Genomic DNA, 144,179 nt, shown 5'->3' with positions numbered 1-144,179 from the left:
CACTTTTTGGAGTGGGAAAAGTAATTTTTACCCTTCCGCTATCCAACGCTTTCCCTACTGTTGCACTCACTGGAGTAGTAATAGTAAATTTTACCCTTTCCGCTATCCTATGGTCAAAATATTGTAAATGTTTTATTAATATTACATTTATATATATATATATATATATATATATATATATATATATATATATATGTATATGTATATGTATTAACAAATCCATTTGTATGTTTTTTTTAACTTACATTAATTATTTATTAATTTTGTTATTTAAGTATTTTAAGTATGTTTAAGTTAATTATATTTATTATTTCACTATTTTTTAATTAATTTAAAGCATTTAAAAAAAAATCGATATTTTGACTAACTATATTTTTTACATCGATATTTTTGATTCAATATTTTTGTACTTACCTGTTTGGAGATAGGAGTTCGATATTTTTTTTTCTATATTTTTACCTCGATAATCTTGTAGTTCTATATTTTTGACATTGATATTGTTTCAGTGATCCCACCTAGACACGCATTGACGACCTCACAATCGGAAAATACATTGTTGCACTGCCATTCTAAAGTACAGGAGCTGCAGTGAGGACCGTTTGGACTCCCAGCTACATCTTTATTACAAAACGACAGGTCAGATGGGGCAGACAGAGTACTGTTCCAGAAAACGAAAAGAACAGTAATCAGATGATGAGATTGGTCTACTGGTGGAGGAGTGTGCAGCAAATAGGGACCAGCTATTTGGGAAAAACTCCCTAACTGTCTCAGATAGCCACCAAGAAGTGAATATAGAGCCGTATACAAGACAGGATAAATGCTGTGTGGGTAACTACACACAGTATTGCCAAAACACGGAAGAGGTGATACAACCTTTGCTCATGCGCAAAAAGGAAAAGCTGGTCAGTAGGAGGAAGCGACTGGCACTGGATTGAGACTTTCTACCCAGCCACCAACGACAACAATGTATGAGACCATTGAGAGCAACACCACTCCTGAATTTACACCTGGCCTAACAAATACTGACACATTGGAACCCCCTCCGTAGCATCTAGGTTACTGTTAAAAAATGTTTTAAAAAACATCAAATATAAATATTTTAGGTTAAAATATTCATTATAATTATCACTTAATTCTGTAAATGCAAATTGCATTACATTTGTGCTCATTTAACATGCCACTGCATTACCCTTTATTATATTCAATCAGCTGCATTAAAGTGTTGCACACTTTATTGTACTATAGGTCCAACATTTTTAAAAGAAGAATACCTGTAATCTTGGTCTTGAAAAAGAAAAACATAGTGCATCATAGATTTAACATGCAATACACTATTACATGTGCTCTTAAGTGTCATACTAAAAATGAACCATTTTAATGTAAGCCCTATTGCATTTTACATACAGGGATAGAATTCACTATTACAGAGGAACATGATGACCCCATTGTGAATGATGTAGTGGGTCAGCAGTATAATAGCAAGAATGTACCTCCAGTAACAGAGATTACACCAACACTAACATTGTCTGAAACAACATTGACTGCAGGAAGGCACTCACCAAGATCTGCAAAATATATGGGCAACTACATGACGTAGAACAAACCTTTAAATCCAGACAATCAGGAGTTCCAACAAGACCTGATGATACCGGTGACAGACCATCTAGGTCAGAATTTGTCCAAATTGAGAAAGCAAAGTCTAAAGTATCTGAGTAATATTTAAATTACAGTAACAGGGTGAAAACAATTAAAAAAGACTTCAGGTCAGAACAATAGAGAATAGTTAACTGCGTAAACCAAGACCAAAATTATAACAATCCAGTAAGTAGAACTTGGGATATGAATTTTTAAAGATTAAATCCATAAACAGTGCTTAGAACTCTAGTATTTATAATCAAAGACACCCGGTCACGATTGAGTTCTACTGCTCTTTTATTCAAAGCAGATTATATACCCTTTCTGGGATGGATCCAGTATGTAGGCCTTGGAGTCTCAGAGACCTCTCTGAGAGAGTCCACTGCGCAAAGGGAGCCTCTCGCAACAGAGATAGGGAAGTGATACCACTTCCCCTGGGATCACAGCTTACTGGACTTTGGACGCTTGCCTTGACTCGTCTACCGGTTTGTGTACCAGTCACCCTTCCCCTCCTCTTCCCATGTTGTGTCTCTCACCCTAACCTCCTCTTTCCCGCCTTCATTATCTGTCGACTTCCCCTGCTCCAACTCCCCCTCCCCTGAATCTCTCACCTTACCTGCTTCTCCCCTTACATATTTGTGCTTATTGTTTATCTCAACCTTACCAGTAACTACGTGGCCATGCTCTAAGAACTATGTATCCTTTGTTATGATGTAACCTGTAACTATGATCTGATGCACATGTAAAGCGCTCTGATACCTCCGGGTCTAGCCAGAGCTATATAAAATTCTTGAAAATAAAAATAAATAAAAAAAAACACTTAATTTTAATTCTTGGGTATTGATAAATTATTTTATCATGGTAAGTTACTTCACTTTATGTATATTAGAACATTTTTCCGAGGTTTATACATTGCCATACATATAAAAGATGATTCTTTACATACAAATATATACACTCTTTTTACACAACACAATTGCACATTAGACGAATTACAAAACAATGTCTCCAAAACAAAATTAAACAATTGTACTAGTCCCCTAGTAATTGATTAATAGCAGTCCTACTCTGGTTCGTTTATCTATATTAAAGGACTGCTCCCTCAAGGGCATATTTCTTATGTGTATAACTTTATTAAGTGCATACACCGATAGAGTGTGCACCGTTATGTTCGTGACCCTTTGTGGATCAAAAGATCATGAAACAGCTGACGCGTTTCCAAACCCGTTTTCTCATTTATCGGGTTTTTCTTCAGGGCTTTTACTGGGTACCTGTATGTGAGTAATGGGGAAAGCAATTCAGCTGTGGGACCTTCAATTTGCTAAACTTAGACTGTATCGATTGATGGTACGAAAAGTTACCTTGTTGCAGCTTGTGCACATGGATGTGCTTTTTACTTCGAATTCCGGGTGGGCACCTATTTTGTTCTGCAAAAGTGAAAGACCACACGTTGTCTCTAACTAAATAAGGGGGAACATTTATCTTTCACGCAATTAACAGAATTATGGCTTGAGGACTTACTTGTTGTTTTTTCCCCTGATTGTGAATGTTGGAAATTGTGTTTCTTTCGGTCAGTGGCACAGTTATTTAGGTAGTGGCGAGGTCTGTTATTTGGTAAAAGAAAGTATTTTACTAAACCCGAAGTAATGAATATCTATTCTATGCATAAAATTCATTTTACTGAAAGGCCCTTACTTAGAAGTTCTGTGCGGGGCGTTCTGCCGGTTTTTCAAAGTAATAGCATCGCCTCACTTGATTTTCTGCCTGGCTGCGTGTGCTGCAGTATGAGAAGGCTACATTTAGTTCTTGTTCTTTCAGTATACTAGTAATTGGATGTTTACTCAGATGGAATCTTACCTATGGATCGTAATGTCCCGAATTTCCTCACTCGTTCGACCTGTCTCTTGCACTCCCGTGTTTGATGGATGCTGGGTGTGTCAATCACGTGACTTTTGTTGAACTACTTTTGTCATGTGATTAAGGGAATTGTGGGTTACGTAGTCCAAAAGCATACGGGTTTATGTTCAGATACCCTTAGTTACAGATGCGGTCTTATTCAGAGGACTTTGACTGGTTGTAATTTAAATTTCAGACAGTTCGTTCAAACCTTTACTCACGCAGTTGTATTTAAGTATTAGGTACGCTTCTCTCTTCAATAATATGGTTTCCACATTTCCTCCACGTGGGTGGATTTTAATGCCTGAATGAACAGACCACCTGAAGTCTTTTTCTGTGTGATTATTGTCCACAAAGTGTTGGACCATTGGGGCAGTCATTACTTTCTGTTTTATTCTGGAGCGATGTTGTGCCAGCCTCTGGGTTATCTGCTGGTTAGTTTTCCTGATATAAATTTTAGAGCACGGGCAGATTATTACATACACTAGGTTTTTACTTTTGCAGTTTGTAAATTCATTGTGTGTCCATTTGATGGTGTTGTGTTCAAAAACTGATCCCTCAATTGTATGTGCGCAGGATACACAGGTCCCACATTTGTGGTGGCCTTGCACTCGGCGGGTCTCGGGCTCAAAAATTCCACGGACTTGATAATTCTCGTTCCGGTGCCTACTCAACTCACAGGGTCACACTCTGCGACTCTGGGCAATAGCTTGCTTAATCTCCACTACGGCCCCTCGCGGCGGGATGCCTGGCTTTCACCTTGTGGACACCCTGCCGGGGTATCTCACAGGGGAATACCAGGACGGGTTCCCTAAGCAAGCGCCGAGATGCCTACGGGTAGTCGTGCGCTATACAAGAGCGTAATCATTTCATCATTTCATCATTTCATTTCACTGGGTTTAAGTTCCATAGCGTGCGCAAATCGGTTTTGGCTTTTGTAATTCCTAAATCAGCCCTAATTATCAGTTGTCCGATACTTTTATTTTTCTTAAGTGCAAACAATGGTTTTGCAAAGGGTGCTTCTAGGTTTGATATCAGGTGCCAGTTTTTTAGGACAATTGATTTAAATTTGTTCGTATGAGGGCCATAAGTTGAAACACAAACAAGTTGTTCAAGATGTTTCTTTTCTCTTTTGGTTAGCAATTCTTCCCTAGGTGTAAACCATGCACGTTTTGTCGCGTGTTTTAACATCTTTTTGGGGTAGCCTCTAGCTCCTAACTGCTCACATAATATTTCTGCATGTGCCACATAATCTTCTTTTCTTGAGCAGTTCCGTCTTATCCTCAGTAGTTGACTGTAGGGTAGGTTTGCCTTTAGGCTTTGGGGATGAAAGCTCCGATAATGGAGAATGATGTTTTTATCAGTCTTTTTGCGGTACAATGCAGTAGCCAATTTATGATTTTCTGTAAAAGACCTCAACGTCTAAGAATGTCAGGCGTGTTCTACTATATGCAATGCTGAATTTAATATCTAGATGCCTTGTGTTAAGCCATTCATGGAAACGGACCAGATGTTCTTCAGTACCGTTCCACTGGCACCAGATATCATCGATATAGCGATACCATTTTGTGATATGTTGACAGTAAGGGTTGTTGTGATACACAAACCGCTCCTCATATAGTGCCATGAAGAGGACCGCCATCTCCGGTGCAGAAGGACACCCCATGGCGGTCCCCTTCACCTGCATGTAGAACGTGTCTATGAATCGAAAGTAATTGCCAACTCAATTATGAATTTTGCCGGGACTCTTTGTGGTTTCGGCCTGGTTCCCAAGAAGAATTCCATGGCTTCTAAGCCCTCTTCCTGGGGAATTTGGGTGTAAAGGGATTTGACGTCAAAGGACACCATGAGTTCGCAATTGTTGTCAAATGATAAACTTTCCATTTTTGTGATGAAATCCGCAGTGTCTTTGATGTATGATTTTACCTCACTTATGAAAGGCTTTTTTAAAAAAAAAGTTTTTATTGAAACTTAACAATAAACGACATAACATATTTCACAAGGCAAAAATACAGTAGCGGTGGTCATGTGTCAGTGCGGGCGTAGCTCCGAACAGTACAGTACGTGCGGTATAGTTAAAATCGGTAGCGAGGAGGGGGGTAGCGAGGAGACAATGCAATACATACAATTGGTGCAAAATACTTGGAATGTCATTCAGGGGGACAAGGGAACATCAAGGGTAAGATCCTGCGGGGGAATACATACATTTCCACGATAGGCATTCCACTGTGACCAAGTCCTGTTCCATTTTTTGGGTCTGACCCGTGACAGGTACACGGTCTTTCCCTAAACATGCACCAGTCCATATTTTCCTTCCATGCCAATACAGTGGGTTATCTATGGGAGCCCCATAGCTGTGCAATATCCCTCTTTGCAATCATGTTGCCGAGGGTAGCCCAACTGATCTGTGCAGCATTATAATCATTTGGTTCCCACACATTCAAGAGACAGCGCCGGGCCTCGGGTAGAAGCGAAACACCCGTGACCCTCTCCATAACTGCATGCACTCGTGACCAAAACTCAGCCACCTCGGGACATTTCCATAGAGTGTGAAGGAAGGTACCAATCATGCCGCAGCCGCGCTTACACAGCCCATCCAGAGAATAACTCATTTGAACCAGACTCGGACCAGTGACATACACACGGTGAAGGATCTTAAGTTGGACGAACCGAAGGCGGGCAGGTATGGCAACCTCTTTAGGCGAGGACAGTGCGGATTGCCAGTCCTCGTCATCCAATTCCAGTCCGTCGGCAGTCCATAGAGCCCTGAGGCGCACAAGCAGGTCAGCTCTATTATTGATCAGCTTTTTGTAGATCAATGAAATTGTACTATCAGGTACGTAGCCATCTAGGATACGGTCCTCGAGAGGAGAGGATTCAGGAATATCAGTCCCCACAGCAAAGACTGACAGCAGGGCATGACGTACCTGAGCGTATCTGAAGAATTCCCTGTCTCTAAGCTCGTATTCCGTCTTAAGTACCTCAAAGGTCTTAACATTTCCTTTAGACCAGAGGTCGCCCACCTTGCTTAGACCGATCATATCCCATTTATAAAAGCCTTTCGTCCGCCACAAATTGCCCAAACCTTCAGAATCATACAATGGAGTTGCGCGGGTCAGTCTATCACACCATCCCAAGGCCGCATTCGCATCATGCCACACTCGTACAGCGATTTTAGTGGGCCCAGCCAATGTCCTATAAAGCCCCTTAGAATATAGCGCCCTATTGAAATTCCCCCCTGGCAAGAGGTGTTTGTCCATTTCAAAGGCCGGGGTAGGACCGGAAGCGTAAGTTGCGTGGTTGACCGCACTTAATTGAGAAGCCCAATAATAGCGCCTGATATCTGGGAGGGCAATGCCTCCATCATACCACCGAAGCGTAAGTTTAGACACAGCAATGCGCGCACGCCCGTCCCAAATCAGCCGCCTCTGCAGGCTCTCCACTTCACGAAAATAACCCGAAGGAATGGGGTCAAAAGAGTTCTGGAGTACATATAGGAATCTGGGCAGCGACATCATTTTAAAAAGAGCCGCCCGACCCAGTGGCGACAGAGGCAGTTGACGCCATCGTGCAATGTCAAGCTTGAGCCGTTGAAGAGGGGGTAGCAAATAGCGTTCATAGCGAACTGTGGGATCCAAAGTAACATAAATCCCCAAGTATTTGAAGCCAGTCTCAGTTACTTGAATTGGAAATCTACGAGGCAGAGGAGGAAGACCTCCTGCCAAAACGTAGACACATGATTTAGCCCAATTAATAATGAGACCCGAATTCTGACCAAAAGAGGTCAAAACATCGAAAAGCACATTAAGGGATTTCTGAGGGGATGTGAGATATAAGAGGATGTCATCTGCGTAGAGCGAGATTCGATCCTCAAAGTCGGGAGTCCACCGAATGCTTTCATCGAAGGCTCCCAACGGAGCCACTCCGCCAATGGTTCCAAGGCAAGGGCAAAAAGCAACGGGGACAGCGGGCAACCCTGCCGAGTGCCTCGCCCAAGTGTAAAAACACCGGAGGCCTTCCCGTTAACAACCACCTGGGCCAGAGGCTGCTCATAAAGGAGCTTCACCCAGGCGATGAATGTTGGACCAAACCCAAATTTGGAAAGAGCCGCCCAAAGATAGGGCCATTCTATAGTGTCGAAAGCCATAGTGGCGTCCAAGGAGGCGAAAATGGCAGGCTCAGTAAGAGTCCCAGCTCTCGCGAGAACTCCGTGAAGTCTCCGAAGATTAAGGGCGGTATTTCGGTGTGGAATGAAACCAGATTGATCCGGATGGATCAAATCGCTAATCACCTTAATCAATCGGTTAGCTAGCAATTTGGCCAGTATTTTGGGTTCAGCATTAAGTAATGAAATGGGCCTATATGAGGCACAGCGATTACGCGGCTTACCCTCCTTGTGGATTACAACAATGGTAGCTAAGCGCTGATCAACGGGAAGGGAACCAGAGTCGAAAGCCTCAAGAAACATACCCCTTAAGTAAGGCGCCATTTTGTCGGGTCGCAGCTTGTACAATTCAATGGGCAAACCATTGGGCCCATTGCCTTACCAGAACGAAGGGAACGTATGGCGACAGCAACTTCATCTGTCGTAAGAGGCGCATCCATTAGATCTCCATCGTCCTCAGAAAGGCGAGGCAGTGCAATGTCCTGCAACAACAATTGGGAATCCGCCTCATCCCTATCGCTGACCGAGGCATACACAGTTCAGAAATGGTCAACAAAGCATTCAACAATACCAGCCGGGTCAGTGACACACTCACCATCCAGCCTTTCAATCACAGGGACGACACGATTCACTCTCTCCTTCTTGTCCAGCCACGCAATCAGTTTACCAGCCTTGTCGCCTACATCATACATCCTGCTTGTTGCTCTCTGTCCATCACTTTCGCCGCATCGGTCACAAGGGCTCTATAATCAGCTTGTTTCAGACTGAGGGAATGCAATTTAGAACGAGTAACACCCTCTTCACGATCACTCTCAAGCAAAGTTATGTCGGTTTCGAGGCGTATAAAGTAAAGTAAAGTCCACATTTGTAAAGCACACAATCACCCGTAAGGGTCTCTAGGCGCTGGGGGGCCGTCGGGAAGATTAAGCGAGCTATTGCCCAGAGTCACATGGTGCTGGGCAGACCCCTGCCACCGGAGCCGGGGATCGAACCGTGGTCCCCAGATTCCAGCGTCAGTCGCCCTGGCCGCGGCGCCACACCTCTTCGTATAAGTTCCTCATATTTAGCCTTCTTGGCAGCAGCAATCAACGACAGAGAATGTCCACGGAGGACCGTCTTGAAGGCCTCCCACAAGGAAATAGAGGAAGAGACAGACCCTACATTTTCATTAAAATAATGGTCAATAGATTTTATCAGTTCAGAGCGGGTTTTAGGATTGCAGAGATACCAGGGGTTTATGGGAGCCACTCTACCCTCGCTACCCACTCCAGCCTCAACACAAAGCCACAGGGGGGAGTGATCAGAAATGCCCCATGGAAGATGACGAATCTCTCTGATGGAGGAGGATTGGGCTGCTGGCATTAAGAAATAATCTAGCCTGGAGAGACTACCATGGGCCCCCGAGTGAATAGTGTTTTGAAGCTGCGTAGGGTGCATCAACCTCCAACTATCTATGAGCCCAAAGGTATCCAACAGATCACTCAACCACATTTGAGACCTGGCTAAATCCCTAGAAGGGTGGCGATCCGAAGTGCCAGAGACCACCGAGTTAAAGTCTCCGCCCAGGATCAAAAGACCCTCAGGAAGCCCCAGTATGAGCCGCCCAAGGTCAGCAAAGGTGGACGCCTGCAGGCCTGGAGGGACATACGTTGCGAGTATAGAAAGTGTCTTACCCTCCCATCTACCAGTGAGCGCAGCGTAGCGCCCCCTGTCGTCGAGCATTACCTCATCAATTTCAAGGGGGAGAGAGGACCGGACCAGAATGCCCACCCCTCTGGAGCCAGAAGTGAACCCAGAGTGAGGTATCCACGTCTATTCATAGCCTGGCATGCGTTACCAATTAAATGCGTTTCCTGCAAAAGAACAATATCGGGGGAATGACGTTAAGGAAGTGCAGCACAACCCCTCGTTTTATCCTGTCTCCCAACCCATTAACATTCCAGGACAGCAGCCTCAACTCACTACCTCCCATCCCCGGGAAAGAAATAGAGCCCACCCCCCACGAGACACAATGATCAACACAGATGAGAGAACAATACGATGCCTTGTGAAAAGGAACAAACACACAAACACCCCCCCCACCAACCCCCAACTTGAACCCGTTACAACACCCCCACCCTGCACCCCTGCCAAAAGCCACCCCAACTTGCAGTGTGCCTGTCGCCCAATCATAAAACTAATATACACAAAGACGCCAGGAGGAGGAAGAGTCCCCTTACACGCAGCCACCCTCGGGCCAACCTAGAATAAGAACGAAAGAGCAAATATCCAAACTCAGCTAACAAACAGATGGAAAGTTCATACGTCGGGAACCACAATGTCACTCTTGCTCTGGCAAGCAACCGTCGGCGCCACCGGGGTGCTCAGTTCGATCATCTCTTTTTGGCAAGGAGTCAAGCCAGTCACTGACACTGTCCGGACAATCAAAGAAAAACGTTCGTTCCTCATATTCGATCCGAAGTCTGGCTGGAAACAACATGGCGTACTTAAGGCCCAAATCTCGCAGCCGTCGCTTCACTCCCTGAAACCCCATTTTCTGCCATTGAACCAATGGAGTAAAGTCAGGATAGAAGTTCACAGTGGTGTTTTCAAACTTCACAGGGCCGCCCTCCCGAGAGGCTCGAAGGATAGCATCTCTATCCCGAAAGTGGAAGAGTCTGGAAATAATGGGTTTCGGGGGGGTACCCGGCTTTAGCTTCCCGCCCGGGAATCAATGGGCCCGTTCAACAGCAAAGAATTTACTAAGTCCGGCAGGGGCAAGATAATTCAGGACCAGATCTTCCACCAGGAGGTCGGTGGCAGAGTTCTCGGGGTTTTCCGGAACACCTATGATGCGTACATTATTACGCCGGGCCCTATTTTCATAATCCTCAAGCCGACGGGCCATTGAGTCCTGTGAAGAATGCAGGTTGCCGATCTCAGCCTGTACGTCCGTAACATCAGTAGTGAAGCTGGAAGCCTTCAGATCCAACGCCTTGACCCTCTCATTAGTCTTCGCCAGGTCCGCTCTAATCAGCGTGACACCGACAGCCACCGTATCAATCTTGGAGGCGAGGGTCTCGTATTGTTGTCCCATGGAGGCCTTAATGCTGGTGATGGCACTCATAACATCTTTAAGCGACACCTCCGTAGGCGCAGAAGGATCCACCTTAGGGTCTTCAGGAGTACAGCCGGTACCACTGGGGGATCCCTTCGGATGGGTGTATCGATCCATCACGTTGAATTGAGTCTGACCCCCTCAGAGAGGTGTCTTTGTCTTGCGCTTCTCGGTGTCCGGTCTGGTGGCCATATTGGAAAAAGTGCCCCGGAGGGGCCCTCTAGACCTGGTGAAAATGGCCGATCGCAATGAGGCCAAAAGTAGACGGAAATGGGCCAAATTAACAGGAATTCCAAGAGGGCTGGAGGCCAAACGCTCACAAAAGATGGCACTCAGCAGTAGAGCGAAGCCCAGCCGGTTCGGGGGTAGATCTGAAAGATTGCCAGTCAATCAGAGCCGGAAGTAGGAAAGTGAAACTGAAAGTTAAAGTGCGGCCGCCTGGGGGAGGACCCCTCTGGCCGTTGTTGTTCAACTACTCCTCGGCCTGCAGAGCAACAGATCCCCCGGCCTCGTCCCGGGGCAGGATGTAAAGGTTTGAGTCGATGTAAAAGCGGCTCCCGACGTCCGATTTCAATTTTAAGAAGAATATTCAGGTCAGCCAAAGTTCGCCATCAAAAGCCCATCTTCAGAATCAGGATTTTGTAAGGATATTTGAGAAAGGGTGGCGCGGGTCTCGGGAGCTCTGTGCTCACGCGACCATCTTGGATGCCCGCGAAGCTCCTCCTCAACTCATGGAAGGTTTAAGAAACACGTCCGCGTATTTGGCTATAGGTTCTAAGATTGATTCACACCCGGAGATTATAGGTCTCCCGGGAGGATTTTGTATGTTTTTATGAACTTTCGGTAAGAAATAGATTGCCGGAGTGTGTGGATTCTTCTTGTTCAAGTAATCAAATTCTTTTGGGCCCAATATGCCCACGTCAAAACCCTCTTATATATAGCACTAAAAGGTTACTTGAGGTTGTACTAGACCTGGTTAAATTCAAAGTTCCAGAACGACCGCGAAGGAGGGCAGGCAAGCTACAGGACCCATGCAGGGCCCACTGAAACAGTACCTAGGATGGATCATGTGTTAGCATTAAAAACTCAATGCGTTGGTTCTGATTCACACAGTTGTGGCGATATATCAATGTCAAGCTTCGCAGTCGGGTTCCGGGTCATCGTCAAACCTCTCACAACGCAGGTGCTGTATCATCATCAAACCTCACAGTGGTGTCTTCGGATCAGAGCTGCATTGTTGGTGAGTCTCGTAGTTGGGACCCGGACCGGCACTGCATCAAAGGGCACTGCGTCGGTTCTGATCAGCACAAAAGTGAGATTTTAGAGGAACAGAGCTGCAAAACCCACTTCTGAGGCCCAGGACAAGAGGGGGCACCTCTGGCATGGGAGGATTCACATATGGCAGAGTCCAGCAGCTGAAGAAGAGTTGAAGAAAGTCTTTGATGGCCTTGAGACTTCAAGAACAGGGGGAAAGCCAGCAAGCCCATGGAGAAACTTGGGGTCAAGGATGTAGAGAGCAGCTCCAGTCCTTCTCACTACCAGGCAAGAAGCAGCAGCCAACACAACAAAGTAGCAAAGTGGGAGTTATTATTACAGCACATCAATCAGCAAGCAGCAGGCCCATGCAACAAATTAGTTAGCAAAGTGGCAGTCTATCCTGCAGCACAGCAGTTCTTCCAGATAGAATATCTTTGGTTTCAGCAAAGTTCTCATTTGATGGTGTCAGGGGCCCAGTACTTATACCCAAATGTGTCTTTGATGTGGGGGAGGCTTTAAAGAGGCCTTTGGAGATCTCATCGTCCCTGCCTTTCCTGCCCTGGCTCCAAAGTTACTGCAAGGAGGTATGCAGCACTTTGTGTGGTAACAAGCACAGCCCTATTCAGGTGCAAGTGTCAGCCCCTTCCTTCCAATCTACCTCAGGAAGGCCCATCAGCCTGGTGATGGGCAATCAGGATGTAAATGGCACCCCCAGCTCCCTTTTTGTGACTGCCTATAGAGGGGATGCATGACTCCCAGCTGTCACCCAACCCAGACGTGTATTCAGAGACAGGCATAGGTACAGACCGGTTAAAGTAGGAAAATGGCAACTTTCCAAAAGTGGTATTTTCAGACATACAATTTAAAATCTGACTTCAACAAAAAGTTGTAATTTTAAATTGTATTCCAGTGACACCAATCTCCAAATTTCTATATTTTCCCAATTGGAAATTACACATAAAAAACTCAATGTTAACATATGGAAGAGATAGGCCTAGCAGGAGTGAAAGACTAATTTAGCAGTTTTTCACTACCAGCACATGTAAAAGTCAAAAATACATGTCCTACTTTTAAATACACTGCACCCTGTCCATAGGGCTGTCTGGGGCCTACCTTAGGAGTCCCATATATGTAAAAAAGGGAAGGTTCGGCAATGGCAAGAAGGTACACTTGTCAGGTCGAAATGACAGTTTAAAACTGCACACACAAGCTCTGCAGTGGCAGGCGTCTGACCTGTTTAAAGGGTTACTGAAGTGAGTAGCACAATCAGTGCTGAAGGCCCACTTAATTTACAGGCCCTGGGCACATTTATTGCAATTGGCCAGGGACTTATAAGTAAATTAAATATGCAAATTGTGGATAAGACAATGTTACCACATTTTGAGTACAGAGCATGTGCACTTTAGCACTGGTTAGAAGAGGTAAAGCCAGCAAAACAAGAGGCCAGAAAGAAACAATTTCAGGGGAAACCACACCAAGGATGCCAAGTATAATACATTCAAACAAAACAGTTGGATCCAATTAACATGCTAGCTTGAAACATGGATGAAGACATGTCTTCTATGATTATTAGCATTGACAATTTTAATGAAACATTTGAGTTATTACTTGATTCGATTGCCGAAAAGACACAGTACAAAAAAATACATTAATATGTTGTATTTAAAATGGAGCATTTTGGAAACAAATATTGGAAAATAGATACTCAAACGTCCCAGCATGCATATGCAAAAAGAAATGTCACACTAAAACAAGGATGTTGCAAAACTTCTTTAGGCAGGTTACATTATGTCTAGAGTTTTTGCATACTATGCCTAGTGGTCAGGATACCCCTGCTCTAGAAAATGAAGAGTCATCTAGCCATAGTAGTATGTCTATGACTAAGCCGTCCTGCCCAGGCTGCATTGGCAGTCCCTTCCTTGTATCTGTATTGTGTAGCATAGCACACACTGAGTCAATCTTGCATGCCACTGGAGGTAAATATTAGACTACTCCCCCACTCTTGTGAAGGCAGCTCAAAAGTGCACTCTAAACAGCCCTTGTTCACTTGTGGGCGATATTGTACCAGCCAAAAAGAAATGTCACACTGAAGCAAGGATGTTGCAAAACTTCTTTAGGAAGGTTACATCATGTCTAGAGTTTTTGCAAACTATGCCTAGTGGTCAGGATACCCCTGCTCTCGAAAATGAAGAGGCATCTAGCCATAGTAGTATGTCTATGACTAAGGCGTCCTGCCCAGGCTGCATTGGCAGTACCTTCCTTGTACCTATATTGTACCTATATTGTGCAGCAGAGCACACACTGAGTCAATCGTGCATGCCACTGGAGGTAAATATTAGACTACCCCCAACCCCCACTCTTCTGAAGGCAGCTCAAAAGTGCACTCTAACAGCCCTTATTCGCTTGTGGGCGATATTGTACCAACATTGGCTTCATGTAGGTGCTTTGCAGTATGGGTTCATTTTCCACGTGTCTAGTGTGTACACATTGTCAATTAACACAATGAAACATATGAAACATAACAATAAAATCACAACTATACAATATTTATAAATTAAAATGAAAGTTGAAAATCCAAAATACCTAAAAGAAAATTATTCCCAGTCTCCTGTATAGGGAACAGTGCTGGGAAACATAAGAGTCATGAATGGAACCTGGAATTTTTGCCAGCGTGTCAGTTATTAAAGAGTTAGCATTACAAACTATATGAAAGTTTAGGGAGTGCAGGCACATCTGATTGTTGTACACAAATCTCAGTAGCACTCGGAGGGCTAAGTAAGATATATATTCCTTCAACACAGCCTATAACCTTTGGGAAATATGCGACAGGAAAAAAATCTAATTTAGTTTGCTGCAAGTCTTGTGGAGAGCTTGGCAAAAATACATCTATGAATGTTTGGCAGCCTTGCATCTAAAAGCTTACTAAAAGAACGTGAAAATGCACTTTGAGAAACCCCTTCTGCTGAAGCAACAACCCTCGATAGCTTCCGGTGGCTACACGTTGTAGGCTGCAAGGAACCTGAATGTGTGTTAGTAGTGAAACAATTTGGCGTGTGCCACTACACAACCAAGCGTCTAATTCAGAAATTAAATCCAAAATAACAGTGCTGCTGAGCCTACACGTATATAGCTCCTCTTCAGTCTGCTGAAATAAAGTCACCCTAACTTTGGAAATGCTGCTGTCTTTGCCTTCTCCTGTGCTGGTATGGAGCAAACAGCCTCATCCTCCTTGCCATGGCAGACAGAGCAGTCAGTGCGGAAAAAACAATTCCAACCATTTTATATTTTGCACCTAATTGCTACCATTCACAATTTTCGAACCAAACGTATATTTCAAAATAAAAACGCTAACTGATTCAGGAGAGATTAATGAATCGCAAACGGTTACTGCATCTGGCCCCTATATAGCACTCCTGGTTAACCTAGCTTTTACATTCTGCTACAATCACTGTTGTTACTCATTTTCTGAAAGTTGTATTCAAATTTAAAAGATAAAAAGCTTTGTCGAAACTCTGGTAAGATGTTGATTTGGCTGGGAGACTGGTTAACTATTGTTCTCACAGATGTATTTTAATTTGTATACTTTTACAAACCATTGTATTATTTATAAACAATGGTACTAATGTACATTTCATGTTTTGCCAAATACCTCTGGAAAAACCTGCATTTATCATTACATCAAGTCTCCCTTTATACATTGTGTTTTATTTTAGCGAGCCCCGTGTAGGCCGGATTTTGAGTTGGGTTTTGAAGCCAACTAATTTACTTTCTGTCTGCACAATGAGCTAGGATGATACTGCCATGAGGTGCCAGCTAGGGAGATGCACAGCTTTTCCCGATAACCTCAGATGAGCATCTTCTAAAATATTTCGGTTAAGTCCATTCTTTAGAACCTTAACCAAGTTGAAGTTAGGGTAAAGTGAGCCTAGATTTCATTTTCTTACTTTCTTGGTGAGCTTCAAAGCCTCTGCACAGCACTGAGCCAGGCAAGCACCACAATCTAGTCTAGAGCAACTGCAACTGATGTTCCATACTTGCAAGTGGCCCCAAAGATGAGATGTGGGGCCCGCTCCTGCAAGCAACTAGACACCCCGATGTGGTACACCCTAAGGAAGGCACAGCCTGTGAAGGACAACTTCCAAGAACAACATGGTTGGACCAGGGTGGATTGAGGGTCACAAGAAGAGAAAGGGCAGGTAGAGAAGTATATGGCAAGGTGAATGGAAGCAAGGACAGCACTGAAGGCTCACTTGGTGCTCATTGTGGCAGAGGGCACACAAGCCAGCTCCACCCCTCAAAAAGAATTGACTCTTAAGGAGCCAGCAATGACTGTTCCCACATTCAGCGGGATGTTTGTTGGTTTCCATGGTACCCCCTCTTTGCCCTTTCAGAGAGCACCTCTAGGAGGCATTCTGACTGTTTGTCACCTCTTTGTGGTGCACAATTAGAGCACCTGCTAATGGCATCTTTGCCAGCTATAATTTGGCACAGGCATAGAGGTAAAATGTTTCATTTATTTGTATTGGGACCCCCCCCCCCCATGCAAATGAGGGAACTACTCCTCAAGGTGTGCAGCGGTGCTATCTGAATATACAGAAGAGGCCACACAAGTGTCTGCAGCCCCTTCTGTAATACTGAAATGCCCTGGGTGTGCAGATGTGGGTGCACATGCCAACTGAAAACCCGGGACTCTGTGTAAAACAGTACCTGCAGCAGAAGTCTTCAGCTTTGAGGGAAATAGAATCCTTCCCACGTTAGTGAGCATTCAGGTTAAAGTAAATGAATCCAAACAGATGATAGAACACCTTGATGCAACTTTGAATTAGGGTCTGTATACATTTAGCAAGTGGCTAATCACAATTATACCACTCATTCTCTGCCAAACGTTTATGCAAACAAACACTAGTGAAACAGAACACGAGGTAAGAAAGCGTAGTGACAGAGAGATAAAGGGGGGGGGCAGGTGTCAATTATCTATTTATGTCGGTACATTAGCAAACATTAGCAGGTGTTATGGGTTTATATTCTCATTCACCAAAAAACAAAGCGCTGTATGGACATGTTTTACATCTAATCTAGATAGAGACTGACAGGAATTCATTTTATTTAAGTGAGGGTTAACGGATCACATTTCCTTGAAGGATGCACACACACACACACGCTATCTACACTATAACTTTAAAAGGCTTTATTGTTGTATTCATTCCTGTCCCTAGTGCAGGATATATAAAAATGCACTATTGCAGAAACAGGCAGGTGAAGGAAATACGTGTCAATAGTATGAGAATTGGCAATATGACTGATGACAATCATTAAAGGAATGTTTTTACTCAGTTCCAGTTGTCTCTCATGCAAGCTAGTTTGTGCATTAGCACTAAAACTTTAAGCCAAGAAGAGATGTCTAAATCGCATACATTCATACCTGCTCATATTTCATGTGTTTCCAGTCTGTAGCCTTCCCAAAGGCAGGGACAATCTTCGTCTATGTTTTGTTGGTCTTTAGATAGCAAACACCATTGCACGGGGTTGGTGCAGACTGTTTGTAAAAGATGGTCCTACTGGAATGCAAAAGGTTTGTCTCTTACCATGAGAGGTTCTCAGCACTTCAATGAGAAAAAGAGCCCTGTGGTCTGTAATTTAAGGTGTGAATAGAAATCTGCGAATTATCATGCACACTCATTTACAAAACACTTTCAATCTATAACAAATATCTCATGATATTGGGAGTAAAAATAATGCAATTGCAAGCACTATTATGCATTGTAAAACATATGTAAATTATAATAAACACACAATTAAATGTAGACTGTGAGGGCGCTCAAGTGCAGAAATAAGGAAAATAATACAACAGCACTAGGGGCCTGATTTACAAATAAAAATCAAATGCACCTATTTCTAGTTAGCAACACAGTCCAAATCGCTAAATCAAAAATGCTAAAGATGATTTACAAACATTTACTTTATGTAAATAGTGATATTTTACTATTCGGAATGAATTGCAAATTACGAATGTCTCACCTGTAGGTAATGAAGACCTTAACCAATTCAGGAATTGTATTTCCTGGGAGCAGCAGAACACAGTCTGTGCTTGCCTTCAACAAAAGCACTTTTAATTGTTGAAAATGTTCAACCGGGTGCCACCGGAGATGCTGTGGAAGCGAAAATGTAATGATGCTGAGCTCGAGATTTTGATGGAAAGTGGGTTGGAGGGGTTGACAGGGAAGGCTACCCTGTCTGTTACAGAACCCTCCAAGAAACAAATATGGACCTGGATTCAGGACAGAATTAATGCTGTTGGAGTGACAACAAGGTCAGTGTATGAAATACACAAGATGTGGTATGACCATGGTTCCCGTAAAAAAGGAGAAGTTTACTAACAGAAATAAGGATGAGACAGCCACTAGATGGGGAATTTTAAGGAACCACTCCAAGCGAGGAGCTGATAGAATTCCCCTTGCAGCTACAAGCCACCCTTAGAGTATGAACTATTGATAACTTTATAATGGGATTTATATTTCGGCATACGGGATATCCGTCACCGTTGTGACTGAGTTATTTGTACACTAAGTTCGAACTTAGGCCTTTACTTTTCCAAAATTGCTTAAACTTTCTAATAATAACTAACCTGAATCTCACAATGTGATTCAAACAACATGCTGAAGTGAAGCGAAACAGCCAGGAAATGTCTTTAACATTCCCACCACCATAGAAAGTGCAAAAAGCAGTTAGTGCAACATAACAACTGCAGTACAACACACTGCCACTCTTGCAACTCATGCCACGCCAGCTGACAATAAAGAGCAAAGCATGCTATTAGTGGAACTGATTCACAAAGGGTATCCGCACAGCGAATTCTCATTGTACACATTCCGCCCCAACGTGGAGACTACCCCATGACTGTGGGGCCTCTGCCAAAAGGTTGGAGGCCCTTTGTGAATCAGGCCCAGTGCCTGTAGTTCATAGACGAAGAAGGGCTATCAGACAGACTGTGAGATCTGGGAAGGAAGACATCCATGAGACATCAACTACCCATGCAGATTTTCATGTATTGGAGCAACCCATGCTGATAATATAATGTAAGCAGCACAGAGCAACATCTGAATTAAGTATAAGGGATAGGAAATTAGGGAGAACTGTTAGAGAAAGCAATGATGTAACCAGAGCAGGCTCCGAGGACTTACCTATGGCAATAATAGAGATGGCAACTCAAATGAGACAAGAATCTGCTTCTCACTGGTTTCAACAGAGGCACACCAAATGTCTTCAAATGTTTGGATGTTCTGTGGGCAGGTTGGCTACAGTGAGATTAACAATGTGTAGGTGAACAGATAACATGCAGGTTTAGTTGATACACCTCAGTGGTGATGTTGAAAAGAGCCTGTGACACAAATCCAACACCCATGAGGAAATGCAAAGTGCTTAGGCCTTTCATTAAACCCCAGCACATTAAATGTGCATAGAGATAAAGCAGTCATCCTTAGCCTAGTTGAAAACTGCATCAAACACTCCCTATCTCCCACAAACATCACACTCTTTCCTCGTGTTAGATGTACAATACTTATTGGCTTATATCCAATTTTCACCCTCCCCACCACCCCCCTGTGGCAGCCAACCCCCTCCCAAAACCCCCCCACACCCACCCGAGCACCCCCTTTGCCAGAGGAGGCCCCCCTGCCCTCCCCATATGGAGGCTGCTAGACCCAACGGTCTAAAGTGATGGAGATCCTCATAGAAGAACCAGTCCCCCCCGATTCACCCAAATAGTGCAAGAAGACAAACATTAGCGAAAAAACAAAGGGGCTTGATTTAAAGCACGGTATAGCTTAAAACTGACAAGATAGTACCCTATCTAAGTATACTGCGGTATTCTACTAACATTAACTAAAAACTGCCAGCTACTAATACTATCCCCTTTCATAAGGTTTGATGTTGTGTAAAAATTCTTTATCTTTTGACTCAGATGTAAAAAATCTTGTCTTAGCCTTATATATTATTTTTAGTTTAGCTGGGTTTAAAAGAAATGCTTGAGCGCCTTTGCCCTGAAAAGGATTGATTAACTGTATAAGCTGCCACCTTTTTTCCACAGTAGTGTGACAGTAATCAGGACGGACAAAAAACTCTAATCCTGCCCCCTTTCTCTGTCTCTGGTTTAGCCAGGTCATTCAAGGCTTGTCTAAATAGAAAATTTTAAGGACAAATCAGTATAGCTCTAGGTCTCAAGGTGGAATTGTTCGGTCCCAAGTGGTTGCTTTGCCGAAAAGGGAACCGTGGGTGCGTTGTATCTCCATATCCCATGTCCACTGTGTCAGCTCCAGGAAGGCTGTTTTGAAAAGATCCACCACAAACTTCCGAGTATCCGAGCCTTCAACACCTTCGGGGACATCAAGGATTCTCAGATTATTGTGGCGGAGGTGATTTTCTATATCCTCGAGCTTCCAGGCAATATCACTCTTCTGCGCCATCAGTGCATCTTTTGTTGCTTTCTGTACAGTCATCTCGTCTTCGAGTGTGGAGATCCTTTTCTCAGCTTCAGAGATTCTTTCCGCAAACTCTGAACAAGACTTAACCACTCGCCAGAGTGAATTTAGCAATTTACGATAGGCACCTTGAGTTTTTTGGCTCTCTGCCTGGCTCTCATCTCTATGCAACATCATTGTCTCATATATGACCGCCAGAGAGATGTCACCTGAACAACGGAAAGCGCTGCTCTTGTCTCGGTACCCCCTGACTGCTGTGCCTGCCCCCGGATTAGTGGTATTCAGTTGTTCTTACCCTGGGGATATATCAGAATTCACTGGTGCTCCAAGTATAAGTGGTATGGATGGTAGTATTTTTTTCCTTACTGTGCCGGGTCCAGATACCCTGGTATACATTTTTGGGGTTTCCTCTTCCTGATGTATGCTGCAGGTTTCACTCCACCGTCTATTTGGAGAACCAGAGGGGCCATCGTATATCTGCCAAGACTCATCCCCTGATGAGTTTAACTGATCATAGAGAGAGAAAAAAATGCTCTCCTATGTCAGTCTCCAGTGGCTCTACAGCATTATTTCCATCTGTTGTTTGCTCCTTACCACCAGGCACTATTATAACCTCTAAATCTTGCTTATTGTCATCAAGGTCTAAGGGTGCCGCCCCTGATATAATCATTGTATCCTGTGATTCTTGTCCTCTCAGCCCATCAATCCCTGAGGTAATCAGTGGGGTTGCCCAAGAAATGATCCTGCCCCCCCTGATTCATAACAGTCCCCACACTCTATCCTGAGGCCCCTGTATTCCCACGGCTCACCTCTTCGGGGCCTGCAGAAAGCACTACCTTATTCAAAGACTCCCCATCTTGACCCAAATTCTTGACCTCAATGGCCGCCAGAAAGATTGCTGGAGTTGTTCTTTTCCCTGTTCCCATGGAGCATGCCGGGCTGCCACTATCCATAGCCGCTCCTTGTTGTTTTATTGCCTGGGTGATTTTTAGGGGTTTGGGTAAAGCGGTAGTGTCTCCTGTACCGTCTGTGGTTCCACCTCTAGCATTCATTGGCAGCACCCTTGTCCAAGCCACTCCAGGCCAGTCCCCAGCCAAGCACCGAAAAGCTCCTCGACGGAGACGCCAGAACAGACGGGAGCCCGAGGATTGAGAGCCATACGCCAGTGAGCAATATATCGCCAATGATCCCAGAGCATTTCATGCTATATTTTCTCCAGCATTACATCGTCCTTTGTAATTTTTTCCATAGACCAAAGACCTGTGCTCTTCTGACGGGGGTGCGGAGGAGACAGATTACGAGTGCTTATTCAGCCGACAGATCGGTGGCCATCTTGTCTCTTGAGTGTAAAGTAAAGTCCACATTTGTAAAGCGCACAATCACCCGTAAGGGTCTCTAGGCGCTGGGGGCCGTCGGGAAGATTAAGCGAGCTATTGCCCAGTGTGAGGATCTGCAAAGTGCTAATGTTGGAAATAGGCCACCAAGGTCTGTTGGTGAAACTGAGGCAGGCTCGGGTGTGAACAGTATTTCTGTGGGTTAGCCTGCTACATCTATGAAAACTGGAAGCAAAGTTTTGAAGGACAAAGAAGGCACGACTGGTGTTCCCCACAAAGGCCAAGTAGTAGTCCTCAAAGGCATAAATAGTCACATAAACTTTGGCATGACTTGATAATTGATTTTGTTTACCTTTAAAAAATGGCCAATCCACATTTTGTTTGCAAAAAGAAATTGAGTTGATTTCTTGACCATCTTCTGCAAAGTCTGTGAATAAACAGAATACTGTTTGTTTACTATGCATCACATTTTGAGGTATGTTTTTATTTACATATGTTAAAAAAAGGTTATTGTTACCTCATAAATAGTTATTAATCTGATTATCTCAATGTGCACATACCTCTGTGCTCTTGCGGTATCTGGTCCAGGAGATGGCAAGCAAGAGGGACCTCTGCATTTTTCTCTTCAGAATCATCACTTGCTGATTCAATGCTTGCAAAATATACTGGGCGTACTCATGACTCTTTTACATTTTAAGACTGTGGACTATATGAGCGGCGATCTAGGGGACAGTTTGGAGACTCCTGACAGCCCTGGAATATAACTCAATATTTACAACCTACAACCCCTAAACAAAGAGATATAATACCCAGTCTCAAAATATAAAAGAGTAATGAGTATGCCCAGCGTATTTTGCAACAAGGTCTGAAAACAGAGTTTTTTCATTACATTTTACTTGTATATTTACTGGATATTGTTTTTTTATGGTTACAATACTTATTCTATGTCTCAAAGGGTGGGCAAAATAACATTTGAGAACTGTTTAAACAACCAAGTACTTAGGGAAAATGTACAACTGCATAAATATGAAGTTTAAAAATCTGTAACTTTACAAGGGTGCGAGGGAAACCAATGTATTAATTTTAGACAGCATTGCCTCTAGAAAATTACAGCAAATAAACATGTTTGAGAAATGCCAGCTACAACTGCCACAGTGCATTGGTAGCCACCAGAAGTTAGCAGGTGTAAACTAAACTATACCTGAACATGTGTAGGTATTGCTGCACTGCACTGGCTTGCTGTACTTAATACAGGTTCCAAATCCTTATTCAAAGTAAAAACAACCTCTTCTGTAAACATGTATCTTGCATGCACCTCCATATCACTTGAAGCAAACAAAGTAACCCTCTAGCTGGATATGCTTTCCCTCCCCCTCTTTTAGAATTCAAATCCTCCTCACTACAGCATAAACTTCAACTATTGTGAAGAATATGTGTCAAAATCCCGCAGCCTGTTTCCCCGCAGGGAATCACAACGCAGTTGTTACAACGTCCGCAAGTCAGAACAAAGACTTGCGGAGGGGGGGCACTGGATGTTGGAATAGTATAATTTACTATTCCAACTCCAGTCTGTGCGGACACTAGGGAAGGTGTTAGATTTTAAATCCAACACCTCCCCCCTCCGCAAGTTGTTGTTCCGACTTGTGGAGTAATGGTATGCAGAATTACAACGAGGTCGTTGTAATGACCGCGTTGTGAATCCCTGCGGGGAAAAGTTTCGGGGTAAACGCTAATTACCATTGTGAAAGATCACAATGGATTTTGTGTTGGGTTCTGTTTTATAATTTGCACTTGGTTACCACCTGATTCAAATCCAGGATATATTGCACATGCAGAATGCAGTGCTTTAAAGAATTTCCAAATTGCAAATGTTTCGTGAATCACAATAGCGAGTGACTATGTGGGAATCACTTGTAGTGGTTCAGTAAGTATTCATTCAGATGGGCCATGAGAGAGAATAGCAATCTATACACATTTTGAGTACATTAGATTGAGTGTGGCTGTTGAGATTATGATGTCTAGTAGTAATTCATATGCATTATCCAATTTGGCTGTCTGTAATATCTGAGAATTAATTAATGAATGACAAGGCCCTATTACCCTTTGTTATTCAAGTTTAAAAATATCTTTTTTATAACCCACCTAACCTCTGATTTAATTAGATACTGTTTGAAACATGGTTCATCTCTTACGGGAATATTATGTTAATTACCTTCTTTTTCCGAGCCTTTCTGATTTGTATAACATTTGAGGTCTTATTTTAGAGTCTGCATCAAGGCAAATGTATCTCTGAGAGCTGTGGTCAGTACAGAGGAGAACTCTTCGGTACGAATGACTTCTTCACCTCTAGGTGCTTCAACACTGAAATGAGAAGACCACTCTTCCTCAGCTAATGTTATATTATAATAATCAATCCAAAAATAAGACCAAGATGTTATTTGTATGGATATTTCTATATCTCCTTCTAGTTGACTTTGCATTATAAAAATCTGATCAGATGTATTTACATACCCATCTTGAATCTAGACCTGAATGTATTCATTGAGGCGACAAATGACCAAAAGGGCCTGGAGATTCTGTTAAACTATTGGAGTTGCTGCTGCACTGTTTGGTAGTGCTATTGCCCAAGTCTGGTCTGACTGCATATGTCTTTTTTAATAAGGCACGTTGTATTTATTAATCAGTCAAGCTACCTTCTTCTTTCTAAAATAGGCTATTTGGACTAAACCCTTATTTTTTATTCTAACAGTCAACTCCTTGTCTGGCTTTTAATTTTGTCCCTTGCCTGCAGTTTTCTCACATTAAGTATGGTCACTTCTGAGGGAATCTGCTTGATTAACCCTTCACTCTATCTGAATGTATGCTATGCCCTTCTTCCTGTGGATTTCAGAAATAATGTTCACAATAGTGACATTCACAGGAGTCCCTGTCAAATTGAGTTTCAAGTTACCTAGCAGGAGATTGCCCCTGTTCTTCAATGTATTGTTCCACGTTTTTCTATTCTACCCCTTCTCTCAGTGGTCATCCTCTATTTCAGCCATATCTTTAGGATAAGGTTTAAGGGGTCAGGTTTGTAAGGTACCCTTTCCAATGGAGGTGTAAGCCTGAGAAATTATTGCAGGCAATTCCGCTTCCCTTTCTGCCAGCCGAAAATTGTATATGCGTTCAGAGCTATGCTTCTGGAGGTAAAAACACTGGCTCTCTATGTTGAAAAGTATTTGCTCCACTTCTATTGCGAGTTTAAAAAGCTACGAGTGCCTCTAAATCCATGATGCTTCCAAGGAGCAGGAGGGGTGGGCTGCCCCAAGTTTTATGCTTTAGTATATGTCTTGCATGATGCAGCATATGGTGGTATAGATCACCAGAAGGACTCACACTACCGGACCAGCTGAAACACCAACCATATATGAACTCACTTTGGGTCCAGATTCTAAGGGATGTTACTGTAGAATCATAGAACATAGGGGCATATTATCAAGACAGGCGATAAAATTATCGCTGTTTTAGCTGCAGAAAACTGTGGCGAAAACGGCAATAATGGGCTTGATAATATGCTCTATGGAATTCCAATTGAAGCCCATGTTAAATGTGAAGGACATTTAACATGGACTTCAATTGGAATTCCATTGAGCATATTATCAAGCCCATTATTGCAGTTTTAGCGGCAGTTTTCTGCCGCTAAAACGGCAATAATTTTATTGCCTGTCTTGATAATATGCCTGTGGAGACAAAGCAGCCCTTACCTCCCCGGGGCGGCGTCCGAGCATGGGGCCCCTGACCTCCGGGACCGCACATGCAGCGTCCCTCTCAACCAGGACTCCTCCTCTCTCTCTTCCCCTACAGGACCCGGCAGCATCAGCCGAACACGGAAGACCGGAAGCAAACTCCCTTGACCCCGGAAGTGAGGCGACCCTTGAGGAACCGGAAACGATCACCTCTGACCCCGGAAGTGCTTTTCCGAAACCCTGCCCGGAACACAGAAAAGCCGACAGCGAGGAAGGAAAGGTGTTCCAAGCAGCGGACTCGTGGCAGGAGGCAGCAGCAAGTGAAGAACCACGGACAGCGAGCAGAGTGGAGCAGAAGAACCGAGACGAGGACGAGGAGGAGGACGTCTGGACTGAAGACTGGTGGCGTCCTCAGGAGATGGCTGGAGAGCGGCCGCAACTCGCAGGAGAGTTGCGGCGGGGCACGTGAGTACACTCTACCCTTTCTCCGTGTTCCCCCTGTAGTTAACTGTACATATTGTAAAAATAGCCTCATAAGCACGTAAACACTGTATATTGAATTCCAGCACCTGCACTGTAGAGAAGACCCAAGCACCGTTACCCCGACACACGCAACACCCACTTTCCGTTCCCTCTTGCTTGCCTTTTCCCAACCTACCCTACCATCCCTTCCTCACGGTCATTTTTCGGTACCCTCACTCCCCGGTGTTGGTTGAAGTACTCAGAAGATCTTGTTGCCAAGGACTAACCACCCTGTACTCTTCTCTCCCTTCTATACCTCCGAGGAGTACCAGTGCCCTACCGTGGAAAAGACAACATCGGCCCAGCAGAAGAACCCCTCCAGACGACCCCGCCGCGCTAAACCATCATCCCTGTTACTCCAGCCCTGCACATCCATCCGGGATTCACTCATCATACTCCGATCCGGAAAGACAATTGTCCTGGACTTTCAATAAAAGTCACTGATCATAGCACAGTATATCCGGCCTCCCCACCTGTTATTCCGGTCCGCCCGCACCCCTACTCCACAATGCCCCTCAGTTATTACAAGAAGATTAGGTTGAAAACTATGATGTGGGCATGAAAGATATGGAGGCAGCTGAAGAGGAGAATAGGTGACTCGAAATTCAATCATTAAACTCCACTAAGGGGTCCCCTATCTGTACCTCTATATTCTGGGACAATGTTGCTAAAAGATGGACGTAGAGAGGGATTGCCAGATTGAGGGACCTTTTCGGTTATGAACAGTCAGATTCATTCATCGAGGTGAAAGAAAAATATGGCCTAACTAGGCAGTACTTTTTTAAATATCTGCAGATCAAATATTTTATCTGTAAATTTACCAAGAAGCAAGTCTAGAATAATAAAATGCCAATTGTAGATGTTATTGAAGGCAGAGCCAGGAATGGGCAGATTTATAATCTATCGAAGCAAGCTATGCCAGATGACTTAGAGGCACAGAATTCTAAATGGGAAAAAAGGCTGGGGGTAGAGGGGCATAACCTCAGAAATCAGTGGAGTTTTAAGAAGAGGCACTGCTGACAGCTGGGCTTAGGCGTCAACATTTCAAATCTGTATTTGATTTAAATTATACTCCCAGGAAATTAAGTAAGTGGAGGAGGAAGCTTGATGCCAATTTTCAGCGATGTAGAGAAGATCAACATATGTTCTGTACATGTCCAAGTCTAAACCAATTCACTGAAGGAATAAGGGCTTTCATTAGCACAGTATTATGTGTGCATATAGAAACTACATCATAGCTGGTGTTGTTGGGGGTTGATGTGGGACTTGGGCATCTGAAAGAGCATGTATATTTTATATTCGTGGCTATGGCAGTAGTCCGCTGTTGCAGGGTTTCATCACAAAAACAGAACTATGCGCAGGATTAATGGACCTTGGTGTATAGGGACTGAGTCATTCCACCACCGTCGTACTCATGAGCCTAGGACCGACTAGCTGTAGTGTCTCACTTGCAGTGCTACTCACAAACAACACTCCCAGATCTCTCAGGAATCACGGTACCAAGACACACCCTTTCACTAGCACTCTCGTACTCATCCAAAGTCATGAAATAGTTTAAAATATTTATTTTAACTAAAATGCCCTAACATGCAGTATACGTGCCACAACAAGCAGGAAATACATATTACAAATATAGTCACCATAGCAGATAGTTCATAAATCATGAAGAGAGATGTCACCGTTCCTCTCCTAGCTACAAGCAGTATTATTATGTATTAGAAGATCTCTGGGATTTGTCAGCAGTCCCCATACCTTAGCATATAGATGGTTGATCTACATCACAGGTGCTGACTCGCACTTCTCCCTGGAAAGGTCCCTCTCCAAGTGTGTGTCACCTAATTTGTGTACCCCACTAAAACACAAAAGTATGTTCTCCAAACGACAGCTGCATCAGTATGTTTCTCGGGGCTAAGATCTGTCCAGAACAAAAAAAAACAAGCAGCACTATTGTTCAACCTTGCAAATAATGTTCACTCAAAATCCCAGGAACATTCAGAGGGTGAACCCAGCGATGAGTTCTCATGTGAAAGCAGTCAATAAAATATTGCAAAAATAAAGATGTGTAGTAAGGTTGGCAAAAGCAGCAGACAAACTGCAGCATGCTCATGCTAAGGTAATAAAAAACAACAATGTCGCCACGTGACATCCTCCCCATGGCCAGGTGATTAGCTCTATGCTAAGACAAAACATCAAAAAAGCAGAGGCAAAGCATCTAAGTGGTATTCCAAATAGGACAGTTATTAAGCTGAATTAAAAATGGGTGCTTTGGAAAATTTTGCCAATTGGGCACTCAAAAACTTTAATTAATCCATTCATTGGTACTGTTCAGAGTCGAAAAAACATGCAGTTTGTGAAAAACGACAATGTCCTCAGGGGCCACGTGACAACGCAAGTATATTGCGTCAGTTTGGCTGAGCATAGATGCTCCTACTTTTCATAGACATCAATTTACCAAAATTTCAAGGGTAGCGGAAGTGACTTCACATGCCCCTTGACCTTCAGTTTCACTCACACATGCATATGCTTATGCATAAACATGCATTCACACATACACAAACATTCACACATTCACACACACTCTGCCTACACATGCACACACATTCACACATACACACACTCTCTCTTACATAAACACACTCCAAACTGCAAGCACTCACACAACACACAAACATTCAAAAGTATTTTTTAATTATCAGCTGACAGGTAAAGTCATATTCCTGCTATTTAAACTTCATTTGTTATTTAACTAAAAGCCAAATAATGTAATATTATTCACTATAATTATAATACAAAATTGACAAAAAACTAGTGAAGTCCCCACCAATGTCATAAGGATGAGCTGCTTCTGTTCCTGCTACTGATTTTGCCACTTCTGGCGCTAAGGGTCGCACAGGTTGCCAAGGGTTACCAGGGGCATTCCGGACGTCACAGCAGTGGCACCTGATGACCCCTAAATTACATCCATGCTACTTTCCCAGAATGGCCAGCTTTTATCCATGTATAGTATGGAGAAGAGTTTGTGTGGGTGGAGGTCTCAGCCCACTCAACTGATAGCTATTAAAGCTCAGCATACTAAGAAAATTCAGCAAGAGGCTTCAGTATATGGTGATAAACAATAGAATATTTGACCAATGTAAGAAAAGTACAAAAAAAGACTTAGGGCCAGATGTAGGTCGCCAATTACCGGTCGGTAATGGCCGATTTCGGCCGTTACCGACCGGTAATTGGTTTTCGAGATGTAGGGCATGCATTTACAAATCGGTATTTTACCGATTCTGTATTTACCGATTCGGTAAAATTACCGAATCGGTAAATACATACTCGGTAAAATACCGATTCTGTAAATGCAGATGTAGCTGGCACATGTCAGAGTGCCACAGGGCTTTAAGAATCGGTATGTTACCACCCAATCCAATTGGGTGGTAAAATACCGATTCCAGGTGTGCATGCACATCTGTGCATGCACACCTGTGCCATGTGGCACACAGACATGCCCTTAGGGCATGTCTGTGTGCCACATGGCACACAAGCCTGTAATTGGGGTGCTAGAGGGTGTCAAAGTGACCCCCCCTGCACCCTTGCTAGAATAGGTAATTACCGAATCAGTAAATACCGATTCGGTATTTCACATTGATTCCTATGGGCTTCAAGGCCCATAGGAATCAATGGGGGATTCCGATTCGGTATTTACAGAATCGGTAAATACCGAATCTTACAGATTCGGTATTTACTGAATCAGATTTACCTACATTTCCCCCCCTCTAATTTACCACTTCTTAAATACCGATTCGGTATGAATCGGTATTTAAGAGGTGGTAAATTAAAATTACCTACATCTGGCCCTTAATGTTATGTAAAAGGTCGACATTCAGAATAACTATGGGCCCGATGTAGGTAGGCCGTTACCGATCGGTAACGGCCGAAAATACCGAATCTGGGCCCTTACCGATCGGTATACTGGCATCGAGATGTAGGGCACAAAAAAAAGTACAAATGGGAGCGAAAACCGAATCGGAATGATTACCGAATGTAAAAGAATGCGATACGTACATACCGAAAATCGGATACAGTACGAATCGGTAACACACCGAATCGGATGCAAACACCGAATCGGTGCATGTACCGAATCGGTAGTGACACCGAATCGGACATAAGCCGAATCGGTGCATGTACCGAATCGGTAGTGACACCGAATCGGACATAAGCCGAATCGGTGCATGTACCGAATCGGTAGTGACACCGATTCGGACATAAGCCGAATCGGTGCATGTACCGATTCGGTAGTGACACCGAATCGGACAGAAGCCGAATCGGAGAACCTACCAATTCGGTAGATTCACCGATCGGGAAAATCCCCGCTTCGGACAGATGGGGAGATGTAGGGAGACACAGAAACACCGATTTTGGCTCAAAATCGGTAGAATCACTCGGAAATTACCATGGATTACGATCAGGTGGTAACCAACTCCAACCCATAAAAACAGCCCCAAAATGCATTGCAACTTGCAGGATGGCAGCTTTTTATGTCATAGCGAGGCGGCTACGGCTACAGCAGCAAGGAGAGAGGGAATGGCAAAGAGAGGAGCAGGTATACAGACAACGTATCACCCTGGTCATGCTGACAGATGCAGAGATCCTACAGCGGTACAGGCTGGACTCAGAGACCATCACAGACCTCATTAGGGACCTCCAACCCCTGTTGCAGCACCCCACCCCAAGGGCACACGCAATCCCTGTGCAGGTGCAGGTGCTATGCTGCCTACACCTGCTGGCGTCTGGCAGCTACCAAAGTGTAGTCGCTGTGGCAGGAGGGGTGACCCAGAGCAGCCTGTCAAGGTTCTTCCACAAGTTCCTTGATGCCATGATCCAGAGGATGGCCCACTACATTTCCTTCCCTGCAACCCAGGCAGAACTTGTACAGACCAAAGCAGACTTTTACCAGATGGCAAGATTCCCCCACATCATTGGCTGCATAGACGGCACACACATTCCGATTTGCCCACCATCTGACACAGAATACATCTACCGCAATCGGAAGTCCACTCACACCATCAACGTACAGGTGATCTGCAATGCGAAATGCATCATCACAGACCTGGTAGCAAAATTTCCGGGTAGTACCCACGACTCCTACATTTTCCAACAGAGCGGCATCTATGCACGGCTGATGGCTGGGGAATTTGGAGAAGGATACCTCCTAGGTGAGACACATCATCAGCCCCCCATAACCAAAAACAGCAAAGTGAAATACATGTATGCATGTAAGTAATTTTACCCCTTTTCCTTCTAGGCGACAGTGCATATGCCCTCCGTTCATTCATTCTCACCCCCTACCTCAACCCCTCTACACCCAGCCAAAGGAGGTATAACCGTGCCCACAAAAGCACCAGGAATGTTGTGGAAAGGACATTCGGCATCTGGAAAAGCAGGTTTAGATGCCTGCACAAGAGTGGAGGTGCAAGGCAGTACACCCCCATCACCTGTTGCAAAATCATAGCTGTCTGTGCAATGTTACACAACCTTGCGGTGAAGAAGGGCACTGAGGTGGAGTTGAGTGACTACGAGGACCATGATGACGACGAAGCTGTGCCACTAACACAGCCAGCTGGGGTGTGTACGCCAAGTGATGGGAGACATAGACGTGAGGAGATAACAGCAAACTATTTCTGAGTGAGTAAAAATGCACAGACAGGTGAATGGTTGTGTTGAATAAGCAATTTTTAATACTGTTGCTACACAGTTACTGCACTGATGTGCAACAAAACAAAGGTGTAATGTCAATGAAAACAAAAGTCTAGGGTCCAGGTTGCCTCACCCGCCCTTGCTAGGCTATTTCTTTGAGCGCTTTGCAGCCCCACTGTGGTGTCCCTCACCCCCTTCAGAATGACCAGCGGCATCTGCGGAGCGCCTGGTGCTCCTGCGTGGCTCTGACGCAGCGCTGGCCGGGCTGCTGCGGCTGCTGCTGTCCCCAGCATCCCCCAGGTCCAGGGCAGGATTTGCGGCAGTGTTAGAGATGATCAAGGCCTCCATTGCTGTCGTGATGCGGGCCATTCCCCTTGTCAACTCTGCGGTATTTTGAGCGAGACTAGACTCCATGTTGGCACCACGCTGACAGAGTTGTGCCGTTGCTGCAGCAAGGCGGCTCAAGGAGCGGTTCTGCACCCGGGCATCCCGCCTGCGCACCACCTCTTGCTCCTCCATTCTGCCACATAACTGTGTGATGGCAGTGGTTAGCCTGCCTAAACCTGCTACTGCCTCCTTGTTGGAAGCCACAAAGGCCTGAAATCCTTTCACCATTTCCCCCATCTGCAGGTTGTGCTGCAGGAGCTGGCGTTGGCATGCCATGATGGATTTCGCCTGCTGCCTTTGGATCTTCACCATATTGCCTTCGAGGCCCCGGAACACACTGGCCTCCCGTGCTGGGTCTGCAGTGGTGGGAATGGCACGGCGCCGGGTACTGCTGCTGCCCGCCTGCTGCGTGGGCTGGGGTGCCACTGGTGGGGGTGTGGTGCTGGCCGGGGCCTGAGCCCCTGCTCCCAGGACAGGGTGTACTGGAGCCACAGTGGTAGGAGCTGGTGTAGGTGGAAAGAGCTCCCTTGTCGGGGAGTTCTCTGGGGAGAATTGCAAGGAGGGTGTGCTTTGCATTTGTGGGGAGTGAAGTGCATCAAAGTCAATTTCCAGGTCTCCCTCAATATCCAGGCCTATGGTGTTTTCCTCCTCCTCCTCGGCAGCCTGACTCGTGCTCGGCCCTGCGAGTGCAGTGGTAGATGGTGCTGCTGCCTCCTTTGGCAGTGTTTGTCCGCCTGATGGTGCCCCTAGGTACAAAGAAGCATTTGTAAATAGAGTACCGATGTATTACAGTCAGTACAATTAAAGCATTCCACATGTCCTAGCATCTCCGTAGAATGTGTTCCACTGTTTCATGTCTTGTGATTCTGCACTGCCATATTTTGATACCTACTGCTGACTGGATGTACCATGATGCTTGTCTCTTGTATGTTGGTTGCAGTACTGTGCTGGGGTTTGGCTATGCATTGTGTCTAATGGGGAGGTGTCTGGTAGGGTGTGTCCTGATGCGCATGCCTCTTACCTGTAGCTGTAGCTCTGGCTGAGCTGTCCAGGGTCCCAATTCCGGTCACGCTCTCCCTCTCAATGGTGCTGGAGACCAGTTCCTCCAGCTCGGTGAGGGGTGGCGCCGGGTTCCTGCCACCACCAGTGACTCCAGCCTGCTTCTGGATCTCTGCCATCTTCCGTTTGGTCAGGCTGCGGATGTCGTAGAAGCGCTTCTTCAGCTCATCCAGGGACCTGGGGGTGACACCCACAGCGTTGACCTTCTGACCGATATCGCTCCAGAGCCTCCTCTTGGTGCATTCTGGCACATTGAGGGACAGCCTTCCGAATAGCTGCCGGTGCACCCTCACCACCTCCTCAACCAACACCTGCAGCTCGGTGCTGCTGAACTTAGGCTTCCTCTTCTGGCTGGACTTCTGGCTCTCACTCTGGTTTGCCATCTTGGTCTGAACAGTTCACTACCTCCTACTCCCACTGCTGCTAACTGTGACTGCTCAGCTCAGGCAGGCTCTCCAGAAAGTTCTTAATTGGCTGCACCTGCCAGGGTTGCCACTCCCTGTTTGGGAGGGGGAGGGGGAGCCACCTCATTGGCTGAAGCGGCTTTAACCGATTCGGCTATCTCCGAATCGGATAATACCGATTCGGTAAAATCCGAATCGGTATCATCTGATTCGGAGATAGCCGAATCGGTTTCTTCAATGCATTCCTATGGGCTTTTTGGCCATGGGTGTGTTTTCATACCTCCGATTCGGCAATAGCCGAATCTGATTTTTCCGACTCGGCTAATTCCGATTCGGTGGTAGCCGATTCGGCTAGTTCCGATTCGGTGGTAGCCGATTCGGCTAGTTCCGATTCGGTGGTAGGCGATTCGGTAGTTTCCGATTCGGTCCGTGCTGATTCGGTACGTACCGATTCACATTACCGATGCCGACCGATTCCTTATTATTTCGCTGTTTGTTTCCTACATCTCGTTTTCCGATTTCAGAATACCGATTCGGCCCGCCTCGGTATTTTGGAATCGGAAATTCCCTTTTACCTACATCGGGCCCATGTCCTCTGCAATGGTTGAAATATGCAGCTTGAAGGAAGTCATGTGATATTGTTTTTTATGTATAGCTCAGGCACAGAATTCTGTTCAGGGATATCTTACATGAATATACATTATTGTTTAAAGTAAATTGCAGTCTCTAGCAATTACACAGCTTTTATGAGGTTACCAGTAGTGATGTTTAAAATTCTTTATTTTGCTTTTCTGTATTATCATGAAAGTTTAAGAAAACGACATGATATCGTGCATAATTATGCAAAATGCAGGTCCGCTATTAGCTTACATTTCGGTATGAAATAGTTTTTGACACAAGAACATATTTTATTCTGAAAAAAAGCACAAACACACAATTGGTTCAAACAAAAGCCACTTGCATTCTTGTTCAAGTTGTTGCCCTGCTCCTGTGCTTTAATTTTGCTGCAAATGGTGATACAATTGCACAATATTGCATATTAGCATACTAGCAGGAGTTTTTCATAACAGGCATAATGAAAAATTCCTTCAATTATGCAAAATGTAAATTTCGTCCAGGCCCAATTCCTAGACTGTAATGATACCTCTCCTTGGGCTTCTAAGATCATTCATTTTGACCATACCTGGCAAAATAATTTCTTTTAGCCTAGGCTTAGTTGAGAGAGGGTTCAAACAGTGTGCGTCTTGAGAGTTTAAGCTTCTTTTTATAAATACAATTTCATGTGCCCATTAACCACATACACATTTTGACATCCATTAGTGAGGCATACTACTCTTTGGAAATCAAAATTATGACACCGACTATGTTTAGGCTTTTCTTTTACCGAAAAGTTGATGCTTGCACAGAGATTTTTCCTGGGACATCTTTTTAAAACTAGGATTGAGATTTTTGCTAGGGATCTGGGATAAATGCTTAATTTTTCCTTTGAGTTTGATGATTGCAAGCTAAACTTGAATTTCTTTCACCATTTGATTCGGTTGTATTCAATGTAGGTTACTGGGACACGGTAGTCTACATTTAAGGTATTTAAAAGGGCCATAACCTTTGTAACTCCTTTGGAACCTCTTGATCTCTTTTTCCAGGGGATCTACTAATGTCTGAGAGATTTTTAGGAGAGAACCAAGGGCCAGATGTAGGTAGCCAAATACCGGTCGGTAACGGCCGAAAATACCGATTTTCGGCCGTTTCCGACCGGTATTGAGCGTTCGGTATGTAGGTGATAGAAAATAGGCCGAATCGGTAAATTTACCGAATCGGTAAAATTACCGATCGGTAAAGTACCGATTATGAAAATTTACCGATCGGTAATGTTACCGATCGGTAAATTTACCGATCGGTATAGTTACCGATCGGTAAACTTTCCGATCGGTAAATTTACCGATCGGTAAATTTACCGATTCGGTAAATAAGAATAGGTAAAATTGAACATTGAGATGTAGGGAGGCTCTGAAATACCGATTTTGCCTCAAAATCGGTATTTAAGAGTCGGTATTTACCATGGATTCAAATCAGGCGGTAACCAGGTGCAGTCTATAAAAAAGGACCCAAAATGCAATTCAGTTTGCACAATAGCGGCATTTTATGTCATTGCAAGACGGCTACGGCTACGGGAGGAAGGAGAGAGGGAATGGCTGAGACAGGAGCAGGTCTACAGGCAGAGGGTGACCCTGTTCATGCTCACAGAGGAAGAGATACTTCAAAGGTACAGGTTGGCTCCAGACACCATCTTGGAGCTCATCAGGGACCTACACCCACTGTTGCAGCACCCCACCCCAAGGGCACATGCAATTCCACCCCATGTACAGGTGCTGTGCAGCCTCCACCTGCTGGCGTCAGGGAGGTACCAGAGCGTGGTTGCTGCGGTGGGAGGGGTGACCCAGAGCAGCCTCTCAAGGTTTTTTCACAAATTCCTTGACACCATGTTGCACAGGATGGAGCATTACATTTCTTTTCCATCCACCCATGCTGAACTTGTTCAAACAAAATCAGAGTTCTACCAGATGGCAGGATTTCCCCATATCATCGGATGCATTGATGGCACGCACATCCCCATTTGTCCCCCTGCTGCCACAGAATACATTTACCGCAGTAGGAAGTCAAGCCACACCATCAACGTCCAGGTGATTTGCAATGCAAAGTATGTCATCACAGACCTTGTCGTAAAAATTCCCTGGAAGTACCCACGACTCCTATATATTTCAGAACAGCGGCATCTATGCACGGCTGTCAGCAGGGGAATTTGGCAAAGGATACCTCCTAGGTAAGACAGAGTCTGCGACCCCTTCCACACCTATTGCAGTGAGAATTACAAGTATGCATGTGAGTAATGTATTACCATTTCCCTTTTAGGAGACAGTGCATATGCCCTACGTTCATTTATCCTCACTCCCTACCTCAACCCCTCCACACCCAGCCAAAGGAGGTATAACCTGGCCCACAAAAGTACACGCAATGTGGTAGAACGGACCTTTGGCATATGGAAAAGCAGATTTAGATGCCTTCACAAGAGTAGAGGCGCAAGGCAGTATACCCCCACCACCTGCTGCAAGATCATAGCTGCCTGTGCCATGTTGCACAACTTGGCTGTGAGGAAGGGTACAGAGGTCGAGTTGTCTGACTACGAGGATCATGACGACGACAATGCTGTGCCTGACAGACAACTTGCTGGAGTCACAACACCAACTAATGGCAGCTACAGACGTGAGGAAATAACAAGCAACTATTTCTGAGTAAGTAATGAGACACAGACAGGTTGTGTATGGAACAAAAGTATTTATATGTTGCCACAAAGTTAAAGCACTTAAGTGCAACTAATGAAATTAAACAAAGGTGGGGACAACATGTCCTGGGTTACATCACCCACACTGGCAAAGTCACTTTCGCGCCCGCTTCCCAGAGCCACTGGGATTTTCCTCACTACCTTCCTCCTGGCCTGCAGGCTCAGCTGGGCGCCTGCTGCTCCTACGAGGCGGCAACACAGCACTTCCCAAGCTGCTGCGGCTACTGGTGTCCTCTCCTTCAGGCACATCCAGGGCAGGATTGTGAGCTGTTTGAGAGATCATCATTGCCTCTAGGGCACTGGTGATTCTGGCCATGCCTCTGGTGACCTCTGCCGTGTTCTGGGTGAGGCTTTCCTGCATATTATTGCCTCTACGGCATAGCTGTGCTGTGGCAGTGGCGAGGCGATTAATGGCCCTATTGGTTTCTTGGGCGTCCCTGCGCCTTGTGTGCTCTATGTTGTTCATTTCAGTGCACAGCTGCGTGATTGCAGAAGTAATTCCTGCAGCTAGGTTATCATTTCATTTAACAATGTCCCTGTTGCTCTGTGCGATGTCAATAATGCCCTTCCCCATTTCTCCTATTGTTTGATTTAGGGCACGGATTTGGCGGTGGCAGGCCTGTATAGATTTGCCCTGCGCATGGTGTCAGATTCTGTGTTGGCCTGCAGTGCAGCATGAGGCCTAGGTGCAGTGTCATCATCCTCAGCTTCTGTTGTCTCCATCATTGTCAGTGGGGCCACGAGTCGCCTCCTGGCTGGTGGGGTTGCAGGTGCAGCCTGTAGCATTGATGGGGATGTCTCAGGAGAGAATTGCAATGCTGGGGATTGGGAAAGGTGTGAGGAGTGTGGACACTCGGGGGTCAGGACTGTCTCCTCTTCCTGTGTGATGGCAGTTGTGTCCTCCTCATCCTGCGATGCATGGACATGGCTTGGCCCTGCCTCCTCACTCTCTTCCCTCGCTGCTGCAGTCCCTGTTGTCGGTGTGCCTTGACTGGCTGATGGTGCCCCTAGGTGTAAATAAGCGTATGTCAACTGAGTGCTACTGTGTCACAGTGACTTAAAATAAATCTTTACACATTTAACTTTCATTAATCTGCATTACTTTCACTGCCTTGCTGATGTCTGTTCAGTTATACATGGTCTAATATTAGCTGACTACATTTCCCATAATGCATTGCTCCTGTATAGTGCTAGCAGTACTGGACTGGGGTTGGCCTGTGCACAAAGGGTTAAGGGATGCTGCTCAGAATGGGGTGTTGTGCTGCGCATGCGTCTTACCTTTTGCTTTGGCTCTGGCTGAGCTGTCCACTTCTCCCAGTCCCACCACACTGTCTGGCTCGATGGTAGACGCCACCAACTCCTCCAGGTCAGTCAGGGGTGGTGCTGGATTCCTGCCTCCCCCAGTGAGTCCAGCCTGTTTGTGCAGCTCAGCCATCTTTTTCTTAGTGTGGCTCCTGAGGTCATAGAACCTTTTCTTCAATGCTTCCATGCTCCTGGTGGTGACTCCAACAGCATTCACCCTTTCTACAATGTGCAGCCAGAGCTTTCGTTTTGCTGACTCTGCTAGTGTGAGGGACAGCTTTCCAAAAAGTTGGGTGTGCACTCTAACCACCTCCTCAATTAGTACCTGCAACTCCATGTTGCTAAACTTTAATTTTCTTTTTCTCTCAGCCTTCTGGCTCTCTGTGCTGCTTGCCATTCTTTCTGTGTTTCACTCCAAACAACTCTCTCCCTGCTGCTCTGTCTGTCTGCTCAGCTCTGCCTGCCTCCAGAACTTTCTAATGAGTTGCAGCTGGCTGGGCAGGCACTTCCTGGTAGGAAGGGGCAGGGTGGTTGCACCTGATTGGCTGTTGTGTTAAGTTTCACTTTTGTTTTCTGCACGTTTTTGAAAATACCGATCGTTATTTACCGATCGGTATTTCCAATGCATTCCTATGGACCAAAAGGCCCATAAAATGCATTGGTAATGCCGATCGGTAAATGCCGATCGGTAAATACCGATCGGTAAATACCGATCGGTATTTTCCGATCGTCCGATACCGACTTTTACCAAATCGGAAAAATTACCTACATCTGGCCCTAAGAGTATAAATTCAGGCATATGTATATCGAAGGGTTGTTCCTTATTCTTTGAGGATTTCCACACATTTCAATGGGTAAGCCTTAAAGAAGTGAGATAGCATAGTCTGATCTTATTAGTTGATAGCTGGTAGATCCCCCCACATGGGTTGGCCTCTATTGAGGATAACGGATATTTATCACGATGTTAGCATAATAGTGTTCTATTCTCTCAAAACTCTTCATTTCTCCATCATCCTGTGACCTTTTTCTAGTAGCAGATGAATTCTTTATTTACTTCTCTGAGGCAACTCTTTCAAGTAATATAAACATCCTAAAACATTTTAACAGCACAATCATCTTGATGTTCTTGGTTTGAACAGGTTATTCAGGTCCATTTGTAAATTCCTCACATTTACCTCGATTGTAATAATAAGACCCAAACCCTTCTTTAGTTCCTATCTTCTTTATTTGGAATGTTTTGAAGCAGCAAGTTCAGGACCATTCTTTTGTGTCAGCCCTACCCAACTTCTCGTGGATTGATCAAGCATATCATCACTCTTTCTCTTGCTTCTTGTCTTGTGTGCAAGGGTAAGTTTATTGGTAGTGAAGGTAACGTGTAGTAGGGGCAGAGGAAGCCCAGCACTCCATTGGATGTTTATCCATACAATATAAGGTCTACAGAGTTAATTCTAAAATTGGTCCCAGCAGAGCAGAAGTTGGTAATGGAATTTGAGTAAGAGAGCAAAGTGAGTATCTTTACAGCCTGATTTCTCTTCCATGACTATAACTGCATTCTCCAGAAGCCTAATCCTGTTGTACGTCCATCAACAAATTAGGTTCAATTAGAGAACAGTGAGAACATTCAAGAATGGAATAATAGGCAAGAGCAAGCAGGAAGTTAGCCTACAAGCAGAGCCACAGGACACTTAGTACATGGAAGAAAGCAAACACATCCTACATCCTCATGCACCCACTATCCTACTCAAATGTGAAGGTACTGGAAAGGAAACACGTTGGTGATTTAGGGGCTATCAGCACCCAGTTCTCTTCCTATTACTTATTGAAGGACAGCGTATATCTATACTGTTCCCAGCGACTTAATTTGCTAACATCCAGTCTAAATCTCCAACAAGCATTATAGCAAATCAGAAAATACAACTTCCTATATAGGGCTCCATAATTGCTGTGAGGTGGCATCGTAAATGCCACCCTTTTGGAAAGTAAGTGCTTTATAGACATCCCTGGGACTATCTCTGCCAGTATTGACTCCAAGCAGGGTATCAAGTCTCTTAAGATCCTGAACTGTCTTGCTCCAAACCCTGTCTCTCTCAAGTCAATTGACACATGGAGCAACAGAGCAGTGCAGATCTCCAGTTGACCAGCAAACTGTCACCACATGCATGCACGCCTGTACATTTGGCTCAGCGGCCCAAGAAACATGTTGAGTGGCCCTTAGTATGGAATCCCTGGGGTATGCCACATTGCAAGTCGTTGAAGAACTACCAGAGAGGTGGTTTTCTATATAAATCAGCTGAGATCTCTTTTCTAGAGAAGAGATTTACAAACTCAGAACTTCTCTGTAGAAGCCTATGTGGTGAAAGAAATTAGTTTTTCATAATCATGTGCAGCAGAGGCAGATGAAAGACTGAGTATGTTGTGAAGACACAGACCCTACTATTGAAAATATGGTAGGTATATTTTGTCTAAAATATTAAGAAAGGCCATCTCTGTTCTGCAACCGAAAGCCAAATCAATAGTTAGTAAGCTTTGAGTCTCTAATCCGTAAAACGACATGTAGTAGTTCTATATTAATTATTGTTGTTTCGCTAGTCCTGTTCACCATTATTCCAAAGATAGAGTCAAGTGACCAAAGTAAATAGCATCTTTATTCAACTGGGGTTAAATAGTGTTTTAACAATGGGACTTTAGTAGGAAATGACAATACTCACACAAGGCACTGACTAATATGCACTTGGGGACACAGGGCCCCATGAAAAACGCCTCATAACATCTACAGCTCCGAAAATTAAAATATGTTGCTGATCCAGAAATGCCTTCCCTACACCTTTGAAACCTTAAAAATATAGAATCTCAGGGTTTGGCAAAGTGGCATCTACGCCATCAATCTGTGCTTCTCCCATACTGAAAAGTTAATATTTAATTAATCAACCAATGTAGTCTTACTTGATCAGGATACATTCTAAATGTGTTGCATGTATTCTCAGACTATGTGATTTAGATGATTAAATATCAGGGATCGAAAAAAGTAGTCTTGAGAATAGCAACAACGTGGATAGTGCAGAAGGGGGACCCTTCTATAGTACCCACTGCACCTTTCAATTTTGTGATTTGTGAAAGGGGTACTTCCTTCATTTGATTGTGGCATGGTGATATATGTACAAGGGAACTCTTTTGCCTGTGAAGTTTTACAGATGAGGGACAAAAAAGTGATGGTGGAATGCTTGAAGTAATCTCAGCCACTCGTCCTTTCTTGGGGTTGCATCCAAATCACATGCTTTGTTGCTCACTGTGACTCCTCAGAAAGAATCAGCCTTATGGAAATCAGTCTGGATCCTGCTTCAGTAAGAAAAGGCACTATAATTCCTGTGTTATTTTGTGAACTGCACCAGTCTGGCAGAGTACTCTATGGAATGGTGACTCCTCTGAAGGCATTCAAAGTTTGCTGGGTGGCGGTCATGGTTCATGCTGTCGCTCAGGAAACTTATTTGCTGTACAATAGCAAACTCCCAAAGCAGGAGTTTGTTTTTGTAAAAAATAAATGACCCTGACACCCTAGGAGTTTTCTCCTAGGGTCTGGGGGGTAATTTTTCTTTTTTTCATCTTGGAACTGGCAAGCTTTTTCTGGCGGTCTTAAAGAGATATAGTACATCAGATCTTCTGCACTAAATCGGGCAGTCTGGTTTGCTTGAACCAACGCCCCCAAGTCTATCATTCTATCAGTGTATGGTTTCTGCTGACAGGGCCAATGAGGGCACCCCAGCAGAAACATGGTAGTCTTCCGGACTCTAAATAAAGGGAGATGACCATCAATTCACATGTGTGGCGAAGTAACCATTACACCAAACCCTAAAAGAGGCCCATAACCAAGGAATCTTTTGGGGAGGTGCTTCGCTAGAAAGTCGGTATTGTAGTAGGAGGCTCTACAGTAACTCCCGTTAATATGCATTTTGGTTAGTAAACATGACTCAAATAACATGCTCCATATGGCCATATTCAAATATATTACTCGCAATTCTTACAATGCTGTTTTGCTCGTCCTACTTTATTTTAAAATATTAGGTTCTCCTATACTAAAGTTAATAGCAAAAGATTTGTAGATTTTCCTCTTAATCAGTCCAATTTTATTTGTTAAGCTAGGAAGCATCATTCTGTTCTATCCTGTTTGTGATATAATACCCGTGTGAGAACTTTAATTGCTGCATTATATCAAGAACTAGAGGTAATTATTGGCACCTTCGATATTCTTTACCTATAATTGCTCCAAAGCAAACAGTGTATTCAAGCAAATAAGTTCAGAGTGAAATTAACTAACTCAGACTTTGCTTGTAAGAGGGAATGAAATCATTGAGCCAAAGACAGAAGCCAAACATATCAAGGTCATACATTATTTAAGGATGTCAGCACACAGTTTTATAGAAAAAAGTCACAATTGATTCTACCATTTTACGGAGAAAATTTCCCACAAATCTTTATCAAAAAGCACTATAGAAAACGATTTGAGTTTTAAAAGTTCTGTTCGTACAACCAAAATATAGGTTTGTTCGACAGGACGTGTTACTACGTCAGTTTCAGAAATAATACCCGCTTGCCAAAATAAAACTGTAAAATTATGTTTAAGAATAAGAATTCAGCATATCACTAAAACATAGAAGCACGTCTGAGGTATTGGCTTTTGTAGTTCGGACTGGACTGTTCCCATGGGGCACAGGGTCAGCGCTGAGTTGCATATTGCCATTGTCTAACCCAGGGTGGTGTGGAGTGGAAAAACGATGGATTTGGGCCCAGATCTTTTGACTGGGGTGAATGTGTGACATTGATCCACATTCTGTCCATCATTATTGTTTTTGCAGTAACCGCTCTAAGTGTACTGGGGATGCTCAGACGTGAGTCCCAGGCACTCCACACCACTGGAAGCAAGCTGGCCGGGCTGATGAGAGGTGTTGCCTCGAAACCGGGCCGGTCCTCGGATGCTTGTTTCCGTTCTGGGAAGGACATGGCTTTTGTAGTTCGGACTGGACTGTTCCCATGGGGCACAGGGTCAGCGCTGATTTGCATATTGCCATTGTCTAACCCAGGGTGGTGTGGAGTGGAAAAACGATGGATTTGGGCCCAGATCTTTTGACTGGGGTGAATGTGTGACATTGATCCACATTCTGTCCATCATTGTTGTTTTTGCAGTAACCGCTCTAAGTGTACTGGGGATGCTCAGACGTGAGTCCCAGGAACTCCACACCACTGGAAGCAAGCTGGCCGGGCTGATGAGAGGTGTTGCCTCGAAACCGGGCCGGTCCTCGGATGCTTGTTTCCGTTCTGGGAAGGACATGGCTTTTGTAGTTCGGACTGGACTGTTCTCATGGGGCACAGGGTCAGCGCTGATTTGCATATTGCCATTGTCTAACCCAGGGTGGTGTGGAGTGGAAAAACGATGGATTTGGGCCCAGATCTTTTGACTGGGGTGAATGTGTGACATTGATCCACATTCTGTCCATCATTGTTGTTTTTGCAGTAACCGCTCTAAGTGTACTGGGGATGCTCAGACGTGAGTCCCAGGCACTCCACACCACTGGAAGCAAGCTGGCCGGACTGATGAGAGGTGTTGCCTCGAAACCGGGCCGGTCCTCGGATGCTTGTTTCCGTTCTGGGAAGGACATGGCTTTTGTAGTTCGGACTGGACTGTTCCCATGGGGCACAGGGTCAGTGCTGATTTGCATATTGCCATTGTCTAACCCAGGGTGGTGTGGAGTGGAAAAACGATGGATTTGGGCCCAGATCTTTTGACTGGGGTGAATGTGTGACATTGATCCACATTCTGTCCATCATTGTTGTTTTTGCAGTAATCGCTCTAAGTGTACTGGGGATGCTCAGACGTGAGTCCCAGGCACTCCACACCACTGGAAGCAAGCTGGCCGGGCTGATGAGAGGTGTTGCCTCGAAACCGGGCCGGTCCTCGGATGCTTGTTTCCGTTCTGGGAAGGACATGGCTTTTGTAGTTCGGACTGGACTGTTCCCATGGGGCACAGGGTCAGCGCTGATTTGCATATTGCCATTGTCTAACCCAGGGTGGTGTGGAGTGGAAAAACGATGGATTTGGGCCCAGATCTTTTGACTGGGGTGAATGTGTGACATTGATCCACATTCTGTCCATCATTGTTGTTTTTGCAGTAACCGCTCTAAGTGTACTGGGGATGCTCAGACGTGAGTCCCAGGCACTCCACACCACTGGAAGCAAGCTGGCCGGGCTGATGAGAGGTGTTGCCTCGAAACCGGGCCGGTCCTCGGATGCTTGTTTCCGTTCTGGGAAGGACATGGCTTTTGTAGTTCGGACTGGACTGTTCCCATGGGGCACAGGGTCAGCGCTGATTTGCATATTGCCATTGTCTAACCCAGGGTGGTGTGGAGTGGAAAAACGATGGATTTGGGCCCAGATCTTTTGACTGGGGTGAATGTGTGACATTGATCCACATTCTGTCCATCATTGTTGTTTTTGCAGTAACCGCTCTAAGTGTACTGGGGATGCTCAGACGTGAGTCCCAGGCACTCCACACCACTGGAAGCAAGCTGGCCGGGCTGATGAGAGGTGTTGCCTCGAAACCGGGCCGGTCCTCGGATGCTTGTTTCCGTTCTGGGAAGGACATGGCTTTTGTAGTTCGGACTGGACTGTTCCCATGGGGCACAGGGTCAGCGCTGATTTGCATATTGCCATTGTCTAACCCAGGGTGGTGTGGAGTGGAAAAACGATGGATTTGGGCCCAGATCTTTTGACTGGGGTGAATGTGTGACATTGATCCACATTCTGTCCATCATTGTTGTTTTTGCAGTAACCGCTCTAAGAGTACTGAGGATGCTCAGACGTGAGTCCCAGGCACTCCACACCACTGGAAGCAAGCTGGCCGGGCTGATGAGAGGTGTTGCCTCGAAACCGGGCCGGTCCTCGGATGCTTGTTTCCGTTCTGGGAAGGACATGGCTTTTGTAGTTCGGACTGGACTGTTCCCATGGGGCACACGGTCAGCGCTGATTTGCATATTGCCATTGTCTAACCCAGGGTGGTGTGGAGTGGAAAAACGATGGATTTGGGCCCAGATCTTTTGACTGGGGTGAATGTGTGACATTGATCCACATTCTGTCCATCATTGTTGTTTTTGCAGTAACCGCTCTAAGTGTACTGGGGATGCTCAGACGTGAGTCCCATGCACTCCACACCACTGGAAGCAAGCTGGCCGGGCTGATGAGAGGTGTTGCCTCGAAACCGGGCCGGTCCTCGGATGCTTGTTTCCGTTCTGGGAAGGACATGGCTTTTGTAGTTCGGACTGGACTGTTCCCATGGGGCACAGGGTCAGCGCTGATTTGCATATTGCCATTGTCTAACCCAGGGTGGTGTGGAGTGGAAAAACGATGGATTTGGGCCCAGATCTTTTGACTGGGGTGAATGTGTGACATTGATCCACACTCTGTCCATCATTGTTGTTTTTGCAGTAACCGCTCTAAGTGTACTGGGGATGCTCAGACGAGAGTCCCAGGCACTCCACACCACTGGAAGCAAGCTGGCCAGGCTGATAAGAGGTGTTGCCTCGAAACCGGGCCGGTCCTCGGATGCTTGTTTCCGTTCTGGGAAGGACATGGCTTTTGTAGTTCGGACTGGACTGTTCCCATGGGGCACAGGGTCAGCGCTGATTTGCATATTGCCATTGTCTAACCCAGGGTGGTGTGGAGTGGAAAAACGATGGATTTGGGCCCAGATCTTTTGACTGGGGTGAATGTGTGACATTGATCCACATTCTGTCCATCATTGTTGTTTTTGCAATGACATTTTTCCCAGCATTCTACCATTTCCCATCCTATTACCACACACTTTCTCAATTACAACAGGTTCACTCTAACATGCATGCATGATCTTTTTTTTTTTTTTTTACAAAATAGTTTTTTTTTAATATGAATGATGTCCCCAATTCAAAATTACCTCTGTTTGGTATCCATTCCTGTATCATAATCCGTTCTCTGTTTCTCTTGCTCCTCTACAGTTCTTTGATAAATGGTCCTCTTATCTTCCTTCTCTAGTAATTCAAAAGGAGCTACTTTAGTGACTGAATGAGGTGTGGTTCAATGAAACCATCACATGGATCGAATAACCTCCTCAACAACAAATCAATTTTTCTTAGCCCATTTCATGTAGTCAGTCAGAACTCTATTCAGTCTCTCTACCAAACCGTTGGTTTGTGGGTGTTAATAGAACTCCTCAAATGTTTCACAACTGAACTTCTTCATTTCTGCCCCCACAAATTATACCCCATTGTCTTAGGCAACATATTCCAGGATCCTCTCACTAGAGAGAGATATCTCTAAAAAATGCAACTGCATTGTTTGCTTGGTGTTTCGAAAAAAAAACTAATGTCTGGCCATTTGCTTTGATAATCAATCAACACAAATACATTGGGCCTGATTAGGATGGAGAGATGGGGACCGCTCAACATAGTGTCGGGGTCCCACATGCCCACTTACAATGCGACCACCACTGTGGCGGTCACATTGTGCATGTTTTCCATTGCAGCAGGTGCTGTTGGTTGCAGCACCCACCGCAATGGAAAAAATGCAAGTTTTGTATTTCCCTTCACTAAGTGGCAGGCACTTTGCGGTGTCTGCCACATGGTGCAGGGAAATGTAGGGGGCACCCTCCAACTGCAAAACTAAAGTGCCTGTGGTCAAGGGGGGCCCCAAAGTCCATCTCCACCAGCCTTTCCACGGCAGATGAACCACCCTAGAAAGGTTGCCAGGGATCCAACATCTCAATCTGGCGGACGGTGCCTGCTAGGCACCGCCAACATTTTGAGGGTGCGGGCGGGATACTAGAGGCAATCGTAATGATTGCCTCTGTCGGACCCATGGAGGATGGGATGTCTGCCCACCAGGCACCCCGTCCGCCATCCTAATCTGGTGGGTGATAATAGGCCGCACGATGGCGGTGAACCCGCCACTGGCAGCCAGCCGGTGGCGGGTTCATCACCCTCATAATCACACCCATAGTGTTGATGATGAGGTTAAAAGTTGAATGGGCCCTCAATGTCAATCCCCACTTTCGCCCATGATCTATCTGGGAATTGAATCAGTTTTAATGAGAGTAGACCATTTTCTGAATTGCCTCAAACACACTCCCTGACACCTGAGTCAATCTCTATGTCCATAAAGGACGGCAATAATGAGCTCTAAGTCTTCGGTTGTAAACTGCTTCATTGACCCACCACTCCTCATCACTAGCATGCTTTTGCTATGCTTCTAATCAAGCTTTCAAATTTAAAACACCAATTAATACTATGAAACAATATTCATCATCAACATCATCTAAATCAGTGTTTTGCAAACTGTGGGTAGCAACCCACCAGTGGATCGCCAGCCAATTTTTGAGGGGTTGAGAAAGTCCGAGCAATACATAAAGATGCCTTCAAATTCTGTGCTTATCTTTCACATTTGGTGCTTCAAAGACAGAGATCTTCTGACATTGCTGCTTATGGAATTAATGTTTACTTTTCTTTGTCTAATAAAGTGTCACTCCCTGTCTCCAAAGCCTGGAAATTAAATGCTATTAGCAGGCTTGAAGCACTGATTGAGTCACCCACTTACGTAGTACTTTAAACATTTGCAGCAGGTGTGTGCAGTTTTAAACTGCCATTTTGACCTGGCAGAATAAACCTTTTGCTAGGCATAAACCTTCCTTTTTAATACATATGTCTCCCCCTAGTTTAGGCTTTGGAAAGCCTAGAGGGCAGGGAGCACTGTATTTAAAAAGTTGGACATGCACTTTTCAGGTTTATATGTCCTGGTAGTAAAACAATTTTATATTTGTTTTTCATTAATTGAAGCACTACCTCTCTTATGGGATAACATGGGAGTTACCTAATTACATTTAACATATGATAATTTCTGAATGGGAGCAGGTGACCGGTTCATGTTTGATGTCTTTGGAAGAGTAATAAAATGTTCTCTCGCATGAGAAGTCAGATTTTATATTACAATTTTGAAAATGCCACTTTTAGAACATAATAAAATAAAACCTAGGAAGTTGTCTTAGACATCAGGTGCACTACAAAAGGGTCACTCCACCCGAGTGTAAGCACAATGTAAGACAAATGGTTCTCAAATTTCATAAACCAATTAACTGTGTTTAACGTGGTGACACATCAACAATGATCAAAGTCCATCATATGAAACCAAACAAAGCTTGAAATGTTGATTGTTCAGATATTTATTGAACTGGCGAAAACTTCAAAATTCTTGCGTGGACAGACGATAAACATTCCTTCAATGTAACTCCCAATGCATTTTGGGCTTCAAATCACAGCCCTTCGTCACGGGAATCTATAACCAGGAAAATGTACTGTCACTATACATACTATGCGATGCTATAACTACATACAACATGAATAGCCGTGAGAGGAAGTGTAAAGAAATAGTCAGGGATACAGGCTCCTTGCAACTATAATGTTAAAAGTCATACCGGTAGAAGAAATTAAAAGCCATGAAAGCAGAGGATATGAAAGGACATGCAAAGCACAGAGTTCCCTGATAAACCATTGCATGTCATTACTTTTGGTGTATATGGTTGATTTTGTTTACTATTATTACACACAAGTGCATCAGGCTATATTGTTAGTATTCACTTTTAGGAAGTAGGCATTTTCCTGCCTTAGCCATTTAGGGCCAGCAGCCAGTCTCTAGGTTACATGACTTAGTGTAGCTGACAGTTGGGCTTAGTGTATTTCTTATAAACAGCCACACACAATAGAATTCTCAGGTGGGCCTGTATGGACCATTAGTGGCCAAATGGCAGGGTGGAACAATATAATCGCTTCAATAAGCTGTGTCCTGGCACCACACCCCCTGTTGTTCGGCTGGAGCCACAGCAGGGTGGGTAGGATGCCTGTGAACTTAAAAAGGAAACCTCTAGAAGCTTCTCACATTTCAAAGGCAGACCCAGGTATAAATATAGGACCTCAGACTTCAATTCTTTAGTATACTTTAAGATCTGTGGGTACTCTGCCAGGAAGAAGGAGAGATGTGCTACTGAAAGGACTGACACTCTGCTGGACTACTGAGAAGGAAGGACTGCTGCCCTGCTGTGCAGACCTGCTGCCCTCTTAACTGGGTGTTGAACCAAAGACCGCCAAGTGACTCCAAGGGCTAGCTGGCTGGCCTCCTAACTAGAGCCTCATGTACATAAGGATCAAAGAACCTTGAACCCAGCACCTGGACTCTGCCATTTGCGTTGACTGTATCTTTTGAAAACACGTGTTGTGTGCTTAACTTTTGACTACTAGCCGAATAGATAATGGGACTCTGGGCAATATATTCCTGTATATTCAGTTATTCAGAAATCATGTTTGAAACCTGTTTTTGATATCACCTGCATGTGATATTCTGGGTGCCACATTAGCATAAGTTTAGGTGTAGTAATAGGACTAACAGTTTTTAGGGGACCCCAGTGAGTATGTTTGTGAATGATGTAACACCAGGTATCTGCACCAGTTTACATACACATTTTAGGGTGAATATATTTGACCCCATTTGTGATCGGTACCACAAGTAGTATTCATACTGTTCTTAAAGTATAGATTGCCTGATTGGTGTTTGTGAGTCATGCCATGGATAATTATATGGGTTTGAGATGATGAGTTGAGTCACAACCAGCATGGTGCACGAGTTGAATATTCCTTCAGGTTGTTGAGTGAAAAATAATATCTCGTGAGGGAAAGCACGTCTGTATTTGAGCAAAAGGATAGTCCATTGCATCCAGAGTTTTGAATTGGTGAAGATGCAGTAAAAATAAAGAGTCTTCAGGAACTCAGTCCTGCCCATACTTTGCATTAAAGAAATGTATACTGTCAAATTTAAGGGAGCCTCGTAGGCATTTACATAAATGAGTCCAGTGACAGAAAAGCCCGAAACTCTTGGGGTAAACAAGATGGGGCGGCTGCTCCTACTCTAGAAAACAGAATACCCAGTCCATTTATATGAAGCCCTGATGATAGTCCCAGTACTATTCGCCTGGGTCTTGAAACACGTTGGCATTTTGGGAGGCATTCAGTTAATTCTGAATGCGGCGAGTGTTGAAGGAAACTATTGGATAAAGGATTGATACACTATTCAGATACTCTTTTGACGCTGGAGCTGGAATAACTTATGTGGTTCATGACATTGGATATGTTCATGTTTATTACTAAATTTTGTATATGATGTAAATGTTTCTAAAAATGTGTTTTGCATCAGATTAATGTATAAATTCATTTGCTGATTTTTTCATGTTGCAAGCTGTTGCTAATATTTTTTTTACAGTTTCTAAGTCAATTTTTGTCTTTAAGTGTATGTTATTGTGAATTGTATATACATGTAAGTTCATGTGTGAATTTGATAAGTCTATGTTTTTTTTTTCAGTCCCAAAAAAATTGTTTTGATTAACTTTTAAAGAAACAGGAATGGTCTAAGAAAAATTCCATTCAGACAGATAAAAGAGTTGACTGTTCGTTACTCCATGAGTAGTAGGAGTGTGTGGTAGTACTGAGCCGGCTTCATTGTTTTGTGTTCTGAACAGATGATTATATGACATTTGATGTAGGATCACAGCTCTGTTGAGTCAACTTTGGGTTTCATGATATGAAGAAGTGCTTCTGTTTTGTATTTCTAGCCCGTGCAACAAATTGTATCCCTCTAACTTGAAAGATAGCAGGACAATCTGGTATGACAAACCTATCCTCATTCCCGGATGGGATTAAATATTTGAACTAAACTTGAGACCACACTCAAGGCAATCTTCTCTCACGTCTGGACGTCAGATGTGATTTTCTGAGCTAGAAGGTATTTTTAAAGTAATCAGAGGAGAGAAACTTGACCTCTCAATAGGGAGTTATATTTAGTAATGCCTTTCTTTAAAGTTTTTAGCAGTTTTATTATGTTGTGTTCTTGTCCTTGGAACACGTTGCCTTGAACACTAAGTGGAATATAGTTGGATCAGCATGGGTAAGAGACCCAGACAAACTATCGTATCTTCTGGCTGTCAATAATGAGCACCGTATGGACGATTTTCAGTTTGCACTACTGTGTTTTACACAAAGACATTTTCTGTGACTTTTTCACATTTTTCTGTTTTTTTGTTTTAAGCCTCTCTACACGATATCACACTCTTGCTGTTCTGGTAATAATGCTTTTTGAAAAGATTCATTCTTGATTCTTCTCTATTCACGTCATTCTGACTTGTTGACCTTTGGGTCTGTTCTACTATGATCGGTATTCTCTTATACTACGGAGACAAGTCACACTAGGTGATTGTTTCAGTATACTTTTTTAATAACATTTATTAGACATGGATTTTAAATGGTCTACTAGCGGAAGGTTTTCTATTTGCACTAAAGTGGCAATCTGTTTGTAAAATTAGTGTTTTGGTTATGTTGTATTTGCAGCCCTGATGAATCGCTGTTGAGGGTGAATCGCGTTGGCTGCGCATGTATTAAATACATACATTAAAGAATGATACGGCACTGAAGGCCCAAGAAATTATTTGACTCTACTGTTTTTGTTATTATTGTTGCCTCTTTTTTTATGAAGTGTTTGTCAAAATATATTGTCTATAAGCAGAAGACCTTTGAGGTGGGCAACATTGTTCAATGTTAGCCAGATTAGGCAGAGCGGCCTCCAATCCCTTGCCAGCTTGATACAATTAGAGTTTCATTTGTGAGCCCTACTGTGCAAAGAGGTGTCACCCAAGTCCAGGGTGCTTGGAGCCGTGGACCTGAAGGTGCTCTGCCTGTCCATCTGTGAATCCAGCAGAAACCGATGCATCTCCTCTTCTGCACTGCTCAATCCCAAGCAGAACCAGTCCATTGTCTGTGCTATGAGGGCTCTCCAAGGGCAAAACATCACATCAACATCACAGCCCACTTTGAAACTGAAATTGTGTGAAGCTTCACCTTCGCAGGCCCTCGCATCACAAATCTCTCATCGATGGCAGTCTCATCAATGATACAGGTTCTCACATCGCAACCCTGCAGCTCTTTGCAAATGACTGATTGCATTGATCCGACTGTCCATGATGCACAATTTCACATCACAAGCCCTCCTCAACAGAATCCTTGACAATGATGCAGGACCTTGCATCCCAGCTACTCGTAACCGATGCATGGCCTCAGCTGTGCAAGCATCTTTGTCATGGGACCTCGCAATGTTCTATATTACGGTTGGCCTGAACTTGTGACTTTGTCCCGGACCGGCGTGTCCAAATGTTCACAGTTGGCACTTTGCACTTTTTGGCACTATATTCACAGAAATCTTCTCTTCTACTATTCGGATGTTTGTTGTTTTGATCTTGATTTATTTACAAATATGTACCCTTTTTTCTAAATTGGTGTGGGATTTTTCTTGTGTTGTGTTTTCACTTTATTATTGTTTGAAATGCTGCATAAATACCTTACACATTTCCTCTAAGTTACAAAAGAATGGTCTGTGCCAAGCTACCAGAGTATTGAGTACAGGTTAATTTTAAGTTAGCTTGTGCCACATGTTGGCAAGGATTGTCATTGCTGCTGAGAAAGGTTTCACCACCTTAAATCAGTATCCCAATTTCTCATATGAATTATGAGAAAATCTTGCTGGAGTACAGGAAAGGGTGATGTTCTTTTGTGAAACACAAAACAAAATGTTGATACCTGTAAATGAACTGTATTGATTCAGCAGTTAGGAAAAACCAAAACTAACCACCATTTGTTGTCATTCTGAAGTGTGCTGCAAATAGAGATTTTAATAGGAAAAAACTAAGCAAGACAATTTAATTGGTGATGCACTGATCATAAATATTCCCAGCTACCCAATTCCCACACACTAGCATTTGTATGCTTTATAGTTTTATTGGTAAAACAGTATGTCTGTGCAAAGTTAGGGGCTACTTCAAAATAAAATGTATTGTCTACACATGACAGTGTGCAGCTACACAATGCTTTAGTTACATAAAAAAATTGCCCCTCCTCATGTCCCTTAAAGTGAAATAGGTCACAAAAGGTTATCTTTCTAAAACGTTGGTCATGGTTCTAAAAATTTGGGAGACACTAACCTAGATATAATGTCTCCAAGTTGTCTAATGGCAACCTCGTCAAAAATCGGCTGTAGTATTACATTCTCAAGGTTATTGTGCAATTTTAAAATCATATTGCAGCAGCTTAGCAGTAAAACAAGCAACGCTTGGAATACCATGGTTGACATTACCACCATTCAAAATATATATCAGAGGTTTATGATCTGTCTGGAGAGCAAACCTTTTTCCCCACACATAACATCTAATCCTCTCTATGGGCCAGAAGCAAGCTAAATCTCCTTTTCTAGAACACAGAAGAATTCAACTCTGGTTCTCTCTGAACCCTGGAAGAAAAGCTAATAGTGACCTCACTATTGTCTGTTTTTTTTGCATAAGTACAGTACCTAATCCATACTTGCTGGCATCCACAGTAGAAACACACAGAAAATTAGGCAACTACAGAAGTTGAGGAGCACAGTACATTGAAATATAAAAGTCCAACCTATTTAATGCTCAAGCATATTTCATCCATCTTTTATAGACACTTGTTTTACATGTGAGACAGCAAAACCAGTCCAAGTGGTTGGATTTTTATATTTCAAGGTACTGTGCTCCTCAACTTCTGTAGTTGCAAATATTGTTAAATTCAGGTTCTATAACGGTTGACCTGAAGAGAGAGCACTACTTAGATGATTAGGACAAACAGTGTGCAGGGGAGTTTCAAGCCACAACCATGTTGTTATATTTACACAGCAAATTAGGGTTGCATGACACAATGCCTTTGCATTTGTGTCACGGTGCTCAGGTTTCCGCAGGAACGTCAGGCAAAGATGATAGTTCCAAATCTCCAGAGACTACTGGATTACCCAACAAAGTCAAAGCAAAACAGTGAAATCTGGGGAAGAAGGGAAATAGGGAAGAGACACAAATAAACATCCCTTGTCATAACCCCTTCAAGGAGAGGACCACACAATCAGGAAAGCCCTAGATAAAATATGAAAAATCAGTGGAAGTACTAATATTACACAGACGCTATGTGTTCTTACTATATCATGTTATAAATTAATCATAAGTACCTATCTAGTCCCTTCTTCCGCTAAATAAAAATAACTTGTGTAAATGAAGCACCAGTATTAATCTGAAAGAACAACAGGAAACTAGGTAGGTGCGTAATCCTTCTGCTAGAGCCTAGTATTAAGTCTAGACAGGCCTCCTTATACCCACCTAAGACTAATAGTCTTTAGATTTTTAAATAACAAATGAAGATAATTCCCCCAAACACCTATGTAACTATAAGAACAACTCTTTATAGAAAGGTGGTGTTTCATGACATCAGGAACACCATGGGGCAATCAAGAAACGCCAAAAAAGAACGAATCTCCATGGACATGTCGTCACACCAAATGACCAAACGAAAAGGAGGAGTAATGGCACCAGGGGACTATGTCCATAGGAACTGTCTCCGTGTAAATAAGAGAAGAGGAGACGTTATATATCTGAGGCAAACAAGGAATGCACCTACGAGGATTAACTTTACCCCCAGGACTGCGGGGAACCGGCGCAATGCCAATCTGAACCTCGGTGAATGCAGTAAAGAAATGTGGACGCCAACAATCAGCGCGGCCTCTAACAGGAACAGTCTCAGCGGGAAGAGGACGTCAAGAACAGCGATCTCAAGCCGGAACTGGAGCAGGGAGACAAGGACACCAGGCGCAATACGGGCTGAAGGGATTCAGGAACAGGAAGCCCAACGGTGAACCGGACGTTCTATGAGGGACCCAGAAGTAAGGTAACACCTACACGCTAAAACGCAAAGCGTTCTAGTGCGGAGTCAGAGGGATTTTATAGCTCTCTGTCTCTGTTTACACCCGTGAACTGCGACAGACCTGACAGTAAACCCCACCTACAGCCCCCCTTGCAGGTCTAGGCTTCTCAGGGTAACGTCTGTGGAAAAGGCTCAACAAACGAGTGGCTTGCACATGACTGGCTGGTTGCCAAGTGCATTCCTCTACACCATACCCTTTCTAATAGATTAGGTATTGTAATTTACGTAGCAATCTTCGTAAATCAATGATAGCTGCCACCTTATATTCAGGTTCGTTATCAGTTAATACAGGTTCAGGGGTGGCTGCCACATCAGTACCCGGCACCACCGGTTTCAATAAAGAAACATGAAAGACAGGGTGTATTCTCATAGATGTCGGAAGGTCGAGCTTCATGGCAACAGGATTAATGGCCTTACAAATAAGGGTGGGAGTCAAATTCCGTTCCGCTCGTGGAATTTGCAACATTTTGGCATTTTCGTGTTCTGCGGCGTAGCGGAGATTTTTTCATGTTCACGCTTTGAAAATGCATTCTTGCGCGCATGGTCGACTTACCAGGATCCCTGCGTTCGCCGATGAGTTTTTCAATCCATTTGCGTTCTCCACGAGATGTTGGTAGCCGGTCGCGCTATCCCGCCAGAGTTTGCGATCGCGGTAACGTCATTTGCCGCGCCATCAGACACCGCGAGAGTCTGACATCGCCAACACGTCATTTACCACCACGAGAGAGGGTGAGATCACGAACACGTCATTTGGACGTGCCATCTGACATCCGCCGGCAGTGTGGTGAAGCTCACAATCCTGAACACGCAAAATTTTTAATCTGGAGATAAATAATACCTCTAGCAGCATAAAACCTTATGTAAATGATGATTTGGATGAAAAAAACTCCTCTGATTGACATTTGGCTGTCCTTTTTTGTGCAAGGAGCTCTTTTTAAAAAAAAAAAATTGGGGGGAGAGGGAGGAAGTGCCACAGAGTCTCCAACTTTCTTTTGCTGTCGATTGCGGTATTGGTATGAGAAAAGGGGCCAATGGCCACTGCTCAGCAGGCTGGCGATAAACTAACTGGCTTGCCCTGTCGCAAGTGTCTCTTCTGAAAGTGTTTTTAATGCTGCTGGTTCCATTGTAACAGTGAGAAGGACCAGTGTCTCGCCCAAAAACGTGGCGAGGTTAACCATGATCAAAATGAATCAGCACTTTATGTCGCCAAATTACACAATACATGAATCAACAGAGGAAGATGAGGACAGCGGCTCAGGTGACGGAAGTAGTGTGTTAGATGATGATTACCTACTTCTGGTTGAAACCCCAGAGTTTGAGGACAAGCTATACTTCCCTGACAATTAGGCTTGCACTTCTTTCTGTCTTCCTCTCTTATTTAGTTTTATTTGTGTGTCTGTCTTTCTGGTTAGAATCTTTGAATCACAACAAATCCATAACCACTGTCTTCTAGTCTTTTTATTGCCATATATGAGTTTTATTTGTCTGCATTTCACAGTCCACTCCTCTGAATCCTGCTCCTCCATCCTCCAGAATCTCCCTAAATCCATTGCCCTCAAGCCAGATGATGATTGGATGAAGCATAATAGAAGAAAAAAGAAAATCTTTCCTTGTTGAGTCCATCCAAAAGAAGTGGAACATGATGATGACTACTATAGCTATCCTCCTTTCTGAGCCGAGAGAGACTGCTCATTAACAGAAGATGAGAAGGAACAGGTAATGAATGAATGATGCCATGCATTGGACGCTGACTGAGTAATTTGTGTTGCTGTTTGTTGTGCATGAAGTTAATTCATTGTGTACTATTATCTAATCTACACACTAAAAGTAACTCAAGGCAATTTTTCCCTTCCTGTATTTCTAATAACAAATTTGTACTTCTACAGCAGTCCGATACATTGCATTTTGAATATAGAAAGGGGACTCAATCTGTACATTACACACTGAGTTGTACAATACCATGATGATGATGACCACAGTGACCTAATATATTTGCAGTCACTCTGTAGGATCGGAGATGATTGATGGAATAAATCAGGGCGTTTCATGAGTGGCATAAAAGGTAAGTCAACAAAAACCACAGCAGACCTAAATGTCTGTGTCGCGGTGGAGTCGAGTGTAGTGTGGTATGACTGACAGCGGTGCATTGATTTAGTCACTTACATTGCAAAATGCTATGTTGCTGGATATGTGCCTTGTCAGACTCTGTCAAAAAATGTACGCTAAATGGAGGATGTGCAATGGGTGCCATCACCGTGGGCCTGCTCTGTCCTGTTGTTGTTGTTGTTGTAGGTTAATGCTGGAAACAGACTAGAGTAGACATGATGCATCCATGCGGCCTCTGAAAGTGTTCTTGTTGCACTAGACCGTAACTTGTACATTTTTTTCGACTTGTTTTTTCAATATCCCTTTTTTTTTTCCATCTACAATTACAAACCGGCCCTTACCATGTGCTTTACTTGGGAAAACAACGCACTCTTACCTTACCAATTAATCTAAATCTGCCAGGCAGGCAGTGGCGTCACCCAAGATTGATGGACAGAGCATCCATGGAAGGAAGGACTAAGAGGAATGTCGTGATGCAACTACCCATTTTGACCAGGATAACACAGTAACAGTATCAACTTTCATCATCTTTTAAATAATTTGATTTATTTTTTGTCTCCAATCATTATAACGTGTGTTGTTGTTGTTGTTATTATTATTATGTTTTGCTCTCTGCTTATAATATAACTCATCCCTACAGCTATTTTTAAATTTTCTTTGCTATCTTTAAAAGCAAGCCCGGAACAACAGAAAACAAACTGTATGTAATCCGGGTCTCTATGAGGGCAGACAGGCAAGGCAAATTGCATAATATTAATATACTGCTGCCCTGTACTGTCTAATTGTCTGGTAGTTGTTAGTAAGTACTACTCAGTACTTATCATTAACCGTCAAGTTATCAATCATCATCATGCAACAGATTTATGGATATGGTAGTCTACAAAGATTGTGTTTTGTTGTTTTGTTGTTTGTTGCGTTTTTTTGCTTACTGATTTTCTTTGCCAAACATTTCCCCAAACCCCCCTTCCCAACCATTCATCAAACCCTAACCCTCTTCCCCCGGGCTGCATGACTTATTGAGGTGTGACTAAATTAAATGTACACCAATAATTTATCACACGCTTGCTGGGGTGGACGTTGCAAAAGCAACCGTAATTTAATTTCAAGGCAGGGCGAGGATCTTCTTCTGCTTGCCCACCCATGAGCAGGATATTTGCTAGGTCATTTTTTTACCAACGGAACCTAATCAATCAACATTAATTGCCGGCATCGATTGGTTTTGTTGTCATCCTCTTACACAGCACTAACGGTAACACTTGTTTTGAGTGTACTGTAGGACTAGTCGAGTGACTCGCGAGTCGCGACACAGGTTTAGAGTTTGTTGTAACTCTATGTACAAGGCTATCCCTGCCACCATTAAGTTTTATTTTATTTTGGCATATTATTGTTTGGCTGTAAGTTCTGTACTGTACTTCGTTCTACTACTCCTTCCACAGTCTCTCTCAGGTGACTGACTGTCTCATTTTCTTTTTTTGCAAATGCTACTGCCAGTGTCTACTACTACCACCACAACCATGGCGTGATGGGAAAGAAAAAAACATCATCACCATGCAGACATCGCTGTGCCTAAGTTAAACATCAAGCACAGGTAAGAGAAGAAGTAGGGGGGAATATACCACTTCATTATAATTCAAATCCCTCCTGTTCACCAGGAAAAGGGATAGACATGGCCTGCCAGGCGGACACTCCTGTCCTAATATCTGCAGACGGGTTGGCTGGACAAGCACATGCCGGTCCCACCACAACTCAAGAGACAAGGGCCTTGAGCGCCAGCCATCAACAGGCAAGCAGTAGTACTAATCTTACTACTAGGACCCCAACTATACGTCCCCCTATAAGGGTTAGGGACAAAAGTACCCTCCCTTTACCCGGGCCAAGGGGGCATCTGAGCAGACAGGCCACGATAGGTGGGACCGATGTTATGCCCGAAACTGCCAATCTGCCTACTATAAACGTACCCCCTGCCTCCTCCTTGTATGTAGCCATATTGGCAGGAATCCCTGAAATTGCTTCGAATAAGAGGGAAACACAACTTGATCTTAGAAATAAATGCCACTTCTGGCTAGCAAAGCACAGACAGTTTGATTTCGGTAGGGCGGGGGAAATCTTAATGGTTCGTAGAGTAGGTTGGGTGGGAAACCGACAAAAACAAGTTCATGGGGACTGTGTAGTCATTTATTTTAAAAATCCCAACACAGTGACCAACCTACTCAACCAGATTACATATCCCCAGGATCCATCAACAGGAATTACACTTTACCCTCTGAAGTTCTTCTACATCCAGCACCAAACACCATCAAACGGTTACATCCCCTCCATAACCCTGAGATGGCAAACAAAACCACAAAGGGAGGGTGGTTGGAATGTTCCCCCCAGGCCCTTACTATTTAACACCCCAGTCAGCAACAGGTACGGAATCCTGGAGGAGGTAGATTGACAAGAGGAGGGCTAAACGAGGGATGGGATCCTGGAACACTGGGGCATGATTCTAGATGGGTAAAGAGAAGTAGGTCAAGGTCAGCTAAAATAGCTAATATTATAGATACAACACAGACGGTCGAGCCTGAAGGTAGTAGTTCTCAAAATATTATGCCTCTTGCTACCCCACTACTTGCCCCGGTGGATCAATTATCCAGTGATGGGCAATACACAGAGCCGCTAGAATACCAAAACTTGATTATAGCAAGAGACATTGAAAATCGTACCACCAGCGTTCCTAAGGCACTTATGGGCAACAAAGGACAAGGCAATGGTTTGAGGATTCTATCCTGGAATCTGGCGGGACCTAAAAATGAACTACCCTGCACTGATTGGGGGCTCTTTACGGATGAGCAGGATATCTGTATGTTCCAGGAAACCTGGGCTATGGAAGACTTCCAGAGGTTGGGTTTTGCAACTTTCAATATTTTAGCCATCTCAAGAGGTAGAGGTAGCCATAGAGGGCCCATCTATCTGGGTGAGAACACACTTGGGCTATAGAGCAGAGCAACCCCCAACTCCCTGGAGTGACATACAGTGTGTCTTGCTCACATTCCCTTCCAAGATAAAAACTGCCCTTATTAATGTTTACTCTCGACCCGTTCCCACCGGTCAAGAATCTGCTACCATAGACCAACTGGGCCTTTTTCTACCTACTATTGAACCAGCCATTTTGGTTGATCATTCTGGGTGATTTTAATTGCCAATTCGAACCGATTCGAGCAATACCTCACCTAGTGAAGAAGACCAACAATGGCTAATCCACAAATTCAACCTATCAAAGCACGGACCCCTCTGGCATTGCAGCTCAACTCACTCATTCTAGTACATTTGTTAAGAGCATGCAATGGCTGAACAAGATCGGATATACCAGGGCAGACAACGTTCATCAGAGTAGGCCAAGCTTCTCTGCTGGACTACATTCTGGTGGAAACCAGATTATGGCAAAAAGCCAGTGATTTCCGCGTTACTACAAGGCAGGATAGCGACCATTATGCCCTGATTTGGTTCTGAAGTCACTGAATTTGGGTCTCTCCAACTCCCCATGTACTTCCACACCCATGAATAGTATGCTAAGTTTAACAAATAACAGAAGGAAAGTCAGGTGGGAGAAATTCCAACAGTCACCCTACAAGCTGGCAACAGTCTACCAACTAATAATTCCATCAATGATAAAAAATGTGAGAAGTAACATCTGCAGAGGGTCCGATGTTGGATGCTGGGAAAGTTGCCATAATTCATCAAGAGCTAGCATCAAAACTGGAAGACATATTCTTCCCAACAGTACGATGCAGGCCAAATACTCAGCCCAAATATACCTGGTTTAATGCCAAATGCCGCAAAGCCAAGCAGGCCTTATTGTATTGTATTGCATTGTAATTGCATTTATATAGTGCTTACTACCCCTGACGAGGCGTCGAAGTGCTTTTTCGGTGAGCAGCACGCTACTCCGGGACCCTTAGAGGATTAGTGTTGAATTAGTATAGTCAAACATGCAAGTACATTTTAAGTGGTGGATAGGTTAGTCAGTCATTTGGATTTGGAATGATAGCAGAAGGATAGAGGAGGACAAATATTTGTATTTATATAGCGCTTGTTGACGCGCGCTATTCAGGAACCCTACAAAGGATTAGTGGTGAATTAATATGGTGAAATATGAAGTTATTTCAGTGGTGAATATTAGTCAGTTACTTGGAGTGAGAAGGATAGCGGAGGGATAAAAGGGGAAGAAAGATTTGCATGCATATAGCATTTGTTACCCCTGATGGGTGTTGAAGCGCTTTTCTGGCGAGTAGAACGCCACTCCGGAACCCATAAAGGATTACTGTTGAAAATTAGTATAGTAAAAAATATGAAGTAATTTGAGTAGTGGATATGTTATTCAATCACTTGGGTAGTATATTAGTATAGTTTAATATGGAATTGGAGAAGTGAACATGTTAGTCTGTTAATTTCAATTGAAAAGGATAGTGCAGGGACAAAAAGTGAAAGATTTTTTGTTTTTATTTAGGTCTTAGCAATAGGAAGAGGCTTTTGGATGAGTAAAATTAGTTTTGGAGGGGAGGACTCAGAGGAAAGAGTTTAGAAAGGTTTGTTTTAGGGGATCGGTACAGTAAAAGAGGTGTCAGATGATGCAAGGAGGGGTAGTGTAGGAGAGGGTCTAGAAAGCGTTATTTTGGCAATCATAGTAGTGGTGTGGGGTTTGGGATAAATGAGAGAGTGGATGCAGATGATAAATTGATAGATGTATAGGATGAGAGATAGGGTAGTGCATTGGAAGGAGTAGTAGAAGAAGTTTGAGATGAGTCAGAAGGTTGTACTAGAAAATATATTGAGCGAAGTATAGGCTGAGATATAGGGTAGTGCATTGCAAATGCTAAATTAGAAGAAAGTGATAAATATATGGATCCATAATTACATTGAAAGTATATAGATACATATAGGAGGGAAGTATATGTAGATTAAAGATATTGATAGAGGCACAGGATGAGAAATAGGGTAGTGCATTGGATATGCATTTTCAGGAGAAAAGTAACAGACACACAGATCCAAGTACATGGAAGGTACATAGATGCACTATGGAAGTATGCACATGTAGACCAAAGATGATTTTTATTTATTTATTATTATTATTTTTCCTCTCAACAACATAATTATTTTACATGTGTATACAAAGTAATACACAAAGATAGGTATATATCTATAGTGAAAAAAAATACTTGTTTACAGAGGGATATGCTGTATATTTCTGTTTGCGTATGGTGCTTTGTGGGGAAGAGCCAAATCTTGAGTAGTTTTCTGAAGATAAGGTGGTTGTCGGTGGACCTTATGTTGGGAGTAAAGAGTTCCATAGTTTGGCTGCTTGAACAGAGAAGGATGTGCCACCTATGGGTTTTTTCTTGTATGGTGGGATTTTGAGGCGAGATGCTCCTTTAGAGCGGAGATTCCTTTGTTGAATGTGTTTGGTGATTTTATTCCTGATGAAGAGCGGTCCCATTCCATGTATTGCTTTGTGGGTGATACAAAGCAGCTTGAACATGGATCTTCTAGCAACTGGTAACCAATGCAGGGCTTTCAAGGCAGGGGAGATGTGGTCTTGCGGTTTGATATGCAAGAGTAGTCTGGCAGCCGAGTTCTGAATCCATTGTAATCTTTTCATGGTCGTTAAAGGTGATCCGTGGTAGAGGCTATTGGCATAATCGAGTTTGTACAGAACAAGGGAGATGGTAGCATGGACCTTGTGTGGAAATCCCAAATGAGGGAAAAATCGTTGCAGCATTTTTATAGTAGCAAAGCTTGATCTTGCTAGTTTATCCACTGGGACATTCATCGACAGCTTGGAGTCCATGGTCATTCCGAGGTTTCTTTCTTCCTTCGATATTTTAGGCAGTGATCCCAGTTCATCAGGCCATGCGGCAAGCGGGTTGTAATGTTTCCAATCACCAAACGTGAGTATTTCAGTTTTTGAAGCATTCAATTTGAGATGGCTCCAGGTCATCCACTGATCCACGGCTCTGAGACAGCTGAAAATTGGTGATTTTCCAATGTCTTTGGGGCATTCCAGTTGAAGGAGTATTTGCATGTTATCTGCATAGTTATAGCACGTGGGGTGAAATTTATTGATCAGTACTGGTAATGACTTCATGTAGATGTTGAAAAGCATGGGCGAGATGATAGAACCTTGAGGGACCCCTGCTTTTGTGGAGTACAGTTTGGACGAGAAAGGTGGGGTATGGATGACATTAGTTCTGTTTCGAAGGTAGGACGCAATCCAGTCTAAAGCAGTTCCCTCTATGCCGGCATCATAGAGTCTTTGTTGCAGAGTGTCATCGTCAACCGTGTCAAAAGCAGCTGAGAGGTCCAAGAGGAGTAGCGCAGCAACTCCGTTGCGGTCAACTGTATTCTTTAGGTCATCCCAGATGGCAAGGAGGGCAGATTCGGTAGCTCTTCCCGGACGGAATCCTGTTTGGAAGTCTGAAAGATTTCATTCTCTTCAATAAATTGTGACATCTGGGCGAACGCTGCTCTTTCTATCAGTTTGCCCAGGAACGGTCCATTTGTAATGGGTCTGTAGTTGTCAGGGTTCAGCGGGTCCAAGTTTGTTTTCTTCAGTATAGGTCGTACATATGAATTTTTGATTTCTTCTGAAAATATTCAAGTAGTTAAGGAATCGTTGATGATTCTTCTTACTGGAGTGGTAGCAGAGGTTGTTAAAAGAATTGTCTTGAAAGTTTGTGGTGGACAGTGGTCAGAAGGGCTGCCGGCAGGCCTGCTTGCTTTTACCAGGTCCATAAATTCATCGTGTGAGATGTGTTGGAAGGAATGGAGAGGCTTGATAAGAGCATTCTTGGATTGTTGTTTTGTACAAGGGTTAGTGCTGGTGCTTTGTTTCTGTGTTAAGTACGATTCCAATGTGTCTGCTTTGTCCGTATAGTGATTTGCCAGTTTGTCTGTGAAATCTTGAGTAACAGGATGAGTTCCTTCTAGGCAAATTGGTTTGCAAAATTCATTGAGTATTTTATAGAATTCTTTATTTGCACATTTAGCGTTTTGAATTCTGTCTGAATAGTACCTTTTCTTAGCTTTTTTGATAGCCGACTGCATCGGTTGGAGTGTATTGTTATCAGGTTTGAAACTGTGTCTAGAAGTGCATCTGGGAATGTTGCCTTGCTAGGTGGAGGTCTGTAAAGGAGCAGGAAGTTACAGGAAGAAGAAGACGGTGTAGAATTGCATCTTGTTGGAAGAGCCTCACAATTCTTTATGGAGATGTTGTCAATTTTAGTGATATTTATTGTTTGCCTGAATACAACAGCTAGACCACCTCCTTTTTTGGCTATACGATTTTGGGTGATTATTTGATAGCCTAGAGGAATGGCTTCATGCAGGACTGGAGCCATATCTTTTCCCAACCATGATTCGGTAATGAATAGTATGTCTGGTTTTGCATCAGTGACAAGGTCGTAGATGTGATGCTTGTTTTTAGAGCGAAATAAACTACTTGGGATTCACACTGAATATTTATTGATAAAGGATGAATATAAACTGGAATCTTTTCTGGATGATATCCAACCAACCTTGGCTAGGAAATTGTACATGCAGCTCAGATTAGGGACCTTGCCTCTCCATGCCAACACAACCAAATCATCCAAAACTCATTCTGGTGAATGCCCCGCCTGCAACTACAAGGAAGAAACAGAGCTACACGTTATTTTCTTCTGTCCTGCATATGCGCTATCTTGCTGGCATTGGCTCATTCAACTTTGAAAGAACCTGGGCTTTGTGCATTGTGCTGAAGCATATAGAGTACTAAAATACGAGTCCCACGCACTAATTGTTTTTGCCGTTTCCCGTTTTCTTAATTCTATGTGGCACATGCGGAGAACGATTTTTACTTAGTGACGTTTTACCAAGGTAATAGTCTACCCCTTCCATTCTCATCTTGAGTAATTTTAGCAGTTTTAACTATTTCTTACAAACATTTGCACTGTAATGAAGTTTGAAGATTGCTGCTTTTAGAGACTACTGTAAAGCATTGCAGAATTGCACTATGATTTGGTCCCTAGATAATTCACTGTTTCTTTATACCATGGGTTGTGGGGTCTCCTAGAAGTGATTTGCCTACACTGCAATGCAGAAACATGTTCTCGGTTGTGCAATATGGAGGAATTGTATATATTTTATTGTGTATCTTGATATGTGCTTTTATGGTCTTTGTGACCGAAATAAAGTAGATTGGAAGGGAATATTGTATTTACCTCTTTTTAATATGCCACCTAAAAATGATAAAATGCAGAGATGGTTGGCATACACTTTGGGCTTGAAATGTTGTGTTTTTCAGCGACATTTAACAAAAGAGCATACCTGGTTTATGTATTTCACCGCTATTTATTTTATGCGGAGAAGAAACAACGACCATTAGGTGTATATGTTAAGTGTGTGTGATTTACATTTTTTTCATAGCACTTACTGAAAGTGAACATTCATTTCATGTCTGAGATACAATACAACTCACATCCACCGGTAAACTGCGTTGATCAAGTGAATAAACTAATAACACAATATGACAATTTTACATGAATAAGAAACAAATGAACCATATACAATATTCAAAAAATTTAAAAAAATATTCAAAAAATTACACCAGCAAGACATTTTCATAACAAGATCTCCATTGACCTAACATTAGGCAATTATCACCGAGATACTTTAACCACATGGGCAATTTCTCTTGATCCCTGCCGGGTGCATAAACCATTGTGCACCCTAATTCTGGAGCATAGGAGTTAATTAATGCCCTATGTGGCAGATATGCTGCAAAGGCCTGTTTTTCAGCAGCATAATGTGCTGCCTGCCCTCACCAGCCCATCGTAAGAGCGTCTCCTCGCTCTGCTCTCCGTAAGTCACAAGGGTAAAACAAAACATGACTGCAGCCTCTGAGGTGAACCTGTGCTCGAGCCTATGAAGGAATTACCGGTTTTGCAAGAATGTGCAGGGATGTACACATGGCACATTGAACCAGGCCTTGTATGGAATCCCACACATCATAATTATAAACAAGCATTTGCAACGCAATAGACCTCGCATTTTGCAAGAGTTTGAGCTATTGGCATTGTAAATGACAATGCCTAATATTTATGTTTTGGTTTTTAAAACATTAATAAAAGGCATTGTCATTTACACTGCTAATATCTTAAACTCCCGCAAATGCGAGACCTATTGCATTGCAAATGCTTGTTTAATAGAACCATCCAGAACCCAGCCTCTTCTACTCTGGCACACGATCTGGACAGAAGAAGAGACTGCGATCAGTAGAGAGATTGTTAGGGCGTGTCCTAATTCATCTGTTTTCCTCCATATCCTCTGGCTGAACTATATAGAATATCTGTGTATGGCCTTGGGCACCCTTAGGGGCAGATTTACAAGCCATTTGCGCCACTTTTGCGTCACTTTTTGCATGTTAAAAGTAATGCAAAATTGGTGCAAGGAGCTTGTAAATCTGCCCCTTAGTACTGTAACTCTCATAACAGTTTTCCACAACTCAGGAAACAAAAAAACAAAAGCAGGCTTATTTTTCAATGTTTGAGAATCTCAGACTGACGTCCGAGCTTATGAAACCTTGTGGTCTCAGCAACCAAATGATGTTGGTCATATATGATATTCAACCTTATGTAGTTTTTGTCCAGAATGGTAGACATAGAATCTTCCTTACAAGATTCAGGTTAAATACATTTAATCGTTTGATAACATATCCCACCGTTGATGTATGATAAAAGTATCTTTGGAAATGTCCCTGTGATGACAAGTACGAGCAGAGTACTATGCATACAATGTTATTTTGTACATTTTACCACGTACGTTTTTTATTACCTTGTTTACTTAATCATACATATGCACAATGTCACCAGGCTTATCTTTTTATACAATCATTGTCTACCCCCTGCTTTGTTTTTTTCTTTTTTATCCAGAGTATTTAATCAGAGGTAGTCGTGTATTTTTCAGGCTTCTGTTAGTTGAATAACTTATTGACTCCGGTTTTGTGCCAATTTGTTATATATGTAATACATAATTCTTTTTTTAACATATTGGTTTTCTCTTTTTAGTCTTTTTATATATATTATATGTTCTTGCGTTCATGAATGTATTATACAATTCGAATAAAGCTTATTTTTATTTGATTGAGTCTATTTTTCCGACTTTTTCTGATTCACAAATATTTCCAAGAATATGCTTGGAAAACGGTGGCAGTCAGTCATTTCCAGGAATACTCTTGTGAAGGTCGAGAGACTTTCTCTGCAGGATCCTATTCCTGCTATGTAGAGTTCTCCCTACTAGAAAACTCTGCACCAGGGAAAGAAGATTCCCCTGTATAAATCAGCATTTTTTCATTGTCTTGTTGGCAAAATATGTTTCATTGTGGGAAAAGCTCTTCACATACACCCCCATCAAATGTGGAGTGATCCATCTCCTTAAAACCTTGGTAAGGGATTTTCACCAACTCTGACTTGTGTAAATTTCTAAACCTTTCTAGACTAAAAAAGGAGATGGATAAGAGTATGGAAATGGAATTCAGCCATAACGACGTGGCTCTTTCCATGCATGCCATTACAACGCATGCGTTAACGCATGCTCTATCACAACACGTAGCCATTACTACGTATTTTTTTGCCATGCATATGCTTTTACCACGCATGCCTTTACAATGAATTTCGTTGTAAAGGTATGTATGGTAAAGGCATATGTGTAGTAGTAAGGGCATATGCATGGAAACAGCTGAGTTGGTAGGCAATCCACTTTGTTAGTGGAAATGGAGAGAATCGTCTGCTTCCTCACAACGACGTGCCCTGCCCCTCAGATGAGCTGCCTGCACGAGGAGAGAGGTAAGGGGGATTGGGCCTGGGGTGGGGCACTACTATTTTAAGGGTTTGGGTAAAGAAGGACTGGGGGATGGGTGGAGTGTAGGGGTAGTGTTTTAGGGATTAGGGTAGGAGAAGGGAGGAGGGCCGGGGGAGTGCAAGGGTAGAGTTGTAGGGTTTTGGCAGTGGATGGGCTGGGGAAGGGCTGGGGGCCGGAGGGGCTTGTCCAGGGGTAGGTTTTTAGGGTTTAGGGCATGGAAAGGGTATTTTTTTTTTTAGAAGGATTGGGGGTAGGGGAGTGGGGTATGCCAGGGATCACGATTAGGGTTTAGAGTAGGGGTCAGGGAACGTTTTGTCGCGCAAATTCATTAAATTTAAAGGCATGCATGGTAAAGGCATATTCATTGAAAAACCATGTGTGGCAAAGGTTTGCGTTGTAAGGCTATTCACATTGTAGTGCATACGTGGTAAAGGCATGCGTTACAACAGAATTCGATGTATTGTCATACACCCTTTGGAAATGCCCACAAGTGTTCATTCACAGTTGTGGGTGTACCCGATCCTCCAAACAAACTACACCACAGATCACCCACTTTGCCACCCTTTGAGAGGGAGTTACTGGTGCGTAGATCTGCATAAGTAAGATGGAGATTTCTGCACCCTTAGTGAACTCCTGACAGGCATTAAAAAGGTAAATTCAATCATAAACACATATTAATGGCCATATTTACATTTGTGATTAGAATCTCTAGTATTTTAGAGCGAATTCACGTTACTTTCTTGGTTATTCATTTAGCAGCAGATTCTCTACTTATTTATTATCAATTCCTTATTATAATAGCGTCTTAGTATATCCTGTATTAGGATCCTGGCAATTTAACACTGATGTATGGGAAACCTTCAAAGCATCAATACATTAAATCATTCAAGTCGGTTTTTACTGTGGCTTATCTGCATCGAACATGGTTAAACGATCCAGTCATTGCCTTAAAATATATTCTGAAGTGCCTATCACACGAAAGAAACCCGCACGTTGCTCTTTTTATTTGTATATGTCTTTATTCTTTGTTTCCAGCCAGTTCATGTGCCAGAGCAGTATAATATAGGCTGATGGGGAGTTTTCAGATTGGAACCTACCTGTATACACTTGAAGGAGATAAAAGGCATGTCGATATAGAATAGCAATTCCTAGGCCCCACTGCGATTACACTTTATAGATTTCCTGCAGTGTACCTCTAATTGGAAAAACAAAACCTGAACGATTCAAGGAGGGCATCAATGGATGCACAAGCACTGCTCGAAAGACTAAGCAAATCTTTATGAGACCAACAATATTTCTGAGGTAACGTGTATATTTCCACAAGGACACATGTAAACAAGAAAATGCGACTTATTTTGAGAGAAGTTTATTCTTAGACGCTACTGCTCACCTCTCCCTCACCCCCTCTCAACTCAATAAATGACAATCCGAACCGAGAGCGTGTTTATTTTCACTAATTGTAGAAGCTCTTGACATGACGTGCTATTGCAAGTATATCTGGACCAGTCCTCGGTGAAAGTAATTTTACCAGATGCACATCTGTACCTGGTAAAATCAGGTCCAGCTTTTCCGCACCTGGTAACTTCAGGTGTGTAAACACAGGCCCTCTTGCGGCTAGCCATGTCCCCCGAGGCTCATAATTGGAAACTTGCAATTAGGCATTATCTGCGCGTTGGGGAGGTGGAGCTTACATTCAAACAAGCTTATGGAGTCGAAACGCCGTGTTGCTTCTTATTCCCAAATTAACACGAATCTAGACGTTAACACGAAATATTCTAGCAATGGTCTTTACCTTGTAGAGTGATATCTTAGGAATTCATTTTCATAAGACCTTTTATTACTTATAAAACCATGAAACTCTTCAATGTTACCCTCATCTTAACGCAGTGATATCTTCCTACCAGGAATGACGCCTTGTTCTATTTAACAGCATCTATGGTTTGCGTTTGCACTATTCATGCCTTATTCGACCCTTGTTTTTGTGTTGGATGGAGCTTCTGGCACCCTTAGGGTATGGCCTTTGTCAACATTTCATCAATAATTAATTGAATTGAATAATGAAAGACAGAAAATGTCGACAGCGCCGTCTGCCCTGCAAGCTTTTATGTTTCATTTCCGTACTTGCAGTATTTGCTTCAGGTTTTAGAGAAATGCACTGCAATATGAGATTGTACAGTGCCTTTGTTTATGAGTTGTTTTGCAATAAAGTCCATGTTCTGCTGTTTATTTGCAGTTAGGCACTTTAGTGGAATCAATAAAGTAGACACAAAGATTGCAAGAGTTAGCTTGATAGATATTGACTGGCTACTTGTGGCATTCTGTTTGTGTATGTTTTGTTCCTTGAAGCGTGAAAACAGTGAAAAAAATGTACTAAAATAAAAAGTTGATTTTTTTTATCTAGAGAATGGAAAAGCTCTGTCATCCATCAGCGATATTGTGTGTTACTATACAAGGTTGATGTGATGTTTCTCAAATAACAACCTCAGGGACATTTAAGAAAAGTCAACCTATTTTTGCAACCGAAATATCAGAGTGGCTCGCAGTCCACGTTTCATTTCTCTCCTGCTTAGACCTGATCTGCTCTTTCCTTAAAAGTTATTTGGGTCGAAGTCTGTGCATTGCAAACACAATTTTAGAGAAAATGGAACCAGAAGGAAGTACTCCATTTCAAACAAAAATGATATGTTATTGCAGTTTTGCGGGCAGTTTCTGCTTCAGGTTGCAGTAAAGTGTGCCCCTCCGTCTCCTTTTAAGTGTTTCTGGGGAAAATGATTGAATGAAAAGAACTGTCATAATTGCTAACTGTTTCTCAAGCAGCAATGACTGTGTCACCCCATCAAAAATGCGATGATGAAAGGATTGCCTAAAATTGGGGTGTAACATTAAGAGAGCACCCTGAATTATTTATGATTCTCACCTCCAGAACCTGACATACCAAAAGTTGGGCATTACTTTAGTATGTTTATTTATTTGTGGATTTGTAAGCATTAGCATATTTCAATAGAGATGTGACCAACACAGAATCACTAAATGCAGTTTGAAAACCTATTATGAAAAATTATACATACCTGAAGTAAAAGGGAGTCACAATATTCTAGGAAAAGGGTGGCAGTTTCAAAAGTATTCCATAAACACTTTTAACCACACCTCTACAGTGTATACCTTCACTGTTACAAACATTTGCCACTGACAAGAGTACACATTTACCAAAGATTAATTGGTACCCAGACCCTCCATATCCTCTATATTGGTACCAATTTCATAGTACTTAAAACTTGAATACAAGTGTTTACAGCAAAACTGCATGCTTTTACTACTACATACCGTGCCCAAAACACGAGGCCTTGCTTGGCTTTGTTTTGGCTGAGGAAGCGTTTTGCTTACCTCTGTCCCTCATCTGCCTCCTTTTGAGACCGCATGTAACCCCCCCAGGATCCCAACGCCTCCTTAACTGTCATCACCCTCAGTGGCAGCATTGAGCCTACAATCTTCAGAGAACCTGCAAGAAACAAAACCATTACCATCATGGAACCCCTGCATCTTCGCAAGACAAAGAAAACAATCGGTTAATATACTAATGGACATTAGGTCTGATTTGACAATAATATTGATGTAAACTTTGAACTATTCCTCATCCTGCTTGGAAGAATGTTGTTTCTTTGAATCGATATACAGAACAATTCCGGAACCCTGAACTCCCTAAATGTTGCCACCTCTCTAGGATAACCCTGATTGAAAGGTCCTACATATATGTGCTAGTATTGCAAGATTATGAGTATCCTGTTTAGACAATAAGAACTATAGTGATGCTAATGGTTTGTGTGTCAGGAAATGAACATTGCACAATGAAGTAAAAGTTCTCTTTTATGTATGATTAATGCGCTATGTCTCTAGCCCCAGTCTGAGTCAAGCAGTGGTCTGACAAAATGCCCGAGAAGACCTCCTGAAGGTATTACATGGTCCTAATGTTAAGGATCTTCTTTTTTCTCTTTCCTTCCCCCTTCCCCTCCATGACAACAACTGATTTGGGGTTTTAAGCCCTAGGAGAGCAGGATCTTGTGGGAGAGCAAAGGCTTTAGCATCATCCCTGCATACAAGTCACCAGGTGACTAGCCTGGCAGAAAGCCTTTACATAAACCTTACCATGTCCGCTTAGACGTCATGGATCAACACAATCAAATAGACACCCATGACCTAACCAATGCATTGACGGAAGAAGGCCCCAGTCTTTTTGACCTTGCTCGAGCCCTGTTGGATAGGCAAACCAAGATACAGGCCTTGCAACAGCAAAATCAGACTCTTCGAGATGAGCTAGTTCAGTATCCCTTAGACACTCTCCTCTGTTGGGCAATGTGGGTACAATACCCAAAAACAGACACTCCATTATCCATCCAGCCCATTTTGGAGAGTCAGGTCATGTTTCAGTTCCTTCCCCAACCCTCAGGGAATATCAACCCTTGAATGTGACAGTAACACCCCCTACTCTTGTTCTATTGGCCCCACCAAGCGGTTCTTTGGAGATAACTTCAAATTAGTTTATTTCTGGAGCAAATGGCAAATGCAGTTCTTGTGTAAACCTGGGGCATTTCCTTCCAAAGCCACCAATGTTGCATTTATCAACTCCTATTTCAGAGGAAATGCCGAAAGTTGGTCGGTTCCCCTCATCAAAAACAACGACCCTCTTCTCTATGATTTTGGAAATATCTGATAACATACCTCAATTCTTTCAATAGTCTAGTTGCGGAGACCCATTGACCAGAAGAAAAAAGAACCTCTCTTTTAGAGGGTGGTAAAGGATGACTTGAAGGATTCACTTTCCCCTATTGTTTACTGTGCTGAGTTTATTGACCTGGTCATTTGGATAGATCATCGTTTGATGGAAAGGAAAGATGAACAGCCCTGGGGAGAACCTACATTTCTAATAATCAATTTTGAGAAGAAGAGAACCAGTAAGCAAGGTTCCTGAGGCTGTGGAAGCAAAGCAAATTGGAGGCACCCGAGACCCTTTCTCTAATGAAGAAAAGGAGCAATGAGAAAAACAGAATCTGTGCCTCTTTTGCGGTAAGGCAGGCCATTTTGATCAGGACTGTTTAGTAGAACCCAAAACCATATGGGAGATGCAGCGGACACCAACAACCAATACTCAGAAAACTAGAAACCTAAACTGGTGCAGAGGTAATCTTGTTTAGTAGAGATAGTGAAAAGACCACTCAACATTTGGCCAGCACGTTTGGTAAAATTCCCTGTCACAACAATTTTGGTCACTCAGATTATCTCAGCACAACAGCAAAGATATTGCCAATATTATAGGATTCTGGGGCCATGAGTAATTTTCTGGACCTCACACTAGCCGCTGCTTTGAAAATTCTTGGGATCAAAAAAGTTGAGCCTGTACTGGTTTAAGCTGTGGACAGTTCGGAGCTCTCTTCTGGTTTAATCAAACACCAAAGAGTCTGCTTTCTTTCATTTGTGAAAACCGGTACACAGCAAATGCTAACTTTGGATCTCATAGACTGTCCTATATTTTTTTTAATGTATTTTTATTTTATGTAATACAATTTTATATAGTGTGAACTTTACCCAAAGGTGTCAGAGCGCTTTACAAAAGAATCAGTTACATTACACAAGGACTTCGGAGTACATGAGTTACATGAAAGATACAAATAGTGGATAGAGTTGCATATATACAAGTTGCAAAGTCACTCAAGGAAAAGATACAAACAGAAAAACTCTAAATTCACATAAGAATGATAGTATGTACACACGTCTACCACAGATACTAGTGGATAGAGTTGCATATATACAAGTTGAAATTCACTCAAGGAAAAGATACAAATAGAAAAACTCTAAATTCACATAAGAATGGTAGCAAGTACATACGTCTACTACAGATACTAGTGGTTGGAGTTACATATATATACAAGTTGCAAATTCACTCAAGATTACATTTTGAAAAGCGATTAGGGTTGGACAATTATATATTACATATGTACAGAGAATGAAATTCTTGCCTTCGTTCAGCCAGGCGTTTAGGTGTTGTTGCACTCATGGTTGGTGGTCTTGGGTCTGTAGGAATCCCCGAGGTGAAGATGGCTGTAAGGGTAAAAGGCCGGGTGGTGGTGGTCAGAGGCAGCATGCTGAATCCCCGGGCTGATCTTGAGGTAATGCTGGGCTCCATCTTGTGGAAGGAGGAAGGCGCGCAGGGAAGGCAGATCTGTGTCACAAAGTCAGGTCTCCCGCCTGGCTCCAGCACCCGCAGAGAGACCCCGGCAGGCCCAGCGCGCCAACACTGCATTTAGGTCTCAGGGCTGCTGGTCGGTCTCCAGGCTTGCTCTGTTAAATCTAGGCCCACTAAACTCCCCTCCCTCTCAGGCATGAGGGTGATTTGCCAGGAAGCCCCACCAGGCTCAGCACCTCGCAGGCAGAAAATCCGGGGCCCACATGGACCTAGGCACTTTCCTGCTGTCCAGGACTTTAGTGGGTGCTGTCACGGCCGGGAAACACACTTCTGCTTCAGCCCGGATGCTGCCCGTCCATGCCGCGGGTAAGATTCCCAAGCCACCAGCAGACTAAGGTGGCCCAATAGCATCTAGGAATGCAGGTTATTGTCTGCAGGGGCACAGGGTGGTGACGGATTTTACTAGGTGGAGGCCGGAGCTCAGGCCGACACATCCGCTCCGGCCTCCATGCATGCGCATTCATGCATGCGCAAAATGCGATGTTTGGAGCAATCTTAGGAGTGCCTTGGTTACAACTCCCTAACCCTCAAATTGACTGGGCTCTGCGTCTTGTAACCTTAAAACTCTTGCATTGTTGTTCCACTTGTTATCAAATCACTCAGGACCTAATTTTGCCTCTGACTTGTGCAGTCATTAACCTAGACTCCATCTCTGAGTTGCCACCTGAATATTCAGACTTTCAAGACATCTTTGATAAAGAAAGGGCTGCTCAACTGCCCTCGCATTGGGAGTTTGATTGCAGGATTACCTTGTTCCAGGGCCAATTCTGCCTCGTAGTGGATTCTTCTGTGTATCAGAGAAGTCCGGTGAAGTGCGTGCCTGTATTGCTTACAGGGGCTCAAAAAGGTTACAATTAAATCTTTTTATCTTTTACCCTTGATTCCAGTGCTGCTGGATCAAGAGCACAATTCAACCATCTATACCAGGCAAGCCCTTTCGGGAGCCTACCACCTCATTAGAGTGAAAGAAGGTGAATGACGGCCTTCCAAACTAAGGGGCATATTATCAAGACAGGTGATAAAATTATCGCCGTTTTAGCGGCAGAACACTGCCGCTAAAACAGCAATGACGGTCTTGATAATATGCTCTATGGAATTCCAATTGAAGCCCATGTTAGATGTGAAGGACATCTAACATGGGCTTCACTTGGAATTCCATAGAGCATATTATCAAGCCCATTTTGGCCGTTTTAGTGATAGTTTTCTACCGCTAAAACGGCGATAATTTTACACCTGTCTTGATAATATGCCCCAAAGTTTGGGCTCTTCATGTATATAGCAATGCTGTTTAAACTGCAACGCCACGGCCGCGTTCCAGTTCTTCATTAATGAAGTACTCAGAGATTTATTAGACAAATGTGTCATTGTATACATAATTGACATCCTCATCTTTTCCTAGACCTTACCTAACAATGTAAACCATGTCTGAGCTGTTTTACAATGGCTCCATGATCACAACGTTTATGCTGAATTAGTGAAATGTACCTTCCACACTACCTTTGTGGAGTTTCTGTGGCATGTGCTATCTGCAGTCGGCATCACTATGGATAAGAAAAAGGCTACCACAATCTTGCATTGGTGAGCCCCCGCCTCTGTCAAGGAAGTACAGATCTTCCTAGGATGTACCAATTTTTATAAGTGGTTTGCTACCCATTTTTCAGACATTGTTTCCCTCAGCACCAGACTTCTAAAATAAATGTCCCCTTCCATTGGTTCCCTGTCGCACACCAAGCCTTCCACCTGCTACAGGACAAGTTCACTTTGGCCCAGGTGTTCCGGCATCCCGACTCCTTGCAGCCTTATTTTCTTGAGGAGGGCACTTCTCAGGTGGCGATTTGGGGGTTTCTGTGTCAAGGAGACAGGACATATGCATCCCACGGCTTATTTCTCAAAAAACTACTACCTGCCGAACAGAATTCTACAGTAACAGAGCCTGAATTGCTTGCCATTAAGCTTTGTATCCAGGAGTGGAGAAAGATTCTGTTAGGTGCAGCCCATACAATCACTATATACACAGATCACAAAAACATAAAATTTGTAATATCCCTGAAAGCCTTAACCCCAAGAAAAATTTGGTGGCTGATGTTTTTCTGCGAGTTTGATTTTCTCATCAACTATCGGCCAGGGACCCAGCAAGCCAAGGCTGACTCCTTATCATAGTGGGGGTATATCTCCCAAGATGGAGCTCTTCCACCCCCACAGGACATTTTCTCCTCAGATAGGATCGTAGGGGATTGGAAAAAAGAAACCTTTCTGGACAGAGTAAAAGAAGAACAGCGTCAGGTTGACACTAGAGAATGGTCAGCACACTATGAAAACAGCATTCAGGACAATCTCATGTATCACCAAATCACCTTGTTTTTACCCACGCCTGAGCTTGTGAGTGAAGCCTTACACTGGTGTCATAATGCACCGTTTGCTGGCCATCCATGTATCCTTAAGACCATGGCAAATTTTAAAAGGTGGATTTGTGGCCCAACTTCTTCAAGGACATGCATGCTTATGCCCAGTCCTGCCCCATTTGTATTCCCAATAAGACTTCTCATTCAGCCCTGGTTGGCCTGTTATGGCCTTTGCATTTATTGCCAGATCCATGGCATATCATCAGTATGGACTTTATCACTGATCTTCCTAACTCCAGTGGCAACACCACTATCTGGGTAATCAATAATGAGGTTTCTAAAATGGTGCCACCCTCCTCTTACATGGGCATTTGCATAGTCTCCCCTTGGTTATAATTTCTGATAGAGAGGCCCAATTCATTTCCAACTTCTGACAGAGATTATGCACATCCCTGGGCATTGTTACAGCAAACCAATGATGGATGGAATGCTGAAAATGAAACCATTCTCCCCCAGTCAAAAGATCTGGGTTAAATACATCGTTCTTTTGCCCACTACGCCACCCCAGTTTGGACCCAGCAATATGCAAATCAGTCTTGACCCTGTGCCCCATGGGAACAGTCCGGACCGAACTGCCAGGCCAGGTCCTCCCTGGACAGTAAACAAGCATCCTGGGACTGGTTTCAGGGTATGTCACCCTTCTTCAGCCAGGCTCGCCTGAATCCAGTGGGACAGTGAGCAAGGGACCCACGTCTGGGCATACCCATCCCTCTTAGGGCAAAAAGTGTTACAGCAAACAAATAATGAATGGAATGCTGACAATGCAAACATTTTCCCCCAGTCAAAAGATCTGGGTTTAAATCCATTGTTCTTTTGACCACTGCGCCACCCAAGTTTGGACCCAGCCATGTGCAAATCAGTCTTGACACTGTGCCCCATGGCAACAGTCCAGACCGAACTGCCAGGCAAGGCCCTCCTTGGACTGGATACTAGCATAATGGGACCGGTTTCAGGGTATGTCACCCTTCTTTAGCCAAGCTAGCTTGAATCCAGTGGCACAGCGAGCAAGGGACCCACATCTGGGCATAACCATGCCATTTAGGGTGAAACGTGTTACAGCAAACCAATGACGGCCGAAATGCTGACAATGCAAACATTCTCCCCCAGTCAAAAGATCTGGGTTAAATCCTTTGTTCTTTTGCCCACTACGCAACCCCAGTTTGGACCCAGCTATATGCAAATCAGTCTTGACACTGTGCCCCATGGGAACAGTCCAGACCGAACTGCCAGACCAGGTCCTCCCTGGACCGGAACCAAGCATCCTGGGACCGGTTTCAGGGTATGTCACCCTTCTTCAACTAGGCTAGCTTGAATTCAGTGGCACAGTGAGCAAGTGACCCACATCTGGCCATAACTATCCCACTTAGAGTGAAAAGTGTTACAGCAAACAAATAATAGTCATTGGCACTCAGCTATCATCTGCCAATCAGCCCCAAACTGATAGGCAGCGAGTGAACCAGTCATTAGATCTAATTCTGAAATGCTTGTTAGACACTTATTCATCTGAATGGGAGCACGTTATCACTTTAGCGGAGTTAGCAAAGAACAGTTCTGAACACAGTGATACTGCCAGTTCCCCTTTCTATTGTTTGACGGGGAAACATCCATGGATACACCATTAGAGCAACTGAAGAATCTTGTCCCATTGGTCCAGGGCCATCACAAGCATGTTTCCAAAATTCAACCACACATCAAGCAACAATTACAGGAATGTTCGGAAAGCATGACCTCTCAAGCTAATCAACATCACAAACAATAGCCTGAGTACAAGGTAGGGGATCTAATGTGACTTTCTACCAAAAACATTTGGTTAGAAGGACCTCAAAAACTTCAACCCAGGTATTTGTGTCTTTATTCCAACTCCAAAGTTATCAACCCAGTGGCCATGAAACTACAGTTGCCTGATGAGGTAACTATCCCTTCTTTTGCCATATCAAGCTCATACCCCTCCTGAAGGGGCTCCCCACCCGCCAGGGTGATCACATAGAGTTTGAAGTAGATTGCTTTCAGGATGCTCAATTAATCAGGGGTAGCTTGTTCTACGTAATAGATTGGAGAGGATATGGACAAGACGATAGGTCATGGGAACCCGCTGCTAATGTTCACGCTCCACGCCTATTACAGCTTTTCACTCTGATCATCCTACCATGCCCGCCCCATTGGACGTTCCTTGCTCGGGGTGAACTGTCGAGGTTCTTAGTCTGTGTGCCCCCAGTTGCCTTATCTGTGCCCCACAGTTACAAATTATTCCTTACATCATTATCGCCCATGGCCCATTCCACCATTAGGCTAATTTGTTTTTTCCCCAGGGGCCTTGTTATTTAGTATCTCCCTTACCCTGGGCCTCATAGGCTGTCATTCACATTTTGCCATCCTTTTTCCCCCCATAGCCCTTTGGACCGACGTCTGGCTTCCTCCCTAGGCATTTCCAGTGACTCCTAAAGTCTTGGAAGATTTCAGGACATTATGTGATAATGTGGCCATTTTGTACGTACGCAATATAAAGAGCGTGCCCAAAACCCAAGGCCTTGCTTGGCTTTGTTTTGGCTGAGGAAGCTTTAGGCCTCCTTCCACCTGTTAGGAATCAGGTTTTCAGTCCTCTTTCGGTGACCATGTCTTGCTATCACCTGACCTACCAGTTTCAGATAAAGGCTAGTCCTACCTTACTGTCAGTGCTTGTTATTGCTAACCTGTGGGTTCCTGTATCCTGGTTCCTGTGTTGCTTGGATCTGCTCAGCTGTTTTCTCACGGGCTCGTGAGAACTGTTGGTTTCCTTCCCTTTCCACGAAGCTAGTTTCTAAGGTTCTTTCCCTTCCCTCCCTTAGTCCTCCCTGTTTAGTTAGTCAGATAGAGTTCCCTTTGTCCCCGTTTTATTTTTGTCCCGTTTGTTCGGTGTTGGTGCTTACTCACGTTCTTTGTCGACTCGGGAGGTAAAGGGGCTCTGCTTCCCTTCCGACCGGCAATTTAGTCTTTTATGTTGTGAGGAGACGCGGTGGTTGTGTCAGCGCCTTCTGTGACTTTGCGCGATTCTCCACAGCACCGCTTCACATCGTTAGACGCCGGAAATGACGTTTTAGGTCATTCCGCGTCCACGAACAGGATCCCATACTGACTGAAGAAAAAGCCGGTACGCTATCTACTTATTCCCAGTTCTTTACCAAGTGCCGGTGTTTTTACGTTGTTACGATAGTTAAGGGGTTTTTTGTTCATGTCCAAAGATAGACATGTTTTTCCCCTGAATGCGAAAGGCATTAGAGAGACTCCCTGTTTTATCAGTCATCTGTCCAGATCCAAGAGACGTTATCTTGGAGGTGTTTTTTCTTTGACTGATGTCTCCACGATACCAAACCTGCACTTTTCACTGGTAAGCGCAAAATGAGTGTGTTGGCGGGATATGGTCACCGATGTTGATATTCTGGGATACATTTGTGATAGTGAAGTGTTTCTTCCCTGTTTGTTCAGGTGCGGAAGCGAGGAGGAGGGAGCAGTTTCTTATTCATCGCTCTACAGGGGTGGAAGACTTGGTGTCTCCGCACAGTCCACCCCCTTTTCTGGGTCATTGGTCTACTCATTGTTAATATCTTGTGAGTGGCTGGTGAGTCGGGGAAGTGGATTGGAACATACCTCGTTCCTGCAGTGTGTGGGCTGAGTGGGAATCTAACCCACCCCTCACCTACTTCCTTTTGAGATCAGATGCAACCCACCCAGAACCCTTTCATCCTCCCAGGATCTAGACACCTCTTTACTTGCCATCACCTCCAGTGCCAGTGGTGAGTCTACAATGTTCAACCTCAAAGAAAACAAGAAACAACACTGCTACCATCATTGAACCTGTGCATTTTCGCAAGACAAAAAAAACAATCAGTTAGTGCATTAAAAGGCGTTAGGTCTGAGTCGCCCATAAATTAGATATAACCTTCTGAAATATTCCTCATTCTGCTTGAAAGAATTCTGCTTGTTTGACTCCATATACAGGACAATTGTGCAACCCTGAACTCCGCTAATTTTGGCACCTCTCTAGGATAACCCTGACAGAAGGGTCCTACATATATGTGCTAGTATTGTAAGATTGTGAGTATACTGTTTAGGGCATTTAAGAATTTCAGTGACACAAATGGTTTAATTGTGTGCAAGGATATGAACAGTGTAAGATGAAGTAAAAGTTATCTTTCCCTTTTATGTATGATTAGTGCACTACTTCACCAACCCCAGTCTGAGTCAAGCAGTCATCTTACAACCCCTCCCCCCTTCCCACGGCATTCAGATAAGGAAAATAACTTATGGTGGTATTACAGGGTTCTGACACTAAGGGCCATATGTAGGTAGCTTAATACCGGTCGGTAACGGACGAAAATTGGCAAATTTCCTGTTACCGACCGGTATTTCGCTTTTTCTAATGTAGGTGGCTGGATTTAAGGATTCAGTAATTTACCGATTCGGTAATTTAAGGAATTGGTAAATTACCGAATACTTAAAATACCGAATTGGTAAATTACCGAATCCTTAAAAACTATGTAGGGAGCACTCAAGTGAGTGCATTCTTGATTTAAGGATTCGTTATTTACCACCAACTACAAGTTGGTGGTAAATATCGAGTACCTTTAAAAAAGCAATTTGGTGCTTTTTTGAAAGTGCCATGTGACAGACATACAGGGCATGTATGTGCGTCACATGTGCACACATGCACGATTCAGAGGTGCAACAGGGTGTCAATGTGACACCCTACCACCCTTGAATATGCTTCCCCTATTACTGATTCGGTATTTACTGAATCGGTAATAAGGAATACCTTCCCATTCATTCCTATGGGCCTGGAGGCCCATGGGAATGAATGGGAAGCCATTCACTATTACCGATTCAGTAAATACCGAATCAGTATTAACGAATATTACCGAATCAGTAATAATCACCCATTTTTTACCTACATACTATTTACCAATTCTTAAACACCGAATCGGTAAAATTCGGTATTTAGGAATCGGTAAATAGTATTTACCTACATCTGGCCCTAAGAATCTTCTGTTTTCTCATCCCTTCCCTGCTTCCCATCTAGGTCAGCAACTAATTGGCGGTTTTAAGCCATGGTCGAGCAGCGTCTTTGGGAAGAGTTTAGGCTTTAGTATCGTCGCCGCTAATAGGTCACCAGGTGAGTGGCCTGACATAACCTGTGTTAAAGAAATCTATGAAATAAGCATAGGGATTTAGCATTTTGGACCCCCTCTTTTTTCTTGGCCCCTGCTTGATGGATCACCCCGAAACCTTCAAGAAAAAAGCTGAGCTGGAGGAACTTTTTGGGGGAAAGTTTTGGGAAGATTCATTAAAAAGGGGCTAACATTATTTGCAAATCAAAAAATGCTCTAACTATTAAAAAGCAGACCTAGCTAATATGTTGTATTCACTGCTGTAATTATGTAGGGTTCTGTTTCATAAAGCAATTATACATGCAGATTACTGACAGAAAAAGTCTTTGAAGAGGGATAGGTTTCTAAGAAAAGCGTTTCACACTCATCATTTAACATGTGGAGAGGTCTCAGCAGAGAGGCCATTTTGTTAGTAAAGTGTTTCACTGGTAACTTGTGCAGGGCCATCAGGAGAGATTGTGAGCTCTTATAAAACTGAATCAGTCACTCTGTATGAACATTTATTAGAAGGAGTTATTCATTCATGAAACACTACCACAACCAAAGTTTACCCTGAGAGGACCTAGTGTTTGTCTAAAACCTTCTACACTAACCCTTTACTCTCTCTAGAGGTATCAGTAGTGAACCTGCTGTCTGTAAACCCATTCCTGCACAATATATTGTGGTTAGAGACACCTTTGTGCAGGGGTGAATTACTCACTAAACCCTTGTACACCTAGCCTATAACCTCTCCAGTCCTATTAGTAGAGAGAAAATGTTCTCATAAAAGTAAGACAGTCACTTTGTATACAACTCGATTACAAACCTCATTTGTTACATAAAATATGTTTATCCCTCATCTCCTTCTCTGGTAAAAATGTGTAGGACAGGGTCTAGTGTTTGTCTGAGACCTTGTACATGCACCCTTACTCTGTTTACAGATATCAGTAGATAGCTTGCTGTTTTTAAAGCCATGTAGCACAGGAGGTACTAACTCTCAAAGAAAGGTCTTCTACATAATACAGTAGCTCTCTGTTGAGCTGTCACTTAGAGAGCCTAATGCTACAGGGTAGTATGAGGTACTGTACCATGTAGAATGTATAGCATGCTGAACTATAGTCGCCCAGGGTCTACTTTTTCTGTCAATCCTACAAGGAAGACTGTCTATCCTGCTCATGGGAATCATCAAAGAGGGTGGTGTTACTTTACTGAACTAAACACCCTATTCAGTCACATAGAACATCCTTACAGAGGAATGACTATTTTAGTAAAGCCTATCAACTTCAACTTGCACTGAGAAGAGACCTTTCAACAGAGAGGCTATATTGTCCCAATAAAAAAGTATTTAGCCTATTTACACTTATTGACAAAAGTTGTCCCTCTCTCGTGAAACTGAACCTTAAAGAATCTGTGGTTTGTTGAGGTGTGATAATTGAAGCCCTAGTGTTTGCATACATCCTTCTACGGGCATCCTTTATCATTTTGAGAAGTGTCAGTATGTTGTGGTGAGCCTCAGCTAGGCCTACCAGTGCTAGGGGTTCGCCCTTCTCTGCACAAGTATTCAGACCAATAGAATAGAAGTTGGCACAGAAACTGAAATATAAAACAAAGTACTTTTATTAAACCTCATGAGGTAGAACTACATTCACACAACACCCTTCGGTAGTGTATGAAGTAGCACACTGAACAGAAGGAACATGGTCCTTTTAAACCCACACAGGGGCTCAGAAGAAGGTGGTACATGTACAGAAGAGAAGGTATACATACATAAAAGGTCTTACAGAAATGCACAGTCAAAAGTAGGGCGGAGCTTAGTAGTTTGCTAATTGCGGTAAAAATACCCTTACAGTTACAGACTAAGACATATGTGAACAGTTGCAAATGTTCACTGCTCGAACACAAATGGAGATTAATAAAAACCCAGGAGACGAGACTGGCATATAAGAAATAATTCACACAATACATCAAAGCGATTAGAAAAGCGAAGAAGGACTACTTCTCTCGCAGAATAACAGAAAATAAAGATTTGTCTAAAGAGCTTTTTAAAATAGTCAAAGAACTATGCAGTCCTACCAGTCTCTCATCAAACCTGGCCCCCACACAAGCTGGCTGTGATAAAATGAACAACTTTTTCTGTAAGAAAATAGACATGATCTATTCGTCATTTTCCACCCCCCAATCAGATGGCTCGTCACTTCCCAGCCCCAAAGCGGAAGGCCCAGGGGACCAGGACGGTTGTTCTAGCTTTGGCCCATTCTCGGAAGAGGAAGTGGGCAAAGTTATGCTAGAAATCAAATCAGGCTCCCCCCTGGACCCCTGTCCCCACCATATCTTTTCGCAACTCACCCCAATCATTTGCCCAGCAGTGACCCAATTACTGAACCACTCGCTGAAAACCGCGGAATTCCCAATCAGCTGGAAAAACGCCACAGTTACCTCTCTGTTAAAAAAAAAAAACAGGTTTAGACATCAATAACCCAGCCAATTATAGACCTATATCTCAGCTACCCTATTTATCTAAAGTACTAGAAAAGCTGGTTAATAGGCAGCTGACCAGCTTTCTTGAAACAAACAACTTACTAGATATTTCACAAACAGGTTTCAGGGCCAACAACAGCACGGAAACCACACTCCTGTCCGTGCTGGATAACATCAGAATGCATGTAGATCAGGGGAAAACAGTTGCCTTGATATTACTGGACCTCTCGGCGGCGTTTGATACCGTACCACACAACCTGCTATTAAGAACTTTGGCAGCTAAAGGTATCAGGGACAGAGCACTGGGGTGGCTGCAATCCTTCCTATCGGACAGAACGCAATCAGTGCACATGGGCAATTTTTCATCCCCGCGCCAGAACATCAAATATGGGGTCCCACAGGGGGCCTCACTAAGCCCAACGTTGTTTAACGTTTTTGTGTCTTCACTGGCAGCAATAGGCAGAAAGTGGGGTGTTGAAATCTGTTCTTACGCAGACGACACCCAACTAACTGTATTCCTGGATGAGAGGAACGACCCCAGGGATAGGCTACTAAATTGCCTCTCAGAACTGTCTGATTGGATGCACAACCATTGTCTTAAATTAAATGCAGACAAATCGGAGATATTGCTGTTCGGTGGACACACTCAACTGTGGAACGACAGCTGGTGGCCAGAATCCCTGGGTACTCCACCAACTCCGACACTAACAGCAAGAAACCTAGGAGTAATGCTTGATACCTCTCTATCTATGAAATCCCACGTATCCACTATATGTGGCAAAGGTTTCGCTGTACTAAAGATGCTTAGAAGAGTCTTCCCCTGGATCCCCTTGGAGTGCAGAAAGATCCTGGTTCAGTCTCTGCTGATGAGCAGGCTGGACTACGGAAACTCCCTGTTCATAGGCATGGCAGAATATCTCTTCACTAAACTTCAAATGGTGCCTAACGCAGCGGCCAAGGCCGTCTGCATGAAAAGGAAGTTTGACTCAGCCAAGAGCTGCCTACGTCAGCTCCATTGGCTGCCAATGAAGCAAAGAGCAACTTTCAAAATGATGTGTATAACACACAGAGCACTGCACAACACTGGCCCACGTATTCTTCGAGACAGGATTCAGTTCTATGCTCCAACTAGAAATCTTCGCTCTCAATTCACGGCAAGAGCAAGAACCACTCGGGTAAAGAGAGCCAGGATGGGAGAGCGAGCCTTCTCTCAAATAGCCGCAACCAAGTGGAACGAACTGCCCATGACCCTCAGACTCACGGAATGCCATTTGGCATTCAGGAAGCACCTGAAAACATTCCTCTCCCCTAAACCAGACTAATCTAACATGACCATGTCTACCCATCACACACAATTAGTTATTACAGCGCCGTGATATCCTACTGATGATTGTTAGCGCTTTATAATAAATAAATAAATAAATTCTGTGCAAGTGCAGAGTAGCAGAACCTAAATATAGTCTGTCTATAAGTAGAGTACAAGTGTAAACGACAGCAAGGAAGGACAGAGCACATGGTGAGCACATGGCAGACAAGATGGCTGCCGAAAACAAGATGGCTTCAGCTAAATGCTAACCCCGAATGCTGCGAAATTACAACAGACAACCCTTTTAGCATTAGCTGAATACATTTGTTAATTTGGGGTAATCTGAATTCACATCCTGTACATTTATTTTCATCATTTCAGTAATGTCTTTATTCAGCATGTGTTGGGCTTTTATTTCTGCAACATTTCGTTTGGCAGGCGTTCAGGCAGTAATGCAGACGGAGCAAAGCATTGGATCACATTGTATACATACACAGCATGTAAATAGTATCTTTCATCAATCTTTATTTCGACAAAAAGTTGTCATAAAAGAGCACAACAATAAAACAGTTAAGATAATACAGTAAAATGTTTAGGAACAGGCAATAAAAAAAACCATTTCATAGCAATGTATATTTCCAATACAAATGAATGACCCGCCTGCCCTGCTAATTCTAATACCAGCCCCAGTAGAAATCTATTGTATACCTTCTGTGTCCTAATTTATAGGTTAGCCACAAATGCCCTTCTGATGTTCCACATCGCTGCTATAAACTTTCTAACAGCGAAGACCACAGCCGGAGAAAGATCCGTCTTTAGGATTCTGAACGCCTGAAGGCAGTGGCTTGTCCCCAAGTTCTTGCATATTGGGATGATCCACCTCCGTCTCGGGTTTAAGTAAGCAGGACAAAAGAAAACAATATGGACCTCATTTTCTAAAACTGCAGTACACCCTGGGCAGTTCTTCGGCGATAGTGCGCACCAATCAGAGGTGAGAGATCTGATGGGTAGCGAACCCTGCCGCCATTGGAGAAAAAGCTTCCTCGAGGCAGCAGGGCTAATATCATCCAGGACTTGCTCCAAAAAATAGGAGTCCTTGATCGATAAAAACCTGGCTGAGAGAGTGCCCAGTTGGGTGCCTGATGATAAATGAGCCATACGGTTTTCCCGGAACAGCTGAACCAGTTATTTTCGGGAAATACCAGCACAGGTATGATCCGGGTCTGACCACATTGAAGCAAGTCCAAGCTTCTCGAATTCCTTCCTGACATATTTTAACCAGGGAAGCCTGCCCGCATTAGGCAAGCCCAGTACTTCAATTAGCTCTTTCCTGTATTCAAGCAACTCTGGGGTAACCCAGAGTCTCATCCAAAAAGTTAGAGGTCTGAGGGCCAGTTCCTTGTCAATTGGTCTGATGCCAAGGTCCAATCTTAGCGGCACTAGTGGGGTACTCACGGGCAGGGCTGTCAGTTGCCTTAAGAATCTATTCTCAACAACAGTAATTGCTGAGCTAGTCTTGTAACCCCACAGCTCGGCCCCATAGGACACTGACCCACGCGCCCGCAGTTTGTAAATTTCTAGTGGGGGACCGCTCGGTTTATACGATGATCTACTCAAGAGTTTCAGTATGCCTCCAGCTATCTGGGTCATCTTAAGATGCAGTTTCAATTGATGTTGGACCCAGGTGAATGATTCATTGAGGGTAAGCCCAAGGTAGTCAAAGGTGTGGACCCTTTCTAATCTAACACCATCTATCATGGGGTTTGGGCGTGTTATTGTGGGGGGGTTAAAGATCATATATTTGGCTTTTAAGGTGTTAATTTCCAGACCCCGCTCTTTACAGAAGAAGACAAACCCGTCCAAGACACATTGGATACCCATAGGGGTTTTAGAAAGGAGCAACTTGTCATCTGCAAACATGATCGCTGCAACCCTGGACCCTGCAAGCTTTGGGGCGTCACTATCATGTACCACATCCAGATGTGCGATTACCCCGTTGACATAGAGGCAGAACAGGGTAGGTGCCAAGACACACCCCTGCCATACCCCCCTGCCAACGGGGAATCGAGCTGTCAGTGAACCGTTGCTGCCACACCTGACCTGTGCATAGTTCTGGGCATGGAGTCGTATTAACATATTCAGGTGTGGGGGTGGAATACCAAGCTCCCAGAGTACAGTCCACAACTTCTGGTGTGGGACCAGATCGAATGCCGCACATAGGTCTACAAAGATAGTATATAGTGATCCAACCCCGATCTTGACAGTTTTCCAATAAAGCATGTGTAACCGGAAGATCTGATCCGTAGTGGAAACATTCTTCCTGAACCCTGCCTGGAAGGGGCTCAGGATGGAATACTCCTCCATCCAGTCTAAAAGACGATTTAGGATCAGTTGTGCATAGTATCACTAGTATTACACATAGGATGGTCAATAGCTTCCAGCCCCAGGGAACAATCAATGTCCAAAACCAGCTAGCAAAAGTCCAGGTGCCAGTCTCTGGGTGAATTTCAGCAGCAATCTTATGCAGTTTAGAGATTGCATCAAACACTGAAGGAGAGTGATCCGGAATGTAGACGCAGCAACTACTACCGATGATGCGACATGCACCACCTCGATCAGCCAGAACCACATCTAACACCATACGATTTTGGAGTGCTACAAACATTGCAACTTGCAGCTCTTCTGTAATGCTCCCAAGTGCCCTAGCTATCTGATTGGTAACAGCTTCCACAACATGAGTTAAACATCGTATCTTTCTGCTGTTTAATGCAGCACCCACAAAGAAAAACAAGCCCAAATTGAAATCAACGTATTATTGCCATTTGGTGTCTTGTCCACCTCATCAGTGCTTGTTGTCCTCTTATATCTGTTCTTAGTAATATCATTGTACAGTTTAAAAGCCTTGTGATACGATGCAGGCGCCAGAAACACAGGGGCAACAGAATAGACACATAGAATACCCCAGACCATCCAACAGGTAGTTGGTAATATCCCTTGTTACCACAGACAAAGTGGGTATTATGTGAGGATATGAAACTGCTGTTATTGGCACCTTCAATAGTCAGAATCACAGTTCACTCACTTCTTCCTACGGGAATTCTCCCAACACCGCCTATACACAAGTCTAACGCCTATACACAAGCCTAACGGCTAGGGCGCTCGACCTCGAACCTGGGGATCTGGGTTCGAGTCTCGGTAACGACGCCAAAAACCTCCTGTGATTCTGGGCAAATCACTTAATCTCCCGGCACCTAAAATGAATGCGTGTCCTCATGAAACGTAACTGGTGCTCTATAAAGCGCTCTGATACCCGATTCAGTTCGGGTCTAGTTCGCGCTATATAAAACTCTATAAAAAAAAAAAATCACAAATGATCCATTGTTCTTAATATTTCTCATATTTTGGAAAACATACGGCATGGAAATAGTTTCAGGTCAATACTCCTCCCATTCCCATTTAGTCCCTTTAGCTCGATTATAACCTTCTCCATCTGGATAACACACTTCATTGAGATGATAATTATTCCGTCCTACTGTCATCCTTGAAATGTTAGCATTTTCAGAGGCAAACAAAAGCGCAAACCAGGCTTGGCAAGAACCATTATGTGAGAAAGGAAGAAGAATAAAAGGAAATAAAGGTGTTCCTCCATTCTTCTGGTGAGCAGGTATCATCCCACACACCCAACAGTCAGTAGTATTTGTGGCATTGTGAGTATGATGTAACATCTAAATAAACGTGTTGTTCAGGTAGGATTGTCAATTCTTTTGCTCATGGTATGGAAGCGTAAAGTAATGATGCTCAGCTGGTACTGGAGTAGTGGTGCTCAGAAGCTGCCGAGCAGGAGCCACTTTCTCAACAAACCAGGTTGTCACTGCTACAACTGCCATAACAACAACAAATCCTACAGCACATATGGCTTTTTTATTACAGATCTTAGCAACAGTTGATCTCCCTACAGACATAATCACTTTGTTGTTGAATAAATTGTTGAAGCTCTAAAGTCCTGGGTAGCCGTTGGTTTCTTCACCGAGGGTCAAGACGGGTGTCACTATGTAGGACTGATCCCCCCTTGCCACATCAGCTCCATTTCACAAACCCAGGACGGTAACTCAACCAGTCTTTGTCAATAATGCAGACTCTTTCCGTGGTCTCAGTTGGTATCGGGATAACCAGGGATCGTGTAGTCCTGGAAGACTTCCTCAGATTCGTCAGGTGATATGGCGTGGCCTTTCACCGTATCCAGAATCTCTTGATGGTCAGTCAGCACAGCAGGCTCCACCAAGGTAGGTGACACTCGCTTGCAGTGAGTGCTGTGGACCCAGTTCTTCCTGTTCGTCACTTGAACCGCTGTCCTCGTTGCTAGGAGCACCTGCTCTGGTCCTTGCCACCTGGGCTCGAAGCTGTTCGACCTCTTGAAGACCTTGACCATCACGTGGTGGCCGGGCAGGAGTTCATGGGCCTTACCTGTGGACCTGTCAGGACGAGCTTCTCAAACCTGTTGATGAATAGAAATCAAACTGTCAGTCAACTGTGCTAGATAGTCACTCATCAGAACACATGGTACATCATGTATGGGGTGTGGCTTAGGAACTCCCCAAATGTTCATCGGTCTCCCAAATACCACCTCATATGGTGTAAGCCCAGATCGTGAATGTGGCACTGATCTAATAGACAACAATGCCAAGGGCAATGCATCAGGCTATTTCAAAGACGTGGACGCCAGTATTTTAGCTGATTTCAATTTCAAAGTAGCGTTATACCTCTCCACCAATCCTGCGGATTGTGGGTGGAAGACTGCATGGAACTTCTGTTTGATCCCTAACCCTTTCAGGACGTACTCAACAACTTGCCCAATAAAATGAGGTCCGTTGTCACTCCACAAAAGTTTGCAAACACCAAATCTAGGGAATAATTCCTTTAAAAGCATCTTTGCTGTGGTATGAGCCGTATTATCCTTTGTAGGGTATGCCTCTATCCATTTACTGAAGGCACATACCACCACTAGAACATACTTCAAGTTACTGCAACGTTCAAGTTGGATGTAATCCATTTGCAAAACTTCAAAAGGTGCAGTTGGTGCAGCAAACCCTCCTGTAGGAGTTTGTGTCCCTTTACCAGGTTTGTCCTGCCAACAGATCAAACAGGACTGTACTATCCTTTTAGCTGTGCCGGCAATTTCTGGATGCTCCCAAACTTGCGTAAGCAATTTCGTTATTGCTGAGGCTCCAACATGTGCCGACCCATGTGCCACCTGAACCATAGGCTGTAAATAGGCTATAGGCAGTTTCCACTTATCCATCTCTTTATTGCGCTGACAGCCCTCATCATCCAAAATTCCCTCTTTAGACCATTGCTTAAGTTCTTCCACAGAAGCAGATCTCTGTATGTCTAGCACTTCTTGTCTAGCATCATGCCAACATTCAGCTTGTGACTTCACTACATACATCGATGTAGTGCTTTGCTGCATAGCGGCTATCTGTTTAGATGTTCACACGCAAGTCAGTGCTAAGTTCACACGCTCGTGTCAAAGCTATTAGCTCAGCTGCTTGAGCTGACTTCTGGGGTATACAAGCTGTCTCCACTACTGTCGGAGGTGTTGTAATTGCATATGCGGCTAACGTCGTGCCATCTGGTAACTTCAAACAAGACCCATCAACCCAGAGTTCCCCATCTACATCTGAAAGGGGCGTATCTTGTAAATCAACGTGACCCTTTGTCTGTTCCTCAGTAAGGAATATACAATCGTGAGACTCATGTGACTGAGTCTGAGTTGCTGGATATGGTAACAAAATAGCTGAGTTCAAAGTTGCACATCTCTTCAGGGTAATATGAGGGGCCAACTTTGTCAATTCGTATCCTGTCAAACGAGCACTAGTCAAGTGTTGCGTCTTAGTCTGGTTCAAAGGGGCATCAACCGCATGGGGTACTAGTACTAACAATTTGTGACAAAACTATCCCTTCACTCTGACGTATGGACACAGCTGCTGCTGCAGCTGAACGGAAGCACCCAGGCAATGCACGAGCAACAGGATCAAGAACAGCTGAAAAATATGCACAGGGACGCTGTTTGTCACCGTGTGTCTGTACTAAGACTGACAATGCACACCCATCTTTCTCGTGTACATAGAGTGTAAAATCCTTCGTGTAATCTGGAGTGCCTAACTCTGGTGCAGAGCAAGGAGCTTGACATAACTGACGAAAAGCATTGTGGCATTCAGTCGTCCATGGAAGGGGCATTGGAGTGTCTTTGGTCAAAAGCGCCAACAATGGTTTAACAATGTGTGAAAAACCTAATATTCATTGCCTACAAAAAGAAGTGAGACCAATGAATGCACGGTCATCTTGTTATGTTATGTTATGTTAAAGTTTGTCTTAATATAGCGCTCAGCTACTCCAAAGGAGTGTCCCGGCGCTTTATCAGATTGTGAACTCTTTCTGAGTAGAAGGCACTGTTGTGTCTAGAATTGTTTGAATGCGATCTGGTGTAAGTGCACGCCCCTTCTTAGACAGATGGTGACCTAAGTAAGTAACCTTCAGTCTGCAATATTGCAATTTCTTCCATGACACTTTGTGGTGGTGTAAAGCAAGAAAGGAAAGCAAAGACAAAGTACATTTTTCACACTGTTCAGGCGTATCGGCTGCCAACACAATGTCATTGACATATTGTATGAGAGCCACTCCTTCAGGAAAAGTGAAAGAATCAAGTTGTCTTTTCAATGCTTGACTGTAAATACTAGGACTCTCAGTATACCCTTGAGGAATTCAACAAAATCTGCACGATCGATTATTCAAAGTGAATCCAAACAAATATTGGCTATCAGGATGAATAGGAACCGTAAAGAAAGCATTCTTGAGTTCAATCACAGTGAATGTAGTTGTTGTCGTAGGAACTAAGGTAAGAAGTGTTGTTATGTCAGAAACCACAGGGTATTGTAGTACTACAATCTTATTAACTTCTCGCAAATCAATGATGAATCTGTAAATCCTAGTGTCAGTTTCTTTTTTCAAAATGGTAAGAATACTACTGTTGCAAATGTTATAAGGAACTTCTTCCACAACCCTCACTTCTATTAAATCATGGACAATGCGTACAAGTGCTTCTTCGCCTTCTTGAGAAATTTTGTATTGAGGCAAGCGTGGCAATGAAGCACCCTCCTTGACACTAATATGTACTGGTGGAATAACCATCTGTCCTACATCGGTGTCTGAAGTAGCCCACAAAGTACTAGGAACTGAAGCTAATGCAATGCCCTCTTTAACAAGACAAGATCTCTCAATCACGGGGTAGTTGTCATTCAGAATAACACGTACATCTTCTGGAGAACATTGTTTTGTAGCCCTAAAATACTTGAGCATATCAAGACACACAATATTGTCCGGTGTACTTGGAGAAAGCAAAAATGGACATGGAGCAGTAAATGTGTCAACATGAAACGCAAGTGGTTGTGACAGTGGGCTAAGAGAAGGTGTTCCATCGAAACCTATCGATGTAATGGTTAAGCCAGACAGGGAAGCCCTTGGAACCAATTGTTTAGATAAGGCGATACGAGTAGCTCCTGTATCAACCAGAAACCGATCAGTAGAACCCAAAACATGTGCTGAAACATAAGGACCCTTGTGATCTACCGGAACTTCAACTGATTCCTTACCACATCCTAGGCAGTACTATGCATAAGCAGAATCTTTCAAATCAGACAGCAAATAGTCAGACATTTGATATTGGTTCAGTCTATCGAAAGTGTTAAAACCATTCTGTCCACGTGTATTAGTATCAAACCTAGCATGATCATCCGTGCTTTCTCTAGGCCCTCAATATCCTGAACGATTTCTCATTTGTCCCCGTCCACGTGGATACTGCTGACCACGCAATACCGGACAATCAGCAGCCCAATGTCCAAATTTCTTACAGTACGCACACTGGTCAGAAGACAAAGTCGGACGAGCAAAAGGAGGCAAATTACGGACCATAAGACCCTTGTCCATCCCTGTCACCACCTCTAGAAGGAGGTCCATAAGCCTGAGCTAACATAACCTTCGTTTTTAACTCCTTAGTCTTCTTATCGTCATTACCCTTTGCTTCTAATTCCTGTCGTTCATAATACTGAGCCATACTCAAAAGTGAAACCGGAGAAGAGGTGGTCCATGAACTATCACTGGCCTTTAGGTGACTAGCTACTCCTGGCAACAGGTTGGTGACATATTTATCGACAAACAGATGCTTACCAGTGTCCTCTGTCCATGACTTCCCACTAAAATCGTGGAATGCCTCCTCAAAACATGTAAAGAAGTCAGAAACTGATTCATCTGTCTTTTGCTTACAGGATGCTAATACAGTCCAATCTATCTTTTTAGGGGGAGTAATCATCTTTAACTTAACAAATATTGCTGCTGGAAGGTCTAAAATTAGCTGACAAGGTTCTGTGCGGGTTCCCTTTCTACATCCATTTGTTCTAAATCTTTCCATTTTGCCCCAAGAGTCGTATGATCATCAACTTTACGAACAGTTCTTAACATATCAGGTGGTAATATCAATCCAAAAAACATATCAATATCAGGCAGAGTCTTGGCCCAAGAGCTAATGGCACCCTCAACTTCCTCATAAAAAGCAGCTGTTTTTTTCCGTGGATCAGGCAATGCAGCTTTAAGAGCCATAACATCTGCTCTATTCCAAGGAGTGTAAACCCAATTATAAATAAAATAACCCTTTGCATCAGTGGAATCCTTATTATCATCTGTTCCCGTACCTCTAGGAGGAACATACAATGGTGCGTCTTCCCGCATAGGTTTTGCATGAACTATCATAGTCTTATCTGTTTCGGAAGCAGAAGCCTGTGTTACGCTGGTCTGGGATATTTGTGCAGCTGCATCAGCTGCCTTTTTCTATTCTCGCAAATGGACTGCGTCATCACGCAATTTAACCAAATGTCTGATTGAGTCAGCCACCTGAGAGAAGATAAAAAGACCATCACACATTTGCTTACAATCATTTGCTATGTCATCGGGCTCCAATTCATCAGAATGTTTCTTAAACCGCTCAATGACCTCTGCGGCGAATACCTCAGTATAATATATTTGCTCCCTTTCCTGACACTTTTTCATGTTATCTATAAGTTCAGAAGCAGTAGCAGTACTACGAACGGCTTTGTGATCAGAGGCTCTAAGGTCAGCCGCACGTCCAGCAGTCAACATAGAGCGAGTTTCCCGTAATTTCTCTTGCTCTGTAGTAGAGACCTTATCTGGCTCATGAGGAGCAGAAGGAAGAGTGTACGGAGGCGGAGAACGGTCTAGCAAAAGGGAATTATCTTGTGGTTTATTAAGGATAGGATAAAGGGGTCGCCGAACAGCTTATTCGCCAGTTACCTGCAAATGACGCTCCCTATCTTCTCTCTCTTTTATTTCTTTCATTTCTTTATTTTTCATTTCTAATGCTTTCACATGAATACTTTTTCGTTGTTCTTTTTCGATCTAGGCTTGCTCTCGCTTCATTCGTTCACGCACTTCTTTCTCCTACATTCGCACACAGTCAAACATATCTTGCCTAGTCTTTCACTTAAACATACATTGTTCCACATACTGAATGTTTCGTAAATCAAATGACCCATGCACAGGCCAACGCAACTCAGGATCCTTACTAGTATATTTATTCCATAACTTGCTGTACATTATAGAAGAAATACCATATTTATTTGTACATATCCCTGTTAGGCGTCACCTCCGGGGGGGTGGGGGGTTGTGTCTCATCGAGTCTTAAACTGGTACCACCACAAAAGCAACACATTCTACGAAGTGTGCTAGAAACAGGCATGCCAAAAATAGTGCAATATATGCAGTATTATATGCAAAGTAGGACTTAAATCATGTTGTGCCGTTCAAATCTTATACAAAGTAGAGAAAATTCTCCTCATTACCTGCCTATATAAATTGCAATTTATATATTTCCAAATCTCAAAATCCCAAAATTGGCCAATACAATACCAAACTAAACAGCAAGTGTCGCATCAAATGACCTTACCAAACCCAAATGTCCAGATTCCAACTGCCATGTTCTTGAATCGACCAAATGGTCACTGCATGGCGAATCAACAGAAGAGATCTCCGTCGAGGACCTGCACCACCTGAAGGGTCAGATCAGAAAGAGAGGTAAAACGATGTGGTTTCCAAGAAACGGGTCTCCTCAGGCAGCGATCGTCCACAGCGAGATTCCAATCCTTCGTTTCGACCACTCCTTCGGGCATCCGAGTCGCCGATGAGCCCCACTGGTTGGGTGCCAATTTGTCATGGTGAGCCTCAGCTAGGCCTACCAGTGCTAGGGGTTCGCACTTCTCTGCACAAGTCCTCAGACCAATAGAATAGAAGTTGGCACAGAAACTGAAATATAAAACAAAGTACTTTTATTAAACCTCATGAGGTGGAACTACATTCACACACCCTTCGACAGTGTATGAAGTAGCACACTGAACAGAAGGAACATGGTCCTTTTATGCCCACACTGGGGCTCAGAAGAAGGCGGTACAGAAGAGAAGGTTTACATACATAAAAGGTCTTAGAGAAATGCACAGTCAACAGTAGGGTGGAGCTTAGCAGTTTGTTAATTGCTGTAAAAATACCCTGACAGTTACAGTCTAAGACATATGTGAACAGTTTCAGTGTCTTCTGAGCAAGTGCAGAGCAGCAGAACCTAAATATAGTCTGTCCATAAGCAAAGTACAAGAGTAAACTACAGCAAGGAAGGACAGAGAACATGGTGAGCACACGGCAGACAAGATGGCTTCTGAAAACAAGATGGCTTCAGCTAAATGCTAACCCTGATCGCTGCCAAATTACAACAAGTAGACAGATAGTTGTTTGCAAACTGAAGTAAACACCCTCTTCACTATGAGAAAACATCTGTTGAGACACATGCGCCTATTAATAAAGTCCTCCACTATCACTGTTTTCCTGTCCGGGGCTGTGAGGAGAAATGGTGTGCTATTATGAATGTGATTCAGTCAATCTGTATAGGCTTCTTTAATGACATGTTACTGTTTCATGACACAGTAAGTACCACAATCAAACTGTACCCTGTTTAACTGTCATAGGAGAGGGACTTGTCTAAGACCTTCTAAACTAACTCTTTACTCTCTTCAGAGGTATCGGTAGAGACTTTCCTGTCTTAAAGCCATTCATACACCATAATCTGTCGGAAAATAAGCCTTTGTGAAGGGGTAAATTACACACTAAACCCTTTTACAACCAACATATAACCTCTGACAGACCTGTTTGTAGAGAGGAAATGTTCGCAAAGAAGTTAGTCTGTCAATCTATACACAACTATGTTACAAACCTCTCATTTTAAATCAAACTTTACTATCTCTCAGCTCGACTCTGGTAAAATGTAGTAGCACAGGGGGAAGTGTTTGGCTGAGGCGAGGCCTTTTACACACATCCTTTACTCTGTTCACAGATATCAGTAGACAGCTTGCACTTTATAAAGTCATGTAACACAGGAGGTACTAGCTCTCAATGGACTTCTAAACGAAATATTAGGTCTCTGTTGAGCTGTCACTTAGAATGGCTGCTGTTACAGGGTACTTTGAGATAAGATCACTGTTTGATTAAACTGTACTATGCAGAATGTATGGCATGCTGAAATATAGTTGCACAGAGCCTATCTGTTCTGTCAATGCTTCTACAGAAACTGTCTATTCTGCTCAGAGGAGTCGTGAGAAAGGGTGGTGTTAGTGTACTGAACCAAACACCCTTTTCACTCTGACAAAACATCTTTAGAGAGGAATGACTTTGTCAGTAAAGCCTATCACACCCATCCCTCACCGTGAAGAGGTCTGTCAACAGACAGTCTATCTTCTCATAAAAAAGAAGCATTTACCCTGTATACACTTATAGGAAAAGGAACTCTTCTCCCCTGAAACTTAACCATTCAGAATATGTGGTTTGTTAAGGTGTGATAACAGAATGCCTAGTGTTTGCATAGATCATTCTACATTCGTCCTTTATCCTCTTCAGAAGTGTCACCAGACAGATAGCTGTTTGAGAACAAAAGCAATCACCCTCTTCACTGCCAGAAAACATCTGTTGAGGCACACGTTTCCATTGCTAAAAGCTCATAACACACACTGTTTAACCTATACATGGCAGTCAGGAGAAATGGTGTGCTGTTGAAAAATGTGGACCATTTACTCTGTATGGGCTGGTGTAACAAGAAGTTACTGTTTCATGAAACCGTATCACAATCCAACTGTACCCTGTTTAATGCTGGTAAGAGAGGGCCTGGTGTCTGTCTAAAACCATCTATACTAACCCTTTCCTCTCTTGAGATATCGGTAAAGACCTTGCTGTCTGTGAAGCCATTCAAACACCATTTTATCTTACAGGCGATACCTTTGTGCAGGGGTGAATTACTCACTGCACCCTTTTAAAGGCAATCTAAAACCCCTACAGGCCTATTAGAAGAGAGGAAATGTTGTGATAGAAATGAGCTATTCACTCTGTATACAAGCCGGTTACAGACCTCTCATGTTACATTAAATTGTATTATCCATCATGTCCCCTCTGGTAAAATCTAGTAGCACTGGAGCTACTCTTTGAGGCCTTTTGCAGACAACCTTCACTCTGTTCACAGATATCAGTAGACAACTTGCTCTTTATAAAGCCATGTAACACAAGAGGTACTAGGTTTCAAAGGTGTTCTACGCAAAACATTGCCTCTCTTGAGCTGTCACTTAGAGAGACAATTGTTCAAGGGTAGTATTGGACAAGATCACTGTTTGATCAAACTGCACCAAGTAGAATGAATAGGTGTTTGAAATATACTTTTACAAGCCCTTCTTATTCTGTCTATCCTTCTACAGAGACTGTCTATTCCTCTAATTGGAATCATTAGAGGGGGTGGTGTTACTGTATTGAACTACATGCCAGATTTTCTCAGAGAAAATATATTTTAAGAGGGATGGGATTGTCAGTAAACACGAATCTCACTCAGCCCGTCCCATGAATGGATGTCTCTTCAGAGAGCCTATGTTTTCATAATAAACAAGAAGCATTTAGCCTGTATACACTCATAAGAAAAGGAGCCCCTCTTTCCTGAAATTGAGCCCTATAGAAGCTTTAGTTTGTATGGGTGTGATAATAGAAGGCCTAGTGTTTGCAAAGATCCTTCTACATGCATTCTTCATCATTTTCCGAAATGCCAGTACACGGATAGCTGTTTGTGAACTGAAGCAAAGACCCTCTTCACAATGAGACAACAACTGTAGAGACAGGTGCCTCTATACTGTAGCCTTCAAGCCCACTGTTTAACTTATACAGTAGAGTGTGGGCATGCTTTTGTGCACGGGTGAATTACTCATTAAACCCTTTTACACCCAAACCATAACATCTACACATTAATCACTTGAGAAGGAATGTTCTGTTAGAAGAATTATATTACAAATCTCCAATTTTACATCAAACTTTATTATGCCTCATCTCCCTTCGGGCAAATTGTAGTAGCCCAGGGGCTAGTGTTTGTCTGAGGCCTTTTACACATACCCTTTACTCTGTCACAAATATTAGTAGACTCCTTTCGTTTATAAAACCATGTTGCACAGCAAGTACTACCTTCTAAATGCATTGTACACGAAGCAGTTTGTATCTTTTGAGCAATCACTTAGATCGATTGCTCTTACAGGGTACCATGAGATAGGATCAGTGTTTGATAAAACTGTAGCTTGCATATTGTATAGTATGTTGAATTGTAGTAACACAGAGCCTAGCTTTTCTCTTAAACCTTCTGTACAGAGTAATGTATTTGTAATAAGAAGCAGTGTATTAGTGTAAGAGGCAGAAATAAAATGTTATGTGTATTTTATTTTCTCTGTAGGGCTTCCAGACATTTGAATATGCCAACCAAACAACACAGGAACAAGAAGATAGATAAACAGAAATTCAAAGAATTTTCCAAACGTAAAACCCATTCAGAGAAAGAGAATGATGGTCAAAGAAAATAAAAATCCAGTAAGAGCACCCAGTCTTTAAAAAAAATATATATATATAGAACTTGAGTAAATCAATCAAAGAACAAAAATATCATACTCTGCTTATAAGACCCAAAGCATTCAAAAGATTTCTTTTTAACAAATTCTTCCTTAAAGACAGGTGTAAAAACCTTCGCTAGAGTTGAGCCCCACTGGATGTTTGGTATCGAGTTCGATTATATATCGCGTCTCTAGGAGATGGAGCTTTGCTTCCCAATTACCACCCCGTTTCATAGGAAAAACAATATCAATTACATAATACTGTATCAAATTAGGATTACTATTATGAGACTCTTCGAAGTGCCTAGCCACAGGATAGGTTTGATCCTTTCCAGTAATTCCTCTGATGTTGTGGAGTATCCGTTTGTGGACTGGCAGTTTTGTATTGCCGATGTACCTAAGCCCACATGGACACTCCAGCACATAAATAGCAAAGTCCGTCCTGCAAGTCAATCTTTTGTTAATTATAATAGGTTTCCTATGGAAAGGACTGGTTTATTGGGTTCTATTGCTGCCAAATTTGCAAGCCTTGCAACAGGGACATTTTATAAAACCCTTGATCTGTGACATCCATGTTCCTTGAGTAACTATTTCAGGATTGTTGTTCACCAAACTATTGCCCATTGATTGAGATTTTCTGAAAGTAAGAGCAGGTTTATTCGATACCAACCCACCAATCACGGGGTCCCCTTGTACCAAATTCCAATTGCGAGTAATTTCCTCCGTAGTTCCTGATGTTGTCTACTGAAGGTGAGGATTATGCTAGTTTGGACATCAGGTTTATTTATAACTAGATTCTCACTCTGTGATTTAGGAACCGGTGCCTCGCTCCTGGTTAAGCGTTTGGCCTTATTTATTGCTTCGTCTATAACCCCAAGGGCATAGCCTCTTGCCAAGAAGCATCTCTTACTAGCCTGTTGGTCAATCTAGCTCTCCACGTCCGAGCTGCAAATGCGTCTGATACGCAGCATCTCCACAAACGGGATGCTGCGTATCAGATGCTGCAGATGGTGACTTGACACTTGCAGTACCGTGTTGCCCGCTGTGGACTTTCTATACAGTCAGGTTGCCAAAGTGTTACTCTCTACGTATACCTCTACATAAAGAAAGCAAACTCTCTGTGTACTAACTGTAGGTGAAAAATTCAAATTTAAACAGTTAGTGTTTAACTTTTCAACAAATTGCCTCGCACTTGTCTGAGCCTCTCCAAATAAAGAATGGATCATCAATTAATCTTAAGTAAATCACAACATGATCCTCCATCATTTTTCTGTGCTCTCACCTTAGGACCTGCTCCTCCCACAGTCCCATGTGAAGACATGAGTAACTGGGGGAGAAGCAGGCCCCCATTGCCACACCTCTCACCTGGTGATAGATCTGATTATTGAACAGAAAGTAATTCTGTTCAAGACATTATTTTACCATGGCCAATAACATTTTGTTGTGGGGCGCACAATTCAGGTCTCAAGTTCAGAAAATGCATACAGCTCTTATGCCATCATTCTGTCTTATTGAGGTGTACAACGAAGTCACATCCAATGTCATCAATAACATGTCTGAACACCAATCTACTTTCTCAATTTTTCTCAAGAAATCAGAGGTATCTTGGACAAAAGAATTTAAGCCTTGAACTCATTCCTGCAAGAAATAATCAATATATTTTGAAGTGTTCTCCATGATGCTGTTAATAGCGGATATTATTGGTCTGCCCGGTAGTTTGGCAGCGCATTTGTGTACTTTTGGAACCAAATAGAACGTCGGGATCACTGGATGTTCTTTTTTCAAGAATCGATACTCCGCATCACTCAATAATCCTCCACTATTCCAAGCCAGGAGTTTTGAATAGTGTTCATTCCATGCCGTTTTAACCACATGTATATTACTTTTCCTGTAACATACCTGATCCGATAATTGTATTTCTGCCTCCGACATGTAGAGCTGCCATGGCTATAGGATCACATTGCCCCCCTTATCGGCTTGTCGGTTGCATTTGATGAAACTTGGTGAGTTTGAGTTTTCTGACAAAGCGATAAGTATCTAATCTGACATCAGCATAGTTGAAGTTAAGTGGAGGACAGTATGAAAGTATCAGTTCTAAAACCTTTGTCTCTGCTGCTGTTAATTTCTTGTCTGTTAAGTTAATCACTGTGCTGGAGTCTACGGTTGTGTCTGATTCCTGTTCTGGAATCGAATCCATCTGACTCTGCCCACCTTTTTGCCCATGCTTTTGCTTTCTTTTGCAGCACTTTCTTCTTTGATGTCGCTTGTAATTGGGCCTTTGGTTTTGGCTCCACGGGGTACTCGCGGTCTCAATGTTTCCCGCCTGTCTCTGCAAAGGCAGTCTACTTCCTCGGCCAAAGAGAGTTTGGTAAACCCTAACTGCTGAGGTCTGTTTCCGTTGTATTCAGGGTCACTCTCAGCATCTGAGCTTAATTCTGAAGCCGAGGTTGACGCAACCATTACTTCACCTTGTCTTCTTTGTACTTGATTATTTGTGCGTGTTTTCACTGTATCATAAGGTTTGGCATATGTAAATATCTGGCCATTTAAATAGTCAATTCGATCTCTTTCGAACTTGAAGGCATTTCTACGTTTAATCACCTCCTCATCTTTACTGAGACGAGTCTGCATGTCATCTCTCATTTTCTTTGTACTTTCGGTCTCCCCCAATTTACCTATTTCTGATTCTAATTCCTCAATCTGGGGCTGTAGCTTTGCACGATCACTTTTTGTGTATTTAATGAGTATCTTCATAAGTTTACTCGCAGATTCCAAATTTGACTCAGCCCATTCTAATAGCATGGCCGTGTCTGGATTCTCGTAACTGGGTGCAAGTGTTATTCTCAATCCTCTAGGCACCCTTGCTACTTCTAAATAGCGGGACAAAGATCTATGTTCCCACCACTTTGATTGTTCAGATCTTTTAGACTTTTCCAGTTTTTTAAAAAGTTCTCTGGTATTAGGACTTCCCTTGTTAATACTGAGATTACTGACAGCCGTGGGTCCCCCATCCTGGGAATCCAAGAACATGGAATTGGCTGCTTCCTCTCTGCTATGCAATACATCGGTGGACATCTTGGCCAATGTTAATTATATTGATTGCAATGAAGACGGTCATCGGGCAAACGAAAACAATGTCCCGCCCTGACACCGCGCATACTCCCCACTAGGAATTCTGCCGGTCCTACCTCGGCAGAGTATCCAGCGTTCTCCTCCGGTCAACCGACACAGGGTCCGCCAGTTTCCATGGTTCGGGCAGGAGAATATGCAGCTCCTAGGGGCTTCCGCAGCTTCCTCCCTTCCGGAGTAACCAAATATAATTTCCAGGTCACCGGAACCGATGACTTCCTGCTGCTTTGCCCAAAGAGGGGAGTGATTCTACTTTTACCGCTGAAGTCACTCGGTAAGTTAAATATATCCAAAATCGCCACTTTGAAATGCCGCTGGTAGGCAAAACACGAGAAGTGGACCCAGATATCAGTGCCAATCATGATTTCTTTTTTAATCGACAAGCCTGTCTGCCATGACGAGTTTCGACCCTCAATCAGGTCTTGATCACATGACGCATTGTCATAGAAGGGGAGGCTACTTAAAGTGCATACACAGGAAATGATGCATTTCCCAATCCATCATAAACAGTAAAAAGTTACTTATGTACAGCGTAGTGCAATGGAAATGTGCAAAATAAGCTTGAATCAGTGCAAGGTTTGTAAACAATAATAACAATTCTCTTCTTAGCAGCAAAATATATAGCAGCACAATATATACTTGATGTGCAAAATATAGCCATAATAATGTATACATAACATGCAAATTGTAGCCAGCATAAAATGAGGATAAAAACACTTGATTTACACATAAATATATAAATATATAAATAAATATATAAATATTAAATATTACATACTGCATGTTTTTAACAAAATTGGTTGTGCAAAATTCCTCATTTCGTCCTAATGTGTTGTGGGATATCATACATTGGTATTGATGTTCTCTTACTATAATAGAGTTCTATATGTCCACAATATTGGGTCTATGAATGTGGAAAACCAGGAAATCCCGGAATTTAAAAACTTGCTTTTCACATTTTTTTAAATATATATATACATATTAGGTAAATGTTCTTCAACAGGTGTGAGTAGAATGGAACATGCCCAACCCTCTAACAAAAAATGATATTATTCTTCAAGAAAAAGATAATGCCACAAAAAAGAGCTCAAGCAGACACATTAAAGAAAAAGATGTTTAAAGAAATTCATCAGAAGTTCTCTCCTAGAAGAGTAGTGTCTAATTTCAGCCCGCCAAACTTTCCATACATTGCAGCGTTCTGCCCCCCGCACTGCAGAGAACAGAGAGAGATCAGCGCTTTGGAAGGACAAAAAAGGGATGCTCATGGGGTGTCCCCACCATCCCAGAAGCATATCACGTCCCCAGTGATTGTGCACTTGGAGGGGACAGCTTCCCTACCCCCACCCCCGGAATTGTCTATCCCGCACTCGCCATTCTGAGGCAGGCCCCTGGCCTCAGCATCCCTCATTGCAGCACCATTAGAGACCCCGGCCACACACAGGGCAAGGAAGTGGGGCCATCCCAGTAACCCTGCCTCTCCCCAGTCTCCTTCCTACCTTCTCCCACTGCCATTCGTGTTCCAGCCACCTACCGATGAAGCAGAGGTTGAGCAACAGGTAACCATTCTCGGGGGCTCCTCCGAGTTGACCTACCTCTGCTGCCTGCACCACCTTGGCCTACCCAGAACAGCAGTATTCGCCTTCTAAATTGTTCCCCCTGACACAGAACCACAGCTCCAGGATACCTCTATATGTGACTTCACCATCTGCCTACAGCCAACCTCTGAGTACTGGAATAGCCCAGTCTTGTGGAGTAAGGAAGTTGGGAGTTTCTACAAAGAAACACCCCTCCCAGCCTCAGACTTAACAATGGGCCAACAGAGGCCAGCGCGGGGACCTTCTAGGCTGACATCACCGCCCACTGAACCACCAGAACTCTTGACTAATGAAGCTGCTGCGACCCACCCATTCACTCAGAAGACAAGATTGCTGCCATTCTGCAGGATATTGAAACGTTTAAGTCCTCCATGGAGATGTAGATGGGAGAGCTATGCACATAGCTCAATCTGCTTTGGGATAAATGCACGCTGAAAGACACTGAGAAAGGGACAAACACAAGGGAGAAACACCTGAGACCACACAGAAAGGGTAAAAGAACTCAAAGATCAAGCAGAGAAAGCAGATAGATGAGTCTGTCAGAACAACATCTGAGTGGTAGGACTCCCAGACACCATAGAGCACTCCAACTCGATGATTACTTACTTAGAAGACTGTATCCAGACTTTTACTCTGGTGCATGACTTGTGACCATACTTCTCCTTCGAACGGGCTCCTTGAATCCCAGCTCATCATCCACCACTGGGGTCTCCACTGCCACCTGTCGTGGCCCAACTCCTGCACAACAAGGATAGGGACTCTATCCTGTGAGCAGCCCGGCAGGCAGGTACACTGGAGGTTGAGAGCTGCATGATCTCTGTCTTCCCAGACTACACGATGATGCTACAGTGACTACGCTCCTTCTTTCTCAGTGTCAAGTGTAGACTTCAGCGTCTTCATCTTCAGTATTCTCTATTGTACCCTGCAAAGTTAAAGACCAGGCAGGACTCCTGATCCTGTTTCTTCATGGAACCCTCCACTGCCTGTGACTAGACCAAACAGCATGCAGATGCAGACCCTGTCTCCCAAACGGGTGCCGGAGTGGCAGCAAAGGCCAGGCTGAGATGCAGCCACCGAGAACGCAGGACCAATGGTTCCACCATCAGTCCCAGGGAGTCCTCTCATCAAGAGCTACAAAGGAGACAGCAGTCCACCATAGCTATGACCCTGATACTCCAACAGCCCATGCCCCACCCAGACTCAGACTCCAGCTCAACCACCAGTGGGAACCACCATGACACAGGCCCCCTGTATTCCATGGAACTACCCACGGGCCCACCAGTTATTCCACAGAAGGCAGATGACCTGCTCTGAAACGTCCCCCCACTCACATAAGAAGGGGTTTGCTTTAGCCCTTTGCACAACACAACACTAGGTGGGAGTCCCCCCTCTTGACTCACACCCACTCGTCACCAGACTTGGCCATCCCTGACTCGCAGCCTGCACCTTGCTCAAATACCCCAAAACTTTCTCTGAACTTGAATTTCCTGCCATCTCCCCGAGGTGTTGCTTCCTTCTTGGAACCTCTAATCCAGCCACTGGCTAATACCAACCCCTCCTATCTATGGCAGTTTACCAAACTATTGTTTGGGTGTACAGCCTGTCCTCTATGGCATGAGCGATGACAGACTTTGACCCAGAATCCAATGGTGGCAGGGGATGGGGACCAGACACCAAGAGGGAGGAGGTGACAGCTGGATTCACAACCAGACACCCCTAACAGATGGCACACAATTTGCAGATGAGAATATTGACCCTTAACATCAGGAGCATGCATACGGCACACCACTAGTATTCAATATACTCATATCTTAAGTGGCAACACACGCATATATGTTTCACTCAGAAAACCCATCTCATTAGCTGAGAGCTTCAGAGACTGAGCAGGCACTGGAGAGACACTATTTATATCACCCCTACTCTGCATACACCCGTGAAATATATTTGGCTGTGCCCCGCTGCACCCTTCTTTCCACTCTCCACAGTCATCAAGAGCGAGGGTAGGTAAATCTTCACAGAGGACTGACTGGATAGCATCCAGGAACTCCTGGGATGCATCTTTGTACAAGGGGAGACGGATTTTTTGGAGTTCTGCTATGCGGAATTCTGTGGAGTTGGAAAAAAACTCTGCCATGCTACGGTGAGTTCCACTTGAAAAGGAGTTTGCTGGTGGGCCCATGTTGCATTGGGAAAATGGAGGGCAACTGCATGCTCCAAAATCACACCTGAATGGCACTACGTGGTTCTCAAGTGTGTTCTCATGATCTAATTGCACGCGAACATGGCCATCTTCAATCAATCAATCAATGCATTTATAGAGCGCACTACTTACCTGTTAGGGTCTCAAGGCGCTGGGGGGGTGCTGCTACTGCTCGAAGAGCCAGGTTTTGAGGATTCTTCTGAAGGTGAGCAGGTCCTGGGTCTGCCGCAGGTGGGTGGGGAGGGTGTTCCAGGTCTTGGCGGCGAGGAAGGAGAGGGATCTTCCGCCGGCGGTCGTTCGTTGGATGTGGGGGACAGTGGCGAGGGCGAGGCTGGCGGAGCGGAGCTGGCGGGTTGGGGTGTAGAAGCTGAGTCGGCCGTTGAGGTAGGCTGGTCCTGTGTTGTGGAGGGCTTTGTGTGCGTGGGTGAGTAGTTTGAAGGTGATCCTCTTTTCAACGGGGAGACAGTGTAGGTCTCTCAGGTGAGGGGTGATGTGTTTGCAGCGGGGAACATTGAGGACTAGCCGGGCGGAGGCATTTTGAATGCGTTACAGTCGTCATAGGTGTTTGGCCTGGATACCTGCGTAGAGTGTGTTGCCGTCGTTTAGCCTGCTGCTGACGAGGGCCTGGGTCACTGTTCTTCTTGTTTCGGTGGGGATCCACTTGTAGATCCTGCGGAGCATGCAGAGGGTGTTGTAGCAGGAGAGGGTGACGGCGTTGACCTGCTTTGACATGGAGAGGGAGGAGTCAAGGATGAAACCCAGGTTGCGTGCGTGGTCGGTGGGTGTTGGTGCTGTTCCTAGCGTGGTTAGCCACCTGGAGTCATCCCATCTTGTTTTTCTGCTCTCTGTTCTAGTGCAGGCCTAAATTTTATCTGTCCCTAATCTTTCTAATACTCCTCCTTTATTACGTTTCTACTCCTAATATTTATTTTTTATAATAGTGTGTGTCTTTGTGATTATGTCTTTTATGTTTTTGCCAAAATGTTTGTGTCTTTTTTTGCAATTTCTGGATTTTATTTCCCCTTCTTTCCTTCTTTCTTTCTTCTTTACTTTACCCTTCCTTTTCCTTCTTATTTCTAGCCCACCCAGTGCCATGTCAGAGGGAAGATTTCCTTGTGGGTGGCACTGTCGCCCAGGTGTGAAGCCCTGGCCAATATTTAGAAAGGATGAGGTGGCAACCCAATTTGTTTTCGTGCAGTTCCACCTCCCCTCTATGCTGGCAGCAGACAGCAGGCCCAATAGTAGCTACCACCTGTGGGAGCGTCAGCGGCACTGGTGGACCGTGTGTGCACCGTACCAGCCACGATTGGTACAGCAGCCTGCAGCTGACATCGCTGGGAAGACATTCTGGACCCCAAATAGGACCTGCTCGACCTGCTAAGGGCCAAGATTCCAGGGCTCAGTCAGTATTAATTATTTGTTCTGCTTGTGTTCTACAGTGCTAATAATTTTTTTCCGAATAGCATGTTGCTCACACTCAGAGGTAAGTTACGCTTAGTTTAGGCTGGTTTAGTATTTTGTGATCCAGTTTCTAGTTTCTGCTAGGACAGGTGCTCATTGCTACCTAATTGTACTCATCAGGCGCTCACTTTGGCTGATTAATTAAAAAGACATTGCTGACTGTTCTGCTGTCACTATAGTGTATAAGTGAGTAGCGTGTTGTCTCTGTGACTTTGTTTAGGGAGCTCGTACAGCTCCAGGTTATTCAATTGAATTCACAGTGATGTGAAGTATGCCTCTATGCATTGCATTGCAAAACAGAGAGGCTGAGTTGGTCTATCAAGGGTGTTGAGAAATGAGAATATTATAGAATCGATGATCATTCACTGCAATACATTACTTCCAAATGTAGTTTTTGTTAAGGAAATTTGTCATATGGGTTTAACAACAGTCAATAAACTTGAGTTGAAACTAGAAGTACTGTAGGTGATGTGTTTTTGCGAAGTATGTGACTGTGTTTGCTTTTCATAACACCTCTTGTGGAGGTTATTCTTAACTGCATCACTAATCAATTCTTTTTATCTTCCTAATTTCTTTCATCAACACCCAAGGACAAGAAGAGGGACATTTCCTAGGGTCCAGGAGAAGCTGGTCAGCCGGCACCGACCACCAATGCCACTGCTGAGGTCTCTGCTGATCCCAGTAAGTCCTTTTATGATTGTTGTGGACATCTTAGGGTAGAATCTTGAGATATTGGAATGTTGGTGCTGTCTATCACGAAGATTCAGATAGCAGGCCCAAGTAAGCATATATATAAACATCCACCATGCATGTTTGTTTGGAAGTCTTTGCTTTTCTTGCTTTTGCCCAGCTTTAACACAGTTAAGTTCACGAGAGAGTGGCCAGGGTCATCATCATTGACCCCCCAACTCCACCCAATGTAGTTTGATACTGTCTCATTCACTTACAGTTACAGTATACCAGCAGTTTCCCATGACAATGAAGCAAGGCTGGAGAAAAAACATGAGGTCCCACTCCCATTGCATTTTCCAAACAACACCATATTACTTTCATTGATCATTATTCCATGTGTGGCTTGTCTACCTTTGTGAACCAACTAATGAAATGCCCCTATTTAGAAGATACTAATGTGCTAACTGAGCTGTCGTGCTGCATTGCAGTTGTATTTAGGGTTATGTATCCGGCATCTAAATATATGAAATGTTTTATTCTAGCTACACAGAACATCGGTGATACTGGCTCCATTGCCATTGCAGGAGGAGACAAGTCAGTTGGATGGGGGAAGTGGCAGCAAGGACAGGCACTGGTAGGGCACATCACTTATTGAAAATAATATGCTCACTAGCTGTTACCATGGCGTCGCTCATCGTCATCATCAACAACATATGACCGTGAAGTGACCCCCCCACCAACTTTACCAGCCACAGCGGTGGTGGAGTGATTATTATCATGGCCTCTTCTAGCTGCAAAATCTCACATAATGATCGTTGATGGCTCGAGGGAGACATGAAAGAACGGGTGGTTAAAAGATAGGAAATGGTATATGAGTGAAAGGGAGGGTTGGTAAAAAGATGCGGGGGTGGGTAAAGGCCTGGAAGGGCGAAAGGATGGTTTGAAGACATGGTTGCTATTGAATGGGTGGATGATGGTTTAGAAATTGTGGTGAAAGACTGGATAGGAGAAGTAAAGCTTAATCACGGTGCCTGGTTATTTTTTATTCTTTCTTCTACTCCCATGGCTCGCTTTATTTGTTAAGTGGGCCAGACCTATCCCTCCTATTATTCATCATCCCCCCTCCCTGCATACGGCATTTTTGTCAACTATGACTGAAGTGCAGTATGGGTCAATCAATTAGTGACTGCAGTTTTTGCTGTGTAATGTGCGTCCGCTTCAGTTAATACAGCATTTACAATGTTTTCAATGCATTGCAAACTGAACACACAAGTTGTGTTGTCCCTTCGCCCGCTCAGTCAATCTGGGATTCCAGAATATATCTCATGGTTTCCCATAACAGATTTGATTTACATATGTTCCAATGTTTTCGGTTCTAAGTGTACCTTGATTGAATAAGCCAAAGACGATGAATCAATAATTAGTGTAGTGGCCTTTCTATTATATATAGAAAAGCTACCCACTACCTCTAATCCCTCTACCCTACCCCCTGCAGTAGAGAAAGCCAAGTTTCCTTTCCTTGCTTACTGCCCAGCAAATGATTTTTGTGGAAATACATGGTGGTGTGCGAGGCCAGAGTAGAGTGGGAATAAGTGCATGATTTAATGTCAAGTTTGGCATATGGGATGCACAGTGATGAATGTGCCAAATAAAATCTATACAGCTGCTCCTTTACCTGTAGTGCAGTCCATTAGATTAATTTTCATCAATGTTTTCTTACAGCAGACAAGAACATAAATTAATATCTGCATTTCATTTGTGAGGTGTGTGATGTAGTCTCTTATTTATTATTCATCTGCCTCCTTGGAGACAGGGTAGAAAGGGAAATACATTTGGCAAATGGCAGGGCCATTGGAATTAAAAATAGATTTATGTCCACTACAGCTGCAGACAGTAGCAAACTAGCTGAGGCATTGGCCAGCAATGAGAATGGCTTCATTATTTTAGCACCACACACAACTTGTACTCCATATAGTGCATAATACAGTACTCATTAATAATACCTAATTTATTTTTCAACACAAAGGGCCCCATCAGGATGGCGGGCAAATGGCCCCCGCCAGGCCGGCTGTAGTCATCGCCGGCCTGGCAGGGGCAATCTGCCCGTCATCCTTGCAGCAAAGACCCCCCTCCATATTACAATGGCTGGGGGGTCTGCAGCGGATGGAAAGACTGTCCACCGCTTTTCCGCCCGGTCAACAAGTCGACCAGGTGGAAAAGGGTTCAATATGGTGCCGGTGTCTGTTAGACATCTCCAGCCATATTACAATGTGGGCTGGAACATGCCTTTCTGTGGCGGCATTGCTGCCATGGAAAGGCATGTGGAGTCTGCCTGCGGGGGCCTGTTGCCGGCCCCCCGGGACTCCAGGGGTTGGGGGGTGCACATGGGGTGTACCTATGGTACCCCTGCAGTTCCATGCACAACAAGGCAGGCACCACATGGAAGTGCACAACATGCCTTCCTGGCATTGTGGCGGGCGGCGCTGAGTGCACCGCCCGCCACAATGTCAGGAATGCAGGATACACCAGCCAGTGTGGCGGGCACATCCTAATGTCTGCAACAGGACCCCCACACCAATGGCAGGCGGTCCCATTCCACATCCTAATGACCCCCTAAGTATCTGACTCTGTTTATAGTTACTTAAAAGCCCTTTAGAACAAAAAACCTACACACTGTCATTGCAATCCTTTGATGTTATTCTCTGCCTGTTAATAATTTTCTGCTATACAATCAGTGTTTTTTTCATGTTTGGCATGTGTGAGTAAAACATAAAACTGGTCTTGTGACTCACCTAATCATAATCATATCAAATAAATTCCAAAGGCCCTAGGGGACCAGCAATTTACTGCTACTGTGCCACCCAGTAATTTAAAACAATCTGCACAGAGCAAGTTTTATAAAGTGTCTTTTGTTCTTTTCTCAATATAGGTGCTCCTACTGGTCCAGCCGGACCATCCAACAGGCAGGAGATAGCTGCACATTTGCAGCAGCAGAGGACAGAGCATATCCAGTTGGAATACTGGCGGCGGGGGGTCCTGGAAGAGGAGATAAATGCACAATAGCCTGGCCCTAGGGCAGCCGGTACTCCTCAGATTCCATCCTCCGGACCATCCTACTACTACTACTGCCAGCCAACTACTGGCACCTCCCACCACACTGACAATAGTCCAGTGCTGCGCCGCATTGTGAAGCGGCTAGACACCATTGAGGGCAAGCTCACCATGAAGGAGCAGTGCCTGGATCAGCACCAGTCCGATATCCACAATGATCTCTTCTAGCCCTTTTTTACATTTTTTGTTTTAATGGGAGGGGTTTGTTGTTTGTTGAGGTTGGGTGGAGAGGATGGGAAAAGAGTTGGGTCAGTAGAGACTTTTCTTGGACATTGAGTTTTGGGGCAGGGGTCAGTTTTGTTTGGGGAGAGCGGTGGGCATGTTGTTTTGGTGGACAGGGTGGGTTTCTTTGTAAATAAATAAATACATGTGAAACTATTTTATTCACTGTAAAATTATGTCTGAAGTAGTTTGTTTTACTTTTACTTTGCACTGCTGCCTTCAAATAGTTTTAAGCAGCCTGTTTATGTTCTTGTAACTTAAGAGAGAGTGTAGCACTTAGTTATATAGTTATACTTCTCTAACTATCTTGAACATTTTGGGGAAAGCTACCATGATGATTACCTATATTGTGTACTATCTAGATAAACAACAGTAGCAATTAGTTACCTTCTACTAAGCTAAATTTCATCCATACTAGTTGTCCTACCCAAATATAGATACAGCAATAACAGGGGAATCATCACAACTTCACAAGCCAGGTCCCACTTCCAGTTCCACCCAGGTGAGCTTCAACTGTAGGATTAAGCTGAATGAATGATTAATCATCCATTGTAGGCAACTAAATACAACTAGAAAGACTGAGTTAGTGGGTTATATATTAATCAAAAATTCACAAAGAATTGACACTACCTGAGTACTATGAGTCAGGGGTGTAACATAGGCCCCTGCAGCCCCTGCGGTGCGCAGGGGCCCCCAAGCTCCAGTGGGCCCCCTCAGCACAGCACTCTGGCTGCAGACCTCCTGATTGAGCCCGTAGGGGGCCCCTCCAAGTGCCTTGCAGGGAGGCTCCCTAAGGTTTCGTTGCACCAGTGCTATGCCTGATGACAGAATGAGAATGCCTGATTTTGCTACAATAAAAAAATTGCAACACTACTAAGTTTTGACTAAAGTGGAGCTAGTAGTATTCTTTGTGAAATCCTCAAGTTAAGAAAAATGGACTCAAAGTCTGTAGTGTATGAAACACAAGGATTAAATGATATTGGTGACTACTGATGTTCTTCATTCTTTATCTAAAATGTAGATCATGTTTAATGCGCGGGTATGTAATGGGCTGGTGTGGGCTACTGCTTAGCACCAGAACCCCTGGTCCCCGCACCCGCCACGCCAACCACCACCGCTATAACGCTAGCACACTCCATGCTCTCAACCGCGAAAGGACTCACACATGCTTCAAGGCTGCCCCGAAACGCACATACGTCCCTTCACCTGCCGGAATTGCAGCTACACCAGCCTCAGAGCCGCCGAACAATCCGCCAAGAAAAGCCTCAACCACCTCCAATGCATCCTACTGAACACCCGCTCCGCACGCAAACACACCGTCGAGCTCTGGGACCTGCTCAACACAGCATCCCCGGACGTCGCCTTCCTCATAGAGACCTGGATGAACGACTCCTCCGCACCCGACATAGCCATACCCATCCCAGATGGCTACAAGATCACCTGCAGAGACCGCAGCAATAGAGGAGGAGTTGCCATCATCCACAAGAACAGCTTCTGGGTCTCGACCAGCACCGAGGACACTCTCAGCTCTGCCGAACACATGCATTTCCAGATCCACACAGACCTCAACTCCACCCTCAGATGCACCCTCATCTACAGACGCCCCGGACCCCGACCCCAGTTCAGCGACTCCATAGCCGACTTCATCAGCACGCACGCCCTGACCTCCACCGACTACATCCTCCCCAGAGACCTGAACTTTCACCTGGAGAACAACGACAGCAACTCGACAACCCTGATCGATAACCTCGTCAACCTCGGACTGAGAAAACTCGTCACAAAGCCCACCCACTCCGCAGGCCACACACTTGACCCCATCTTCTACGCATGCCCCCACGTCACCTTCAGCCACACCACCGAACTCCTCTGGACCGACCACCGCTGCATCCAATTCTCCTTCCAGAGACCCACCATACACCACCGCACCCAAAAGATACCACACCGCTGCTGGAGAAAAATCACCGAAGACCAACTTCACACAAACTTCGCTCTCAGCCCACCCACCGAACCCTCCAACACCAATGACACTGCCAGCAAACTCAGACGCTGGATCGACAACTGCGCCAACACCCTCGCCCCACTGAAGAAACCCCCCCACAGAGACACCAGCAAGAGGGTCAGCTGGTTCACCCCAGGACTCCTAGCCTTCAAGCGAGCCTGCCAGAAGCAAGAGAAGAAATGGCACAGCGAACAGACTCCAGACAGCCACGCAACCCACAAGTATGCCACCCGCAACCACCACCACCTCATCAGGACGGCCAAGAGGACCTCCTTCAAGGACCACCCCGACAACAACGCAAATAATTGCAAGGAGCTCTTCAACATCGTGAAGGAACTCTCCAACACCAACGACATCCCGCCGTCGCAAGCCCTGTGTGACTCCCTCGCCACTTTTTTCCACCGCAAGATAGCAGACATCCACAACAGCTTCAACATCCAGACAGCCCCAACAGACAGCAACACAACAGTCTCTCCGCACACTTACGACCATGACCCCCTGCTAGCCTGGACCAGCGTGAGCATTGATGACACCATCAAGACCATGAGCACAATCCACGCCAGCTCCCCGTCAGACCCATTCCCGCACCACATCTTCAACAAAGCCAGCAGCTCCATCGCACCCCACCTGCGCAACATCATCAATCTCTCCCTCGAGACCGCAACCTTCCCAGAAAGCTGGAAACACACCGAGATCAACGCCCTACTCAAAAAAACCAAAAGCTGACCCTAAAGACCTCAAGAACTTCCGGCCCATCTATCTGCTCCCGTTCCCAGCCAAGGTCATCGAGAAGATCGTCAACAGACAGCTAACCTAAAACCTCGTAGAAAACAGAAACCTGGACCCTTCCCAGTCAGGATTCCGCAGCAACCACAACACCGAGACTGCCCTCATTGCTGCCATCAATGACATCAGGATACTGCTGGAAAGGGTGAGACCGCAGCCTTCATCCTCCTAGACCTCTCCGCCGCCTTCGACACCATCTGCAACCGCACACTATGCACACGCCTCCACTCTGTAGGGATCTGAGACAGAGCCCGGAATTGGACCACCTCCTTCCTCTCCGGCAGAACCCAGAGCGTCCACCTCTCCCCATTCTGATCCAAAGCCTCCGAGATCATCTGCGGCGTACCGCAGGGCTCCACCCTCAGCCCGACACTGTTCAACATTTACATGGCCCCGCTCGCACACGTCGCCCGACAGCACGACCTCAACATAATCTCCTATGCCGATGACACTCAACTGATCCTCTCCCTCATCAAGGACCCCATCACCACCAAAGCCAACCTCCACAAAGGAATGAAGGCTGTCCCCAACTGGATGAGGACCAGCCGACTGAAGCTGAACTCGGACAAAATGGAAGTCCTCAACCTTGGCTCCAACCCCTGAGCCTGGGACGACTCTTGGTGGCCGATGGCACAGGGGGCAGCCCCGACACCCACTGACCATGCACCCAATCTAGGAATCATCCTCGACTCAAGGCTCTCCAAGACCAAGCAAGTAAACCCCATCTCCTCTTCCTGCTTCAACACCCACACAAGCTCCAAAAACTCTACAGGTGGATCTTGACAGAAACGAGAAGAACAGTCACCCAGGCCCTTGTCAGTAGCAAAATCGACAACGGAAACACCCTCTATGCATGAGCCCTGACCAAGCTCATCAAACGACTGCAACGCATCCAAAACGCCTCGGCATGACTGATCCTTGATGTACCACGCCGCAGCCACATCACCCCCCACCTGAGAAACCTACACTGGCTACCCATCAACAAGAGGATATCCTTCAAGCTCCTCATCCACCCACTCTAAGCACTCTACAAGAACGACTCAGCCCATCTCAACAAATGACTTTTCCTCTGCACCCAAACCGTCAGCTCCGCTCCGCCGACCTCGCACTCCCCAACGTCCCGCGCTTACGAAGGAAAACCACCAGCAGGAGGTCCTTCGCCCACCTCGCCGCCAAGACCTGGAACACCCTCCCACTGAACCTACGACAGACCCAAGACCTTCTGACCTTCAGGAAATGGAAAAATAAATTAGATCTAAATAAAAAAACATTTAAATAAAACAAATTAAATTAAAAAAAATTATATTTTTTTTACTAAAATGTAAGTTTTTAAAAAAAATTAATTAAAAAATGTAAATAAAAAACTAAAAATGTTGAATTAAAACACATTTAAAAACAAAACAAAAAACAAAAATAAAACCCAAAAAATTTAAATACAAAAATATTACTAAAAAATATAAAATTTAAAAATCGAAAATTCAAAAATTGAAATAAAAAAATTAAAGATAAGTGAAAAATAAGCATATTCGTTTATTAAACTGCTATCATTGTCAACCAGCCTTGCAAGCCTATGCCAAAAGCCACACTGGCTGGCTACACAAAATGGCCACCAGCAAATTGGTCAGACTCTGAACAAAAACAACGATCAAGGAGACAGGGCCAAAAACAGAGAAGATATGCACAGAAACAGTTGTTTCATGCACCAATGAATAGTACAGGACCTATTGGCTGGAAGGCCCAATGGCAGACTAGGTCACAAAGTGAATTGAATCAATATTGCAAATGTATTCAAAAACAGGGAGAAATTGCAGTAAATTGTGAAAAAATGTTTCCTTAACAAAAGAAGAAAAATTAAATGAAAAAACCCCAGCAACAACCAGCAAGTAGGCATGGCCACAAACAAGGATTGCATTTGGCAAAATCACACCGGCTGGCTACACAAAATGCCCACCAGGCACATGGTCAGAACAACAACAACCAGCAAGGAGGCATGGCCACAAACAGAGAAGACATGCAGGCCTATGGGGAAAGCACGCTGGGTGGCTACATAAAATAGCCACCAGACACATGGTCAGAGCAACAACAACCAGCAAGAAGACATGGCCACAAACAAAGTAGACATGCAGGCCGATGGGGAAAGCACACTCGCTGGCCACATACAAAGTCCACTAGCCACATGGTCACAACAACAAGCAGGAAGCCTAGAAAACAAAGAAAAAATGCTGGCCTACGGTGGAGGCTGACTACACAAAATGTTCCCTAGCCACATGGCATGGGGAACAACAAAAGCAAATGGTGGTCCATGGCAAACATACACACACAGACACACACACACACACACATAGACACTGGCCAGACAAAGGAGGCATGGTAACACAGAACACAGCATTAATTCAGCTATGCCAAAAAACAAAAACTTAACAGGACTAAAAATGTTCACACCTAAACATCTTCCAAAGCCACCATTACCCCAACTGTTCATTGTATACAGAACGAAAAACGTGTAATACCAAAAAAAAGCATTTTGTATTTTGATCCAGTGCAATCCATGGCCTAAATTATTTTTCAATTCAACAGACAGCACAGAAACAGTTGTTTCATACACCCATGAATAGTACAGGGCCTGCTGGCTGAAAGGGCCATTGGCAGACTAGGCCACAAAGTGAATTAAATCAGTATTCCAAATGTATTACAATATGTGGAGAAAATGTGGTAAACTGTGCAACATTTTTCCTTCACAAAAGAAGAAAAATGTAATGCAGGCCTCCATTAAAACTGCTGGCCACCTACCACAATAAATATAAAAAAAATTAATAAAATGACAAATATATCCAAGTGCATGCCCCAATCAAACAATAACACCTATATACAGCAATTTTTTTACTTACTTGTGATACCTCAAAAACCAATTCCTTAAATCAAATGGTATATATATGTATACTGAAGCCAAGCGAGTGAGCGCAAAGTCTCACAGGAGCTCGCTAGCGGTGTGTGAAGTTACACACGTGCTCGCAAGCGGCCAGAGACACTTGCTGGTCGCGGTTGAGAGCCAAAAGAAAACTCGAGCGCGGAAATGGGAAAAAAAACCCTCTGCTTCACAGCCGAATGGACGAAGTCAGGACTTCTGCACTCCTCTGCGGAGTGCGGAGTGCCAAAAATTCCACAACCTCTGCCAGAGGAGTGAAGTTTACCACCCGGGCTTACTTTATACCCAATTCAGATCAGACCAGTTTCTGGGCCTCCACATCGGAGGATCTGGCCCAGTGGACAGATATTTCGTGGATACTAGGGGACGACTACAATAGTGTATTAGATGTACACCTCGATGGGTCACACCCACCTCTCCCTCAAGCCCAGCCCATCACCAATCCACGCCCTTTGCACACTTGGCTCGCCACTGGAAGTTGTCAAATGCAAACAACCTCATTCTTAAGCAATACTGACATTAATTCACCCCCACAATTTATATATCCGTATTAACCAATTCCTCTGTTCTTCCTCTATCATCATCCAAATCAAGCTTCCAACTACCTTGCATGTAAAGTCTCAGATCACACAGCACATGCTATCAACATGGACTGGAGCACCCCACTCCCACCAGACCCCACATGGATGCTCAATCAGGACATTTCAGACAATTAAACTTTCCAGGACTCCCAACCCACACACATCGGCCACTATTTTGCCAAAAATCATGCCACAGTCCTTACGTGATTTCTTTAACAATAACTCTAAAGAAATTATTCATACTAGTGTCCCTCCTATACTTCTGAGCGTACCACTTAGAGGTAGTCGAAGAGAAACACTTAAAGGCTTGTATACTAGTTGGCCTAGCTCTAGTGTAACACAACACAGTTCCAAACATCACTATAAATCCAATGACTCCTCCTTAAAAGTGTCAACGTGACCATGTTTCAGCCTCTTTTTCTTAGGCCTCTTCAGAACAGGGGTTATACAATACTAAAATAAAAATGGAAAACAATACCACAACATTACTCTAGTCCTTCTATTCTGTTTGGTGCATGCTGGCTGATAGTAGTGACTGCCCAATTTATCAAATAAACGGACGTGCACCAGTGCTACCAAAAAACACACAAAAAAAAACAAACAGAAAGGAAAGCACAACGGCCATATATCGCTTCAAGTGTAAATCTTTTAGAAGGTTTGGTGCTCAACAAAAGAAGAAAACATCAGTGGGTCAACTACCACTAGATCCCTGTGAAAATGGTAATAAGTTGAACCTTAGAACCACAATACAACAAGTGCTCAAGAATTACCAAAGCATGTACAGCCCAAATCGACTACTTACATATTCCTAAAGACCGGGATAGAGGGATCTATCGAGCTAAATATATTACAGTGCCCCAGGTACAGTACCTGAAAGTAATGAGTGAGGAGGTAGAAGGAGAGGAGTACACATCTCTCCTAGCCAAAATTCGTCCACTACATGTGACTGTTCACAGGTAAGCGCTAACCTCCCTATCAATGGGGTGGGCCACCCACTCCGTGTATCCCTTTAATGAATCTCCATCCTCGTTTGTTTCTACATACACTGAAATCCCAACTTAAACCTGCATCAGGATGACACAACAAAAAAGGCACTCACATCCAGCCAATTAGGAAGAATGAAACAATTGTTACAGTCCCGGGCAATGCCTCCGGTTCCTTCTCCTTACCGACTTTATTAAACATATCGTGTATCATGGCTTCGGTCTGCCTGGTCCGAGCAGCAGTCTGCTGCTTGCCTTTCGTGTTCTCCCGTGCAGGTAAGGGATCTCCTGTAGCTCTTGCAGAGCCCTCCTCCTGCTGGTTTCTCCTTTTAGCCGCCGCCGCTGCTTTCGAAGTTTGATTTAATTTCGGAGCCATAACCTTCCGAGTATCTCCTTTCTGTGCCACAAACCCGCTCAGGTGTACGGGATGTTTGTTGTCCAGATACTCCGTTCTACACCCGGAGCTCCAACGAAGCTGAATCCTTCTCGCGCGGCTCCGCCCTCCGGCGAACGTCTGACGCTGCAGGCTGGGAGAGAGAGCAACCAGCACGGCCGATAACTCTCGCATCAGCCGGGACGCTGACCCGCGACAGGAGAGCGTTGAAATCATGCCGTGTGAAGCCTGCTTTCCTCCGAACAAAATCCAGCAAAATCCAGCAGAATCTAAAAAGGTGGTACGTGGAGCAGGTTTTAGAAGTGCATAGCGTTAGGCTCCACTCCGCTGCCAGCCCTCACCACACCATCGCATCGGCCACAAACTAAGCGGCCGCCATATTGCTTCCTCCCTTGTGGAGTCAGCGTTCTCCACACATCGAGTACCTGAAAGTAATGAGTGAGGAGGTAGAAGGAGAGGAGTTCACATCTCTCCTAGCCAAAATACGTCCACTACATGTGACTGTTCACAGGTAAGCGCTTACCTCCCTATCAATGGGGTGGGCCAACCACTCCGTGTATCCCTTTAATGAATCTCCATCCTCTTTTGTTTCTACAGACACTGAAATCCCGACTTAAACCTGCATCAGGATGACACAACAAAAAAGGCACTCACATCCAGCCAATTAGGGAGAATGAAACAATTACCTCACTCATTACCTGTCCCCTGGCTCGGGAGGATAAACACTTACGGTTAGAGTATGAGCTCAATAAATCAGCCGACAATCCCTCACTCCGCCTCTATTCTCCAAGGCCGTCAAGGTGCGTCTGCTGGAAGTCTAGGACTTGCGCTGCAATATACGGGAAATCTCTCTTTCCTGCATGGAGTCGTCACGCCTAGTGTGGGCAACCCCGGAAGTGCACAGTCCCTAATGGGGAATCCGCCATATTGAAACAGGACGTACCTTTATTGCGTCTCCTCGGACTGCAGACATATTCACGCTACCATTATCCGCGCTCACATTATCCCATGGGAACATAACTGCAGTCTCACAAATAATTCCGGTCTCACAAATAATTCAGTAAGAAACAGTCAATTACATATATTCCCAAGGTATGTAATTAATAATCAAAGATGCTAACTGCTCTAACTTACTGCAAGCCGCATATGCAACTATAGCAGAAGGTGGCCCAATGTAACCTTCGCAGGTTCTATTTATACACAGGAATTATACATATCCCACACAAGAATCGGACGAAAAAAGGAAACTCAATAACATAATAAAACAATAATTAGGCAGTCACAACAAGTCAATTATTGCAGGAAGTGGCCCAATGTATATTAAAGAAGCTGTATTTTGTTCGCAAGAATTATACATATCCCGCACAATAATCCGGGGGAAAAAGAAAACTCAATAAAATAATAATAGAACAACCATTGGGCAGTCACAACGAGTCATGCCAGCTTCCTCCTAACACACAAAGGGTTGAGCAATCTATCTCAACGAAATGTATAAATTATATACATTATATACACCTGTACACATAAAACCAACGTATTATCCATGGTGGCTAAGCCCATATACATAAATCTAATTATTAGGATTTATCCCAAGACATTTCAAAGGAAACATCACACCATGCCTCTGCATCACAAGCTCAATTACTCCTCTCTCCTTCAGCCTTATGGGGAGCAACAGACCTGCATGTGTCCTGTTCAAGTGTCTCATACATTCTTCAGATGTTAAATTAAAGCCCAAATCTCATCTCGATCATTCAGTCCTACACTCGACGTGTGATATATCTTTCCATCATACTTGCTTCTTGGTGGTTCAAACTGCTTTGCAAAGCTGTTTTATTGGGTGCTTTCACCACTGCCAAGATCGACCACTTCAATTCATTCTCGTCATGACCTTTTCAATGTAATGTTGGACCATAGGAGCTCCTTAAGTCTTACATCGTATGCGGGACTTATGCTGTAGTATCCACATCTTGACAGCATGTGTTGTCTGCCCAATATATGTGTTTATCACACGGGCAGGTCACGCAATACACTCCATTTTTAGTGTTACAATTCAAAAAACAGAATTGTTTATGTAGTTTCTTATTTATCTCCACGAATTTGGAATCTTTTGTCTGTGGGCATCTAGCGCAACTATTGCACCTATAGTGCCCTATTACCACTGGTAACCCCACAAGACCTCCCACATCCGTTGGGGTGGGTTGCTGGCGAATGGCTTTTACCAGATGGTTGCACAAATTTCTACCCCGTCGAAAAGCGAACAAGGTCTTAGGAATATTCAGATGTTCTATTAACCTCAGATTCCTTAGAATTATCTGTTTCGCTTTATTCGCCTTGGGGTTAAAGGTGAGTATGCATACCAATTGTTCAGATTCTTGTTTACTTTTAGGGATAAGTAAGTTTTCCCCGGGGGGTGTACCAAGCTCTTCGTAATGCCCCACTTACCAATTTTTTAGGGTACCCTCTTGTTGTTAATTCCTCTTGCAAGATCTTGGCATTTTTAAAGTAATCACTTTTGTCGGTACAATTGCGGCGCACCCTCAAAAACAGCCCATAGGGCAAATCGTCCCTGAGGTTGTGCGGGCGACCAGATGTATAATCTAAAAGGGTGTTCAGGTCGATCGACTTGGTATACAAGTCTACCGCCAGCCTGCTGTCTTTATCAATGATCCATACGGCTAGGAAATTGATTTGTGTGTTACTAGCTGTTTTGGTGAATTTAAGGTCTGTCGTCCGGGTATTAAGCCATAGATGGAATTGTTCCAGTTCTTCTTGTGTACCTTTCCCTATCATGAATACATCATCGATGAAGCAAACCTATTCAAGTATGTGCTCTTTGAAGGGGGTCGCATCATGGAAGATGTATCTCATTTTGAAGTGGTCCATCACTAAATTCTCTATTTCGGGGGCGAAACAGCATCCCATCCCTACACCTTAGAAGTGCAACAACAAATCCGTTTTAAAAGCAAAAAAGTACGTTTTTAAACAAATGTGGGCTAAGGAAAGCAAAAACTTAGTCGGAACCTGATGGGGTCTCGGTCTTTTGTCCAGCACCATGGTCATGACCATCAATGCTTCATCCTGAGGTATGTTCGTATATAGACTCTCGATGTTGAAAGAAACCAACAGCTGTTGGCTTCCATTGAACACCGAGAGTTCTATGTTAGAAATGATATCCATCGTATATCTAACATAGGCCTTAGTTTGAGCTACAAAAGGCTACAGGAATACATCAATATATTTAGCCAATGGCTCCAAGATAGATCCACAGGAAGCAATAATTGGCCTACCTGGGGGTTGGGATACATCTTTATGCACCTTCGGTAATACATATATGTTAAGTATCTTCTGTTCTGTAACATTCAAATATTCATGCTCTTTTTTACACAAGTATCCTGACTCAATTGCCTCTGTAGTAAGATGTAATATCTGTGCTCTTAATCTGGCTGTTGGGTTATCAGTAATGGAGCGGTAGTGTTCCCTATTACTCAATTGGCGCATATTTTCCTCATCATATTTTTGATTGTCCCATAAATCTATTCCCCTGCCCTTATCGGCTGGTTTGATAACCGTAAGGGGATTATCAGCTAGTTCTTTTAAGGCCAATTGTTCTTGTTTAGAAAAGTTAGATCTATAAGTGATTTGTTTGGTGTTCAGCAGGTCTATTTCACTTAATATTTGATCTTCAAACACCAAGACCTAATAAGGCATAGCCATACGTTGAGGGCAAAAGGAAGATTTTTTCTTTAGACCACTTATGTTTTTATTCACTATTCTCACTATATTCAGAAAAAAAGACCTTCAACCTGATTTTCCGTAAAAATTGTAGGACTTCGGTTTTCGTATCCACAGGGTCTTGCACCACCGTGGGAACAAAAGATAACCCCTTTTGGAGTATTTTAATTTCAGTCAGTTAAGGGATGTTTTTATAAATTATACACCAGCATCAGATCCATATTGGTGTGATTGTAACAATCCACATTCTGCTCCAACGTCTGTACACTATGGGGTCGATTCCGATCCGGTAAAAAGAACTCCGAATTGCCGTTCGGAGCGTTTTTCCCCATACGATTCGTACCCGTAAGCGTCCCCGTACGAACGACGAAGTACGATCCGGACCAGGAGCCGTACTCCGTACGAGTCATACAAGACACCGTACAACTCTAATCTCCGTACGACTCTCCCTCGGAACCCGCTGTACGCTAAATCTGTACGGTTTGCGGCCGATTTTTCCGACCCGGCAAGTCGGATTTGTGTTGGGTACGCACCGTACGACACTTTTCCTACAGGAGCTGTAAAAGCAGAGTTCCCCCCGAAACAGGTACGGAACGCCCCCCCGGGTACGGCGTGTATACCCCCATGATCGCAGGGATACACGCCGTACCCCTGCAATCATGAGGGGTACGTGCCGTACACCCAGCGTACATGGGGTACGCACCGTACCCCATGTATGCTGGGTGTACGGTGCATACCCCATGTACGCTGGGTGTACAGCACGTACCCCCCATGATCACAGGGGTTTGGCGCATACTCCTGCGATCATGGGGTGTACGCGCCGTACGGTGTGTATGTGATTGTGCGCTTTTCCGTACGAATCGCCCTTACCTGACGTGGACCGTATGACTCGCGTCCTGGTACCCCGGTCGGGTTGTACGGCGTCTGTACGAGTCGTACAGAAACGGCTCCGGATGCGAGTCGTACGGACGGTGATTTTACCGGATCGGAATCGGCCCCTTTGTGTCGTGTCCTGAAGTACTCCTGTTCCTGATTCTGCTGTACAGGTGCTCGCCATCCTCCTCTGAAACCTCGTCCCCAGTTCCCAGCTCTGTCCAGAAAAGCGGGGGATGGGCCCTCGGGTATTGGTAATAAGGTTGATATGTCGGGTAGGGTTGCAAAAATGGCCCTGCTCCCTATATGAGTCTGAAGAGGAATCAGAGAAGGTCAAAAATGTAGTCAGTGATCTCCCTCTATATTGTAAATTCAGACTACTTGGGTCATTAATTTTGAAGAAATCCTCCTTCAAATAAGGGTATACCCACTACAATTTAAAGTTCTTGATGACTTTTACAACTTTAGAGGTCTTGAAATTCACTGTTTGTGTCTTAAAATCTGCAAGTGTTTTCTCTATAGTTTCTAACAAAGATTTAGCATCTACTATAGGGGCATCCCCCCCAATTTCCTCCTCTAGTTTCTTAATTTCTTAAAGTTCCTCTACACTTATTCTTAAAGTGGTCTGGATAGATAGCACAATCCAGTCGCGGGAACACTGTGTTCCTACACCACTAAAATCAACCAAGTATGCCTTGTCATTTATGAAGATCACTGGAATATTTTTAACCTGCAAGCCTACAGGTATCATATTTGATTTAAGGTATTCCAATAATACTTGGGCGTGCAATTGGGTTCTTGAGCTCTTTTTTCTAAGTTGTATTAATTGCTTTCCCTTATCTGAGTTGAGGTTACTAGTCCCTGGCGTTTCACCGCCCAGTAATGACGGGATCTGTTTCAATTTATTTGTATCTTCTTCGGAATAGCTCACCATATAAGGTTCTAACATTCTCTATTGCAAAATAAGTGTACATACAACATTCATCAACAAAAATGATTACACTATACAAATAATATCCCACAATGGCCAAGCGCCAAGGCCTATGAAGAAAGTACATTTTTTTCTATAAACAATCAATAATCTACAATGTTATCAAGCCACCTCACACTTCACAAAGTGTTAACAACCAAAACATAATCAACAGGGGTATACCCAAATTACCCTTTAATACCTGGGTATGGGACGTAATTATATACAGTAGAAAATGGTATAAAGGAAACAATACTAAGCATTTTTTGAGTAGAGCACATTTAATTACCCTCTCCAAAATTATTATTATTCACAACGAATATATCAAAATCTGTTTGTAACACACACAAGCAATGGCGCCTATTCAAAGAGAAAAACAAGCAAATGATATATATCACAATATATTGTACATCAAAAAGAAAAGCAAACAAAAAAACAAATGACAATAACCCTAAAGAAATTATTCACACAAGTGTCCCGCCTATACTTCTGGGTGAACCACTTAGAGGTAGTCAAAGTGAAACACTTAAAGGCTTGTATACTAGTTGGACGAGCTCTAATGTAACACAACACAGTTCCAAAGATCACTATAAATCCAATGACTCCTCCTTAAAAGTGTCGAATAGACCACGTTTCAGCCTTTTCTTCTTAGGCCTCTTCAGGACTGGGGTTCTACAATACTAAAATAAAAATGGAAAACAATACCACAACATTACTCTAATCCTTCTATTCTGTTTGGAGCATGCTGGCTGATAGTAGTGACTGCCCAATCTATCAAATAAACGGACGTGCACCAGTGCTACCAAAAAACACACAAAAAAACCAAACAGAAAGGCAAGCACAAAGGCCATCTATCGCTTCAAGTGTAAATCTTTTAGAAAGTTTGGTACTCAACAAAAGAAGAAAACATCAGTGGGTCAACTACCACTAGATCCCTGTAAAAATGGTAATAAGTCGAACCTTAGAACCACAATACAACAATAAGTGCTCAAGAATTACCTAACCATGTACAGCCCAAATCGACTACTTACATATTCCTAAAGACCGGGATAGAGGGATCTATTGCGCTAAATATATTACAGCGCCCCGGGTACAGTACCTGAAAGTAATGAGTGAGGAGGTAGAATGAGACGAGTGCCCATTTCTCCTAGCCAAAATACGTCCACTTCATGTGACTGTTCACAGGGAAGCGCTTACCTTCCTATCAATGGGGTGGGCCACCCACTCTGTGTATCTCCATCCTCGTGTGTTTCTACAAACACTTAAATCCCGACTTAAACCTGCAACAGGATGACCCAATAAAAAAGGCACTCAAATCCAGCCACTTAGGGAGAATGAAACAATCCCCTCACTCAATAGCTGTCCCCTGGCTCGTGAGCCAAAGAATGGGACTCTTTCAAGGTCTTCACAAGGGGAATATGGATCCAAAACATAGTGTGGGTCTGCTAAGAGCTACATAGGGATCCTACCCAGGCAGAGGTAGCACTGGCAGATTTCAAACAACAAGCCCCACGCAGTGCTGACACCCACATGGCCCTCAGAGAAGCCAGACGCTGCCACACCATCTTTATCAAGATTATCCAATGTTATAACTTTGAAGCCTATACTGCCAGTGCACATTCCACAAGAGACAAACCAGGTCGTTACCTAGTATAGTTAGTATGACAGGAGTTCAGTGCTCCCCCATCACAGAAATAGAAGCCGGCCAAGGACCCCCTCTTGCATTCACAACACAGCATACACCAAGTATTCAATGACTACTACTACACCCTTTACCATGCAACCCCACAAAGCATTCCCCCATGCTGCAAGCCTTATATTTGACCTGGAAAAGACATGTGGCATGCTGTCCTGGGACTACCTCTTGTGCGTCTTGGCCAGGCTTGGTGTACTCTACACTGACCCACAATCCCGAGTATGAGTTTCATCTCCACCCCTTTTTCAATTGGTTGTGGTACTCGTCAAGGTTTCCCACTATCCCCTGTCCTGTTCACCAATGCAGTGGAGCCCCTAAACATTTGCTTCAGAGCGGAGGGGAACACTGGGGGATACCGTTGGAGAGGATACCTCATGCAGTGTCACTGTTCACCGATGATCTGCTGCTGACAAACGCGATGTTAACGTTGGTATTGCAGCAATACATAATACTCTCTAGGAGCTCCAGGCAGACAGAGGCCTGGAAGTTATATGTCTTCCCCCTTTACCTAGATGAACCACCACAGATCCTCCAACTTGATAACACCCAATTGACTAGGCTGGAGGAAACAGTACGGTATCTTGGAATACAGTTATACCATTCACAGAAATATCTCTTTGAGGGCAAGCTGAAGTGCACATTAAGGCCCTCAAGATCCAGTTCAAGTCCTGGAAATGGCTGACCCTAGCCACCACAGGTAAGGTAGTACTTTCCAAGATGGTAATCCAGCTCTGCCTGCTATATCATTTCGTTAATGTACCGGTCTACCCACCCAGGTCATTTTTCTGATCGTTGGGCTCAATGCTGGCAGAGCTCATGTGGATCAACAAACGCCACCAAATAGCCATTAGTAAGCTCCAGCTACCAGTAGGCAAGGAAGGACTAGATGGTCCTTCCTTTGAATCATATAACTTAGCACCCAACTCCAATTGGTTTTGCATAGCTTAGCAGGCAACAATTTATAGTAAACCTGTATCAGTGACTGGCCTCTCCAACTGGATATCCTTCACCAGATCCTGTTGCCCTCCATTAAACTGCATCACTCAAGGTCATTGCATGTTTGGATAGCTTGAAGTGTCTGGCCCGAACTTTCAACCTAACATGCCACATTCTCCCATATGCCCTCTTGATCCCTCTGTGAGGTCTGCCACACTTTTCTGAGTTCTTCACCCCAGAAGATTTAGATCCCTGGAATGACCGGTCTATTCAAATGATAGCGATTCTATACCAGAAACACAACCTACTGTCATGCAACCAATCCCCCTAGCCAGTTATTCCTTCATGGCCAGCTCCTAGCTATGTACTTTCTCCTCCGGCACACTGTTAATGAGGTGCCTCCCCAACCATGCCATCATACATATACTACACACCATGGGTTCAGTGCGATACCTCCTTGAACGAAGCCACCCGAGAACATACAGGAATCTCTCTGGCCCTCCTCAGACAGGTGTGGGAGGAGATTGGATCTCTGCTTCACAACTCAGTATTTGCATTAGCACTCAAGGGCCCTCAAAGTACCTCCTGCAATGCACTATTCAAGAGTATTCTATACTTGGTACCCCACTTTCAGGAGCATGGCAGCCAACCTACTTAAATACCCACATGAACTCAAAAGGAGGCCCCAATGTGTCCTGCGCCCTCGGTGGAAATGCTGGCATTCACGCCCATCGAGAAGGCTTGGAATGGTGACTCCCAGCAATTATAAGATTTAACGTTCTAGTCCTTTTTCTTTGGAGTTGTGCTGATTGCTACAACACACATGCGCGCTACTGATACCACACACTTCAACTACAAAAATGTCTGAGGAGGCTAGCGTTTCTCAAGCACGCTCACTCAGAAGAGATATTTTGGGCCAGTAATTCTGAATGTTTGAGCTCGACCCTGGAGCTTTGGGTGTGCACACCATAAACATTCTGCATGTTTGGGATTAGTGTCCCAGTCAGTCTGAGCATTATTTTCACAACAGAGTGAGCAGTGAGTAATGTTCCAGTTTAACGAAGCAGTACAGCCCATGGAGAAGTTTGACAATTGTTGAGTGACAAATTGAGAACAGTAAGAAATAATGAGCAGAAAACATTCATTGAGAAATGCTGTATCAAAGTAAGGAAGAAGTTTAGAACTATACAGTGTTTGTTTCTTCCAGAGACTTATGTTTTTTGTTCTTTCAATTGTATGAGTCAGTTATTATTTAGAAGAGGACCAGACTATGTATATTCATGCACAGACATTTTCATTTAAGGAATAACAAGTTTGAGAAAAATATGTATTCAATAGCAGAGAGCAGCTAGCCAAAAGAGTGTTTCAGCTTAGAAGTATAATTGACTGAATAAATGAATTAATGATTGAACTGTTGAAAGAATGCACACAATAGAGAAGCTTGTTATGTTTTTAATGTCTTTATTTAGGTGCAGTAGAAAACCATCTATTTATAAGATGTTTTAGGAAGATATTCTTCGAAGAGTATTACAAGATAAAACAATGAAGAGCACCTGACTCTCGAGGTGATCTCTCTTTTTCTCCTTCAATTTCAATGTATTTATTAATGATTCGATTAATTAAAATCATCACAGTAAAACAAAAACATCTATTTGCCCCCCCCCCCACACACTCCGGTCTCATGGATCTCCACCTGTCCTCTATCGCACACGATAATGTAAATTGCACTTACAGATGGAAAAAAGCAGCAAATGGAGATACTAGACACCTTGTTGATAAGGACATGTGCTCCTGTACAATTGATTGTATAACTTAAAATGGGGTATGTCAATATGCTAAAAGAAGTAAGGATTATTATTTTTTAAATCCAAGGTTACTAACTACTGAGGGTCACGTTAGACCTATACTGCGCGCCCCTAAATGAGGCATGTCTTATCCTAAAACCCGTAAATAAATAAAAACTTAAAAATCGAAAGTTATTTAAGCAGGCAGTCAAGTAAGACCCTTACTGAACACACCATCTAAGCACGATAGAAACATACTATCCAACAACATTGAAGGGATTAAGTATAACGTGCTAATTTAAAGTCCAATTTACAGGCCTATGAAGGACTGATGTTAATCTGTAGCAGCTCAGCAAGTGCTAACTAGTACGTATAAAAGACTTGAACATTCAATAATATTAAGCTAGTGGCAAATGGGGCCCTTGTAATACACCCCTGCTAAGCTTGATGAAAACATACCATGCTACCACATAAAAGCAATAAAATGTGCAGTGCAAGGGAAAACTGCAATGTATTAGCCTATGAAAGGAATGGAGTTAATCTGTGGCAACTCATTGAGTGCTAATCTGATTAACTTCTCCGATTTGGCTAGATTGCATGCTGTCATTTCCATTAAGCACAGGTTCGAAGCCTCCCTGCAAGTCCTAACACCCTCTGCCCTGAAAATACGGCTAAGCAGGCAGCGTCAATCATCAGCCACTTTGGGGCAGGAGCATGGCAGATGCAGCCAGGATTCTTTAAGGTATGAACATTGCCTGCAAGAGACAGCAATAAAAAGAGAGGGGCCAAAAAGCAGCCCTGTTTGAACCCATCGTTTGTAGCCACTCTTGAGGTTACTATGTTAGGGCTTGTTTTGACCTGAACCTATGTCCCCTGATACAAAGATTTAATTGCCTTCAGGAGCTTAGGCAGGATCCCCCATGCGGTCAATTTCCCCCAAAGTCTGCCACCATCCACCCTATCAAAAGCAGTGCAGTAGTCCATAAAGCAGCAGAACAGGGGTGGGTGCTCCTTCTTGACCACTTCTCTGGATAGATATGCCAACGCTATGATGTTGTCCATGGTTGAGCAGTGTGGCCTAAATCCTGACTGGAAAAATGGAAGGATTCCTTTTTCTTTCACCCATGACTCCAGCTACTTCAAGAGGACTCAGGCATAAGACTTTGCTTCTAGATCAAGAAGGGCCACACGCCTGTAGTTCACTGGGTTGGAGCGGTTGCTGTTTTTGTGAATAGGAAAGAGTACGGAGCTTCTCCAAGAGCATGGTCTCCTTGCAGTGATAAAAGCATGATTAAAAGAGGGGTTACATTTGATGCCCAAAAACCTTTGCCAGTTTAAATACTGTGGCGGTAATCCTGTTTGGCCCTGGTGCTCCCTCATTCCTCATTGTATTGATGGTCTATACTACTTTTGCTGTCAGTGATTGAAGCGCCTTGGGAGGTGGCATGGACTGTTTTTGAGCGACTCATTGAGGTTGTCCCCTCATCCTGTGAATCGGTTGAATAAAGATGTTGGACATACCTTTTCCAGACGTGTTCCCCAACCCCGTTCTCCTTTGTCATTCCTGGGTTGTCAAGATGATTAATGTGCCTCCAGAGCTTGAAGTGGTTCTTCGCCTTCAACAGAGAAAAAACTTTAAGGCATTCCGTTTTAATGTACTCCCTTTTACTCTCCCATGCTTTTGTAGGCCTACCTCAGAGCAGTAATAGAACAGCCATCAATCAATTTGCCACCTCTTTACTTGACATCCAAGGCTCTGCAAAGAGTGCATTTGCAGTTGATTAAGTTCTTGGAATGGCAGGGAACCTGTGGTGTCATTATGAGGTTTTTTCTCGGGATCTTGTGTTCTCTCCCTTTCTCCATTCCCCTTTACTGGTCTGGATCTCAGGATAGTAATTCATTCTGAGTAAACAACAATAGGAGGGAACTGGGCTAATGCATCTGCTCCAGTGGCATCCGTGGCACAAGTTAGTTTATGTTTGACATCCACATGTTGTAACTAGCACCATCCAAGTCAAACAGTATATTCCCAACCGATAAACTTACGTGCCCCAGGTGTCAATCACAATAAGGCAACTTGCAACATATGATCTGGTGGTGCCCCACCCTGACATACTACTGGCAGGTACCCTAACTATGGTCACAGAATTTCCCTATTTGAGCACATGGCCAGCGACCCCCCCCATGTGATCTATAAACAAGTCAAGAAATACGCAGTTCGGACCTGCTTTGCAAACCTGGTTCTACTAACAAAGCACACCCTTACACTGTTATTTTTCATGTAGGTAACCTAATACATGCCCAGGTGACATCATATTCTTTCACCTACATCACCCCCCCTACATTTAACAGTAACAAGTCTTTTAAGGATTGCACGCCTTTTATGGACTGAATCTTTTTCCTAGTTCTAGGCCTGGGTGCAGAAGGAGGGATTCCCTGAACAATAGTGTTCTATGACTTCATCTTTAGATAACACAGTATGAATGAATATTCATAAGGCTACTTGGAATCCAGGCAGGGGCTCTACACCACCTTCCTAATATCTAAGCATAAGGTTCATCACATACGTCATCCTCATACCCAACAATGGCTAACACAAGAACAAAGGACAGAGGGACTCTATATACACTTCTGTATAAATACAGCACCTCTTGCTAGCAGTAGTTAGCGGAAACCCCAAGACTTCCAGGCCGACACACTGACCAGAGACGCTGAGGTTCCTGCATGCAGACGCTTCAGCTGACAGTGGTCTGACACATCCCTTGCGGGGTGTCCAACTCAAGACCAAGAAGGGCTTTGACATTCTCACACTTAAGGTAATGGGATTCAAGTAATTCTAGATAGATTCTTGGCTTCACACCTACTCAGATGCTAGGTACACTTAGGTACATCTAGATAGGCATTGTAGGAGTACGCGCACTTTCATCATGCATTTTATATTCATATATTTATTCATGCTAATTGCACAATGGTAGAACTGTACTATCCGTTTATATTCATAGTACTGCTAATCAATATCTCTGCAACTGTCTAATGGTTGTTACAGCTCATATATTCTACACGAGAATAACAACTTTTCAATAAACCTTTATTGAAACGCCCAGACTGTTTATTCTGTGTACCTCTGAGATAAACTAAATGTGCATGAGTGACTGAGTGAAAAGTAGTACATTGTTTCCACGATCTTGAGGGAACAGGGTTGTCATGTTCTGAGGCTGCCAGAAACTAATCTCTCCCCGAGAGGAGACACTAGTGGCACTGTGAGCTAGCATATATGCAAGCAGGCTAACATTTCTCGGTGGGGTGTACGGTACCAGTCTGCCACCAATCCCACAGTTTATGATATCCAAACGTGCAGGCCCTGCATGGGTACTATAGGAACTACACAATAACACTGCACTGGCTAGCCCTCCAACCGACATCCCCGATACAATGGCTCAAAGGTTTTCTCTGCTGAGGCAAAGCAGAAAGTACTAACCTGCACTACGAGGAGGCACGTCGCCTTCGGAAGAGGCCTATTTCAACCCCCCTCTGCATGATGACACACAGACATCCCTCATAGTACACAGCCTGGCCCCTATCCTGAGGCCCTACAGGGTCCAGACCCCATTAAATGCCTGCAGTTGCAGGTAGATGGGAGACAGCACAACTGCTGCCCGCTGCCCCGGCGTGGACTTGCTCCTTTACACCCTAAACCTACCCCACTGTCACCATTCTCTCAATACGTTACGCACCACGTATGCTTGTGCTGCTCCACAGCACCCTGTGCCCCATAGTCACTGTTCCTTTACCACACACATCCCTCAGCAATACACTCTGAAATGTAAGGGCTAATTTTCTCAGTATCGCCTATATGATCATCAGATTACCCCATGACCAAGACAAATGTGTGCCTCATTACTGTGCAGCCTAAATTTGAAACCCCCTTTGGCACATATGAGGGGAAAGAACTTGTAAATTGTGCATTTCAAATGCATTTTTAACAAATTAAATGGGAGAATCTATATATTTGCCATGTTGTGCAAACTGTAAACATTTTAATCAAAAAGAACTTAAGAAAAGAGCAGTGTCTAATATTCTGAAAAGCATGAAAACAGTAAAAAAAGCAAAAGAGCTTTGCAGAACCAGAAAGATGTTGTTGAGTGTCTAGTTGACAATGCTTTTGTATTAAAAAGATAGCTATTTATTCTCATTTTGAAGAGAGTGAGGTGTTCAGATAAACTGATTAATTCCCAGAAGAAGAAATGTTGCCTAAAGATTCAAGTGAGTAAATAAAACGTTTGCAGTATTTTGCAGGGAAAGTGGAAACACACTTCCAATACTGAGGCATTTTTTAATGAGGAGAATTATTTACAAGAAAACCAGTGTTTGGAATTGACAGAGATGCACTTGCATATGAAATCAATGAAGACACATTGATTGATGAAGAAACATTAGTGCCTAGAGATGTAGAAGAAGTAACCAATGAAGTATTAGGCCAACATACTCAAAATCCAGTTTTTTCATAGAAATGTAGAAACGTATGCAACATAAGACAACAGTTATTGGCAAACAGCATGTGCTTGAATAAATGCAGCAAAGGAACTTTGATACAAGAAATCAAACTACTCCATAGCCTTGATCCTTGTCTAGTTGAGAGGCTGGCAAACCTTCAAGGACTCTAATTGGCGTGCCTATCACAGCAGATTTGTGACAGTACTTTCCATCATAAATGAATGCTGTTTGCGAACCACACTAAAATGAGTAATCTTGTAAGAAGAATGTATTTTGTAAAACGTCCAGCTCATCTGCTTCAAAAACGAAATGATATGCTATTAAGAGGTACTCATTCCAAAGTCAGTTCTGTAATAGATGGCATTCAGATACAATACTTTGAGCATTAGAGTATTTCCATTCAATGGTCTAGGCAGTCGAAAAACTGCTGTTGACTGGCATTGTGCTGTATTAGCTAGTCAGCGTCAAATTCTTTCCATTCAGCCCACTCCTTAATGTGGTAAGCCTGCCCGCTCCATCGACATACTGCTCTTACACACCATATGGTGCACCAGGGCCAATCCATATAAGAGTAACCCTTGATTAAACAGAGTAAGTAGTCCCAACTATATGTCCCCTCCATCGATTTCTCAAATTCTCTGTCTCAGTGTGTATAAGGTAGGTTTCCTGTAACCTGGCGATGTGAATCTTCTTACGCTTCAGTTACTGATCAGCACTGTATCATTTGTCTGTTGATCCAGGGTCCCTCACATTCCAGGTGCTACAATTTTAAATGTTATGCATTGTGTCCTGAAAAGGTCAACACAGCATGCCCCTTCCCAGTGCCTAACCTTAGCACATGCAAGACTCTCCTTGCAATCATGCCAGCCTCATATAATGATTTTAGGGGCACCGGGCTAAACCTATTTTGGGTGCCCCTGTTCAGAACAACTTTGAGTCCGCATGATGCCGAACAACACTGAATATATGTTAACATTTTAGCAACGGGATCACACGAAAACAGTAGAAATCTTTCTTGTCCAGTCCATCCAAAAACCCTCAAGATGATACTGGGTAGAGATAGACAGAATCCGAGGTTATGGTAGGCAGAGAGAGAGGTTGTGAAAGAGAAATAGAGGAGACCCAAGACTAAAAGAGAGAATGATCAACTTCTCAGGATGCCTTTGGAAGGTGGAGGAAATCGGCAATTGCCCACTTTGCCTATGCCTTACAACATCTCTGAATTATGCAATTGAGTCAGCAATCTTTCTTGGATATGCAGTTTACAACAGTGACTCTCAGGCATCATCCTGTTTATGAAGTCTAAATGTACTGCAGTCCGTTTTCCCACCAGGGGCTCATATAACTGCCTCAAAAACACACAATATTAACAAGAAAAAGAACAATATCTTTGCCTATTTGGATGATGAGTGGTTTGTGTGTTGCTGAGACATTTCCCATGCGCCAAATTGGCTCTTGTGCTGCCCCCACACAGTGTGTGATGTCTTTATTCATTTATAAAGTTTTTATATAGCGCAAACTTGACCCAAGAGGGTATCAGAGCGCTTTACATTTAGGATTGTTGCGTTAAAAGTTACATCAGATACAAGAGCATAGTAAGGTACAGTACACATAAACAATGTTTCACGAATTTGTAGGAGGAAGGGGAGGAAGGAGTAATAGCGGGGAGACGAGGAAGAACTGTGCCCAATGTCAGGCTGGGTAAGTAACGGTCAAGGGGGAAACCAGGGCCAATCTCCTCATTAGCTGTCTAGCAGCTCCGCCGGTCATCAGCCATGTTGCTCAGGTCTCAGCATTCAGGAAAACCAGTTTTTTTGATTATTTGATTTGCGAAGGTTATATAGCGCTGTCTAGACCCTGAGGTGTCAGAGCACTTAACCAGAGAATTACAAGGTACATCAAAAAGGATTATATAGCGCTGGCTAGACCCGGAGGTATCAGAGCTCTATAAAAGAGGAACATTGCGTTACAAATTACATCAGTTACAATAGCGTAGTAAGGTACAGGAAATAAACAACAAGGTTGAGAGAATTTGTAGGAAAGGAGGGGAAGAAGTAGCCATAGCAGGGAGACGAGGAAGAACTGTGTCCAATGTCCGGCTGGGTAGGTGAAGGTTGAGAGGGAAATCAGGGCCAATCTCCTCATTAGTTGTCTTGCAACTCCACCAGGCATCAGCCATGTTGCTCAGTTTTGGGGTGAATCGTCAAGCGGGGGCTGAGAAAAAAGGGGGACCCAAAACACATTTACCCCATGTTAATTTCCATAGGAAAATTTAGATAAACCTACAGCCTGAACTTCTGAACAGAATCACACCAAATTTGGCAAAAAGGTAGGTGGTGTAAATACTTTCAGTAGTTCCTGAGAAATTAGAAAAAGAAAGTTTCAATATCTGAGCACCGAGAAGGGTTCGGGCACCCTCCCGGGTATGTGCTACACTCTAATTGGCTGCCTACAGTCCAAACCAGGAATTGTTGGCAACCGTCTTGTGACTCAGTAGAACCGAGTAACAAGAATATAGTAAAACAAAGATAAAAACCAAAAAAAAAGGGGGGCAGGGTTGAAACACCCTGATCCCCTAGGCCTACTCAGAAATTGGTCCAATTTGCGCTGGGGTTGTGTATTCCGGAGTGAAAATAGAAAAAAAAGCAGGGGCTTGCTTTGTTGTATTTATGTCCCCAGTTGGACCAGGTCCCGGGGGCATGCCTTATTATGTGAAGGGGGCCCGCCAGACCCCCCAGGATCTGAGGACCCACCACCTCCCCAAGGCTTTGTTATTGATGTGCGGGGGGCATGTGCCCCCCACTCAGCCCCGGGGACTGCTACCTTCCTGGGGCTTTTTAATATTTTGGGGGGCCTTGCAGGCCCCCCAAGCCCCTTATGGAACGCCACCTCCCTGAGGCTTTTTTAATAATTAGGGTGGGGGTCCCCCCAAGCTCCGGCGACCAGCACCTCCGCGGGCCTCTGCTTTAAAAAAAAAATGTGTGGGGGGCTTGAGCCCCCCACTCGCCCAAGGGCACTAATAATGGATATTGGGGGTCCGTTACGGAACCTCAAGCCCAGGGACCACCACCTCCCCGGGGCTTTGAACACATAGGAGAGGGCTGCGCAGCCCCCCTCCTAGAGCCCTTGAAGGCCCTGGGGTCCGTGGCTGGCTCCTGGAGTGGCCCGGGTTCCCCACCCCTGGGACACTGCTGTTTTCTATGGCAGGACGGGAACTGTGCGGCTACCGCCCTGCCATAGCAAACGCAGCTTTGGTTCATTGAAGCGAGTGCAGGTAAACCTGCTCTCGCTTCAATGAAGCAAAGCAGGATTGCTTTTCCACAAGGGGAGCTGCATGTCAGCAGCTCCCCTTGTGGAAAAGCAATGCCGGCTCCCGCAGGAGGTAGGGAGCTGGCGGGGAGCTGGCGGTCAAACTGTCCCCAATGGAGCAGACAAGCTCCCGGGGATGGGGTCCCCAGGGCAATAATTGGCCTTGGGGGGGGCCCCTTCCCAATTTAAAATATTGATTCATAGATTTGAAAAAAAGTGATATTTTTGCCATGCACCGGGGGATGGGGTCCCCAGGGCCAAAATTGGCCTTGGGAGAGGGGCCACGCGGCCCTTTCCCAATTTAAAATATTGTTCTTTTTATTTTTTAAAAAGGGATGAGTTCCTGGGGCCTGGGGTCCCCTGGGCCCCAAAAAAGTAAAAAAAGGGGGGCCACACAGCCTCCCTTGAACAGAAAATAAAATTTAAAAAAACAGACATCCTGTTGGATGCCACGCCCCCTTTCTCCACCACTCTGCAATTGTGCTCCCTGGCGCGTTGTTAGTTGGGGAATTAATTCCCCTTGAATACTGAGGGTTCCTGGGGGCCAACTAGCCCACCAGGTACCTCCAATATGCGCCACAGAGCTGCGTTGCAGGGAGGTGGTCCCCTTTTTACACCTCTCTGCAACGCACCTCTGTGGAGCTTACTGGAGGTACCTGGTGGTCTAGTTGGCCCGCATGGACCCTAAGGATTCACGGGGACTTAATCCCCCAACTTACAAGGTGCCAGGGGGTGCGTTTGCACAGTGGTGCGGGGAAGCGGCGGGGACTGATAGGAAAAGTGTGCAAACAAGACCCCTGGGGTATTGTAAATTGGGGGATTAAGTCCCCTTCAATCCTGAGAGTCCCTGGGGGCCAACTAGCCCACCAGGTACCTCCAGTATCTTCCACAGAGCTGTTGTGCAGAGAGGTGGTCCAAGGCCATGCCCCTTCTTATACCACTCTGCAAACACGCCTCTTGGCGTACTGGTGATGGGGCGATGAGGTCCTCTTCCCTCTTTCTGCATGTCTGTTGCCTCTTTCTGCACCTCATTTGCTTCTTTCTGCACCCCTTTTGTCTCTTTCTGCACTCGTCTTCCCTCTTTCTGTACCTTTCCTGCCTGTTTTAACATCTCACCTTCCTCTTACTGCACTTATCTTGCTTCTTTCTGCACCTCTGTTGCTTCTTTCAGCAATTCCCTTGCCTCTTTGTGCATGTCTCCTACCTGTTTCTGCACCTCTCTTGCCTCTTTTTGCACCTCTCTTGGCTCTTTCTGCACCTCACTTGCTCCTTTCTACACTTCTCTTGCCTCTTTCTGGACCCCTGTTGCTTCATTCTGCACTTTCCATGCTTCTTTCCGCACATGTCTTGCTTCTTTCTGCACCCCTGTTGTTTCTTTATGTACCTCTTTTGTCTCTTTCTGCACTTTTCTTTCCTTTTTATGTACCTCTCTTTCCTCTTCCTGCATGTCTGTTGCCTCTTTCTGCACCTCATTTGCTTCTTTCTGCACCCCTGTTGTCTTTCTGCACTCGTCTTCCCTCTTTCTGTACCTTTCCTGCCTCTTTTTGCATCTCACTTGCCTCTTTCTGTACTTTTCTTGCTTCTTTCTATACCTCTGTTGCTTCTTTCAGCAATTCTCTTGCCTGTTTCTGCACCTCTCTTGCCTCTTTTTGCACCTCTGTTGGCTCTTTCTGTAACTTACTTGCTTTTTTCTACACTTCTCTTGCCTCTTTCTGCACTCCTGTTGCTTCATTCTGCACTTTTCATGCTTCTTTCTGCACCCCTGTTGTCTCTTTATGTACCTCTTTTGCCTCTTTCTGTACTTTTCTTGGCTTTTTCTGCACCTCCCTTCCCTCTTTCTGCAAGTCTGTTGCCTCTTTCTGGACGTCATTTGCTTCTTTACGCACCCCTGTTGTCTCTTTCTTCACTCGTCTTCCCTCTTTCTGTTGCTTTCCTGCCTGTTTTTGCATCTCACTTGCCTGTATCGGCTCTTTTCTTGCTTCTTTCTAAACGTCTATCTCTTCCTTCCGCAATTCTCTTGCCTCTTTATGCACTACTCGTGCATGTTTCTGAACCGCTCTTGCCTCTTTTTGCACCTCTGTTGGCTCTTTCTGTAACTTACTTGCTTTTTTCTACACTTCTCTTGCCTCTTTCTGCACTCCTGTTGCTTCATTCTGCACTTTTCATGCTTCTTTCTGCACATGTCCTGCTTCTTTCTGCACCCCTGTTGTCCCTTTATGTACCTCTTTTGCCTCTTTCTGCACTTTTCTTGGCTTTTTCTGTACCTCCCTTCCCTCTTTCTTCAAGTCTGTTGCCTCTTTCTGCACGTAATTTGCTTCTTTATGCACCCCTGTTGTCTCTTTCTGCACTCGTCTTCCCTCTTTCTGTACCTTTCCTGCCTGTTTTTGCATCTCACTTGCCTGTATCTGCACTTCTCTTTCTTCTTTCTAAACGTCTATTGCTTCTTTCAGCAATTCTCTTGCCTCCTTATGCACTTCTCGTGCCTGTTTCCTAACCGCTCTTGCCTCTATTTGCACCTCTGTTGGCTCTTTCTGTTACCTACTTGCTTTTTTCTACACTTGTCTTGCCTCTTTCTGCACTCTAGTTGCTTCATTCTGCACTTTTCATGCTTCTTTCTGCACATGTCGTGCTTTTTTCAGCACCCCTGTTGTCTCTTTATGTACCTCTTTTGCCTCTTTCTGCACTTTTCTTGGCTTTCTGTACCTCCCTTCCCTCTTTCTGCAAGTCTGTTGCCTCTTTCTGCACGTCATTTGCTTCTTTATGCACCCCAGTTGTCTCTTTCTTCACTCGTCTTCCCTCTTTCTGTACCTTTCCTGCCTGTTTTTGCATCTCACTTGCCTGTATCTGCACTTTTCTTGCTTCTTTCTAAACGTCTATTGCTTCTTTCAGCAATTCTCTTGCCTCTTTATGCACTTCGCGTTCCTGTTTCTGAACCGCTCTTGCCTCTTTTTGCACCTCTGTTGGCTCTTTCTGTAACTTACTTGCTTTTTTCTTCACTTGTCTTACCTCTTTCTGCACTCCTGTTGCGTCATTCTGCACTTTTCATGCTTCTTTCTGCACATGTCCTGCTTCTTTCAGCACCCCTGTTGTCTCTTTACGTATCTCTTTTGCCTTTTTCTGCACCTCTCTTCCCTCTTTCTGCACGTCTGTTGCCTCTTTCTGCACCTCATTTGCTTCTTTCTGCACCTCTTTAGTCTCTTTCTGCACTCGTCTTCCCTCTTTCTGTACCTTTACTGCCTGTTTTACCATCTCACCTTCCTCTTACTGCACTTATCTTGCTTTTTTCTACACCTCTGTTGCTTCTTTCAGCAATTCTCTTGCCTCTTTTTGCACGTCTCCTACCTGTTTCTGCACCTCTCTTGCCTCTTTTTTCACCTCTGTTGGCTCTTTCTGCACCTCACTTGCTCCTTTCTACACTTCTCTTGCCTCTTTCTGGACCCCTGTTGCTTCATTCTGCACTTTCCATGCTTCTTTCTGCACCTGTCTTGCTTCTTTCTGCACCCCTGTTGTCTTTTTATGTAGCTTTTTGCCTCTCTCTGCACTTTTCTTTCCTTTTTCTGTACCTCTCTTTCCTCTTCCTGCATGTTTGGTGCCTCTTTCTGTGCCTCATGTGCTTCTTTCTGCACCTCTGTTGTCTCTTTCTGCACTCGTCTTCCCTCTTTCTGTACCTTTCCTGCCTGTTTTTGCATCTCACTTGCCTCTTTCTGCACTTTTCTTGCTTCGTTCTACACCTCTTTTGGTTCTTTCAGCAATTCTCTTGCCTGTTTCTGCTCCTCTCTTGCCTCTTTTTGCACCTCTTTTGGCTCTTTCTGTACCTTACTTGCTTTTTTCTACACTTCTCTTGCCTCTTTCCGTACTCCTGTTGCTTCATTCTGCACTTTTCATGCTTCTTTCAGCACATATCCTGCTTCTTTCTGCACCCCTGTTGTCTCTTTATGTAACTCTTTTGCTTCTTTCTGCACTTTTCTTGGCTTTTTCTGCACCTCCCTTTCCTCTTTCTGCAAGTCTGTTGCCCCTTTCTGCACGTCATTTGCTTCTTGTTGCACCCCTGTTGTCTCTTTCTGCACTCGTCTTCCCTCTTTCTGTACCTTTCCTGCCTGTTTTTGCATCTCAGTTGCCTGTATCTACACTTTTCTTGCTTCTTTCTAAACATCTATTGTTTCTTTCAGCAATTCTCTTGTCTCCTTATGCACTTCTCGTGCCTGTTTCCTAACCACTCTTGCCTCTTTTTGCATCTCTGTTGGCTCTTTCTGTAACTTACTTGCTTTTTTCTACACCTGTCTTGCCTCTTTCTGCACTCCTGTTGCTTCATTCTGCACTTTTCAAGCTTCTTTCTGCACATGTCCTGCTTCTTTCAGCACCCCTGTTGTCTCTTTATGTACCTCTTTTGCCTCTTTCTGCACTTTTCTTGGCTTTTTCTGCACCTCCCTTCCCTCTTTCTGCAAGTCTGTTGCCTCTTTCTGCACGTCATTTGCTTCTTTATGCACCCCAGTTGTCTCTTTCTTCACTCGTCTTCCCTCTTTCGGTACCTTTCCTGCCTGTTTTTGCATCTCACTTGCCTTTATCTGCACTTTTCTTGCTTCTTTCTAAACGTCTATTGCTTCTTTCAGCAATTCTCTTGCCTCTTTATGCACTTCTCGTGCCTATTCTGAACCGCTCTTGCCTCTTTTTGCACCTCTGTTGGCTCTTTCTGTAACTTACTTGCTCCTTTCTACACTTCTCTTGCTTCTTTCTGCACCCTTCCGGCCTCTTTCTGCATCCCTGTTTCTTCATTCTGTACTTTCCATGCTTCTTTATGCACCTGTCTTGCTTCTTTCTGCACTCCTGTTGTCTCTTTATGTACCTCTTTTGCCTCTTTCTGCACTTTGCTTGCCTTTTTCTGCACCCCTCTTCCCTCTTTTTGCATGTCTGTTGCCTATTTTTGCACCTCATTTGCTTTTTCCTGCACCCCGTTGTCTCTTTCTGCACTGTCCTTCCTTCTTTCTGTACCTTTCCTGTCTGTATTTGCATCTCACTTGCCTCTTTCTGCACCTTTCTTGCTTCTTTCTACACCTCTGTTGCTTCTTTCAGCAATTCCCTTGCCTCTTTGTGTACTTCTCTTGCCTGTTTCTGCACTTCTCTTGCCTCTTTCTGCACCCCTATTGCTTCATTCTGCACTTTCCATGCTTCTCTCTGTACCTGTGTTGCTTCTTTCTGTACCCTGTTGTCTCTTTATGTACCTCTTTTGCCTCTTTCTGCACTTTTATTGGTTATTTCTGCACCTCCCTACCCTCTTTCTGCAAGTCTGTTGCCTCTTTCTGCACGTCATTTGCTTCTTTATGCACCCCTGTTGTCTCTTTCTGCACTCATCTTCCCTCTTTCCGTACCATTCCTGCCTGTTTTTGCATTTCACTTGCCTGTATCTGCACTTTTCTTGCTTCTTTCTAAACGTCTATCTCTTCCTTCAGCAATTCTCTTGCCTCTTATGCACTACTCGTGCATGTTTCTGAACCGCTCTTGCCTCTTTTTGCATCTCTGTTGGCTCTTTCTGTACCTTACTTGCTTTTTTCTACACTTCTCTTGCCTCTTTCTGCACTCCTGTTGCTTTATTCTGCACTTTTCATGCTTCTTTCTGCACATGTCCTGCTTCTTTCTGTACCCCTGTTGTCTCTTTATGTACCTCTTTTGCCTCTTTCTGTACTTTTCTTGGCTTTTTCTGCACCTCCCTTCCCTCTTTCTGAAAGTTTGTTGCCTCTTTCTGGACATCATTTGCTTCTTTATGCACCCCTGTTGTCTCTTTCTTCACTCGTCTTCCCTCTTTCTGTTGCTTTCCTGCCTGTTTTTGCATCTCACTTGCCTGTATCTGCTCTTTTCTTGCTTCTTTCTAAATGTCTATCTCTTCCTTCCGCAATTCTCTTGCCTCTTTATGCACTACTCGTGCATGTTTCTGAACCGCTCTTGCCTCTTTTTGCACCTCTGTTGGCTCTTTCTGTACCTTACTTGCTTTTTTCTGCACATGTCCTGCTTCTTTCTGCACCCCTGTTGTCTCTTTATGTACCTCTTATGCCTCTTTCTGTACTTTTCTTGGCTTTTTCTGCACCTCCCTTCCCTCTTTCTACAAGTCTGTTGCCTCTTTCTGGACGTCATTTGCTTCTTTACGCACCCCTGGTGTCTCTTTCTTCACTCGTCTTCCCTCTTTCTGTTGCTTTCCTGCCTGTTTTTGCATCTCACTTGCTTGTATCTGCACTTTTCTTGCTTCTTTCTAAACGTCTATTGCTTCTTTCAGCAATTCTCTTGCCTCTTTATGCACTTCTCGTGCCTGTTTCTGAACCGCTCTTGCCTCTTTTTGCACCTCTGTTGACTCTTTCTGTACCTCACTTGCTCTTTTCTACGCTTCTCTTGCTTCTTTCTGCACCCCTCTTGCCTCTTTCTGCATCCCTGTTTCTTCATTCTGCACTTTCCATGGTTCTCTCTGTACCTGTCTTGCTTCTTTCTGCACCCCTGTTGTCTCTTTATGGACCTCTTTTGCATCTTGCTGTACTTTTCTTTCCTTTTTCTGCACCTCTCTTCCCTCTTTCTACACATCTGTTGCCTCTTTCTGCACCTAATTTGCTTCTTTCTGCATCCCTGTTGTCTCTTTCTGCACTTGTCTTCCC

Source organism: Lissotriton helveticus, chromosome 5_1 (assembly GCF_964261635.1).
Source record: "Lissotriton helveticus chromosome 5_1, aLisHel1.1, whole genome shotgun sequence".
NCBI lineage: Eukaryota > Metazoa > Chordata > Amphibia > Caudata > Salamandridae > Lissotriton > Lissotriton helveticus.
This window is presented reverse-complemented; position numbering follows the sequence as displayed.